The sequence below is a fragment of the Xenopus laevis genome, chromosome 8S (assembly GCF_017654675.1).
Source record: "Xenopus laevis strain J_2021 chromosome 8S, Xenopus_laevis_v10.1, whole genome shotgun sequence".
Lineage (NCBI taxonomy): Eukaryota > Metazoa > Chordata > Amphibia > Anura > Pipidae > Xenopus > Xenopus laevis.
Window position 1 is genome coordinate 48309384 of NC_054386.1, and position 144179 is coordinate 48453562.

Sequence of the window (144179 nt, forward strand, 5' to 3'; positions counted from 1 at the left end):
ATTATCAAGATGAGACAACCCATTTGATACTCATACTGCACAACAAATACTCAATGAAGAAGACATGATGTTTGATAGTGTCTTACAAGATCTATGCTCCTTACTTAATGAGGACAATGTACCCCAGAGACAGTTTAAAGCACAAAGCACCTTTACCCCCACTGGCCAAATTTGTCCTGCAGTACAAATATTCGGGGAATTGGTAATGAAATACTTCAGCCTTTTACCCGATAACGGTATTGATAATAACTTATCTCACGCGGAGAGATGTGCCATCAACCAAATCAGTAAATGGGATGATGTTGTTATAAAGGCCACTGACAAAGGGGGAAATATAGTCATATGGCCAAAAACCAACTGAGTGACAATATCTGCTATGAGAAACTTCATTACGACCCTACAGATGTAATTAGCAAAAAATACCATAAATGATTAAAAGATGCTAAAGATTCTGGAGTGCTATCGTCCCAGGAGCACAAAGAACTAACTAATTTGAACCCAAGGATACCAACTTTCTACATGTTGCCAAAAATACATAAAAACAAAGATAAACCTCTAGGCCGACCAATTATATCTGGTAATGGCAACTTATGTGAAGTTGCCGGCCAATTCATCGATACAAAATTACGTCCCTTAGTTTTATCACTGCCCTCCTATGTCAAAGACACAGGAGATGTCCTCCGAGATGTCCTGCCCAAATAAATCGATTTATGATTTTTTGTATGGCCGGACAGTATCGTGGTGGTAGTGCTATGTGCAACGTTCTAAATAAATATAATATTTTCGGCAGAATGTTAATTTTTATAGAAATGATTCTTCCCAACCATGAGATAGATTCTGATTTCCATTTGATACATTCTGATTCTATCATTTTCAGCAGGGGTTGATAGTTTAACCTGTAAATATCCTCAGGATCTTTAGGGATCCTGAGGCCAAGATATGTAATATATGTGTCCCTCCAATTAAAATTATAGTGCTTGAGTCTTGGTATAAAATAAACCAATCCAAGACTCAAGCACTCCCATTTCATGTTCTATACCCTAGTCTGCAAGGCTATAGACATTCCTATAGTTAGTTGCTAGTTCCTTAAACAAATTGGGTAGTGATACCGCAACGTTTCTAAGGCTTAATAATATGTTGTCTGCAAATAGTCCGATTTTGTGACATTTTCTCTGATTCTCTGGGCAAGTGGTTCAACCATTAATGCAAAAATAAGGGGAGATAATGGGCATCCCTGCCTCGTGCCGTTAGTGATGGAGAGGGTGTTCGATAGGGACTGATAGCTCAAATGGGGTGTCTACATTTTGGGGCTCCTATATGCCGCATGCATAGGTAAACTTATACATATTGTGCATCAAACTGGTCAGTGCACTCCTGGCAATCATATACAGTATAGGGAGTTTTACAAATTTCTATAAAAAATTATAACTTAAGGTAAGAATTGCACTTGGTAGTTTGGCGTACATAGATATATTTACCCATTTTTGATTTGCTTTGATTTGAAATCTGCTCTTTCTAGTAATGCATAGTTTTCTAGGGTAAACCTACTGTTAGTGGAATGTTTGGCCTTGAAATCAGAAGTATGCCTTTTTATGGAGCGGTGTATCGAAAATTTGGTAGTGTACTGCTTAGAGATTTTGATCTATACAAGGGAGAAATCTCCATAAAGCTATTTATATTTGGTATTGGCACGCTCAGGAGACATATACCTTTCCTGCTGCTTTTCTGCTGTGTTCTCATCCATAAAACAAATTATGTTTCTGATATATGTGATTGTACTAAGGGAAAGGAATTTCCTGTGTAGATATCAGCACCTAAGGCAATGGAAATTTTAGAAACCAATATAGTGCAGTATGTTTACGTAATTAGGGAATCACCCAGTGCTCCAAAAAAAAAAAAAAATTTAATCTTTAATCCCAAATTTAACACCTCCACCGGTTGGACAAAATGCCTACTCACAAACCACTGCTGTGGTGTAGCGCATATAATAGGTCCTCGTGGCAATCCCCCTTCCTGGTGCTCAGGTTTTGCGGGCTCCAATGCAAAGATAAAGCCAAGAATAGTATAATACTATTTTAATCTTAAAACTTCAAATAAAAACAAACATCACACTCACATTTCTCTTATGGGTCAATCACATATAGTATTTTCATTTGGCTACTGAGGATGATATAGCCGGCTTCCTTGTGGTATTTTCTCCAGGTCCGTGTGGGTTCCCCCTCTCCTAACGCCTTTCCTATAACCTATACCTATAACACAAAAGGGGAAACACTTCCATAGAAATTCATTTTTTTTTTTTTATTTCTTTTTTTTTGGAGCACTGGGTACAGGAAGTTACTTTCCCTTGGGACTTTTATGCGCAGTGGGGAGACTGTGGAGAGAACGGCAGGAAACCAACAGGACCATTTTTAAATATGGGACATTTGTAAATATTTGTCTTTTTTGATCATATGTGATTGTACTATATGAAACATGATTTTTTTTTCATTTTATTAGACACTTGGGGGTAGATTTATCAAGGGTCGAATTTCAAAGTGGAAAATACTTTTAGATTACTTCGACTTCGAATGTCGAAGTCAAAGTTTTTAATATTAAATTTGGCCATTTTCGGTCGAATGAAAATAGTTTGAATGAAATCCTTCGAATCAAACGATTCGAACGATTTCATTGAACGATTTTCCTTCGACTTCTAAAGACTTAACCAAATGTCGGCTATGGATTCTAGGAGGCTAACATAGCAATTCGGCAGGTTTAAGATGGCGAAGTGATGAAGTTGAGCTTTTTTTAAGAGAGACAGTACTTCGAATTTCGAAGTCAAACTTTTTTACTTCGAAAATCGAAGTCGAATTTAGGTCTAGTCGATGGTCCCAGGACCCCAGGAAAGGCCCTAAAAGTGAAAGCGATCAAGCAGTCGTAAACCATTTCCTTGTTGCGGGCCATGGGGTACAACAATTAAAATATCAAATAATAGACAGTGTACCTAAATCACGGAGAGGAGGAGATCGAGTAAAATTATTACTTAAAAAAGAAGCTAGATGGATTAGAAAATTGGAAACGTTAGCTCCCCATGGCCTCAACAGGGAATATGATTTAAGTAAGATTTATCGTTAAACAATTTTTTAACAAGTAATTTTTAATCTGTACATTTATGGAGAATATTTTATTTATGTGTATCTTTTGTATATTTTTACAGTTAAGCTTTTTCACGAGAAAACATATGGACACTATGGAAAAGGATCTTGCACTAAGGTAGATAGAAGTATCCACATGTAACTTTGATGCATTGTAATTGAAACAATGTTGCAGACTGCAGATGTGATACATTATTTAGGTGCCTTTGATTGTTTAAATACACCAACAAGGGGCACTGTGATGTAATGTATAAATAACTGTGCACAGGTGTTACTGAGGTGGCTTGATAAAAGACCGATGGCGGTCTGAAACATTGCCGAATTGTTTGGGTCAGAGCCCATGGCTTAATAAAGGCTTTTTAAAGAAAAAGAAAATTGTGAGTGGTGCTGTCCATGATACAAGTATTTGGCAAACAAGTTCTGAGTGGAAACTGTTGGACTTGCACCAGCTTGAAGCAGTTTGAAAGGCACAGGTGCTGACTGGATTACCTAGGGAAAGGGTTTAGCCATTAAAATACAGCCCCTAACCACAACCCGCAGAAAATTATTCATAAGTCAGCCCTTGCTTCCTCTTACTCAGTGACTCCAAAACAACATGCAGATCTTCAGGAAATTCAAGGGAACGTACCTTTTCTCAAACTGAGGACCCAAACAATACTATGGGCTTCAATAGGTCTTTGAGTGCTCATATCAATGCACACAGTTGCTTCCTAAATTCTCCAGTATAATAGCAATAATAATTATTTTATGTCCTTTAAACAAGTATTTTACTTTACTATAGAGTTGCCACCTGTTCGGTTTTGAACTGAACAGTTTAGTTTTTCTAAGGCAAACTTTCTGTTTGGTTTTCAGCCTTGTGAAACCTGAACAAAAATCTGACCAAGATATGAAAAATATTTGAATACCGAGATACTCACCTCAACATGGTTTAATTATTATTAACAGAGCCGGGCCAACCTGGCCGGCCATGGCGCCAGCTGAGTGCGCACTCAATTGCCCATGCGTAAAACTGTGCTTCAGCGCACATGCGCGAAACTGCGTTCCAGTGCGCATGCGCGAAAATAGCGTGCGCAGGAACACATTTAAACAACGTATAGATGCGCCAGTCGCGGAGAGATGGGACTGGACATGGGGTAGGTGACTGAGCGGGTACGTGCCTGGCGCCCCCCCAGCTTTGCGCCCTAGGCACGTGCCTACTCTGCCTACCCCTAGTTCCGGCCCTGATTATTAAGAACAGTTAATTTTTTTATTATTACAGAAACAAAGAAAGCAAATCAGTCAAAAATAAGAAATCGTTTTTCTAAACTACCATCGAACTGGACATCGCCGTTTTTCAAAGGGCTTTCTGTTTAAAAATTTCTGTCTAGTTTAAACATTGAGAAAACAGGACAGAAATCCAGCCAGTTGCAATAACCCAGCCCTGACATCATTGTGCTCACCGCTGATGTCATCATGCCCACCCCAACATCACTGTCCCCCCATTTGTTCCTTCCATTTTGTTCGGGTTTAGCCGCTGGTTATAAAGTGGCAACCCTACATTAGTGCCATGTAGAAAACATTATCACAGCATACTTGCTTGATCAAACAGGCTTTATCCCCCACAATAAGACTTTTAAATGAACAGTTTTGAACAATGGTCTAAAGATCAGATATGGCTTTTTAAAAAAAAATTTAATCACTAGGAAGATAACTGATAACTGTAATTAATTTTTGCAAAAAATGATGCAATTGTGCAGATTATGCACAGTAAATGGGAACTTTATATGCATTGGTTGTAAATAGAAATTTATTGTATAAGGTTTAATTGCATAAGTAAATAAAATTATGTATGGTTGTGATACACTGGAAATTGATATTGAATTTGCTGGTTTTACACATTGTTCTACTGCACCGTCTATTGTGAAAATTGCTGAAATTACACATACTGTATGGGGCAGATTTATCAAAGGTCGAGGCGAATTTTTGAATGAAAAAAATTTGAATTTCAAGCTATTTTTTGTGTACTTCGACTAGGGAATAGTCCAAATTCTATTTGAATTTGAAAAAAATTCGAAAACTAGAATATCAAAATTTATCATGTACTGTCTCTTCGACTTCGAACATTCGCCATCTAAAACCTGCCGAAGTTTTAGCCTACGGGGGACCTCCTAGAACCTATTTGGAGTCAATTGGTGGACTTTGAAAAAACATTTTTTTTGGGGAAAAACTTAGAATTGAATTCGATTGAATGCGCTATTCCTTCGATTCGTGCAATTCGAATTCGGCCGAATATGGACCTATTCAATCAGATATATGCCCCTATGTGTCTGTATGTTGTGACAATAGGGGGCAGATTTATCAAGGTTAGAATTTCGAAGTGCAAAAAACTTCAAAATTCAACCATCAAATAGGGTAGTTCGACATTCGAAGTCGAAGGATTTTTCAAAATCAAACGATTCAAACGAATTTACCAAAAATCCTTTGATTTCTCAAAACTTGCCCAAACACTCAAGATAGGTTATAGGAGGTCTCCCATAGGCTAAACAGCAATTCGCCAGGTTTAAGATGGCGAAGTTTCGAACTTGAACTTTTTTAAAGAGACAGAAAATTCACTTCAAACCTTAGTAAATGTGCCCCTATGTGTTGTTTCCTTCTGTCTGGAAAAGGAAAACATTTTTTTATTTTCATCTCACTGTGTATGTTAACGTAGAGTTGAGACGACAGTAATATCTGACTATGACTGTTTACAATAATAAATAGCTTTTTTCATCTATTTTATGTCAGCAAGCAAGCAAAACATCTTGAGAGCAAGAAAACAACTTAACATCCTTGTTTCACTTTTCCGTTTGACAGACTTCAGTGCTCCCAGCTCCAACAGTGACATATCCTGTACACCCTCTAGGTGTCACTGCCACGTTTTTTTGCTGCTTTCCTGACGCTCACATGGCTCCCTGAGTCCTTGTTAATTTTCTAGCAGTGCTTTTCCTCAGCAGCTGAACACTTGCTGTGAATATTAATGCTGCTGACTGTAGAAATTTGCACATTCACTTCTCTGTTTATACGTGGTCTTGTGGATTTCTTGCGTCTGGAGAAACCTATTGATTCCTGGTATCAGCAAAGTAAGCAATCACAGCAGTTTTGTGTGCCTTTATTCTGTGGATTTGTAAGGCAAAGGCTTTAAGATGCAAAAGGTGAGTAGCTGCTAGGCAGTGTATATATTGTATGCCAAACTATTATTATGTTTTCATGCAGCAGAAGCTGATTTCAGAGCTCTGGGAGATACTAGGTTGTATACATCAAACATTCACATGAATGGGAATAAAGGATTACCTACTAATGGCATTGCTGGAGTCCTTGAGGATTTTAGGCTGAACAGGTCACAAACTACATACCAAATGTTCAAAGTATTTAATACACAGGTACTTCCTATCTTGGGCCTTTTCTTAACAGGGCACCCGATTAATGCTGCAGGTAAGTATGGTTGAGTAAAGAGAGATTCTAAATGTACCCAGTGAGGAGAATCAGAAGTTGTATGAAGTATTAATATCTGAGAGATTTGAGCTGCTTTATAATAGAGTAGAAGGTTGGGAAAACCCAGGCCTCCATTTTCGCTAGGTAACTTTAAAGGGGAACTATGGCGAAAAGCAAAAAATCATTTTAGCTTCTGCATACTGAAATAAGAAACTTTCTAAATACAATCAATTGAATATTCTGTAACGTTTCTGAAATCAAGTTTATCTTCACTATTCCTCTCTCAGCATCAGTTTCTCCTCATTCTGTCTTCATTCAGGAGTTGGGTATTAGATGAATGATACAATATATCGTATGGGGGCTCCTTTTGCCTAGATGTATTAGAGCTCACTCTATTAAAATCACCAGAAATCCTGTCTCTCTAAATTTGAGCAAAAGACAGTTATTTTGTTAGATTTTTTTTGTACTGAAACCAGTTATTTGAGTGAGCTCTAATACATCTGCTAGGAAAGGAAGCCGCCATAAGAAATATTGGATCATTCAATTGACACCCAACTGCTGCATGAAGACAGAATGAAGAGAAACAAATGCTGAGAGGGGAATGGTGAAGATAAACTTGATTATTTCAGAAATGGTACAGAATATTTAATTAATTGTATTTAGAAAGTTTCTTATTTCTGTTAACCCTGGTTAATTTCCCAGCCCACACAAATTGAACCAGTTTTGACTGGTTAGACTTGTTAAGGTCTATAGTTATAACAGTTTTGGGAGCAAGATCATCTTTATGGAGTTTATACGCCCAATCCAGGATATATGATAATGTTTCCAAGTGCCCAATAGTGTAGTTAAAGCCCTAAACAAAGGGGGATAATTACATTTATATAACGTCTCATAAGAGCTTGGAAGTTTAATACCCAACATAGAGATATAGTGCAGCTGCCAGTTGAATCGAAAGTTAAGTTGTAGTAATTTAACCTCGTGCTGTGGGAGAGAAAGATTGCTGTGGTTAATTTGGAGGCCTAATAAGGTGCCGAAAATGTCCAGCATTCTATATAAATTGGGGAGAGAGGTTGAAGGTTTTGAGAGAAAAAGAGTTAGAGCGTCTGCAAAAAGACTAACTATGTGATGGATACCTGCTGTTTCAACCCCTGTAATATCTGGACACAATCGTATTGGCAGTGCCAATGGTTCAATAGTCAGATTGAATAAAACTGGGGAAAACTTGCCTAATAATTTAATATCTGTATTCAAAACTGAAATAGGTCGGTAATTTTTACAGTTTGAAAGATCCGTATTTGGTTTGGGTATAGCTGAGATTTTTGCCTGTCGAGTTTCAGGTTGAAGCATGCCCCCATTTTTAAGCTTATTAAACATACAAGTAAGATGGGTACATAAATCCGGAATAAATTTCTTGTTGTAAGAATCCGGCAGCTCATCTCGGGGTCCTGCCCAGCTCAAGTTGTTTTATAGCTAATGTAACTTCCTCTTTAGAGATGTCTTGATCAATAAATTGATCCTTTGTCAGTTGAGAGCGATTAAGATTAGCAAAAAAGCTGTCTTAATTCACATACTTTAGGAGGATCGGCATACAAATTTTGATAGAAACGGGCAAACTCCCCGGCTATTACATAGTTACATAGTTAAATCAGGTTGAAAAAAGACAAAGTCCATCAAGTTCAACCCCTCCAAATGAAAACCCAGCATCCATACACACACCCATCCCTACTTTCACATAAATTATGCATACCCATATCTATACTAAGTATAAAATTTAGCATCACAATACATCATTTTACGTCTATCTAATAAATCATCCAAGCCACTTTTAAAGGTATTAACAGAATCAGCCATCGCAACATCACCCGGCAGTGCATTCCACAACCTCAGTGACCTCACTGTAAAGAACCACCTTCTGCAAGACTTTATTTGCTTTAGTAGCCACAGAATGACACTGTCCAGAATTAGACAACTTGTTATCTACAAAAAACCCTAGATCCTTCTCATTTAAGGAAACTCCCAACACACTGCCATTTAGTGTATAACTTTTATATTATTTTTGCCAAAGTGCATAACCTTGCATTTATCAACCACATTTTCCAGTTTGCTGTCCAGTTTCCCAACTTAGACAAATCACTCTGCAAAGTGGCAGCATCCTGCATGGAACCTATAGATCCAGGCCAACATTTCTTAATTTAACTAATAACCTTCTTTGTTGCACTGTATCAAATGCTTTAGCAAAGTCTAAGTAAATCACATCCACTGCCATCCCAGAATCGAGGTCCCTACTTACCTTCTCATAAAAATAAATGAAGTTAGTCTGGCAAGATCTATTACGCATAAAACCATGCTGGCACAAACTCATAGTATTATGATTTGCTATGAAGTCCAGCATTTTATCCTTTATTAACCCTTCGAAAAGCTTTCCTATCACTGACGTCAGATTAACTGGCCTATAGTTTTGAGGCTGAGAACGGGATCCCTTTTTAATAGAGGCACCACATTAGCAATTCGCCAGTCTCTCTGCACTATGCCAGACCTCAAAGAATCCTGAAAAATTAAGTAAAGAGGTTTTGGCAATCACAGAGCTAAGTTCGCTAAGTACCCTGGGATGAATACCATATGGCCCTGGACCTTTGTTTATCTTAACATGTTCTAGTCTCTTGAATTTCCCCATGTGTGAACCATGCATCATTAGTTGTATTACTAATTGGGACTATCAAGAAGGAAACCTTCATTAACTGGTTCCTCATTTGTGTAGACAGACGAAAAAAGTGTTCAGAATCTGCACTTTTTGTTTCTTTTCATCAACCAGCTGATCCCCCTCTGATAATAAAGGTCCCACCCCTCCCTGCTTAATTTTTTTATTTAAAAAATTATTTTGAATTCTTTTTACTGCTTGCTGCAATATCCTTTTCCATATCAATTTTATCTTGCCTTATAGCCTTTTTTCATGATTTATTGGCCTCCTTGTAACTTATAAATGATTTGGCTGTCCCAGCTAACTTGAAAGCCTTAAAAGCATGACTTTTCTTACCCACCTCAACACAAACACTTCTATTGAACCAAAAAGGTTTTGCTTTGCAACGACGTTCCTTGCTTACAAGGGGAATATACTGACATGTATATTTATTAATTTCCAAATATTCTTTATTATTTTCCAAAGAGAAGAGTAAAGCAGATTAGGTATACAGCATATTCTCATGTAGCATACAGTTTCCGTTATGAATTACCAAGTATACCGTTGAGGAAGGGAGAAGGGTTGTTAGTGAGGAGGAGAGCAAGGGAAGAGATAACAAAGAGAAAAAAGAAAAAGAAAAGGAAAAAGAGGAAGAAAAAGGCACATCCCAAGTTTACCCCAAGATCACATTGCTCAAATAAAAAACCAACAAAGTATTACACAGTGCAGTTAGATCAGGCCAATGGGACTGATGATCCCGGAACGGATAAGGTTTGCCGACACAGGTCAAGCAATTGTGTGTGTCTCCAGACTCTCCAAATAGCGGTGTTGTGGGTTGCTCGCCATGTATATTTATTAAGCAGCATTTTAAAGACTTCCCATTTTTGTTCTGTGTTTAACCCTGTGAAAATCATTTCCCACTTAATATGTTGTAGAGATGCCCTTATACCAGGATTGGCCATACTTTACTAATGCGAGGTCTACTTTTAGTGATGTTGTACCATAATGTTCTACATCCATAAAACCATTGTTAGCATTCTGTTCCATGAAAAATATTACTTAATTATTGATTGATGGGAAAATGTATATTGTTATATTTAACAACCACAATTGCTTAGGTAACCTTAACATAATAAATATCTGAATGAAAAGCATAAAATAGGAGGGTGATATAGACAAGCTGTTTGTTGACAGAGTTTTGAGATCTATTGCTCACCAGCTAAAGGTATACTGGTAGATCCCAATCTACCTTTTGGGCACCCCTGCCTTATACTGTCAAAGTTTGCACGTCTGAAATTTAGTGTTTTAGTTACTCCCTTATAGAATTGCTTCTGCTACAGAATCTCAAAGGAGACCATGTTATGTTCACTATTCCCTCACCCACACAAATACTAGAGATGAGTTTGATATTATTAGTTATTACAATGTCCAAGAGAGAGTGTTATTCCTTGTAGGTTCTTAAACAAGCTAGAATAAAAAGTTGTCATTCAGCATATTTACAAACCTACTAGCTTTTTTTGTCGTGGCAACTCCATTACCCCAGTCAATGTCTGGATTGTCATGTCTTCAGCATAAGCTGTCATCATGCCATCATATTTCACAATCCATTTGCTCTGAGCTCACTCCGCTGGACACTTGCTGTAAGTGCACAATGTCACTTCCTGTATTGAATTTACACCTCATAAGGCTTATAGCAGAATCTGAACTAATCAGGCTACCATACTCCCACCATGTGACCTAGAGCAATGCCTTGTGGGAGCCTGGACTCCATTTCACAGAGCATGCTGCTGGAAGAAGCACACAGTTCTGCATCTCCCTTTATGATAGAATCTCTGGTAAGCAAATAGTTACACCAAAACACCTCCACAGCTGCCAGCACCCCCAGAGACATTGTTGCATAGACATTTGTGCCAGTATATATATTTTATGCTGCAGTTATATGTTCATTTTCATGTTTTTATATAGTTCACTGCAAGCATACTTATTATATTTCTGCTGTTTGTATTACAGTTTCATCGCTATTCCACTTGCTTATCCAGTAAAATCTACAGACTCCAAGCTTAGTCTCTTTATTGGATTGTGGGGAGGTTTAGCTGCATGTCGAACTACACACTGCCCAGGGTAACACGTAGGAAGGACAGAACATGGATAATTGAAGTCAACCATAGCAACAACTTGACCCAGCTGTGAAGCTGCTTCTATCTGCAAGAGTAGCTGGGCTTCATACTCGTCACTTATACGAGGTGGTTTATAGCATACACCAATGATAATTCTCTTTGTAATCTTTTGCCCAGTCAAAATCTCTACCCAGAGGGATTCCACTCCCTCACCAGTGCCATCAATGGTTATTTCTTTAGTGCATGGCTTTAATTCAGGCTTTACATACAAACACATTCCTCCATCCTTTTTAATCCCTCTGTCCCTCCTAAAAAGGATGTAACCATTTAAATTCACAGTCCAGTCACATGTTTCATTCCACCAGGTCTCAGTGATACCAATTATATCATAATTTTTAGAGCATGCAATTAATTCTAGGTCTCCCATTTTACCTGACACACTCCATGAATTTGCCAGCATGCAGCGGAGGTTACTACTTTTACTTTTGAAATTTCCATTACTTAGTGGAGAATCGTATGTTAAGTAAGTATTATTCTGTTTTCCTTGTAACAGAGGGGCCTCCTTAGCTGGTAAACTGTATGCCCCACTCACTCCTCCCCCATGACCCCTTACCAATCCCACTGCTCAGTCTACCCTAGCTTCCCCATAATTCATTATCTCACCCCCTTGCCTACTTTAAACACTCCTCCAACCTCTTTCTTTCCCCTAGCACAGTGGACCCCCTTCCATTGAGGTGCAAATCATCACAATTGTATAGGTTGTACCCCAAGGAAAAATCAGCCCAGTTCTCTAGGAACCCAAACCCTTCCTTCCCACACCAAGACTTGAGCCACACATTTAGCTCCCTAAGCTCTCGCTGTCTTCCTAAACTTGCACGTGGCACAGGCATAATTTCAGAAAAAATTACATTGGAAGACCGTTTCTTGATCTTAGAGCCTAGATCCCTGAAATCACTCTTTAAGGTTTTCCATCTACCATTTATTTTGTCATTAGTACCGATATGCACTAAGACAGTTGGGTCATGCCCAGCCCCACTCAATAATTTGTGTAACCAATCAACCACATGCCGAACCCTGGCACCAGGTAGACAGCAAACGGTTTCGGTTGATGACAGATTACCCTATCCACTTTCCTAATAATTTTCATCCCCTACAGCCACAATCTTTTTAGCCCTGAGATTACCTGTTAATCCCTTTTGAGGTTCTAATTTTGTGTACTGTAGGAGGTTTATACCATTCATTCAATTTAAGTTCTTTCTGTAACTGAGAGATTTGAGAGGATTAATCAGCCTCTGGAGACTCATTTTGTAATAACAATAAAAGGTCTAGTTCTTGGGTCAAGGAAGTAATAGCCAATAATCTATCTTTTTTATGCCGGGAACCTTGTTGTATAAAAACACCTCTAATGAACGGTTTATGAGCTTCCCAGAGTGTAATAGTTGATGAGACTGAGTGGAAGTTTTCCTTAAAATAATTAACAAGGGATTCTTTAACTGTTTCAATTACAGTAGGGATACTGGCTAACTAACTATATTAGAAACATTTTTTATTTTGCACAGCCTATCTATTTACCCAGTTTTTATTTTTACACTGAACAATTCCTTTAAAAGGGACTCGTTCAAACTCCAGTATCTAGGGCCTGGGTGCGTCAGTATTTCTGAAAGTGTAATACTAATAGGACAGTGATTAGACCAGCTAATATTTAACATTTTAGCTGAGCAGAGGGAAGGTAAATTAACTGGGGTGAGGAAGATATGGTCTATTCATGTTGATAACTTATGTGAAGCTGAATAATGAGAATGTTGATGTGTATCGGGGTTTAGTTCTCTCCAGGCGTCTTTTAGAAGCTAACCGTTTCTTATACGCAATTGGATCTTTGATAGGTTTACTAGGGATTTTGGGTACGGGGGTCACCGAACTATCTAGATCCCATACTAGGTTGGAATCCCAACACAAGTTCATTTGACCTTGTTGGGTACAAAGGTCAAATAAAGCAGATAGAAAAAGTAACTGATTCGTATTAGGTGCATAATAAGATACAATGGTAAGTGGGTTATCCCCAATATGGATCAAAGCTATGATATACAGCCCCTCGGGATCTGTGTCACTTTATCTACTGTTATAGCTAAACGTGCATGGAATCATATAGCTACCCCTTTTGTTTTGTTGGAGCTGGTAGCTAATAAGACTGTTGGGAATCTCTTGTGTAAGGGAAGGAGGAGTGGGCAAAGTGGGTCTCCTTTTAGCATATTATATCTGCTCCTAAGGAGGAAAAGTATTTGAATGACACGTCCATCAAGTTCAACCTTTTAACTTTTTTAACCTTCTTAACTGCCAGTTGATCCAGAGGAAGGCAAAAAAAACCCATCTTGAGCCTCTACAAAAATTTCTTCCTGACTCCAAAATGGCAATCTGTTGTAATACCTTGGTGATAGGGCCCAAATTCCTGAGTTTCTGGAGCGTAACAGGTGAGAAATCCATGTAGATTTGATAGGGGTGGGAGCGAAATTCCAACTTATTGGTCTTCCAAGCAGCTGCTTAGATGGGTCTGATGATAGTGTATATATAGTATTATATCCTGTGGAGGGCCATCTGGTCTCCTGGGTCGAAGGACATGGTGAACCTGGTCAATCTCCAGTCGAGTCACCGGGAGCTCTGGAAGAAGGCCTTGAAGAAGTTCGGTGATCCTTGCTGAAGATCTACTATGGATTCTGGTAGTCCTCGAATTCTTAAATTGTTGTGACATGATCTGTTTTCGGCCTCCTCTATTCTTTCAAGTGTATCCTTCCTTTGAGCTTGAAGAGAGATAATATCCTGCTCATGTGAAGTGTAGTTATATTATCAATGTCAAGTTCTGCGTCTGCTATCCGTTGGCCAAGCTCTATGACTTGTTTGGATAGTTCTGCGGTAATCTTGTTTGCTGTATCGTTGAGTTCTTGTTTTAAAAGAACCTTGAATCCAGAGCTTGTAATACCTCACTCTGCTCTGGTGAAGATGATAGCTGGCTACCAAAGAAGCTGCTTTGAGATGCCATGAAAGGCGTTCCCGGTTGTGTTGCAGTATGTTCAGGCCTAACCAAGAACTCGGAGACAGGGCATGTCCCCGCAGCTGGAGGAGAAGGAATGTTAGGTCGCTTCTTACATGTTCTCCTTGTCTGCTGGCTAGCCATATGCAGGGACAGTGGTCTACCTTACATTGTTGAAGCGAGTAGAGTTAGTAACGGGTCAATTGAAAGCGTTCATTAGCTTAAAACTGCTGTCTCAAATGGTGGCCATCTTGGACAGTGCGCGCATGCTACAAGCAATTGTAACAATTTAAGATAAGCAGGTCTCTTGGGGAAACTAACTTGCAGCTTAAAGGACAATTCGCCTTCAGCAAAACTGTAATACATAAAAACCACAGAAATGTGTTCAAACTTTCATAACCTGACAAATTTTGTAAAATGAACATGGTAATTAGTGTGGGCGTGGTCAAAAATTTTATCTTTTTGTCCCTCTTTCTATTTCGTATGTAGTAGGGTGTTGGGAATCTGAAATTTGTAGGTTACCAAACATATGCAGGGCTATTGGTTGAATATCCCAATTCCATGTCTTCAATGTAGTTACACCTTTGTTATGGTTAAAGTTAACAAATTACATCTGCCTTTGTCATTATATACCATAATTGCACAGTACAGGTATGGGATCTGTTAACCTGGAAACTCATTATCCCACAGACTCCATTATAATCAAATAATTGAAAATTTTGAAACATATTTCCTTTGTCTCTGTAATAATAAAACAGTACCTTGTACTTGATCCAAGCTAAGATATAATTAATCATTAACGGAGGCAAAATAATTCTGTTGGGTTTATTTATTGTTTAAATAATTTTTTAGCAGATGTAAAGTATAGAGGTCCAAAAAGAGAGAGACCCTTTATCTGGAAAACCCCAGGTCCAGGTGATTCTAGATAACCGGTCCCATACCTGTACATAGCAAAGTGGTTAGGTTTTGTTTCATTTATATTATACCTCTCTGTCACTGCATCGCTTTCTTCCTTGCAGTGATTTCAGAGAGGACAGCAATGAGTGGAAAGTCTCTGCTCCTGAAAGTTATCCTTCTTGGGGATGGTGGAGTTGGGAAGAGCTCACTAATGAACCGGTATGTCACAAATAAATTTGACTCTCAAGCCTTTCACACTATTGGAGTGGAATTTCTTAACCGGGACTTGGAAGTTGATGGCCGATTAGTTACCCTACAAATATGGGACACAGCTGGTCAAGAACGCTTTAAGAGTCTGCGTACACCATTCTACCGTGGGGCTGATTGCTGTCTATTAACCTTTAGCGTGGACGACAGGCAGAGTTTTGAGAATCTTAGCAGCTGGAGAAAGGAGTTTGTTTTGTATGCAGATGTCAAGGAACCTGATGTATTTCCATTTGTGGTACTGGGCAACAAGGTGGACATGAGTGAAAGGGAGGTAAGCACTGTGGAGGCCCAGGCCTGGTGCAATGAGAATGGTCGATATCCATACCTAGAAACAAGCGCCAAAGATGACAGAAATGTGGATGGTGCATTCGAAGAAGTAGTGAGGCAGGCATTGGCTGTGGAGGAGCAGGTGGAGCATTCTGTACTGGGCTTTACCATAGATCTCCACAGCAGCCAAAGTTCAGTGTCATCCTGCTGCTGAAGTTGGTAAAGATGAAAGGTGAAAAATATTGAAGATCCATTTGGGAAATAATAAATGCCCTTACCTGATGGGCTAGAAGAACTGGAAAAAAAGAAATGTCTAAATATGGGTATATAGGATCTACCTTGTGTTTTGGTCAATGGTATTATAAGGATATCTATTATAACTAAAGGAAAAGATGATGGTGTATCCTGCATTACATAACATCTATTTCAGAAATAATTTCCAGTCGTGAAAATTGTAAAGATATATGCTGCCCACACTGAGCAACATGCAGTGCTACAAGGTGGTTCTTGTGTTACAATCTGAAAGTGAAAATGAAACAAAAGAAGCAGAAAATTATTTTTTTGTTGTTCTTCTAATGTCATCTGAGTTAGATGGAGAACTCAATGTGAAGCACTGTATATAACAAAGATCTGATATAAAGTAATAAAAGCAGCTTCTCTGAAGCTGAAGAAAACAAAATGTGATGGCACATCTGGTAAAAGACAAAAAGATTGGTTTATTTCATTGGCTTGGTACTGAGAAAGACCAAAATAGGATCCCAAGGCTTTATAGGCTAAATATACAGCAACCTCTGCAGCAGCTTGCATTTATCTGCATCCACAACTATCACCTGCTGCTCATTTTTGTGCAATAAGTGGAGTTATTTTTGTCAAGCTCTGCTGCAAGGACAGTATTTATCTGTTGTCCAGTATATTATTTTCTACCTTGTCTACTTCATAATATTGCATTTGCCTTTAGAGTGCACTGTGGTAAAGGAACCTTTTGATTTGGCATAGTATTTAAGTACAACTCATGAACTTTTTGTATGTGTGAGGAACTGTTACTTGATAACCTTATTAACATACAGGCTGCAACCAAATGCAGTGACCTAGAGGTTTTCGATTAATGAGGATGGATAATAATTATATATGCCTTTGGTAAGATAACACAATAAAGAGAGGACATTCATGTGGGCACTTTATTAATACATTGTAGTTAAGTGGTGTTTCTGAAAATATTTTCATGCCAATAAACAGTGTATGTGTTCTGGTCAGACCCCTTTCATGTATCTGATTAATACAGCATGTTTACAAATTGCACATGATTTTAATACAGTTATCATTTCTCTTTTTTCTTGATTGTCTCAATGGGGGAAATCTGGAAATTTGTAGGGGCTATTTTGAAGTTATATCAGCTTGGAAAATTTTTAAAGGCCAGTCCCACAAAATTACGGAAAAATCCATTGTCCAAAGCTTTCTGCATAATAGGCCCCATGCCTGTACTGGGTTTTTGTCTCACCAATATCAATACAATTGAGTCCCAATGGAATTTACTGTTACCTCTGACTCCATATGAACTAGTTGCCTGAACTGCAGACTAGTTGGGAAAGTTCAGACAGTTGGGGAATAACAACTCAGACAGGGTGTGCCTTTCTGTTCTAGAGACAGCAGAATATACCATGTGGTTCCTGATTATTTTATTTTGTGTATAATGCATATGTATTGCCAAATGACTCATTGCGGTTGTTGATGTTCCTTGTTCGCAAGTGTTCTGATGGTTTCACACTGCACAGAAATATGCCAGTGGGTTTTATTTGTCCTGCAAAGGCTAAAGGTCTCTGCAATGATAGATGATGGATGTTTGCAATGTGGATTCCCATAAAATTGCCTTCACCTTCTTGCCCACCAGGCAGCTAAAACATGCTGCCTGTTCTGAAAAAAAATCTTTGTAACCCTTGTAAATGATCATTTCGATGCAGGTACTTAAAAAGGATATTTTATTAACTGTGAAAAGTGCAGAGAAGAGCAACATGATCATTGAACAGCTGACGTGGGTAGAAAAGGATAAGTAAACATTTACAATAAATGAATGTAAAATTGGTAAAGAAAAACATTAGAAAACTCAGATAACTTTTCTCATATCTTTCTTAACCAGAAGAAGATCAGACCCAGCCCTCTTTCTTTCTCCTGACAACTTCCTTGACAACTTGGTAGCCAGAACGGTCTGAAACTGACCAGGTAGAGCTCTTGTAACAAAATTCAAATTTTTAGTTTGTTATAGAATGACCACTTCTAAGTAACGTGGTCTTCATTATTTATTTTGTATTGCCTTTGAATAATTTGCCCTCTTCTTCTTCTGAATCTTTTCAACTTTCAAATGTAGGTCACTAAAAACAGTAAGGCTACAAATTCATGGTTATTTGCTACTCGTCTTTCAGACCCTCTTCTATTCAATAGTTCAGTCTGTTTTTCCAAATTAATGCATGGTTGCTAGGTTAATTTGGATCCTAACAACCAGTTTGCTGAAACTGGAGAGCTTCTGAATAAAAAGCTAAATAACTCAAAAACCACAAATAATAAAAAAATTAAAACCAGTTGCAGTTTGTCTCAGAATATCACTACCTCCACCATGATAAAAGTTAACTTAAATGTAAACCACCCCAGAACCCTCCCCACCCTAGCCTTCTGGAAAAGGTTGGTAGACCATGCCCTTGCCCTCATAATACTAACCTAAGAGACAAGAGGAGCTTATGATACATTTAGCAAGATACCTAAACTATCTCCCTAAACTGGATGCAACCTATTTTATACCACCAGATACACGCATATCTATACCAACAATTGTAACTCTAAGTGACTATTCTCCTGTCTGTTTACACTTGACCCAACACTAATCAAATCTACCAGATATTGTATTGTATTTCTCTGTTTGTGTTGGTAAAACCAATAAAAATGTACTTTACAAAAAAAAATTTGCAATGCAGTCAGACAGCAAACCAAGGCAGCACATTTGTATCAAATAGAGAAACCTCAAAAAACTCCTACATAGAACTTATGTGGTACCAACTCGACTACATAAGATTTATCCATTTTGTGACCCACACTGCTTCAGGGGTTGCCAAGAAAATGGGTCAATGCTTCATATATGGTGGAACTGCACAGTGGTTTCTAAGTTTTGGGACTATGTAAAACACCTTTTATCCACAATACTGCATACTGAATTCCCTAAGGACCGTTTGTTATGCTCCTATGGAAAAAACCCAATAGGTTCAACAATCCAGCCCACAGATTATCTCAACATATTCTCAAAGCAAGACTGTTAATTGCACGCAACTGGAAAAAGGCTACCATACCCAGACAGGGTACTACTTGGATGCCACCAGGTCTTAAACGAGAGGTGCAAGGCAATAGGTTCTGGATAGGCAGAGGGGCACGACTGTAAAGCAAAGTCTTTGGGCAGAAGGTCGTAGTACAAGGCTTTTAGGCAAAGGAGTAGTCAGATCAGTCCGGGTCGGGGCAGGCAGAAAATAAACGTAGTCAGGCAGGCAAGGGTCAAACCAGGAAGTCAATCAGAGGGTTAATCAGAAGAGGTAGTCGGTAATCAGGCAAGGGTCAGGATCCAGTGGTCAGAATAGTCAAAAGCCAGGCAGGGGTCACAACAGGAATCAAACAGGTTCAAAAACAGGATTAGCAAAGCTCAGGAAGCACCAGGAATAAACTACTATCACGGGCAAGGTCCTGTGGCTTTAATAGGCTTTTATACTTTTAAAATTTGGCGCCAATGCGCGCTGGTGTCATCACACCAGCGCACCTGCACCTTTAAATGACATGGAGGCGTGCGTGTCCCTGCCGCACCACTGGACCACCAGGGTGAGCTTTTTTTTATTACATTGACATTATGCCTTAATCCTATTATGTTTATTCATATGATATTGAGTGAAACCTGGCCGCTCTAATTTAATTTACTTTATCCTATTTTATTTTGTCATTTTATTTTATTTTATTTTACTCTAATGTATTCTATTTTACTTTAATTTATGGTATGTTATGTTTATATGCTTGACATGCTTAAACAAGTTTATTTATTATGCTTGGAAAACCAATAAAACATTTCAGTGTTAAAAAAAAAAAAATTAAACCACCCCTTTAATATCTTGGAATTAAATATGAATAAATGATAAATGTAAATTGCAAACATGCTTACTATAACACTCATCAATTTTACATTCACTTGTTTTAAAGGTTTACTTATCCTTTAACAATTTTAGTTTTCGAATAAAAAGGAAAGTCTGCAGGAAGAAGAAGAGTTCAGCAATAGCCTAAACCTACTGTGTTTGGGTTTAAATCACTATATGAGACTTGTTCACATTGCGTGCTTTTGGATAATGATGAGAGGAAACATAGCTCTCTTGATTATAATATTCATTAATTTAGAGACACATGGAAATATTAATTTGAGAACATTTTATTCACTTTAATGCAAAGGTCTGATAGGTCAACGATCTCAAACCAAAAAAAGTGGCATCCACTGACATAAAGTCTGTTTTTCAAAAAACTTTGTACATCTTTTTCTGCAGTTATCTTTTATTGCTTATTGTACCATGGGAATCTGTGAATGCTTCAAAGCGCAAGATGTGGTGCCATAATTTTTTACAAATACAAGTTTGGGATACTTTATCCGGAAACCCACTATTCAGAAAGCTCCAAATTACGGATAGGCCATCTCCCATATACTCCATTTTATCCAAATAATCCAAAATTTTAAAAATTATTTCCTTTTTCTCTGTAATAAGAAAACAGTACTGTAAGAGGCGCCAGGAGATTATCCCAGCTTCTTACCTCCCGGCGCTTCTCTCCCCAAATGGCGACGCGCTTCCGGGTTCCTCTTCCGAAGTGTCATGACACCATCAGTGTGCGTCAAATTTGAATTTTTGGTGCCAAAGACAGCTTAAAAGGCCAGTCCACTATTTTGTTAATGCCCAAGTTGGTTCCAGTTTCACTGATCCTGCCGAAGCGTTGTTTGTTATTGAATTCCTGGTTTCTGCTGCCTGCCTTGAACCTTTTGCCCGACTTCGACTACGTCTTCTCTTCAACCCTGCCGGTACCTCACTTATGGTTTCTGCTGGATTCTGCAGCAGAAAGCCCAGGGGCCCAAAAGGGCGTCGGTGAACCTGTGCGTCCGTAAGGTAACGTCACTGAACAAGGTTCCTGACAACGTCGTCATTACAAGTACCTTGTATTTGATCCCAACCAAGATATAACTAATCATTGTTGGAAGCAAAACTATCCTATTGGGTTTATATAATGTTTACTTGATTTTCTAGTAGACGTAAGGTACTAAGAAAAGAACCATTATCCGGAAAGCTCCAGGTCCCGAGAATTTTGGATAATAGGTCCCATACCTGTACAGTAATTGTTTACTATGACCTATCTGCTTGATAAATGATATATAATGCTTTTCCTCAGCTATTGTGACTTTATCTGTTTTCCCTGCTTGAAGGCAAGCAGGGAAATACACTATGCACAGATCTCATTTTCTGTACCCTGGAATTTTTTTGTGCAAAGCCATAAATCAATCCCCAGCGTTATCATTCAGTCCAAATACTTATGCTTTCTCAAACTGCAGTGAGCCTAGACTCAAGATGCAGTTATGGAAGTCTATTTCCTAATATTTTCATACAGCTCATGGATGGCTATGGGTTTTACAAACAGCTGGTTGAATACTCACACGCACATACACACACCAGAGTCCAAAGCACCATGGCTCAAATATAATAAAACTTTTCTAAATATTTTGTATCTTCAGAAAGGATTGTTCGCCTTTAAATTAACACTAACTATGATGTAAAGAGTGATATTCTGAGACAGTTTGCAGTTGAAGGCCTGAATAGAAATTACATGATAAAGTGTAACAATAACAACAAAATGGTAGCCTCACAGAGCAATAGGATTTTAGATACTAAGGTAAATGAATCCCTTTGATAACTGACAAGAGGCACAAGAGAAAGACGGTAAAAAATTGGAAAACTATAAAAAAAAATGTAAATTATTTGTTAGGAATTGCTCATTCTATAACATACTAAAAGTTAAGTTAAAGGTTGAAATAACCATTTAAGACCAGGGATCCTTCCCTTGTTTTTTCCCACAGTGTTAAAACCATGGGTATGACTATATGTACAACACTGGTACTTTTTGTTTTTTCTAATTTTGCTCTCCATTAAGTACTTGAGTTTGCATTTCTACATTTTAAGCATGCAGTTAATTTTAATTTCACAATATAATCATACTGGTATGTTTTCCTTATCTATCTCATATTGCTTTAGTGCCAGGCCGTGCCTTAGGTAACCTAGTCAAACAACTCTCCCCCCACAGGCACCCATGGTGACGGGGGGATTGGTGATAAGTGAGGTAAATGCATCACCGGGCCAGGAGCCACTTACTTAACACTTTCTAATTCATTGGTAGCACAAACCCAACAATTCATTAATCCCTAAAAACTAACTAGAGCTGACTAAGGGTAGGACTACATGGATGTTTTCGGCAAGATCTGACGCGCTGCAACAAAACAGCGGCGTCAAATCGCATGCTGCACGTTGCGTCTGCATCCGACATTTCCATTACTTACCTTATTTCTGTTGCACGTGGTTTGACGCTGGCATTTTGTTGCAGCATGTTGGATCGCGCCGAAAATGTCCATGTAGTCCTAACCTTAAATATAACACAAATCAAAGGAAGAATTAACAATTGGAAAAAAGATCTTGGTAAGTCTGGTAAATCACACAGTGCACACACAGGTAGTTATAAAGCCGTGTAATTAATTTTGGAATTAGGTGGAAAGTTCTGGCATTAGTGCCACCTTTTTACACAAATTTAATTTAAATCCACTTGCACTTTAAATTCTTATTGGCACATAGAAAACTTGTATTAACTAAGTAAGTTGTCACTCTTACTAAGAGGAGGTGATGTTGAAAAGGAAATTGAAGAATCAATTGCAACAAGTTTAATATTTTGGACTAGACCAGGGATCCCCAACCTTTTGAACCTGTGAGCAACATTCAGAAGTAAAAGCATGAAAAATGTTCCTGGGGTGCCAAATAAGGGCTGTGATTGGCCATATAGTAGTCCCTATGTGGATTGTCAACCTAAACTGAGGCTCTGTTTGGCAGTACACCTGGTTTTTATACAACCAAAACAAAACTTGTTCCCAATCCAAGAATTCAAAAATAATCACCTACTTTGAGGCCACTGGGAGCAACATGTTGCTCACAAGCTATTGGTTGGGGATCACTGGACTAGACAGAGACAGAAAGACCTGTATAGGATCCAGGGAAACCTCATTGCAGGAACAAAACTATACATTCACCCAGGCATGTTTCAGGGGCTGCTGCCGTCTGAGGCAGCAGCCCCAATGCCGCTCCTGCTCCGCTCTTCTAACTTCCATTGGGTGGAGTAGGGGCCGCATCGCTAGTGTAGTGAGCGCTATTGCACTCGCTGCACTAGAAAAGCCAAATGTCCGTTTTAAAAAACAGAAATTCGTCTCTTAAAGTTACCAGAGGCGGCTTTTTGCCGCCCTTGGTAACTGGCCGATCTGTGCCGTCTGAGGCAAGATTCTCACCTTGCCTCATGGGCGGAGCGGCCCTGCATTCACCTCTTATTATCTCGACTTGTACATGCAAAGGCAAATATAGAAAGAAAGGCATAGTTTTTTTCTGAAGTTATTTAGTGATGAATTGAAAATAATAAAAAAAAAAGCTTGGGTTTATTCCAATTTATTGGCATAACTATGTTTTAAAGTTAAGGTTTCAGTGTAGGGTAAATAGAACACAAATATTGATTCAGTTAACAGACTTACTGATGACTTAAAGTATTAAAGAATAATACAATTATAGAAAACTAATAATCATTGATGTACATCATGAAAAAAACTGGTATATGATCAATAGAACTGCCCTATATAATAAACAAAACTGGCAATAAAAGGCTTTCTCCTAACCTGGGACACTCCAAACATAACAGACATTTTACAACAGGTTCTCTGCACTCCTTTGGGGGGTCTCTGGCAGAATATCAGTGAGTTCTGAGCTCTCAGCCTGTGGTGTCTCCTGGCTTTTCCCCTTTTCCTCTAGGACACGCTGTTGATACACCCTGTTGGCCGACAGACACATGAGGGCGTGTATCTGAAAGAAAAGGGAGACCAGTGTCTGCCTTTGGGTTAAAAAAAATCCCATCAAGAAGCTCCCTCTTTTTTTAACGGAATGACTTCCAAAATATAAAACCTTACCGAAAGTTGAAGATGCTCCTTAGAAAAGCAAGTCTCACTACAGCCCTATGACCAGTTCGGGAGAAATTCATCTGAAGGTATTTGCCTTTCATTGAACTTATTAGTTACAGGTGACATGAAAGGAGCTTCAACCATTGTGTTCCTCAGTCAGATGAAAAACTAACTTTAAATCAAGGCAAAAACAACAGGGCTTTGTACAACCATTCAATCCTTGGGTTCAGTTATTAAAAAGCTAACCAATACCAGATAACACAAGCAGGTTGAAGGGGTGGTTTTCTTTTGAGCTAATAGGAATGGCTAAGCAACTTTTCAGTTGGCCTTCATTTTTCCTGTCTTTGCCTTCTTCTGACTTTTTTCAGATTTGAAATGGGGGTTTAAAAAACAAAAGCTCTGCAAGGCTACAAACTTGTTACTGATACTTTTTATTACCTATCTTACTATGCAGGCCCTCTACTACTAATATTCCAGCCTCTTATTCAAATCAATGCATAGTTGCTGGGGTAATTTGGACCCCAGCAACCAGATAATATAAATTATAAAAAATAAAAATCAATTGCAGATCTCAGAATAGCATTCTCTACATCATACTATAAGTTAGTTGGTGAACTTTTGAGTTGGCCTTTTTTCCCCCTGTCTTTGCCTTCTTCTTCTTCTGACTCTTTCCAGCTTTGAAATGGGGATCACTAACCGCATCTAAAAAACAAAAGCTCCTCAAGACTACAAACTTGTTACTGCTACATTTTATTACCCATCTCACTATGCAAGCCCTCTACTATTAATATTCCAGCCTCTTATTCAAATCAATGCATAGTTGCTGGGGTAATTTGGACCCCAGCAACCAGATTATACAAATGATAAAACATGAAAATCAATTGCAGATCTCAGAATAGCATTCTTCATCATTCTAAAAGGTAGTTCATAGGTGAAGGTGAACTTTTCAGTTGGCCTTCATTTTTTCTGTCTTTGCCTTCTTCTTCTTCTGACTCTTTCCAGCTTTGAAATGGGGGTCACTGACTCCACCTAAAAAACAAAAGCTCTGCAAGGCTACAAACTTGTGACTGCTACATTTTATTACCCATCTCACTATGCAAGCCCTCTACTATTAATATTCCAGCCTCTTATTCAAATCAATGCATAGTTGTTAGGGTAATTTGGACCCCAGCAACCATATTATACAAATTATAAAAAAATAAAAAACAATTGCAGATCTCAGAATAGCATTCTCTACATCATACTAAAAGTTAGTTCATAGGTGAAGTGTGCCTTTAAGTATTTTCTGACTTCCCTTTAACTGAACACAAAGACTTAATGATCATTAATCGGCCCCTTAATGAGATATTTTTATAATTCTTACATTTTGCCTTTGTGTATCTCTATTTAATACACCCTATTTATTAATTGTAATATTGTTAACAGGCAGGAAGAGAAAGCTTACTAAGGGCATTCGACATTCATACTGTATGTGCACATTTAAATTTCTCTATATAAGAGTGCGCTGCTACTTGCTTACAAATAAAGAATCACTCTCCATAGACTTTGAACTGCGGCAATAGCAGTCACAAAAGGCAATGTCTATTAAGTTTGTTAAAACACCTAAATAGTTCTGTTACAACGTCAATATGCAAGGGAGGAATGTTCAGTGCACAAAATAAGCTGTCTTCTCTATTTAAAGTAAACATAATTGAAATGTTGAATAATTTCCATTTGCAAGGAATGGTAGAAGATCACGTCTTAACCGTGTTCCTCAATTTATGTATAAGGTTTAGATTTAAGGGGAATACATGCAACACTCTCTGTGCTATGGTGATATTAACATTCTGAGTAGTAATACCACCCGCATATTGAACAATCGGGACAACCCTGCTGAATTGCTGTTTTAGCCTATGAGGGGCCTCATAGAACCTATTTGGAGTCAATTGGTGGACTTTGAAAAACCTAAGGTTTTTTTTTTTAAATACTTCGAATGTAATTTGATCTAATACAATCTTACTTTGATTTGAACGATCGAATACAACCTATTCACCTGCAAAAAAAAACTTTTTTTTTTTTAATGAATTTCGGTAGGTCTTTCGTTATTCAAATTTCGAAGTTATGGGAGTTCAAAAAAACTCCCATTACTTCAAAATTCGACCCTTGATAAATCTGCCCCCAAATGTTGTATAAAGGACTATTTTCAGAGAGAGAGGGAGAGTTTGTGAATTCTTTTCTCTCAAAGTGCTTCAATTTCTTCATTAGAATGTAGGCCTAATTAAAAAATAGTACTTGACCAGTTTGGGTGTCCCAGCCTTACACTATCATATAGACAAGTATGATAAGGTAACAGCATTTTAGGTTGCTGGAGAAAACTAGTTACACTTCTTTTCGTCATTCATAAATAACGGAAATACTTTGCAAGCCTTTTCTAATGTATTTTAGCATACAATCTGACTTGCTCATAAGATGAGCAGTTATATTGATCATTACAAGTTATATTCATGATCTACAAGAATGTCAATTGTAAAGGGAGAAATCATTTTAGAATTTACAGACTTATAAAGCATGAAGTACACACATACTGTATTTGCCACACACACAACACATTTTATTTTTTTGGATTAACTTTTGACCCAATGAACTAGCAAATGTCTTTTTTTGTAGCCTGATGCATATACTAATAGCACATTTTGCATTGAATTGTCTCAGAGGGTATTGTAAGTATATTTTGGATGTTTCTTGAAAGTGTGTACTTTATTGGAACTAAGATATAACTAATTTAATTGAAAACAAAGCAATATTGAGTTTATTTAATGTTGAATTTATTACTTAAGATATGGAGTTCCAAATTATGGAAAGACAGCTGATCCGGAAAAACCCAGGTTCCAAGATAACAGGTGCCATACCTGTATATTGTAATCACGCGGGTCTGGGCAAATTTCACTATTCAAAATTATATCAATGGCTCCTTGGTATTGACTATTGATTATTGATTATTTTTAGATGCCATCGAATCTATTTTCCCCTAATTTATTTTTACCTGAAAAACGTCTGTTTTAGATGTCATTATTAGAAATGTCAATGTCTCATCAGAAATTTCAACCTGATCATAGAGAGGTAACATGGTGGTATGTTAGAGTACATATATACTATACCCACCACTGGGTGCAACCATTACCTCTCCTATTAGCATTAGTGTTTAAGTAGAAACCAAAGTATCTTTTAAACAGTCTATACTGAGAGAGGGCCCTGAAGTCGTCAAACAAAAATATATAGCTATCTGCTTGGATTTGCACTTAACTGTGTTAAACAGAGACAGATAGGGAGGCAACAAGCAGACATGAGGAAAGACAACTGACAGCTTTAATCTATTAATGGACTCTGGATATCACAGTAGTTCCTTCCAGACACAAACCAGCAAACTAAATCACCATTAAGGCATGTAGAAGATGGATGATGGTGCACCAGGAAGAGAGCTTACAAGATTAAAATGTAATGACACTGTGCATACAATCCAAAAGATTCTCAAACCCAAAAGTTCCATAACCCATATTGCTATTTGGCTTCATTAGTGACATTTTTAGAATTGATCTACACAATATGTATTTTCATGTTACTTTCAATCATGTGCCGCCCACTTTCACTGTACATGCATAGGGGTGGTCTGTCCATCTGCAACGGTGTTTGCTGGTGAACTTTAATGAGTCAAACCTGAGCACAGGTTCCACATCTGTCCTTGCAAAATTCCATTTCGGCACAGGGCACTGAGCCACTAGGCAATGCTGTCTTCTTTGATTACCCAGTTAGCAAATATGTCGCCTTAATGAATGAATAATGAATGTTAACTGTAAATACTGTTCCTTACAATGCAATTTCAACCAGACAGACACGTCTGAATTTTAATTCAGAAACTTTTAATTACTTTTAAACTCTTACATTTTACAATTAGCAATTTACAGGAAAAATGTAGCGCCCATTCTCTGCCAGAGAGAAAGACTCTTGGATATGTGTGCATGTTTGTGTCCACATACAGAAAGAGCACCATTTGAAATACTGACCCTATCAGTAGGTTCTAGTGAAAGCCTTTCTCTCTGGCTTAGAGAGTGTTAAGTCATCTGTAGATCTCACCACCAGCTCAACCCATTTACTGCTATTTCATTGCATAAATCAATTTTCACCGATGCCACTTTTGTTACTAAAAGATAAATAAGGCAGTTTAACTGGAAAGGGACCCACACATTAAACTTGAAAAAACTGCACAAAGTGCGCTAAATATTGTCCTAGACTCACTTTCATAATGCTGCATGTTCCTTTACCAGTGTAGTTGACCTCTCCATAGTGCAATTAATTATTGTACCCTGCATCGCTAATAGGCGGTTAAACTTGGTTAGAGAGAAGGGATGGAACAGTGCAAAGTTTGTGGGCTCATCCCTACACAGAGATTCCTTGCCCAAAGCCTGTTGTCCCCCTGCCTGATGATGCTAAACACATATATAACTAATTCTGCCTCTGCCCAGAATCTCCGTTCTTTTCTTAAAGAACAAGGGAACAGACAGCTCCTAGAGGAATAAAGGGTTGTAAGACCCTTTAGATTATGAAATATTATAGGGATAGCACATCATAGATTGAGTGATGAAGAAAAGGGAAATTGTTTCTCCTTTATTATGTGATTAAAGATGGTTTCCGTTGAGAAGAAAATAGACATTCTAAATGTATAGTAGATTCTTCGGGAAGAGTTATACATATATAGATAAATATATGGCCTACTGGGTCTAGAGAATATTGTCTATTGAATTTTAGCCATTGCAAATTTGCTTTGCACTTGTTGTGTAAATGAGACATAGTTTGTTCTACAGTGCAGATTATTAAAGAGCCCAATTAAAATCATATTGTTAAATCTATATTATCATTGATATCATCAGTTATGATGTTATCTGGTGTTGACTGCCCCGCTGTAAGCTTATTTACCTTCATTCTTTATGTTTTCAAAGTATTCAAAGAAAGCATTTTCCTTTCCATAATGGGTTCTAGATTTTTATACTTCAGCTTTATGGCCCTCCATCCTAAAGCTGTATTATAAAACTAAAAGAACTGGGCAACCAATCAGAAATCATTTCCAGCAACTAGCATTAAATGATGACTGTTTGCACCTGCCACCTATTAAAGAGAATTTCTTTTTTTGGTGACAAGATTAAGTATAAAATGTCTCTCATGGACTCTCATTTTTCTAAATTATAGGTGGTCCTACATTTGTTGATGAATCAGATATATGAGTGGCTGAGATTAGCATTCCTGCTTAATATCGTTAGGGCAGTTCTTACATGTTCTATTAGATTAAACCAAGAGTTTAGGGAAACCAAAGGCAGATACAGATTTTCCATGGAAAGCACCAGCGATGTTATCTAAATTCCAATGCAAACAAACAAAAATAAGACTTTGAAAATAAAAGGAAAACATGAACATTATAATCATATAAATAAAACCATGAATTCAGGATTCTGCTTTGTTTTTATCAACCACAGACTCGAAGTTTAAAACTTTGAGCGATCGCTGCGGCCAGTAACTCGAAGCACAGCATAGTTGAATGATGCTCCTACCATATATGTGAGCTGCAAAAGGAAATATACAGGAGAGAAAATATGCAATATATCAATATAATACATAATTATATATGTTATTGTCAAGCATTCGGCCACTAAAGCCATGTGTGAGTCCCTACACTCTTACGTGATGGACATATAGTAAGCTTACTTACTATATTGCTATGTTACTGCCTTTCAGGCTGAACTCACCATTAACTGTTTGCCCCATCCCTATCATGGAGGCAGCCCCCACCGCTGCTTTAAAGTGATCACATTCAAAAATAAATTACATTTAGAAAGCTCCTTACCCATGCAAAGTGATAGAACATTTACTAGAACCTACTTGACTATCAGTTCAAATGTAGGAAATATGGAGGTTTTGGAAGACCTCCTGAAGTGGTGTGCATAAATGTATCTGAAAATAGTGCAATAAGAACATAGAAAATATGTTGTTAGTGTGTTATCTTAGGAAATCATGCAATGTTTTTGAAACCTTTTTTAAAGCTTGATTGTCTCTCAATAGTATTGAAAGTATGTTATCTAGGTCAAGTAATTGTTAGGAATAGGCGTATTAAAAGAGCAATCTAAACTTTACCTTAAAGGGGTTGTTCACCGTCAAACACTTTTTTCATTTCAATTGGTTTCAGATAGTTCATCAGAAATAAAGACTTTTTACTATTTTCTATTTGTAACCAGTTTTCTATCATTAAAGTGTAAAGTTAAATTTTTCACCTTCTAAAGCAGCTCTGGGAGGGGGGTCCTCGACTCTTTAAGGGGCATATTTATCAAGGGTCGAATTTCGAATTGAAAAAACTTTGAATTTTGAATTCAAAAAGACCAACCAAAATTAAGTCAAAGTTTTTTTTTTGGTCGAATAGATCCATATTTGCCCGAATTCTAATTGTAGAAATTGAAGGAATAGTGCATTCAATCAAATTCGATTCAAAGTTTTTCCCAAAAAAACTTTGATTTTTCACCAATTGACTCCAAATAGGTTCTATGAGGTCCCCCATAGGCTAAAACAGCAATTCGTTAGTTTTGGCGAATGGTCGAAGGCGAATTTTTAAAGAGACAGTACATGATAAATTTTGATATTCTAATTTTCTAATTTTTTTCAAATTGAATTTGGACTATTCCCTAGTCGAAGTACACAAAAACAGCTCGAAATTTGTTGTTTGTCCCTGCTTAGCAGAATCCCTGAGTTACATTAAAGACAGTTGTTAGAATTGTTACAACAGTTGCTAATATTCCCCATAGAGTCTACTGAGAAATGTATCAACTAAATGTAGCAAATTGTAACAGTTCAGAATCTGCTCCTGGATCACTGAGCTGCCAGACTGAAATACTAGAGACAGGTACATTAAACCTTAAACTTACATTTTGGGAAAATGCAAAGCAATTGAAAAAAATGTTTATGGTGAACAATCTGAGGACAGTCGGAGAACAACTGAACTGGAAAAAGTGTTTAGAAGGTGAACAAACCCCTTTAATTACAGTATAACAAAAAAAAATAATGTCCACTTAATATTACACAAATTGACACAGTTAGTGAATAAAAGCAAGACTATACTGATTACAGCTGTTTTATGATAGGCTGATGCAGAACAGTCATAGGCATTGGAATGACATTTTTGTAACTGTCCAAAATATATTATAACAAATTGTATATTAAAAGGATACTGTGATGGGAAAACTTTTTTTTTCCAAAACGCATCAGTTAATAGTGCTGCTCCAGCAGTCTTCTGCACTGATATCCATTTTTTCATTTTTTTATATTTAATTTTGAAATCTGACATGGAGCTAGACATATTGTCAGTTCCCAGGTGCCCCCAGTCACGTGACTTGTGCTCTGATAAACTTCAGTCACTCTTTACTGCTGCACTGCAAGTTGGAGTGATATCACCCCTCCCCCCCCATCAGCGGAACAATAGCAAGGTAACAGCTCCCTGGTGGGACATGAACTTTTACTATTGAGTGCTGTTCTTATATCTATAAGAACAGCACTCAATAGTAAAAGTTCATGTCCCACTGCGACTCCTTCAGTTACACTGAGTAGGAGAAACAATAGCCTGTCAGAAAACAGTTCCATAGTGCAGCACTGGCTCTTTCTAAAAGCACATGACCAGGCAAAATGGCCTGAGATGGCTGCCAACACACCAATATTACAACTAAAAAAATATGGTTCAGGAATTTTACACGGTAGAGTGAATTATTTGCAGTGTAAACAGTGTAATTTAGAAATAAAAACGACACCATAAAATCATGACGGAATCCCTTTAAACACTCAGAAGTAAAAGTATTTATGCTGTATACAAGCACACAGCAAGGAGACACAAACAGAAACACATCAGACAGATGAATGTATAGATGTATATATACTGTGTCTATATATATATATATATATATATATATATATATATATATATCTCATTTGAAGAACTCTGTTTCCCTAGATACACCATAAATGAGATAAGACATAAGACAAGTACACAAACAAGTATCACAGATTCACAATGCATTGTGGGAAACAATGTAAATGTTCAATGGAACTTACTGCATCTGTCATTTTGATACTAAAAATTCTTCTTTCTCTTAAACAATATATTTACATTTTATATATAAGGAGGTTTTATCTTGTCACTTAAATTGCCACCATGGCATTTGATACATTTTGTGCTGAGAACATTCCATAACTACATATTTGACTCTTTAACGTACAGAGCAGTTTTGAGATTGATGTTGCTTGGGAGATTCAGAGACTACAGAGCATTGTATGAAATGCTGCAATAGAGAATAAAATTGATCTTAAAGAAAGAGTCTTTATGGAAAAAAATTTCAGGGTTGCATTTAGCGACATGGCTGCACTCTCTGATACAAACAGTGCAGTATACAAATTCATATATGCAAAGTGTATGCAGACAGAATATTATTCATATATATGGAACATTTAAAGTAAAATCACACAGAGTATTTTAAAAAGTTTGTTTTTCAATTAATGTGTATATCTTAATATTATTTGTAGGACTAATTACAAATTAAACTCACCAGGGCCACAAGTGTTGCAGCTGCACCCACAAATGCCGCAATAAAAAGGTGAAATGTCATCTGGAACTGCAAGAGAACAATATAAGTGATCACCTTACAGAAAATATGCAAAATCCCAAAATTCCTTATGGTTAATTCAAAGTAGGGTTCAAAATTAAAAAAACAAGGACAGATTGCCATTTTGTTCGCATGAATACAGGTGAATACAGAGATGCCTGTTTTTGGCACTCCTGTATTCATGAAAATTGACTTGGAAGGGATGTAGGTGTCTTCTTTCCCTCTATCCCATTGTGGAAGTTACAAATTAGGCTGGACAAGTTAGAGCTGGAGTAACACCAGGCCTTGCGTTTCCACAGAGGCTCAAACAGCTTACTAAACATTGTCTGTGTATGGAATCTTTTAGTAGCCCCTCTGGCATTTGCCAGAATCCACAGATTGCCAGTCTGGGCCTGAGTAACACTCTTCAATTGTTCCCGGGCCAGAGGCAGGCTGAACAGGGCCGCACTCCATCTGTGAGCACTAACGTTTAACATGTTTCTGTTCCACTTTTTTCTGAAGCAGAAGTGGCTGGGTAACAAGACCAAGGGACAATTCAGTATGTCTAATTGTAAGCAGTAATAGGGGGTCTATAGGATTGTTCTAGCAATTGCATTAACAAAGCAAGAGCAGTCACTATTAGTCTGCATTGTTATATGGAGGATAATAAGAGCTTTTAGAGCATTAAAGAGGCACATTAAATGGAACATAACACAACATGAAGTCTGTTTCTGTGTTTCTAACCTCACTGGTCTTGCAGATGGCAAGCAGACTGGTCCCGCATACTTTCCCTGGGAAAGCATTCCATGGCAGAACACCTGGGGTCAAAAACAGATATTCAGTATTATTATTATTATTATTAACATGTATTTATATAGCGCCAACATATTGCGTAGCACTGTAAAGTAACTGTGATTATACAACTACATCACATGAATTACATACATAGAACATATGGAGTAACAAACATCACAATCAATACAGGTACAAAGAGGTGAGGAAGGCCCTATGCATAGGCATACAGTCTAAAGGGAAGGGAGTAAGACACAAGGTGTGGGGGTGGGCAAGATCGAAGTAAGTGGGTGAGAAATGTGGTGTTGTATGTGGTGTTGTGTTTGGTAGTTAAGCAGAGTGAGGGTAGGCTTCTCGAAAGAAGTGCGTTTTCAGAGATTTTTTGAAAGCAGAAAGGTTGGGAGAAAGTCGGACAGATCGTGGGAGAGCGTTCCAGAGGAGGGGTGCAGCCCTTCCAAAGTCTTGAAATGCGAGCATGTGAGGAGGTAATGAGAGAAGAGTTGAGTAGCAGGTCAGTAGAGGAGCGAAGTAAGCGAGTGGGTGAGTATATAGAGATGAGTTCAGAGATGTAGGGTGGAGCAGAGTTGTGAAGTGCTTTGAAAGTCAGTGTCATTAATTTGAATTTGATTCTGAAAGGTAACAGAGAATGAGCGGTTGCTGAGGTGTATGAGCCTCGCAGCAGTGTTCATTATGGACTGGAGAGGTGACAGTCTCTGGAGGGGGAGGCCAATTAAAAGAGAGTTACAGTAGTCTAGACGCGATATGATGAGAGAGTGAATAAGAATTTTGGTAGCGTCTTGGGTGATAAATGATCGTATTTTGGATATGTTCCTTAGGTGGAAGTGACATGATTTAATAAGTGACTGGATATGAGGAATGAATGACAGGGCAGAATCTAGGATAACCCCAAGGCACCGGGCCTGGGGAGAGGGGGTGATAGTGGAATTGTTAACTATGATGGATACTTCGGGGATGCTACTGGTGTTTCTTGGAGGAAAGAGAACCATTTCAGTTTTAGAGAGGTTTAATTTAACGTAGCGTTGCGACATCCAGGTAGAGATAGCGGACAGGCAGGAGGAGACGCGAGTTAGGAGTTCTGGGTTGAGATCAGGAGATGAGAGATAGATTTGAGTATCGTCAGCATAGAGGTGGTAGTGGAAACCATACGAATTTATTAATTTGCCAAGGGAGGAAGTATAGAGGGAGAATAGTAATGGTCCTCGATACATATAACAAGGTATTTAAAGGGCTTTTTGCAGAATAGTGCTTACCATATAGGAATACCTATACTGACATAGTATTAAGATATCCACTGTAGAGGATATGTAAAGCCTTGAATAGTTAGACCTACTATGGAACATTTCTTTTCCAGACCCATTTAACTGGTCATGCCCCTTCTGGTTTCTTGCTGGGAGGTAATAAGACAATCTAATCTCTATGATAATAGGGTGAATCCAGGCACAGCCTGAAAGAAAACAGCACTTTTGAGGCACAAAAAATAAATGACAAAACTTACCATACATACGAGCATCTAAACACAGGGTACTGACACTGGTTGTGGTTTTCCCTGGGAATGCAATGGACTGACAGGTGACCCAAGTATTGAAGTAAATGTAGACAGGGACAGCAGAGCAGGCAAAGATCAGGATCCACAAAATAGTGATAACGTAAGTGACACCGACAAACTACAAGAATAATAAAATTGTGACAAAATGAGAGGAGCATCATGGGAATACTGAGTTAGACCCTGCATCCCTACCACAGTCACTAATCAAGGCAGAGGTAAATACTGGAGCATACGATATGTGCTTGTACTGGAAGATGAGCAATGTAGGCACCTGCCTGTTTTATTGACATTTTTTAAATTTCAACAGCTCCTCCTAAGGCCACCAGAAAACCTAACATCAAGGTTCCACTCTGAGAACAATATATACTAAATGGAATAGGTGTCATATAGACATAGGTCTATATGACACCTATTCCATTTAGTACTGTATATATTGGGAGAACTGTTGTAAAATGTCATTAGTTGGGCCTGACCCTGCATTTCAGGATTTAAATTAATCTTTGTTACAAATATTCTTATTGAAACCATGCATAAATGTAGCAAAGATTGCTGCCATTATGCTTAAGGAAATGGAACTCTCTTTCCAGCATGGTCATGCCTTTTAATCGGTTAACCTTACATTCTATGGCAAAACAGGACAGAAAGATCTTGAAAGTTATTATTCAACCTTCCTAAAGCTCTAGGCAGTTTGAGAGCATATCAATCATATAAGAGATATTCAAGTTAGGCCAAACTACAGCATATTAAGCCTAAAACAGCTTCAGTTATTTATATGATGTGTATGATGTAAAGCACTGGTAGTTTATCATGAATTTTTCATAAATAAATTATTCATTGCTTCCAGCCTCACAATAAAAGACACCACAAAGGCCTATATATTATCTAAAGAAAATAATAGTGCTCTTTCCAAGATTTGGAAGTATTTGGACTTCAATATGCTATAAATGATTGGCCAATATAAGATGCACTACCAAAATAAAGTTTGCTAATTAATCTGGTTATATAACATGTCCAAAGGAATACAGTGTTATGCAACTCACACATCATGTTTCAATGAGCACACTGATTGTAATTTGGGAATGAACGGTTCCCAAATCACAACTTGCGTTTAAGATCACAACTTGCTGTCCTTTCTTCCACTGTCACCTTATCGGGGTGTCCAAGCCACTTTCCCAAGCAGCGGCAGATGAGCTCTATAGTATGGACTGGCTGCCTTCCCCTGGTGCTTCTTCCTTTAGGTGGTCCTCCAGTCACTGTAGAGATGAGCCCACCCTTCATAGCTGGGGGTTTGAACTCTCCTAGGATGTGTTTGATGGCAGTTGTTGTATAGAATCCCTCAGCCAAAAGTAGGATCCCATACAGAAAGAAGAAAATGGCAATTCCATAGATCACAAACTGAAAGGCATTAATTCTACATAAAAGAGAAACTTTTCAGTTATTTCCTTCTTTGAGAAGTGACCATGCAGCATTTTTCATGGTTCATCAGGTTACTAATATGCCTTGCAACTTAAATTTTATTTGTTAATTTGAAGGGAATGCCCAACCAAAGAATGAAAATGTATTGCATAATTAAAGAGATGTTATTCTACAAAACTTCCCAATATACATTAGTTAAAAATGATCTAACATTTTAAAGTAATTTGTAAACTAGATTGCTACTGGATGCAGTATTTGTTTGCCCTTTTCAATTCCCTTCTCAGCCTGTTAAAAACATTTGTATTCAGTTCAGTGAGAACAGTTTAGTGAGACCAGTTCTCCCCCCACCCAAAACACCCAGCAATAGTTGAAATCGGCCACACCAAGGGGCATATTTGTTTAAATGTGACCTTGTCTGTCTCTGTCAAAATTCTGGCTTTTTTTCTGAATATTTGCTAAATAAAGGTATGGGATTCGTTATCCAGAAACCCTTTATCTAGAAAGCTCTGAATTATGTAAAGGCTTTCTCCCATAGTCTTCATTTTATCCAAATAATTCACATTTTCTCTGTAATAAGTAAACAGTACTTTGCATTTGATCCAGACTACGATATAATTGATCCTTATTGGAAGCGAAACCAGCCTATTAGGTTTATTTAATGCTTACATGGTTTTCTAGTAGACTTTAGGTATGAAGATCTAAATTAAGGAAAGATTTGTTATCTGGAAAAGGTCCCAAGCATTCTGAATAACAGGTCCCATACCTGTATCATACTTTCGCCATTGTGTGTACTGTTGCAGGTGAAAATAAGTAGCGTAATAACACCAGCATATTGTTCAAATGGTTAAAGTGAATACAGAGATAGAAGAACACTGCTGTATCAGCCAAAGGGCAACATATTAAGAACAGGTGGGGATGGCACATAAAGTATGCACTTACCCAAAATTTCACCATACACATGGGATATCAGCATGAAGCATATGGCATAGATAATAAAAAATTACTTTTGACAAAAACGGTGGTGAAACAAAATTGCCACTTTTAATGAATTGCAACATTTTTGAAAATTTGCTATGTTAATATACTAAAACATTATAATCATTTTGTAGCAATAATGTTTGATCCAGTGGCATATGTAAACCCAAAGCAGACAGATTCTGAATGGCATAGAATATATAGAATATGGGTCAGCTTACCAGTGCATGCTTCTTGTGTTTGCTTATCTTATGCTGGACATGCTAGCCCAAATCATTACTCACCCTGAGTTTGATATAGGTTAACATTCTGCTTGTTATTAGTCTCTAGACAAACCCCCTTGCTTACTGGTTGTGAAATGATTCCAGCACTTACACATGAATGAGGTATTCATACTCCTGGTAGTTTTTGGAAAAATATGTCTCTATCAACTTCTCTGTTCCACTCAAAGCCTCATGTCCGCAGCCACAGAATAGGGCCACTCCGGCAAAACACAGGACTGTGGCAATGACTGAAGCAAATGGTACCCCAACCATGCAGCGTATGCAGCCATCATGCCAACCTAGGATCAGGGTGAGAAGTATACATTAAAATGGGAGACATTCAAAGGGACAAAATTTTAGACAAAATAAATTGAAGCAATAGAAAAACAGGAAGAGTCAGTTTAAGAGTAATTCCATTAGCTGACATACAACAAAACCAACCACAGTTACTTTCCTAATACTTCTCATCCGCCAGAGAAAAAGGAGAGCTTATGCCATACATTAGCAAACTCTTTACCTTCACGTGCCTTATAAAAGGTTTGGGGGCACTAAAATGTTGTAGCTCTTTGCCTTCATGTGCCTTATAAAAGGTTTGGGGGTACTAAATTGTTGTAGCTTTTTGCCTTCACATGCCTTATAAAAAGTTTGGTGGTACTTAACTGTTGTAGCATGTCTTTATTTCCAATGAAGCTATTAAAGAACTATGCTATTACATGTAATAGAGTCCTGCAGTGGGTCGGGTACCGGTGGGTCATCCACAAAAAAGCAGGCATCCTGCGGAATGAGGGGAGGATTTTCAAGTGCAGGTATAGCTGCGGGTCTGCAGGTCGCGGGTCTGCGGGTCGTGGTTCGGGTTGCAGGTCTCATCAATATCTTATCTTATGTAATATTGTCTATATTTTACTCCTTTTAAAGTTTTACCAAATGTGTTTCTGCCCGCCCGCTTTTGATGATGTCACTTCCGGTTTGCAGCACCATCACTTCCTGTTTGATGTTGGTCGGCGGGTTGCGGATAAAGCAGTTGCGGGTCCGGCTTGATTGGATGAAAGTGGGTAAATATGCGGGTTTCGGTTCGGAGTGCGGCTGCAGGTTGCGAGTTCAGGTCTTAGAAATTGGTTCCGCACAGGACTCTAACATGTAACATATTGAATGCGTTCAAGCTTTCTTCTTGTTTGAAGAAAAGCTTGAAGGATATTTCCTGACTCTTTTATTAGTCAGGAAATATCTGTTTAGCAATTGTAGAAGAATAACCAAATAGTTGGCAATCTGGCAGTCTACCAAAACTCCCAGTGTATTGTAATTATAATCATCCATCCATGTTACCTTTACCCTTATTATTAGCTCTTGGGATAACTCTCTGTCTCTAAATCATGTGAAAGATATAATCAAGCTCTTCCACTTTTTTGTTGTATCAAGCAAAGTTTAACTTTCTATATTTAATTCCCAGTCATTCAAATCTTCTATCAGTGTTTAGGCATTACTGAACATGTCATGTTACCCATGAATTCCCACTGGCTCAGGCTCAGGTACTTTTTTCTTTACATTAATTCACATAACACAAGATGCAGTAGATTATGAACTAGAATTGCTATCCCCATAGCTTTTGCCTTCTATTGCTTGCTGCCATCTCTGTCTTTGTGCTCATTCTGCTTTATTTCCCTGTTCAATAACAAATAATTAATAGAGAAACATTCAGTGTCGTGTATGGAAAGAAATAAGGGTTAACTTACCAAATATGATGGGGGTCCAGGTGCTCAAGCCCCAGACCTTCAGCTCAGGGAGGCAAACAATGTAGTGATAGGCTGGCACAAACCAGACCACACTCCATTATATGATGCAGTTAAAAAGTATTTAGCAAAAAGACATCTCAAAAGAGCTTACCTATTATCACATTATTTCCCCTTTGCGTCTACCTTTGGCTAGTTAAAGGAACAGTAACACAAATACAAGTGTATTCATTTAATTAAAACATAATGCACTGTTGGCCTGCACTAGTAAAACTGATTTGTTTGCTTCAGCAACTCTACTGTAGTATATTTAAACAAACTGCTTGGTAGCTGTGGGAGCAGCCGATAACAGATACAGAGAACAGTATACAATGCTATTCTAAATAGCTTATCTGTTATCTACTATTTGTCTTGTGCTTACATGGCTGCCCCAGTGGCTGCACAGCAGCTTGTTTATATAAACTATTATAGTCTTTCTGAAGCAAACACCTCAGTTTTACCAGTGCAGGACAACACTACATTATTTATTCATTACTTAAAAACACTTTCATTTTTTGACGTTACTGTTCCTTTAAGTGTACACAGAAATTCAGTGTTCTGTGCTATAAAGCAGAACTATTTTAAAATAAGATTTCAAAAATTAAATACAATACAAATGTTACTAAACTCTCAGTAATTTTATACTGACCAAAGACCTGCATTGGCTCCGTGCTTCATTTTTGTATTCATATTACAGCTATATTCAGTAATTTCATATTGACCAAAGACAGTGTCGGACTGGGACACCAGGGGCCCACCCAAAAACCTTTAGACCAGGGGCCCACTCAAAAACCTTTAGACCAGGGGCCCACTCAAAGTATTATTTTCTTCCTTTACTTACTCAACCTCTATTCTCCTATTCTCTTTTCTTTACATAGTATAACCTATTATTCCATCTATTTAGCCTCTGTATTCTCATAGAAATAGGGAATGGCCATGAAATAAGCCAAATATTTAGAAGCAGAAGGGCCCACTGACATCTTGGCCCACCGGGAGTTTTCCTGGTATCCCGGTAGGCCAGTCCGACACTGACCAAAGATCAACTGCACATAGGACTGGACAGTTTTATCCCTTAGGGCTATGTACAAATATGTACCGATATCCTGGACCTGTAAGCAGTGTCAGCCTCCTTATCATGCTGAAAGTGTACAACTGTGTTTAATTAGGGAAACATTTTAAAACTAAAATCAAACTGGGCCTGCATTGGCTCTGTACTTCCTTTTTGTATTCATATTACAGCTGTATTCACAATATATCAGGGCAGCATTATGAATTATAATATCATTTTTATAAATTATATATATTGTAAATTATTATAAATCAGTTTCTATAGGGGAGGGTGTTGTAAGTAATGTATCAGTGTTAATTCCATCCAGGATGTGGCATCCTTGCAACATGATCTTGACAAACTGGCAATCTGGGCAGCTAAATGGCAAATGAGATTCAATGTTGATAAATGTAAGGTCATGCACCTGGGATGTAAAAATATCCAAGCCACTTATACCCTTAATGGGACTGCACTAGGCAAATCCATTATGGAAAAGGACCTTGGAGTCCTTGTAGATGATAAACTTGGCTGTAGCAAGCAATGCCAGTCAGCAGCATCAAGGGCAAATAAGGTCTTGAGCTGTATTAAAAGGGGCATAGAGTCAAGGGAGGAGGGGGTCATTCTTCCATTGTATAGAGCACTTGTAAGGCCCCATCTAGAATATGCTGTACAGTTTTGGTCTCTATCACTCAAACAGGACATTATTGTATTAGAGAGGGTACAGAGAAGGGCAATTAAGCTGGTAAAAGGTATTGAAAATCTTAGCTATGAGGAAAGACTGGCTAAATTGGGGATGTTCACACTGGAGAAGAGGCGCTTAAGGGGTGATATGATAACTATGTATAAATATATAAGGGGATCATATAATAATCTCTCTAATGCTTTATTTACCAGTAGGTCTTTCCAGCTGACACGAGGTCACCCATTCCGATTAGAAGAAAAGAGGTTCCACCTAAATATTCGGAAGGGGTTTTTTACAGTGAGAGCTGTGAAGATGTGGAATTCTTTCCCTGAATCAGTTGTACAGGCTGATACATTAGATAGCTTTAAGAAGGGGTTGGATAGCTTTTTAGCAAGTGAGGGAATACAGGGTTATGGGAAATAGCTCATAGTACATGTTGACCCAGGGACTAGTCCGATTGCCATTTTGGAGTCAGGAGTCAGGAAGGAATTTTTCCCCCTCTGAGGCAAATTGGAGAGGCTTCAGATGGTTTTTTTTGCCTTCCTCTGGATCAACTGGCAGATAGGTAGTTAATAAAAAATAAAAAAAAAGGTTGAACTAGATGGACATGTGAATCCAAATGTCCAGGTAAGACTCCATCTTGCCTGTCTCCAGATATGATGGAGTCTTATATTATCGAATGACTGTTTTTGTAGTCTACTCTTCTTTGTCTTATATTTTGTGTTCATTATGTTCCATATATATATATATATATATATATATATATATATATATATATATATATATATATATATATATATATATATATATATATATATATATATATATATATATATATATATATATATATATATATATATAGTAATAGATGGACCCGCACTCCAATGTTCTTGGTGAAGAAAAGTAATGTGCTTTATTCACATGAATAAAGCACATTACTTTTCTTCACTAAGAACATTGGAGTGCGGGTCCATCTATTACTATACATGCAAAAATTTAACCAACGCACCCACCATCTGAAAAATCCGGTAAGAGTGCGCTCACCAGAATTGACTTTTTATATGTGTGTGTGTGATATGTGTGTGTGATATGTGTGTGTGTGTGTGATATGTGTGTGTGATATGTGTGTGTGATATGTGTGTGTGATATGTGTGTGTGATATGTGTGTTTGTGTGTGTGTGTGTGTGTGTGTGTGTGTGTGTGTGTGTGTGTGTGTGTGTATATAAAAACATATACCCATTCCTATAGAGATCACAGCTTTGATGTGTTTTTTCACGAAACGCCTCAAGCCATGTTCTCCCCTGCCTGCTTTATGTGTCTATACCTATACAATGATTTTATCAGAATATTTAAATAAATTTGGATTTGTACCTACACACTTGTATTTATAAGCAACATGGTGAGCCTCTTGGTGCGCTTTTGACCACTGACTGAGTCATGAGACAAAAAAGACATTCTAAGCTCCGTTTATAACGGATGACATCAATCAGAGTCGTTTATAAGGATATAATTTACAGGATATTCATGGCTTTTGTGTTTTATATATTTATAAATATTACTTTTAGGGGTAAATTATTTGCTATCAATTTTCTAATATTAGCAAGGACTCCATTAACTGTGTGCAACTATTAAATGGTACTTATGTACTTGAACTGGAACATAGTTTGCATGTGGATATTGGCATATTCCACAGAGTTCTGAACTGCAGTCTCTGTGCTCCTGGCACTGCTCAGTGGTTTTGAATACATTTTTAATTTATAGATGTATTGTATATTAGACAAAGTTTGTGTATGTGTGTGAAAGAGAGAATGTATGCCTTTATCTCTGTATCTATCTGCCAGTGCAGGATCTGTACAACACATACATTGTTGCTAACAATACTCCCACATCCAGTCACACATGCCCAACAATAACTCTGTCACACAAACTGAGGGTAACATGTCTGACATGCCCTGACACTAGTTCTCTTCCCACCCCTAAACAATAAAAGAAACACATTTTGAGTGAGTGAGTGTTTACTATACATGTAGAATAGACTGGTCTATTATGTAATATCAGTAGGTATGTTAACACTGCCAGTGTGAGGGGATAATGACTCTTCTATGTGTCCGTTTAGTTGAAATCACTAGGCAGAACAGTTTGCATTCTGTGTCAAGGGAATGTAGAACATCTGACTATACAAATATTGCCTATACTCCTATATTCTAATTTACATTATTACTAAGTGGCTAAACTCTGCCTGTACAATGATGTGAAAGAAAAAGTAGAGGAATGCGGATAGCGAGAGATACTGGATCAAACGAAATTCACTGGCAGACAGGTACTGCTAGCAGGGTAAACCCTTGCTAATTTATTAAGTAAATTGCAGCATGCAACGTTTCGGGGTAAGAGATATAGCAAGAGATACAACCTCCATGTTATGTAGGAGTGTATAGGGGAAGGACACTGGGAGAGGTCTGATGAGACACTAAAAACGATCTCGATTTTCTACAGAAGGTAAAAGTTGCCCTTGTTAGCTAAATCTGCAAGTGCAAGGAGCAAGATGTGACACAAAATGTAAATGCTATACAAACACACTTGTGTTAATTCAAGCTCGCCAATACTTGCACCTTGCACTAAAACACTGGTTGCACTTGCTTGGTTGCATAAAGTACAAAGTACAGATTTTTTTTAATAACTTAAGATGTTTTTATATATATATTAAAAAAAACCTTATTGATTGTACGAGGGGATATAGGAGCGGGACTAAATGTGGTCTGCATATATGTAATACACCTTTAAGAAACATATTATGTAAATTGTTTGGCCATTAGACTTGCTATAAAGTTGTGTCTCTTTGAAAATCTGTAACACTCTGAGGAAGTGCCATAGGGCATGAAACGCGTCAGTGGTGACCATCATGCACTGTACCTTAGCATACAAATTTTAAAGGTATGAATAAAGCAACGTAATTTTAATTTGAAATCGTGTTCGAGTGAATCCGTTAAGTGTTGTGATATAACAGAGTGCATAGAGCCCATAAGTTATTACAAAGTCTGTTGCACCTGATTTGCACCTAATGAATTGCACATAAACACCCTTTCCACCACTGGGGCAATCAAATTTTCAGAAATGATGCAATTTGCATACATAATGGGTATTTACCATTGTGGACATTTACATCACATCTGCCACAATCTGGCCCAATTTACACAGCATGCTTGCAATTACCCTGTAATACCAAGAAATAATATTGCATTGTGGCTTTAAAGAGGACAGATTCTTCTAGGCACATTTTGCATTTGCTGCACAGTGCCTAGAAAACAAAATCAAAGATAAGATCTCTAAAAATATATTAGCACAAATTAGAGGGTTTCCATGCTAGGACATGTATCCTCCTAAGTTCACTCCAGATCTCTATTTAACATTTTATAAATGGCTTTTTATATTGTGAGTAAGGTGACGCACAAAACTCTGTACATTGCTGCCTGTTTAAATGGGATGAATTTCATTGATGTATGCTTTTTTGATATGTAAATTCAAGACCGTGAGATAGGATTTTGTGATGTTGTAAAATTTAATCTGGTCCTTTATATGCCATAAATTCTTACACTGCCTACACTTAATATTCTTTTCTGTGTCTAGAAATCTATCTCAAAGCAGAATATAGAGGGGAGTATACTGTATATACAAAAATGTAAAGCAACATAAGTCAGTATCCAGGTTAGTAACTCCCTAACTCCCGAAAGGGGAGAAATGGCAAATTATACATTGCAAAATTAATTTTAGGGCAACAAGGCATTGCATGGAATTCCAGCCATGGGTCCCCCACACAGGTAATTACTGTATTCTCCATTACTAGAGTACACAGCAATGGGAGGCAATTTGAGCATTGCAGGGCAGCACAGTGGCACAATAATCTGTATTACTGCCATGCAGTGCTATAGTCCTAGGTTAAATTTCAGTGAGGAAGGGCATTGTCTAAAAGTGTCTTGTATCTTCTCCATGACTCTCCGTGCTTGCATGGATTTCCTCCCACACTCCAAAACTTACAGGCAGGGTACTTAGCTCCTGATAAAATTGCCCATAGTTTGTGTGAATGTGATAGGGGCCTTACATTGCAAACTCCACTGAGGAAGGGACCAATGTGAATGAGATACAGTCTCTGTAAAGTGTTGAGTAAATGTGATCTATTTCTTTTCAGTTTAATACTCACAAGTTAAAATTGACCTAATTGTGTATGACAGGGACCTTAGATTGTAAACTCCACGGATGAAGGGATTGATGTGACTGATGTATAATCTCTGTAAACTGCAATAGAATAGGTCAGTGCTATATAAATAAAGGAAAGAATAATAATTTTGGTGGCATTCAAGATACTACCTGTGTGCATATTACCTGTCTGTGTATTACCTGTGTAATGCACAGACATACAATATATGTGCTGGAACAGCTCAACTGAAGGCCAGAAAGAAAGAGCTCACAGCCTAGAAGCAATGGCAATTGGATACAAGAGAAAGTGTAATATATTTTGGCGATGGTAAAATAACTTTGCAAAGACATTTAACAAATTGCAACAAACATGCTGAAAAATGATACCAATAAACTTAGTTATCATACATCCTTAGCCTTACATTTACCAACAATGCATAGTGCCCTTTTCTATTTTCTAATATATCATCACCAAACACACACTCTAAAATGTTTACTTTATTTCCCCATGTTATTTTAATCAGGAATCCTGGTTGAGATAATCTCTTTGACGGGCTCAGTGATGTAAGGTAGAGATCATTACTCACCCATGGTTCAGGAAATAGACTTCTTGGAAGAGGACCTGCTTGTGTGGCTAGCCCTGATTCTTCTCTTTCTGACTGTGCTTGCAGCCACTGTCCCTGGGTGTCATTAGTCCTCTCTCAATTGCCAAACCCCTTAACCCCTTTATTCCCAGCTCCATAGATATGCCTCTCAAACAGTTTAGAATCAGTTTGTGGAACCCTTCAATCCCCTATAAAGGTAGGGGTTAAAATGAATCAAGGGTGGGTGCTTGTTTCTTGCTGCCAACTCTACACCCCGTTCTCCTGACTTGTGGATGAATAAAGACTTATTGTGAGTTGGGGGCTAGGGAGCTGGTGCTGTACACAAGAGATTGAGTGTTAGGGAGTAGCAGAGAATGCACACATCTATACTATAGATGTAATATACATTGTACTTCTTATCTTCCCCATACGCCACAGAGCTAATAAAATATCTTTAGAGGGCTAAGGAAAATCCTCCTGGATCTGATGCCTCTAGTGAAGTGATAAGGATATTCATTGTAGGATCTTTGTTTTTATCTTTAAATAAGGTTTACTCATATGTTATGAATGTATTAATGTTAATTAATTTCCTTATTACACCTACAAGGTACAGCATACTCTGCCCTGTCCCCAACACCTCCATTCACCAGTTAGCAAGTACAGGGATCATTTTATTTTGCTGTTAAAGGTTAAACCATTTGAATCACATAACACTGAAGAGCATGTAAGTGCACACCCACATGCCTATTGTCGCACCTGATTGGGGCTAGAACTCTGGCAAGGAATGTTGAATTATGGGTGGACAACATAGTGACATGATGAAATATATTAACTGCAGAGAATGAGCATACTCATGCTAAAGTCAGGCTAAAACAAAGAAAAGGCTGGTTATTTGCTCATTTGGGGCTCCATGCTATAATGCTTCTAAAATAGCAATGATATTCAGAGTGAATCCATTCTGCAATTATATGTATGGAGTGTGGGTGTACTATCCATCTATCTATCTATCTATCTATCTATCTATCTATCTATATATATATATTCATATTATACAAAAGAGCCATCAATGTCCTGTCAATGATATCTTTATAAATGGTGCTTAGTGATGCCATCAGTTATAATTGGAGCATAGTGATGTCATTTATGTAGTTTTTGTGTATTATCAAAAATACTGTACCCACTAAAATATAAATATATTAGATGCTGAATTGGCATTCCATGACCTGTATCAAAGCACGCCTTCTGCGTGGCAAATAATTTCCTCATATTTTACAATAGAGGGGACATTATTTCCTATAACATGCAAACAAACCTATAAATATAAAAATAAACAAGGATTTATAATATAAACATACTATGCTCTTTTATTGATACAGCATCTCATCAGGATGAGATGCTGTATCAATAAAAGAGCATAATTTCACAAATTACAGAGAGTGCTGATCCTTTGTTTGTATAATATATATATATATATATATATATATATATATATATATATATATATATATATATATATATATATATATATATATATATGAAGTCCCACAGTGCCCGCACACAAACCAAAAAGTAAAGCCAGTGGTGCTCGATCCAAATGTGGTTCATGTATATGGAAAGAAGATCAGCACTCACTGTAGTTTTGGTGAATTCGTGTTGATTTATTTGTCAAAAATCACATCTTATCTTATCTTATCCATATATATATATATATATATATATACACATAGTGAATAAAGTACCCCCTCTTGTAAATTATAAGGATATTATAAGTTACCGAGGAGTTTCATGACCAGGTCATGGAACTCCGAGGTAACTTCCAATAGCCTCATATTTTGCAACAGGTGGTACTTTATTTATTATAATACACAAATTTCAGTGAGTCATGTGACAGAAATGACATCAGAACTCACCGTTTCTAAGGATATAATTTACAGGATATTCATGGCTTTTGTGTATTATATATATATATCTATCTATATATATCTATATATATCTATATATATCTATATATATATATATATATATATATATATCTCTATATATCTATATATATATATATATATATATATATATATATATATATATATATATATATATATATATATATATATATATGCTATAAAATATAGCTTTATAAATAGTTTTTAGTAATATCATCAATTATAATTGGCGCTACTAACCAAAGTCCCTGTATGTCACCTTAGTGACTAATATCCTCATATTATAGAAGTTTTATTGTTACATTGTGGATTGTGAATTTTGCAAAATATCAACAGAACACACAACTGTTTCTCTGTCTGCACAAGAAATAAAATAACTAAAAGAATAGGGAAGCCAATGAAGGAAAAGTCAAACCAGAATGCTGAATCATTTAGTATAAAGCTATAATTATAAAGCTATAAAAGGATGGATTTATATTTACTGTATGATTTTTTTATTATGTGGGGCAAGTTCTCCTTTACATGACTTTCCTAAATATTGACCTTAAAATAGAGTGGCCAGATCCCCATAGATCCCCAGGTGCTCCTTAGACCTATAAAAACAACCTTACCACTTGCACAAATGCATTTACAGTGCTTCCTTTTGTCCCTCTTGGCTGGGTGACAATGTGGGTTGGAGTAAACTCCAGGGACTGTCAGCTCCTGACACTGCTCAGCACCCAGCACTACAGATAGGGACCAGCTGAGGACCAAACAAAATAAGGATTTGAACAAAATAGAAGGGCACAGATTGCAAAAAGAAAGAGAAAAAGAAAGAGAGAGATACAGTAACTATGAGGCCTTGTAACTTGTAACAACAAACTTTATTAACACACACACACAAACAGACAGTGGGGTATATTTATCAAACAGTGAAGTTAGAGATTGCCACAGTCCTCTAGGGGCAAATTTACTAAGTCCTCTAGGGGCAAAGTGACTAACGCTGGTGCAAATTCGCCAGCGTGACGTCATTTCGGTACTTCGTTGATTTACTAACGGTCCCTGGCGTAACTTTGCTAGCAAAGGAGATAGACTCTAGCGGTACTTTGCTCCCTAGCGCCTGGCGAATGAACATAACTACGCAAATTCACTAAGATGCGGATTTTACTGAACGTTACCTCTTGGGCCAGACTTGCCTTCTTCAACTCAGACCAGGCAAAGTGCAATTGAGTAGATAGGATTCCTCAAAATTAAGTTGTAAAATTTTATAAGTCCCAAAAAATGCTGGCATCTTTTCCTTTTTTCAGGGTGATAGGCTGCAAAAGAGCGTAACCCACTTCCCCCTTTGCTTTGCTTGGTGCAGTAACGCTAGTAAAACTTCGTCAGTGTTCGGTGCCCTGGGCGCAACTTCGGATTTTAGTGAATTAGCGTTGTCCTGGTGAATCTATGCATGGCGAAGTGTTGCGCTGTGAGCGTAGCCGTCGCTGCCAAATTAGCTTTCTAGCTCTTTCTAAGAGTCCAATCAGAGTTTTGTCATAATCTGCTGTGGCTTCCTCTGTGGTGTTTCCACACCCATACACCAAGATGTCATCAGCAATAACCTCCACTCCTGGCAGACCTTCTACTGCTTCATGTTGGCTATGCTGGTATTCCTCTGGAGCAGTGCCAATCCCAAAAGGCATACGTCGCTACCTGTAGTGGCCGAAAGGGGTCCAGAATGTGGTGAGATAACTACTGCTTTTGTCTTGTTTAACTTGCCAAAATCCATCTTTTGCATCCAGCACCGAAAAGACTTTTGCTTTTGCCAAGTGTGGCAGTATTTCCTCTATGGTGGGCATTAAATAATGTGATCTTTTTAGTGCTTTATTCAGATCTTTAGGATCAATGCATACGTGTAACTTGCCTGGTTTCTTGGCTGCAACCATGCTGCTTATCCATGCTGTTGGGCTTTTAACCTTTTTCAGAACTCCCAGTTTTTCTAACCATATAATTCCTTCTTTTAGATCTGCTTCAAGTGGTGCTGGCACTTTTCATGTCTGGTGTTGCACTGGGGCACTGATGTATCAACCTCTAAGGCTAAATCTCCACGAATCTGCCCGTCTGCCTCTACCCTTAGTTATATTCTACTGGGAGATATCCAAGTCCTTGAAAGAGATTTTAATTGTCCCTTGTGATCCGTCATTACGCCTGTGCCCGCGACAACATTGTCGGACGCAGGCATCCGTGCCCGCATGCTTGCAGCGGCGTGCCAGCACCCCCGTGGCCTGAATGGGCGCCGCCATCTTGAATCTTCCGCCGCCGGGAGAGGACACGCTGCTGAGCGCTCCTTGACAGTACCCCCCACGGGGGGCCACTGGGCCACCAAGTCTTGGCTTCTGGGGAAATTGTTTGTAGAATTCCCTTACTTGCCAAACGAGGGCCATGAACATCAGAGTGTTTCTCCCAAGAGCATTCTTCAGGACCAAAGCCCTTCCAACTAAAAAGGAACTGAAGAGAACCTCTGGAGATTCTGGAGTCTAAGATCTTTTCCACCTAATAGTCCTCTTGACCATCCACAGAGAAAGCAGAAGGGGGAGACTGGTCAGTAGAGAAGCGATTGGAAATTGCCGGGTTTCACCAGGGACACATGAAACACATTGGGAATTCGCATCTCTGGGGGAAGCAGAAGTTTAACAGCCATAGGATTGATGATTTCCATAATGGAGAATGGACCAACAAATTTCAGACCCAATTTGGGGGAAGGCACTTTCAACCGGATATTTCTAGTGTGTCACCAACTTTGTATGGAGGAGAAGGCCGACATCTCCGATCAGCAGAAGTCTTATGTACAAGAGCACTTTTCTCCAAATTTGAAATAGCAGACATATGGACTGCATGATTGTCTGCAGCAGGGACGGTCAGACAAAACAAAGTCTTGTGGAAAAGCTTGAGGATGTTGGCCATACACAGTCATGAATGGAGACCTTCCAATGGAAATGGGGCATGCATTGTTATGAGCAAATTCCGCTCATGGAAGGAGATCAGACCAATCATCTTGATAGAGGGAAACGTGATTTCTCAGGAATTGCTCTAATGCTTGGTTTACAAGCTTAGCTGCTCCATTAGTCTGGGGATGGTAAGCAGAGGAAAACTGGAGAGTGATAACCAGGTTTTTACATAAGGAACGCCAAAACTTAGCTGTGAATTGAGATCCCCTGTCAGAGACTATCTCAGCCAGGAAGCCAAACTGAAAATAAATTGGATGAAAAGCTGGGATAATTCCACCGCTGAGGGGAGTTTTCGTAAAGGGATGAAATGTGCCATCTTGCTAAAGCGGTCAATCACTACCCAGATCCCAGTATTCCCTCTTGAGGGTGGAAATTCGACAATGAAGTCCATTGCTAAGTGAGTCCATGGACGTGAGGGGATGGGCAAAGGTTGCAGTAACCCACTAGGGCGAGTATGGAAAGTCTTGGATGTGGCACAAATGGTACAGGCAGCAACAAAGTATGAGGATGTGGTTGTAAGCCCCATGTAGAACCAACTTAGTGAAGATCCTAGCCCCTTTCAGTTGGTCAAAAAGTTCTGCAATCAGGCAAAGGGTACCGGTTCTTAACTGTAATCTTATTAAGTCCACTGTAATCTATACTGGGACATGGACCACCATCCTTCTTCTCCATGAAGAAGAAGCCAGCTCCAGCAGGAGAGGTAGAAGGGCGAATAAACCCCCGCTGGAGATTTTCTTGGATATAGTCCTTCATGGCAGAAGTCTCTGCTGGGGAGAGAGGATAAGTGCAACCTCTAGGAGGCATGGTTCCAGGAAGGAGGTCAACTGGACAGTCGTAGTGTCGATGAGGAGGAAGGAATTCTGCAGACTTTTTACACAAGACATCAGAGAATTCCTTGTAGAAGGATGGCAGTGTTTTCAAATCTGTCGTAGAGATAATCACCCTCTGGAGGGGTTTATCAGGAAGACCGTGCTGTTGACAGAATGGACTCCAATGAGAGATCTGCCCAGAGGACCAATCAATGGTGGGGTTATGCAAACGCAGCCACTGAAGACCGAAGACGGCTGGAACAGAAGGGCAGGGAAGAGGAGTAGACAATGGATACAGGGGAAGATCCATATATTTGGCAAAGAGAGCGTCCATAAATTTCCGGCAGCCCCAGAATCAATGAAAGCAGAGCCGACAATAGTCTTAGTGGCCAGACGAATCTGTAAAGGCAGAAGAAACAGGTGAGAGTTCTCTTGGGAACCTGGGATAACACCTCCCACGTATGTCTTTCCAAGTTTACCTGAGGACCATTAGGCTTCACAGGACAAGAGTTGGCAAAGTGAGACTGACCACCACAATATAGACAAAGTCCGGCCAACCGCCTCCGGAGTTTCTCCTGTTCAGAGAGACGAGACGCTCTTCTGATCTGCGTAGGTTCCTCTGGAGGAATCACAGTAGGCTGCTGGAATGAAGAAGGCAACAGGGGTCTTTGGAAGCGGGCAGCCAACGTAGGTTGGAACATCTTAGCTCGGTCCCTCTTAGCTCGGTCCCTATCTGCTTGATGTTCCCTCTGACGGGTGTCCACCTTGACAGCCAAAGCAATAAGGTCTTCTACCAGAGTAGGTAATTCACGGGAGATCAGGTCATCTTTTTGGCGAATAGAGAGGCCATTGTAGAAGGCAGCATGATAGCCATCATTGTTCCAACCAGTCTCTGCAGCAGGTGTACGGAATTTGACAGCATATTCAGCCATGGTGAGACTCCCCTGGCGAATCTGGAATAAGCGTGAAGAAGCGGTCGCAATTCGACCGGGAGCATCACACACCTTCTGGAATTCTTGGAGGAAAGCATTGGCATCATCAATTAATGGAGACTCCTTCTCCCAGTGCAGAGATGCCCATTTGAGCACTTTACCAGCCAGTTGAGTAATCACAAAACCCACTTTGGCTTGCTCTGACTCAAATTCAGAGGGTTGCAGGGCAAACCGGATCTGGCACTGATTCACAAAACCATGACAGGCTTGAGGATCACCACTGTAGAGAGGCAGTGCCGGAATACATGGAGCAGAGGCGGTAGACTGTGGAGCCGCAGCAACTGGAACTGGAGTAGGAAATGATAACTTCTCCAAAATCACCTCCAACATAGGATTGCCGTGCTTTGTATGCCTCCATGCGAGAATGTGACCCCAAAAGGCCCTACCGAAATCAGGCTGAGCTTCCTCAGTGGGGTCCATGGCCCAATTATAATGTCAGGGGGCCTAGCGGCTGCCAAAGGGGGTGGTCCAGACCAAGGAGGAAGCCAGGAACAATGGTCCAAGATCGAGGTATCCGAGGGGTTAAACAAGAGAATAGTCAGGTCACAGGCAAAGTTCTTAAGGCAGGCAGCGAAGGTTCAAAGACCAGGACAAGCAGGGATCAAGATCAGGAATCAAACAGGAAAACACCCAGGTACAATGCAGGAATTGATACCAATAATTGAACAGCGTCTCAGCGTCTCGGGCACCCTTTTATTATGAATTTTGGAGCCAACTACTGATGTCATCGCGTCTGCATCATTACGCCTGTGTCCACACCAACCGAGACAGTCAGATTAGTCCTTTTTTGGTAACTTTAGTCGCTTAATAAACACCAAAGTTTCTGCCAGCATCTGACACCATGTTTCATGAGGCCTTGTAGCTTGTAACAATGAACTTTATTAGCACACACACACACAAACAATGTCACAAAGCTTAGTGGCTATAGTACTCATCAAAACAGTAGATGGCAGAACATGTTAAGCTGTCTATATATGTAAACAATAATAGAATTCAAAAGAAAGAAAGAGTATCAGAATGCAAAATGATTTTGTAATCCAAAATCAGCCCTTGGATTCTGTGTGCTGTCCAAAGAGTATGGTGTATAGCACAATGATAGAAAATCTGGCACTTTCCAGCAGTGTTAAGCAACTCCCAGCAGCCTGGCACTTGTATTATTATCTCTGGTACATCTAATGGTACATGTGGGGGATGCCTTAGTGTTTCAAGCACTTGGCCCAATTTTTGTAATTGTGGCTCTTGTATCGAGTACGAGTAACAACTGTGTACACATTGCTATTCTTCATAAATATGCTGTGCATAAGATACCATTTTATCAAATATCCATTTGTGACAACATGAATTTATGTTAGATATGCACTGGAATTTGCAGAAGCAGACATGGCAGCCATGATTTTAGGGGAGTAACTACAGGTATAGATTTGGTAAATGGGTTAAAGGGCAAAGTGTGATGCTTTATCTGTACTTAAATTACCCCATGGAGGCCAAATAGACCCTTAAGAGACTGCACTACTAAAAAAAGTTTGACTGTGTATAAAACAATTCTACATAAGCCTTAGGTGTGTGCTACAACTGAAAGGGTAGGCAGTGTCCTATGGGAATCTCTAGATTCATTTGCTAGATATTTAGGGGGCTTCAAAAGGAGATGGGACACTCATACAACAAATCAAGTTGTTCACACTTTAATACCCTGTTGACCATGTTGTGCTATGACAGACTGATTTTGAATTATTTTGTGGTTTTTGAATTATTTCATTATTTGTTGTGCTGTTTTCTGGACTGAGGTAGGAGGCTAAATGGAAAATCACCCATAAATTTAAAAGTTGCTTAGAATAGGTTCAGCTATAACTATAAAGCATCTATTTAAATGTAAAGCTTCCCTTTCAAGAAAAAGAAATGCCATTTATATATGGTACACGCCATGCAGAATGCACCCTCCCAAAGGAAGCTGCAGAAAGCACTTGACCCCATCCAACATGGCAACCACCAACCCTACTGCACTAATTTATAAACATTGTAGCACACGCACTGTAGGTGGGCCTGAGGTGTGTGGAAATAGTGTGACTTGCTGCTAGTGTATCCTGGGCACCCTGAGGCTATGGGTAACTCCCTGCAACTCCCAGCAGTGTGTAGTGGCCCCTTTAAACACCTTACCTTCAGGTGGATCCTGGGTAACTCCTGGTGCACAGATAAATCAGGTTGAAAGTAACAACAGTCCAGGGTGATTGCTTCAAACAAATAACTTATTTTTGGATAATGGCTCACAGCATTCAGGCAGTAAAGCTCTTCAAGTACAATCACAGCACACAGTGAAAACCCTTCACACTTGCAATTATGTTTAGATCCCTTTTAGGGATCCCCCAGCACAAGGATCCCATGGAGTATCTTACTCCTTGGCCTTTTACCTGCTCCTTAGCTCACCCACTCATGTCCCTGTCTGGCGGTTTGATCACTGCAAGGTTGCTAACCTTAACTGCTCTCCTTGGTGGAGCCAGAAAGCTGCTCGCTAAAATAATCTGCCACTATCTTTCACTCCTAGAGCGACTATAACATAAATTCCTTCCACTAAAAAATGTTCCCTAACTTGGGGATATTGTCTTGACCCACTCCTGTTCCCACCTCCTCGCAAGGTGGGATTCAGGAAGAGAGCCCTGAGCACGTTTGCTCTCATTTCAAACACTGCCACCTACTGGGTAAACCTTGAACTACAAAGGACCCAGGAAAAGAGACATAGCTGTCTGTGTAAATCAAAGAACAACTTTAGGTGGCTAAATACAGTGGAAACTGACTAATTAAAACCATATCTAAACCTTAGGATCTCTAATACATACATGAGTAAATGGAGCGATTTTAGGGATGCAAGTGGTGTGTGTTTTGAAGGTGGGACTGCAAGGGGATATATCAAGAATACATGGCTTTCCTTGTCTTTGAATTAGTACAAAGACCATTTATTTTTGTTGAAAATGTTTTATTCTCTTTTCCGCCATTATTTAATTTGCTGTACGTGTATGTACAGCCCTTCTCACTTCTCTGGGAATCCCTAGCCTTTACTTGGGTACTTAGTACTGTCCAATATAGGGTTTCCACCTGTCTGGTTTTTACCCAGACAGCCCAGTTTTTGGAAGGGCTGTTTGGGTGAAAACTGCCTGTCTGGATTTCCAAATTAGCAAATCCTGACAGGACATTGAAGTAAATGGTATGGCAATCAGTCAATCGCAACAGGTATTGCAATATTTACTATAGTAAGCTTACATGCCTTCTAATATAGAAGGAGGGCTTTTGACCATGTATGGTATTTCTGTGTACCCTTTGCTCTTATGGTAAATGCTCTGTAAAAAGTTATAAAAGCTTGTTGTAAGAGGAGTGTCTTTGGGAAGTTCTCCTGTCACACTTAAGTACTATGCTGTGGTGTGATTGTGACAACTTCCTAGGCAAAACTCTTGTCTTGTTTGTCTTTGTCTAATAAATAACCTCACATGTTTGAATAGCCTTTTCTCAGAGTTTTGCTTTTATAAACGAGGTCTGGGTAATAAAAAATACCTACATATACGGTGACCCCGACGTGATAGTAAGCCAGTGATCCAAGAGGGACACTGATGAAAGTATAAGCCGGTTGCTGAACAACTGAAGTTTTAGCCAGTGGTCTAAGGAGACGCAGATGTAAGTATTCCTGCGCAGAAGACTCCATGAAGTGAGTAACATGTTTTCTTCTTTCTTTCTTCTTGTTTCTTGTTTTGTCAACTGTTGTTTGCTTTTCATGATAGGAGTATGCTTTTTTCCTTACCTTTTTTTTTGTTCTTTGTACGTATCTTATTCCTTATCATGAAAAGGTTGACTAGTCTATAAACATCTTGAAATAGAAATTACACGTGTTTGCTGATTGATAAATGAAAAGGATCCCTGATTGCTGTATTCAATGCTTGAGGTTGAAACTGGATACCACCCCCGGGAATCAGCCTGGTGCGTGAATAAATGTAGTATAATTTGTAATTTGTGTGACATTGCCCATAAGGAATTCGTGGCTCTTTCACAGAGTCTGTTTGCAGTTCAGGAATTATCTGTGTTTCCTGTTTAGAGGGCGACCTAACAGGCCAGAGTGTGGAAAATTAGGGTTTCTAAAGGGAATTCTTTTAGTGTGTGGAGTGTGAAAAACATTTTCCTGCAGGTGACTCGAGTCTATATGTATGTTTGTCTCCCCTGTCTGTTTTTATAAACTAATGTTAATAGCTTGCTGCTATGTTTTTTGAATCCTTACATTGTATATAGGTTGTAGCTTATGTGTTTCTGCATGTCTGTTAGAGCATTCTTAGAATGCAATCCTGGTGAGTATGTTATAAAGAAAAGGACTTGACTTGACTTGACGATTATATGAATTTGATGTGTCTGTAATGAATACATACTGTTTTTGTTCTCTTTAATGTTATGAGCTTTAATAGGGACCAATTGTAATATTTGTTCTCTGTGTCTGTAACTAACATTGTCTTCTTTGGTATTATTCTCATAGTAATTGTAGTTCTCTTGTGTATTTCTTTTTATGAATGGGTTACTCGTGAATAAAGATAATACACTTCAATTGTCTCTTTAAGTGTTCTCAAACTAACTTTACTTTTATTTTGTCTTTATGGATAAAATTGGTAACTCTTTTTCTATTTGATATTAAGTATTATTTGTGATCTGACAAAACTAAGTTCCAATAGGTTATAACATCTAAAACATCCTCCTAGCTATTATAGAGGAGTGCTCTAAGTTTCAAAGCCCTTGTTAAGTGTAACAGCAGAAGGGGGACAGAATACTGAGTTTTCCTGGCCAGAAAACTATAGTATTCTTCCCTTTAGAACTTGTTATAACAGATTAAGCATAAGTGTAAGGGCAAATATTTTACTATACACATTACACACTTAAAATTGAGCTAGCCACGGAGTACTGATTGACCTGGGCACAATATGTTGGTGCTTTAGGTCAGTGCAAATTAGTTATATGGTAGATACATACTACCGATCGCATACAGAGTATAGCAAATACAAAGTGTCCCAGTACTGGGCACAAAACACAACCATTGAAGGATTCAACTTCCCGTGCCAACCTCTTCACCCCCTTTGAGAAATTTCCCACAGAGTAGCGATCCGGGCGCACTATATTCAATTGTTGTTGTTAACACGATATAGAGGATTAAATACCCTGTGCCAACCCCTTCACCCACTTCAAGATCCCTCCTATCAAGTGGTGTCCTCGGCACCCTCAAACAATGCCCATGATGAAGTTGCACCTTTTATCCTAGAGTGACATACCAAACCAGTGTGCCTTTAGCGTAGTAAATTACTGCTAATGAAGCTGTTAACCGGATCATGAGACGCCACCAGCCCCTTCACCCACATCCAGTTCCCACCCGATCCATATGGTTAAGCCCTGAAAGGTCCCTATCAGTAGTCCTGCCTAACGCGAAACTAAAAAGTGCGCCTGACGTGCGTTTCACCCTCCAAATTGCGGGCTTTGTCAAAGGCATGTGTAAGCCGGTAAAGCACATCTATTTATAGACGCAGGATCCGTTCGGCACCGTTTGAATGGGCCTATCAGATCCCAATACGTAACAGAGGGGAGAGAGACATTGTCGACATCAGGTTTGAACCTAATAGGTACTAGTCAGCACCGCCTCCCCACTGTATGCGCGTCACTTGGAATCTATGACAGACTGTGCGCTTGTCGGCACTCACCTGTCATTCCAGCAGGTACTCGTCTAGCTGACTCCATGTATATCAGATACAATCCACTCTAGACTGAGCGCGCTGCGCACTCCCAAAAAACTAATATGTATATGGAGGACACCTTTTTTGAAAGCTAATCAGCCTAACATTATGTGGTATGGCAGGATAATATGACATTTGTCTGCTACAACCGATACGCTGTTGCTATCTGTTCATTCCCAAATTGCCCATAAATTACATGTCACTGCATGAAGATTGCCTGATTAGACTAGAGATGTTCAAAAAGCCCTTATGGATACATTCTTACTAGTCAGTAGAGAATTGTAGTGTGTGCTTCGGGCATTACAATATTGATACTAATAACAAAATACGTGACACACCTGTTGTTACAATAAATCTAGTATACATGTAACAAAATGTACTGTATGTATAAACTATCACTGTAAGTACCCAATGATTATATGAAAACATTCATGGTAATACTTTCATTCAGTCCATTCGGACTCAGAATGAATATCCATTCGCTCTCCTTGGATAAGAGGGCTGTTTCCAGATCACCTCCCCTTATTCCAAGGGATACCTTGGAGAGACCCATTGTCCTCCAAGATTGTTCCTGGGAGTCTTAAGTGCTCTCAAATGGGCTTTATGAATAACATTATATGAGTAACCCCTTTGAACTAAACGTATAGTAAGTTCACTTGCCCTTCTTTTGAAGGCCTGTGTGTCTGAGCAATTACAATGTAGTCTCAGGAATTCCCCAACCGGAATTCCTCTCTTAGTTGCCATTGGATGATGGCTTTGGAAGTGTAGTATAGAGTTGGTCGCAGTCTTTTTGCGAAACAAATCAGTGCCAATAGTACCATCTTCCAGAATGGATATAGCATTGTCTAAAAAGTCAGTACTCACATTACTGATGGTATGTGTAAGTTTAATATTGAGAGAATTATTATTTACATGGTTGAAAAATTCAATCAAGCTCTCTTCGGTGCCCATCCAGAAAAACACCAGGTCATCAATATAGCGAAACCAATAAGATATGTATTTGGTGTATTGGGCCATTTGGTCCACACAGACCCAATTCGCCACCCACCATTCCATAAAGAGGTTGACATATGTGGGAGCGAATGCTGCAGCCATCGCTACACCTCTTACTTGCAGATAGAATTTTTCATGGAATACAAAAAAGTTGTGATTGAGACAGAAGTCTGTGACATGAAGTCTATAAACTCACTGTCCCAACCATTCTCTGTCTACATGAAATATCTTATGGCCTGTAGTCCTTGTTTGTGGGAAATAGAAGAGTAGAGCGATTCTACATCACAACCCACTAGGAAAGTGCCCTTCTCTACTTTCACTTCCATTAATTTTTGTAATAAGTCACCCGTATCTTTAATATAAGAAGGGAGAGTGGTTACAAATTGCCGTAATTTTGTGTCAATATATTTGCTGGCCTTTTCGCATATATTGCCATTGCCCAACACAATGGGGTGACCAGGTGGTTTGGTCAAACATTTATGAACCTTAGGGAGCATGTAAAAGGTGGGGGTAACAGAAATGTTGTTGCGTAGTGCCCTGATTAGACCTGTCTGTAGGCCATCCGTAATCAGATTGTTATACATTAATTAATTAATATTTTTAACTTTGCCGTTTCATATTCATCTGTATTTTTGTTTCTGGATCTCCTAACTCTGGAACGTTTGACCCACATGAAGGTAAACTTGATGCAGTTTGGACACATACACGATTTACTCTGGTACAGGTTAACTCTTTTGATTATTCTTCAGATGTGAATCTATTATTTCATGTCTTTGTTATTAAATATTGTTGTGCTGCAGTTGCAACTCAACAAGAGGGGAGTATTGTATTGTGGGTTCTGCTGTTGTTACTATTTTTTTTCTAATTTAATACATTTTCAGTTCATGAGAATGCAGCATATGTGCTTGTGCCGCTGTTGCAGTAGAGAAAAAATATTTTGGGTATATTGCATCATGAATCTGCAAGTGTAAAACTATGCAGAAGTAATTTAATGGATTTGGAGTTATGTGTCTTTGTACCATCCCACTTCCAACAGCACAATTATTGGCAGCATTTGGTTGGATTTACTCCCAGCTGCCCTGTCAATTCTCTGCAACAATCCTATCAGGTTTTGTGGACTTTTCTCCATTTGAATTAACCACAAGAAAACAAATGTCCTTCACACATATCATAAATACACAGCCACTTCTCATTACTGACAGTTTGTACAGCTTCATTAGAACACACTCAAAAAAAAACAACAAAGGTAAAATTGTCTTCATAGCTATGAATATAGAGGTTGTCCAAATAAATAAAACAGCCATATAGACAAGGTTTTAGAGATGCAACAACAAGTATAATATTTCTAAAGAAGGGTTCAGTTATTTCAGATGATTAGATAAAGTTTACAGCTGGTTGAACAACTTTATTTGAAGTTTCTTTAGGTCTATCCTAATCATCCTAGTATTGGTACTTAGTCTATTTTTATTTGTAAGAATTATGCTTTAGGTCAGGGATGTCCAACTGGTGGCCCACGACCCCCCTTTATGTGGCCCTCCACATCAAAGTCTGCCTGCTATGTCTGTTTACCATTTGTAATATTTAAAAGGTATCACTACAGAGATTAACTAGCCGCTGCATTGTTTATCAAATTCAGACTAATCCCCTGTATTGTTCACACCTGTGATCCTCCTATATTGTTCACACTTGTGACACCTCTATTGTTTATATCCTAAAGCCCTGTACTGTTCAAACCTGAGACCCAGACTGAAACTGCCCACATTGTTCACCTGTTCACACTTTATTCAAAATGCTAATGGGGCACCAGCACTGTGTCATTGTATATAGTACATATTAGAGTGGTTCTGATTTTCCTGTCTCCTGCTCTGTTCTGTTTTCCCTGCTCCCTGTGTGTGTCATACTTTGTCTGCTCTTTGCACCCTGTGTTTGCCATACTGTGCATGACCTATGATCCCTATGGAACACAAGCCTGGTATTTGTTCTGGGGGTTTGTTAGCATTTGATAATTATTGTTAGGGGCCCCTAAGGTGTTTAATCATAAGCTAGGGTACTGTATTATACACAGGGGAGGAGGAGGCATATGGATTTAAGGGTATGTCTTAATATGACAACTTCTTTAACATAAGAAAGTGTACAACACTTTTTCATTTATGTTACTGCCCCCTGTACCAGCAAGTCCAGCAGCCAAAAATAAATCTGATCATATCAAATTGCTCCCAAGTATTTATGTACCTGTGCCAGTGCCCAGCAGCAAACATATGGCCCCTGGCCCAAATCTGGCTGTTCCAGCAGGAAGCTTCACACTTTCACAGTAATAGAAAGAATGTCTTCAGTTCAGTGCAACTGTGCAAGGCTGAGAGCAGCAAGCGTGAGCCACACCAAGCAGGCCACCAGCTCTCTGCCTCTCTCTGCCACCCAACCGCATCAGTGACATCATTGAAGCGTATACACACGTCGCGCTGCACTGCCACACAGCACAGCAGGAGCTATTACTTGCTGGCAAGAGGGAGAAGGTGAAGGAGGGGGATTCCACCTGACTGAGTGACCATAATTACTGAAACAAATGATTAAATAAACGCTTGAAAAAATGAAAAAAAAAAAAACAATTAAAAGTGTGTGCCTCAATGATGGCGTCCTAGACAGCCGCCTACCCCTAGTTCCAGCCCTGCAGTGAGCACTAACCATCTGTTTTTTTGGTGTGCTATTAATGTGGACATTGTCTTGCGGTAATATGGGTGTGGTTTAAAGTGGGTGTGTGTTCTAAAAACGGGGAGTGGCTAACATTGGCTTCCATTATCGGCCCTCCACCATGTAGATTAGAAAAATCCTGGCCCTCTGTACCATATAAATTGGACAGCACTGCTTTAGGTCATAAATCACTGTATCTCCTCCCCAGTTTCTGCGCTCATTTGATTACCATATATAAGGTAAAGCTCATATAAGCTGGATTTGGTTTGAAGAAAAAAAGAAAAAAAAAGACCTTCTGTTTAAAGTTGCATTATGATCTATTATTATGCATTATCATTAGAATCATGTTTTGTTCACACGCAAATATTTTAAAGTATCATATGCTTAGAATGATATATATATATATATATATATCTATATATATATATATATAGATATATATATATATATATATATATATATTATACATGTTGCACCTATATACTTACATATATACTCATTATTGTAAGTTTTCCTTGTTACCAACATCACTTGACCAAGATATTTCCTGGAGCAGGAAGTACAGTTCGACCCCTAGCTCACTGCTCTATTTCACAACCAGTTTTCAGCTGCAGTTCTGTACTTATGCTGCCAAAGTAAAGAACTATAGCTCATAGGCCACTGTCTTAATTACAACAAGCCTCCCTCGTTCTCAGGGGCCCCCTCTTACCCATATGCTAATATGAAGCGTACAATGGCATGCTGACCAAAGGTCAAGACTCTGCAGACAGATGTCAAACAACAGTTAGATACAGAAGTGTTGCTTCAGAACTGCAAACACCCTTCCTGTCTCAAACTAGCAGATTTTATGGTTTGTGTATTTTGGAATCAGGGAAACATAATTTGCTCTTATGGTAAATGCTCTGTAAAAAGGTATAAAAGCTTGTTGTAAGAGGAGTGTCTTTGGGAAGTTCTCCTGTCACACTTAAGTACTATGCTGTGGTGTGATTGTGACAACTTCCTAGGCAAAACTCTTGTCTTGTTTGTCTTTGTCTAATAAATAACCTCACTTATTTGAATAGCCTTTTCTCTGAGTTTTGCTTTTGTAGCTCTATAGTAAATTGTGTGTTATTTACACCACTATTGAGCTCCACTCCCACTAAATGTGCACTGGATGAGACCTGTAATCTTAGGGAGTGAGCCCTCGCAACGGTGTGGAGGCAGGGTGTAGAGCAACTGTAACTGGATTCAGGGTATAATAATTGGGCGCCAGTGGTTCTTATAACTTAAACATGAACTGGTTTATTGAACATACACAATCCTCAGTGGAGTATACTATAGAGCATGACAGGATTTGGTATCACATTGAATAGGCAATACTCACAGCACCATATGGTCAGTATTAGTCCCCGCAATAAAGGTACAACCAGCTTTCAGCCTTTTCCCTAAGTGGAACCTGAGGGGAATCTATCTACCCTGTTCATATACACTTAGTCCCTACTTCTGGGCTATTAGTACCCGGGATCTTAATCCCTCTGACTCTCCTTGTCGGAGCCTGGAGCTGCTCAGCTAAATAACCTGTCTGTCTGTCACTCCTAGAGTGACCTATAATGGTGAGTAGCCTATTCTTACCAGACCTAACCTGTCTAGGTTCCACAGAGCTCTGCCTGCCTGTTCAGGTCAGAGCCAGCACAAGATGGACCACTGAAAGCATGGCTTCAGAGCATTTTATATCCCAGCACAGTGCCATCTGCTGGTCACTGTTAAAAGTAGCAGGGGCCTATCTTAGAGCAGAAAGAGCAAACAGTACCCCTCCCAACTGTATTTTAGGACCCATTTAGGTGTCCATAACACTGAGGGACTGCCTGCACAAATACTAGGGGTGGCTATTTTACACATCCCTACACTTTTATAAAAAAGGTCTGGGTAATAAAAAATACCTACAGGGCGTGGCTACCAACTCAATGTGAGAGGACACACTTTCATGAGGCTCCGGCAGCCATTTTGAAAATCCCCTTAGTGACTTTTATTAACGAGCAGCCACAGAACAAAATTTAATCCTCCTGGGTTGCTCTGCCTCTGCTGTTCATAATGGACCCTAGCAAGCTGCAGAAAAAAGTCACAGAAACTTGAAAGTTTTGCAAAGGAAGGGAAGGTCTTTCAAAGATGGCGGCAATAATTCTACTTCTGCTATGCCAGACTCCTCTCCCCCGCATAGCCCAGCAGCGATGCAGGAACCTACAATGGCACATATACTTGCAGAGATCAAGGCAACCAGAGAATCCTGCACCACACTGATAACAGCTAAATCGGAAGAGCTTAAGGTGTAATTCTCCATTCTCAAACAGGATATTCAAAGGCTCCAGGAATGGACAGTGAAAGCAGAGCAGCGCATAAATTCATTAGAAAATGTGTGTGGGCCGGTTCTCCAGAGGATTAGAGACCTCCAGCAAGCTGTAAAACGCGGCGGGAGATTTCCTCGGCTTCTTACCTTCCGGCGTGACTCTCCTCAAGTGATGGCATTTCCGGCTTCATCTGTAAAGTGACGCTGGTGTCCGAGGCTGAGCGTTTTGATGCCTGCGTTAAGTCGCAGGCGTCATGACATCTTCAGGATGCGTCAAATTTTGGCGCCAAACATTGTTTAAAAGGCCAGTCCACCATTTTGCTGATGCCCAAGCTAGTTCCAGTGTTTTCTAATCCTGCCGAAGAGTTCTTTATTATTGAATTCCTGGTTTTTGACTTTTTGCCTGACTCTTGACTATGATTTCTGCTGCCTGCCTTGAACCTTTTGCCCGACTTCGACTACGTCTTCTATTCATTCCTGCTGGTACTTCGCTAACGATCTTTGCTATGCACTTCCTTGTTGGATTCCGCAGCAGAAAGCCCAGGCCCCAAAAGGGCGTCGGTGAACACCGGAACCCACAGGGTACTCCTGTGAGTCCGCAAGGTACAGTCACTGACCAAGGTTCCTGACAATGTGGTCGTTACAGTTAGATTGGGCCTCAACATCAACCTTCCCAGGCCTCTTCTTCCACGACCATGGAGGGATATTTTGATATTATGATGAAGTGTCTGGACAGTCAAGAAGCTCAACAGGCTTATCTTATCAAGGCTTTACAGCATATCACCTCTCGCTTAGAATTTTGCCGTTAATGGACAGAGATGATCCTCTAGTACATAATTCCACTGCCTTCCTTTCAACCTTTCAACAGATTTTTGATGTCCCGGGCCATAAGTTGAATGCCTCTGACCGGCTCATGAAAATTAATCAGGGATCCAAAACTGCCTCTGAATACGCCATCAATTTCAGGACTCTAGCTGTGGAAGTGTCTTGAAACATCGAGGCACTCATTGCAGCTTTCTGTAGGGGGCTTAATGAAGATCTGCCTACTTCCTTCAACAATTTTGTCATCTTTATCATTAAAATTGATTCCCGAATGAGGGAGAAATCCTCACTTAAGTTTTGTGCTCGCAAGTCTACAACATTTTTCAGGTCTGAATTCTCAGCTCCAACTACTTCTTCTTCTTCGCCGGTTCAAGAAAAACCAATGCAAATTTGAGCCAGTCATCTAACACCTGAAGAGAGAACCCCTAGGATAATGGCTGGTCTCTGTTTGTATTGTGGTCTCCCCGGACATCTTATCAGGTCTTGTCCTACTAGACCTCAGAATCAGGGAAATGCTCCAGTCTAAGTGTGAGGGGGGAGTCTCCCCTAGGCAAGATTTCTCCACTCCCAGTTTCTTCCAAGTCTCGTATGTTTCTCCCTGCTTCCCTTTCTACCCTGTCTGTTACGTTTTCCTGCCAAGCCTTCCTGGATTCCGGAGCAGCTGGAATTTCCTGTGGTCAGAATCCCATTCCTCTCAAGATTCCTCTTTCTGCCTGGGCTGTGAATGGTAGACCAATTTCACCAGGTGTTCTCACCTCTGCTACAGATCCAGTCCTAATTCGTGTTGGCAGTCTTCATGTAGAGGAGATTTCGTTCCTGCTCATTGAATGTCCTGAGACTCCCATTATCCTGGGTTTTCCTTGGCTTCAGTGACATAATCCATCCATTGACCAATGCGGAACTCACGGCCTGGAGTTCGTTCTGCCGCTCAAACTGCATTTCTTCTTCCATTGTTCCAGTTTTGGCTTCTTCGTTACTTTCAGCATCTAATCCTCTTCTTCCTGAGGTTTATAAAGACTTCGCTGATGTTTTTTGAAAAGAAGAATTCTGAAATTTTAACACCCAGAAAAAATTGTATTTAGTCGGAGCACTTACCAGACGCTGGACTCAACGTGCTGCACACCCAGCCGCCATCCCATGCGGTCAAATAAATTCCAAGGAGAAGAAGAAAAAACAGTATTTACTGTACATATAAAAGCAGATTACAGCAGCAGTAAACCCTGGCTGCCCGCTTAACGCGTTTCGTGGCGTCCTGCCACTTCATCAGAAGCTGACTACTTATTATAACATGGTGTGCAACAGTGTAATTAGTATGATATAGGTGGCAATGTGCAGAATCACTCCACAATGTATGTATGTATGTATGTATATTTTTGTGGTTTTCAACTGATGAATCCAGAACGCCTCCCTAACCAGCAGCCTCCTATTTAGATCACCACCCCTCGCATCAAAATGGGGCTCATCTATAATCTGGAATTGAATATCTGTTACTCCTTCATGTTTATCTAGAATGTGTTTAGCTACAGCGGATTTACAGTCATATCTACCCACCGCCGAAATATGCTCAAGAATACGTGTTCCTGCCTTTCTCAATGTTTTTCCCACATACTGGGACCCACATGCACATGTTACCAGGTAGACTACTCCCTTTGATATGCAGTTGAAATATTTATTTATCATAAAAACTCTCCCTGTATTAGTAGCAGAAAATTATTTTGAAACTTTAAGAAATTGGCATGATTTACATCTTATTCTACCACACCTGTAGTTCAATTAATATTTAAGCCAGGTGTAAGATTTACCTCCATCTTTAGAGCTGTATAAACTACGGGAAATCCACAACGCCACATTCCTATTTTTCCTAAACACAAACGTTGTAGGTTGGCTGCCATCAGCTTCTGATGAAGTGGCAGGACGCCACAAAACACGTTAAGCGGGCAGCCAGGGTTTACTGCTGCTGTAATCTGCTTTTATATGTACAGTAAATAAAATTTCATTTTTTAATACTTTTACTGGACTCCACGGTGCTCCGCTGTTTTTTCTTCTTCTCCTTGAAATTTTAACACCTCATCGTTCCTATGACTGTCCCTTTGACTTAATACCTGGCTCCCTTGTTCATAAGAAAGATGGCTCTCTAAGGCCTTGCATTGACTACCGTGCCCTGAACAAGATAACAATCAAGAACCGCTATCCTCTCCCGCTCATTCCAGAATTATTTGATAGATTAAGGGGAGCCAAAGTTTTCACCAAGCTTGAACTGCGGGGTGCTTACAATCTTATTTGCATCTGTCAGGGGTATGAGTGGAAGACAGCCTTCAATACCCGGGGCGCTCATTATGAATATCTTGTCATGCCATTCGGTTTGTGCAACGCATGCACAGTTTTTCAAGATTTTATTAATGATGCCCTTCGTGACTTTCTACAAACCTGTGTTATTGTATATCTGGATGACATATTGGTTTATTCTTCCTCTTTCGCCAAACATGAATCCCAAGTTAAACAAGTTTTGCTTAAGTTACGAAAGAATCGTCTCTATGCAAAACTTGAGAAGTGTGAGTTTCACAAGACCACTATTTCTTTTTTGGGCTGCATCATTTCTCCGCCTGGCTTCGAGATGGATCCTGCGAGGGTCTCTGCTATCCTAGATTGGCCTATTCCCTCTGGTCTGAAAGCTATTCAACGATTCTTAGGTTTTGCCAATTTTGATCGGAAGTTTATAAAGAGCTTTTCTCAGACCGTGGCCCCTATTACGGCACTTATGAGAACGTTTCCTGGCCTCCTAAAGCACAGGCACAACCCTCAAGGAATTATTTACTTCAGCTCCTATTCTTCATTTATTGTGGAAGTCGATGCTTTAAAAGTTGGTGTCATTTTGTCTCAACGGGCAGAGTTCCAAGGGACCCTTTATCCCTGTGCTTATTTTTCCCATAAACTTTCCCCAGCAGAGAGGAATTATCATGTACAGATGCAGCCAGAGTGGATTGTACGTCTGGCGCGCTGTAACTAATCAGGATAAACACACTGGTCGCATTAAGTGCGGGGAAAAATGCTGTCACGATATTTAAAAAGGATCAGAGGGAATGTACTAATTACAGGCCCATATCCTTGATAAATGTGGACCTGAAGAACTTTAGTAAAATTGTAATAATATTACCTGTGCGGCGGGGTTACCCCGCCACGCCATCAGCGGGGACGCCCGCCGCGTGGTTCTGTGCCACCGGATCCAGCGCCTTCTTGATCTCTAGGGCACGCATGGCGTGCCTGCGCGCCTCTTAAAGGTACAGGCGCGATGGCGCGATTACGCCAACGGGCATTGGCGCACGTTTTGGCGCGAAATTTGAATGTACTTAAGGCCCATTCATACTCCCAGCCAGTGCCCGTGATAGAACTTGTTTCTAGTGGTTCCTGAGCCTTGTGCGTTTGATCTGTTCTGAATCTAGTCTGTTTGATTTCCCGTGTTTGACCCAGCCTGTTCCTGACTATTCTGCATTCTGTATCCTGACCCTGCCTGCCTACGACAACTCTTCCTGCTTAACCCCTTGATTGACAACCCGGTTTGACCCTAGCCTGCCTCATGATTCTTGATATCTGCCTGCCTGGACCTTGCCTGTCTGACTATTCTCTTGCCTGCTCCATTTGTACCGTGACCTTCGGCCCAAAAGACTCTGCTAACAGCCGTGCCCCTTCGCCAGCCAGAACATCTTGCCTTGCACCCCTCGTTAAGTCCAGGTGGCACCCAAGTAAGCTGAGGGCTCCTCCCGAAGACCAACGGTGGTCACACTACTGGTGAAGCCGAGACCAGGGTGCTTGGCATTTGTTCTGGTATCGGGTGCTGGCCGAGACATTATCATGGGCCATGGAGGATGAAAGTCACGATGAAGCTGCTGCTGCTGCTCCTCCAACTTCCACCGAAGCGCTTCTTACCACCCTGTTACATCGCTTGGAGGACCATGAACAGAAGCAAAATTATCTCCTGCAGGGTTTCCACAACCTAACCCGACAGCTGGAGACTACGCAAGCTTCCCAGCAGCAATCTGTTCCTGTTTCTGCTCCTCTTCCTCCTCCTGTGGGTTCAACCAAACACCATGAACCTAAAATTGTGTTCCCTGAAAAGTTCAGTGGGGATCGCACCAAGTTTTTTGTCTTTAAAGAGGCATGCAAGTTGTACCTTAGTTTCTTTCCTCACTCTTTCCAATCAGGTGAGGAGAAAGTAAGATTCATCATGACCCTGCTTTCGGGTGACCCCCAAATTTGGGCCCTAAGGCTGCCTTCCTCTGACCCTGCTCGTTATTCCCTTGATACTTTCTTTAACAACATGGCAATTCTTTACAATGACCCAGATCGTGCATCTTCTGCCGATTCTGCGATTCGTAAATTGCGCCAAGGGAAAAGGGATGCGGAGGTGTACTGCACCGAATTCCGCCGGTGGGCAGTAGAAACTGGGTGGAACGATTTGTCTCTACGGATTTAATTCCGTTTGCAGTTATCAGATTCTGTAAAGGATAGTCTGGTTAATTATCCCTTACCTTCTAACCTGGATGATCTCATGTCCCTCGCTATCCAGGTAGATAGAAGGCAAAGGGAGAGAAGGGGTGAGAGGAGTACAAACTTCTCTGGGGTTACTAATCTAAGATCTAATGTGGTAACCAATGTAAAATCTTCTAACCCCTCTGTGCCTTTGCCTCAGGAGGAGCCTATACAATTAGGCATATCCCATCTATCTCCTGAGGAGAAGGCACGCATGCGTTCCTTGGGTCTTTGCATGTATTGTGGTGAAAAGGGACATTTTCTAAACCAATGCTCTAAGAGGCCGGGAAACTCAGAAGCCTAAATGGAGATGGGGAGCTCCATTTGGGTGCAGGAATTTCCTCTCCCCAATCTGCCTCTAAGGTTTTGTTAACAGTCAAACTAACCTGGCCTACGGGCTCTGTCAGGGTGTCCGCTTTCGTGGATTCTGGGGCAGAGGGGAACTTTTTGGACGCTGCATTTGCAGCCAAACATAACATTCCATTGGTTCCTCTAAGTTCCCCCCTGAAAATTTGGGCAGTAGACAAAAGACCCTTAGGGTCGGGTATAGTGTCTAAGAAAACTATTTTTCTTTCTATGACTGTGAATCATCTGCATGGTGAGGAGATAGCACTATACCTCATTGAGGGTGCTACTTCTCCTCTCATCTTGGGGTTACCCTGGCTCCAGAGGCATAACCCTCTAATTGATTGGGTTTCAAAGAGGGTAGCTCAATGGGGTTCAGGGTGTGAGGGGGTCTGTATTCCTCAGGTAGTAGCTACTACCTCTCTAGAAGGGTTACCTGCAGCTTATGCTGAATTTGAGGATGTTTTCTCTAAAAAGGCTGCTGAAACCTTACCCCCACATCGGCCATATGATTGCCCAATTGATCTAACCCCAGGGTCTACACCCCCTCGTGGGAGAACCTACCCTCTTTCATTGCCAGAAGCCCAGGCTATGAAAGAATATATTCGGGAAAACCTGGAAAGAGGCTTCATTCGGCCTTCCTGTTCCCCTGCTGGGGCTGGGTTTTTCTTTGTGGGGAAAAAAGATGGGGGTCTTCGTCCCTGTATTGATTATAGGGGTCTCAATAAGATCACCATTAAGAATCGCTATCCTCTTCCCTTGATCTCTGAGTTGTTTGATCAGATCAAGTATGCTAAGATTTATACTAAACTTGATCTTAGGGGGGCTTATAACCTCATTCGTATCAGGGAAGGGGATGAGTGGAAAACAGTGTTCAACACCAAGGATTGCCACTAAGAATATTTGGTGATGCCATTCGGTCTTTGTAACGCCCCCGCAGTGTTCCAGGAATTTGTCAATGACATCTTTCGGGACCTGCTGGGGATATTCATAGTGGTCTATCTTGATGATCTTGATGCCATTCTTATTTTCTCTTCTAATCTGGGTGAACACAGGAATCAAGTCTGTGAGGTCTTGCGTAGACTTAGAGAGAATAATCTGTATGCAAAACTTGAGAAGTGTACTTTTGAGGTGACCTCTGTTCAGTTTTTGGGGTTTAACATTTCTAACAGGGGTCTTGAGATGGATCCAGGGAAGGTGAGAGCTGTCCTGGAATGGACCCAACCCCTTTCTTTACGAGCAACCCAAAGATGCCTCGGTTTTGCAAATTATTACCGCCAATTCATTAAGAATTTTTCCCTGGTAGTTGCTCCAATCACCAACTTGACCAAAAAGGGTGCGGACCTTAGTATTTGGCCCCCAGAAGCAGTTCAAGCTCAAAAAAGAGTTCAGTTCTGCCCCATTTTGCAGCATCCAGATACTGCCTTACCATTTATTGTGGAGGTAGATGCCTCTGAAGTGGGTGCTGGGGCAGTCCTTTCCCAAAGGCACCCGATAACCAACAAGTTACATCCCTGCGCCTTTTTCTCTAGGAAGTTTTCGCCTGCAGAGGCAAACTATGATATTGGGAACAGGGAATTGTTGGCTATCAAGTGGGCCTTTGAGAAATGGCGGCATCTACTTGAAGGTGCTAAACATATGGTAACAGTATATACAGACCATAAAAACCTGCTTTACATAGAATCGGCCACACGGCTAAACCCTAGGCAAGCTAGATGGGCATTGTTCTTCACCAGGTTTAACTTTTCTTTAACATATAGGCCTGGATCTAAAAACACCAAAGCTGATGCACTCTCTAGGAGTTTTGAATCTACCTCCTCTGACTCTATTGAGTGCATCCCCATCATTCCTAGGGAGTTGATTGTAGCCGCATTGGATTCTGACCTCTCCACCTTGTTGTCCCCTGTCCAATCTTCTGCTCCAGCAGACACTCACACTGGGAGAATGTTTGTGCCTGAGGAGCTGAGGGAACAAGTTCTTGAAGAGGTTCATAACTCCAAAATGGCTGGGCATCCTGGCATTTCCAAAACGATTTCTTTGTTAGCCCGTCATGTGTGGTGGCCTTCTTTTAAACAGGATGCTAAGGTTTTCGTAAATTCTTGTCCAATTTGTCAAAGGTCTAAATCCTCTCGTCAATTGTCACAAGGTCTGTTAAATCCGTTACCAATCCCTGAGAGGCCATGGTCCCATCTTTCGATGGATTTCATTGTAGATCTGCCTCCCTCTCAGGGTAAAACTGTAATTTGGGTGGTGGTGGATAGGTTTAGTAAAATGAGCCATTTTGTTTCCCTTCCACACCTCCCTTCTGCCAAAACCTTAGCCCATCTGTTTATCTCTCATATTTTCAGGTTACATGGGTTTCCTGTTAACATTGTGTCTGACAGAGGTGTTCAGTTTGTCTCGAAGTTTTGGAGAGCTTTCTGCTCTTTAATTGGCATTGATTTATCCTTCTCAACTGCTTACCATCCCCAAACCAATGGACAAACTGAAAGAGTGAATGAATCCCTTGAGCAATATCTCAGGTGTTACGTAGTTACATAGTTACATAGTTAAATTGGGTTGAAAAAAGACAAAGTCTATCAAGTTCAACCCCTCCAAATGAAAACCCAGCATCCATACATACACCCATCCCTACTTTTAATTAAATTCTATATACCCATACCTATACTAACTATAGAGCTTAGTATCAGAATAGCCTTTGATATTATGTCTGTCCAAAAAATCATCCAAGCCATTCTTAAAGGCATTAACTGAATCAGCCATCACAACATCACCCGGCAGTGCATTCCACAACCTCACTGTCCTGACTGTGAAGAACCCCCTACGTTGCTTCAAATGAAAGTTCTTTTCTTCTAGTCTAAAGGGGTGGCCTCTGGTACGGTGATCCACTTTATGGGTAAAAAGGTCCCCTGCCATTTGTCTATAATGTCCTCTAATGTACTTGTAAAGTGTAATCATGTCCCCTCGCAAGCGCCTTTTTTCCAGAGAAAACAACCCCAACCTTGACAGTCTACCCTCATAATTTAAGTCTTCCGTCCCTCTAACCAATTTAGTTGCACGTCTCTGCACTCTCTCCAGCTCATTTATATCCCTCTTAAGGACTGGAGTCCAAAACTGAACTGCATACTCCAGATGAGGCCTTACCAGGGACCTATAAAGAGGCATAATTATGTTTTCATCCCTTGAGTTAATGCCCTTTTTTATGCAAGACAGAACTTTATTTGCTTTAGTAGCCACAGAATGACACTGCCCAGAATTAGACAACGTGTTATCTACAAAGACCCCTAGATCCTTCTCATTTAAGGAAACTCCCAACACACTGCCATTTAGTGTATAACTTGCATTTATATTATTTTTGCCAAAGTGCATAACCTTGCATTTATCAACATTGAACCTCATTTTCCAGTTTGCTGCCCAGTTTTCCAGTTTAGACAAATCACTCTGCAAAGTGGCAGCATCCTGCATGGAACCTATAGGTCTGCACAATTTAGTATCATCTGCAAAAATAGAAACAGTACTTTCAATGCCCACCTCCAGGTCATTAATAAACAAGTTGAAAAGCAAGGGACCTAGTACAGAGCCCTGCGGTACTCCACTAACAACACTGGTCCAATTAGAAAATGTTCCATTTACCACCACTCTTTGTAGTCTATCTTTCAGCCAGTTCTCTATCCAGGTACAAATACTATGTTCCAGGCCAACATTCCTTAATTTAACCAGTAACCTTTTGTGTGGCACTGTATCAAATGCTTTAGCAAAGTCTAAGTAAATCACATCCACTGCCATCCCAGAATCGAAGTCCAGTATCTTATCCTTTATTAACCCTTCGAAAAGCTTTCCTACCACTGACGTCAGACTAACTGGCCTATAGTTTTGAGGCTGAGAACAGGATCCTTTTTTGAATAGAGGCACCACATTAGCAATTCGCCAGTCTCTCGGCACTATGCCAGATCTCAATGAATCCTGAAAAATTAAGTAAAGAGGTTTGGCAATCACAGAGCTAAGCTCGCTAATTATCCTGGGATGAATACATTCTGGCCCTGGACCTTTGTTAATCTTAACATGTTCTAGTCTCTTTTTTATGTATCTGATAACCAGTCCTCTTGGGCTGAATTGTTGCCCTGGGCAGAGTTTGCCTACAATAATGCCACTCACTCCTCTTCTGGGGAGTCTCCTTTCTTTATTGTAAATGGGCTACATCCAAAAGCATTTTCTTTTTCTGGTTTAGATTCCTCTGTACCCTCTGCTAATTCCTCTGTCAATCATTTTTCTAAAGTTTGGTCCCAAGTTCATCATTCTCTTTCTGCAGCTTCCTCTGCTCAAAAGAAAGCTGCAGATAGATCTCGTAGAGAGGCTCCTCAATACAAGGTAGGAGATTCTGTTTAGCTATCTACCAAAAATATTAAGTTGAAGGTCCACTCTCTCAAACTGGGGCCCAGGTTCATTGGTCCATACCCAATAACTGAAATAATCAATTCCTCTTCTGTTTGTCTCCAATTACCTGCAGAGTTTAAAATATCTAATTCTTTTCATGTCTCTCTCCTAAAACCAGCTACTCAAGTCTGTCATATTCCTGTTCCTCCCCCAGTGTTAGTCGAAGGTCAGCCTGAATTTGAGATCCAGGAGTTCCTTGATTCTCGTTTGGTATGGGGTAAGCTCCAGTATCTTATTAAGTGGAAGGGCTTTGGCCCAGAGGAGAACTCCTGGGTCTCAGTCGATGACATCAAGGCTCATCAACTCAGAAAGAAATCCCATCAAAAATTTCCTGAGAAGCCTGGGGGTCCAGTGGCCCCCCCTAGAGGGGGGGGGGGTAATGTAATAATATTACCTGTGCGGCGGGGACGCCCGCCGCGTGGTTCTGTGCCAGCGCCATCTTGATCTCTAGGGCGCGCGCAGCGCACCTGTGCACCTCTTAAAGGTACAGGCATTGGCGCACGTTTTGGCGTGAAATTTGAATGTATTTAAGGCCCATTCATACTCCCAGCCAGTGCCCGTGATAGAACTTGTTTCTAGTGGTTCCTGAGCCTTGTGCGTTTGATCTGTTCTGAATCTAGTCTGTTTGATTTCCCGTGTTTGACCCAGCCTGTTCCTGACTATTCTGCATTCTGTATCCTGACCCTGCCTGCCTACGACAACTCTTCCTGCTTAACCCCTTGATTGACAACCCGGTTTGACCCTAGCCTGCCTGACGATTCTTGATATCTGCCTGCCTCGACCTTGCCTGTCTGACGATTCTCTTGCCTGCTCCATTTGTACCGTGACCTTCGGCCCAAAAGACTCTGCTAACAGCCGTGCCCCTTCGCCAGCCAGAACATCTTGCCTTGCACCCCTCGTTAAGTCCAGGTGGCACCCAAGTAAGCTGAGGGCTCCTCCCGAAGCCCAACGGTGGTCACACTACTGGTGAAGCCAAGCCGAGACCAGGGTGCTTGGCATTTGTTCTGGTATCGGGTGCCGGCCGTGACAAAAATGCTGGCAAACAGATTGGTGCTTCTAATGCCCCGTCTCATAGAAAGTGATCAAGTGGGATTTATATTGACTCGACAAGCAGGCGATAATACTAGAAGAACTATTGACTTAGTAGATGTGATAAATGCCAACCCTCAACCTGCCCTACTGTTAAGTCTAGACGCAGAGAAGGCCTTCAACCGCCTTGATTAGAACTATATGATGGCTCTGTTGCAGTTAATGGGATTTGGGGGGAATTTCCTCAGGGCAGTCGGAGCCTTATATAATCAGCCTACAGCAGCAGTTAAAATAAATAACAACCTATCCACTGAGTTCCGAATCACCAACGGCACTAAACAGGGTTGCACTTTGTCGCCCCTCCTCTATGCATTGTGTATAGAACCACTGGCAGTAGCCGTAAGACATAACCCAGATTACATTTTAATTATGCATGGAAGTCTGACTCAATCAAGTATCTGGGAATCCATATATCTAAGAAATATGAAAATCTCTACGCTTGTAATTTTCCCCCTCTTCTACAACAAATCAGACAAGATTTAGAGAAGTGGAACCAGGGCACCCTGTCTTGGTTTGGGAGAATGACTTCCATAAAAATGAACGTATTGCCACGCATATTGTATCTTTTTGAAACACTCCCCATTGAAGTACCCCCTGGAGTTCTGACCAAATTTATATGGGCCTACCGTAAATCTAGAATTACTAAAGATGTGTTACTCAGAAAAATGTCGCAAGGAGGCCTCTCAGTCCCAGACATTAAGAAATATTATTGGGCATGCCATCTTCAGCAACTAATTCACTGAACAACACTCTGTCCCATCAATAAATGGACAGCTGCTTATAGTGCAGCTGTTTATCCACTTCATTTGACCAACCTGATAAGGGGTGCGGGTAGGATAACGAGAGGGGAAACCAGCTCTCTGCATACCAGGAAAATATGGAAGGCAGTCCAATCCCAACATACTTTACAATCCCAGTCCTCCCCCTTACGTAGTATACTAGGGAATCCAGAGTTCTCTCCGGGACGGAACCTAGATTTTGGAAAGATTTGGGGCCATCCTAAAATATTTCATATTTGGGACTTGTGGGATACTGCCAAGCAAAAACCCCTGGACTTAGTAACTTTGAAAACAAAAACAGGGAATGATAATATCCCACTTTATCAATACCTGCAAGTCTCACATTATCTCAGAACCCAAATGAGAACAAATACAAGGCAGACACTTTCTCCCTTTGAACAACTATGTTATAGAATATATCCATCAGTTTTGAATAGGTGTTGGCAGGGCCGGATTTACCCTTCTTGCCCCCCTTGGCCCAGCTACTGTGCCCCCCCCCGCATTTCCTGGAAGCGAATCTTTATCCAATCATTTATGCAAAATAAAATAACACAGACAATAAAATGGAAATAATTATATATTAAACCATAAATAACTTTTAAATATAACCAATATGTATATTAGTAAATAACAAAAAAATAACATAAATTATCTTGAAGTGTAGTCTGAGAAAATCTGAAAACTTTAGGATTAACAAAGCCTTTTAGAACGAACTTTCATCTTTGCAAATTTATCAATGATGTTGTCATAAGAAAACTTTCTGACAATCTCAGCTTCAATTGCAAGTAGAGCAAAGCTGTTTAGCCTTTCTTCACTAAGAGAAGATCTCAGTTAGTTTTTCAATCTTTTTAAGCAAGAAAAGGATCTTTCAGCACTGCAGTTTGTTGCAAGTGTGCAAAGAAAAATGCGTAATGCTACATACACATTTGGGTAAATCACTTCCAGTGAGTCTTCAACAATGGTTTTCAGCAGCTGAGATACAGTGATGTCCAGGGCATCAATACATTTTAAATAAGAGCAGAGATGCAGGCATTCATTAGGCAGTTTGTCATCCAAGTCATTTGGGTACTGACTGCACAGATGATTTGCTTGGGCAAGCAAATCCTCATTGCTAAGCATGCTCATATTTTCAAATAAGCCAAAATTACTGTTCAGTGATTTATAAGCCTCTGCTCTCCTTCTAAGCTCATGGGACAGTTTATCCAGTATAGGGAGGAAAGTATTAACCCTGAATTTATCTCTTGGGCTTAGTTGTATGTGTCCTTGGGGGCTGACATCAAATGGCAATTTTATGTTTCTTGGTCTTGCAGTAGATGAATCATAATCTTCTAGCCCAGATAATTCCTTAGCATCTCTCTCAAACCTTTCAAATTCATCCCTGGTATCTTGCACAAGTGTGGTGAGACCATCATAAAGCTTTATAACTGTACCAATGTCAATATTCACACACTGTAAGCGTTTGCTTGTAGCATTAAACTGCTCTAAAATGAAGCTCCAAAATACTGTCATGATGGCAGTCTCTAACTTTTGCAAGTTTTTGCTTAGTCCTGCAGCCTCATTTTGAGTTGTTGGTGTTTGAGAAACATCATCGTCTATTGCATCCAGTGCTTCTATGATCTCCTTCCATGATCTTCTCAGACTGAGGCATGCATCACTCCTTGCTGACCACCGCGTAGTAGATAAATTCTTAACTACTGTAGCCTTCTGCTGTAAATGAGAGAGCAACATTTCCCACCTTGCAGTGGATGCAGAGAAGAAGTTGTATAGTTGTTGCAGAATGTAAAAGAAAGAAACTGCTTCCCTGCAACTTTCTGCAGCACTAGTTCCAACAAGGTTTAGCGAGTGTGCAGAGCATGGGATGTATACAGCTAGAGGATTCTCCGTTTGGCCGTTCACTTTTAAACAGTGTATCAGACATACACCTGCTTTTGTCAGGATAGTGCCTGACGGATGATGAGAAGTCGGCCTCCTTGTTTTGATTCACACCATGAAAAGCTAAGAAATCTTTCAGCTTTTCATTCTGTTTATCCCAGTCAACAGGATCAGAAGAAAAGTTTAGGTTATCCTCAAAACTCTTATTTTCAAGAATCCTTGAACTTGGTGAAGAGATTTCCTCACATGGTTCTTCTTGAGTTCCTTCAGCAGTTGTCATTAAGGTTGAATTATCTGCCTGTTCTGCAGAAACATCTTCCTTGTGTGAGGTTTCCTCTGTAATATCTGTTGTTCTTACATAAGATGAAGAACAAGGTGACTCAGAAGAGTCAACCTCTTCAGGTATAACATCAAGATCTACTCTACTAGCTTTCTCAAAGTAGGTCTCCATTTTTCGTGTATGCTCCAGTTCATTGCTTTGCTTTCTAGCTTTTTCTTTGGCAAGCTTGCGATATGCAAACCCACAAAGTTTTTTTCTTTTGTCAGCCATGTCACAGGAAAGCTAAAAGAAAATACTCAATCGGTGAATGCAACGGCCGCCTCAGAAAAGTTTCATACATCACACAAAATTCCCTGTTGTTTTGTTTTTTATAGTAACAGTAGATAAGGGTGAAAAAGACACCCATAAAGTTATAGCTATAATTTCTATTATTGGCAATGACCTAGAAAAACCATGCAACATACCCTCCCACACTGCCACGCTTCAAATCACATAAACTCGATTCAAACCACACAAACTTGATTCAAACTAATGTTAGTGATGTCCTTTATTCCGAATAGAAGAAAAGAGGTTCTGGCTAAATATTGGGAAGGGGTTTGTTACAGTGAGAGCTGTGAAGATGTGGAATTGTCTCCCTGAATCAGTGGTACAGGCTGATACATTAGATAGGTATAAGAAGGGGTTGGATGGTGTTTAGCAAGTGAAGGAATACAGAACGGTTTATGGAAGATAGCTCATAGTACAAGTTGATCCAGGGACTGGTCCCATTGCATCTTGGAGTCAAGAAGGATTTTCCCCCCCTTTCAGAGGCTTAAAGGGGTAGTAAACCCTGCTGCACTGCACTGATCAACCAAACTTTGTTGCTGGACTACAAATCTCAGAATAATGTAACACAGGCCCGGACTGACAATTTGCCCGTGGGGCTGCTCTATACTTTTTTTAAGTGGGCCGCTCCGAGTCCAGAGTGATAATTCTAATTAGAAACTACCTTTGGAGGAAATCCGGCAGGCTCTAGGACCGCTCCTCCTCCCTATTTCCCACTGTGGCTCGGCCACTCCTCTTCTCCTGCTGCTGACGTGCTGTGTGTGTCCCAGCACGCTCAGCATGGAGTACCTAGTGGAGTAACTAATGTGGGGGCCTCCAGCCCTGAAGTGCTCCACCACCCACTGCCACCGCTGCTCATGATTTAGGTGAAGGGCCTGCATTCTGCTGTGGAACGCAAGGCCATCTTGCATTTAGTTTTTTACCAGCCTAGGGATCATGGCTTGGTCTAATCAGCCAAAAGGCCCCTTCCCAGCTCTTTTATGATCTGCTAGGAGACAGCTAGGGACAGACTGAGAGAAGCCCCTGCCAGAGGGAGACTCAGCTCAGGTACAAGATACAGATATGGGTATGCATAATTTATGTGAAAGTAGGGATGGGTGTGTGTATGGATGCTGGGTTTTCATTTGGAGGGGTTGAACTTGATGGACTTTGTCTTTTTTCAACCCAATTTAACTATGTAACTATGTAACTATGTAACTGACCTTCCTATATATTTATCTTTATTCCCTATTAATAACATTGGGATCATTTCACTGACCTTCCTATATATTTATCTTTATTCCCTATTAATAACATTGGGATCATATCACTGACCTTCCTATATATTTATCTTTATTCCCTATTAATAACATTGGGATCAACCATCATTTTTACCAGCCAGGCCTGTAAAATACCGGCAACCCTATGTATGTATGTGTTAAAACCAACATCTGTGGCTGGCTGAGTGTTGCACTTCTGTGGGTTATTCCTGAGGAACCAGCCACTTACAACACTGACTGACATAAGAATAATAACTTACACGCGTGCATGCTGTTACACACTCACCTATTACATGCAAATTTGACAAACAATATGCACATCTACTGTTACACATTTGTATACAGCCACATGTTAACCCCCTATTACAGGTGCACCCCATCTGCATTCTACCGTGTTGCACAATTACTGCATACCTATGTAGTCACACAGACACATATACAGTGTTACACACTCACCGCACTGTTTATATACACATTCCTTGTTATATAATTACCCTGCACATCTATATTCTTACTTACCCCCTACTGTAAATGATAAGGATATTAGAAGTCACTGAGGGGTTGTTCTGTGACCATATAAAGGCACAAGGCTGCAGGCTGAGTTATACAGGGAACTCTGAGTATCACTCGTGTATTATAAGGGATAATGTACCCCCTACTGTAAATGATAAGGATATTAGAAGTCACTGACCCAGGCATCTATGATTCATTTATCGTGAGTGCTGGTATTTTGCCTGTCAATTGTGCTCCACTGGGCAGTGGCAGTATCAGTTAAATATTAATTATAAAAAAAAAAGTAAAATTCCCTTTTCAAATCTTAGCAGCAGCATAATCTATGTAGTTAATATTTCTCAGCAGACAGCATTGCATAGCACTATTTTTTATTATTTATATCATTATTAATGAAATTAACTTTTTAACCTACCAACTGTTGCAATAATTAAAAAATATAGGGCAATAACTTCTGCCATAGCCACTGCTGCATGATTTCAGTTGCAGGCTTGCAGCAAGGGGTGGGCCGCGGGCAGCCAGCTAAATTCACATTATATTGGGCTGATGCAATGCTTTGGCCTGGGCCAACAAATAGGTTTACATTAACAGCACAATGCAATCCTTACTCAATAAATATCTGGCCAATTTTAGTGGACTAAACTTTAGGCTGCAGGGTTATCAAATAAAAGAACACCAAATTATTTTTCTGTCTTTATTTTCCTTTTAACTTACTTGATGGGCCAACTTCTGAAAAGACTAGCACCATGTGATGTTCTAGTACCCTCAGCTCAGGCTGAGTGAGGCTGGCTGCAACTTCTGAAAAGACTGTCTGTGATATTCTAGTACCCTCAGCTCAGGCTGAGTGAGGCTGGCTGGGCTGGCCGCTGGCGACGAGTGACGCATGCGCAGTCATGTGACGTGATGACGTCACCGCGCACAGCGTGCGCTGCATGCCGTGCGCATACTGAGTCTGACTGCCTGGAAGCGATCATCTGCGGCCAGAGAGAGTAGAGAGATGAATGCTGACAGGCGCTGCCGGCTGCCGCTGCGCACACTAACATCTTGCCGCCTTTCCCTAAGTCCGGGCCTGGGTGTTGGCAGGATTGTGGACAACTGGGGACATTGTCACATATTCTTTGGGATAGTCCCAAGATTGTACCCTACTGGGAAATGGGGAGAAAGCTTTTGCAAAAAGTACTACGAACCACCATGCAAAGAGAGCCATGGATCCCTCTTTTGGGGAAACCTAAGCTTAATTTTACGAAGGCAGCCAGGAAATTAATGAATCATATTCTGTCGACGGCCAGAAGGCTGCTCTATAAAAAATGGAAACAAAAGGTTCCCCTGCTGGAAAGGGAGTTAAGGGATAAAATAGAGGAGGTAAAATGAATGGAATATCTAGCGGCCCTATGTAACAGATGGATGACTAAATTTGGTGACATATGGGGCAACTGGAACTATTGTTTCCCCCCTGACCACTAAAATCAATGAGTGCCCAAAAAACAATATATTTATGTGATAACCTTGATGAATCTGGATCCCAGATTTTGTTCACAATCTGCAAACCCTTGTTTTTATGTCTTTTCTTCTGTTTTTTATTTTTTATGTTAATTACTACTATATACAGTAATGATCTATGATAACTGTTTACAATAAGAACTGTATAACTGGGAGGTTGAGTGTAATAATGTCATCTATGTCAAATGTAGTAACTGCATTTAAATTTTGAAAATTCAAAAATTAAAGTTTAAAAAAAAAGGATCAGAGGTGAAATAAAAATAGGCGCAATTCCATTAATGGAATGACCTACCCTTCCCTCCTTAGTCGTCTTCTGCCTACATTCACCCATAACAGAAAGTGGCTCAGTTACTGCACCAGAAAGGGATGCAGATCTACATTACAATTTTGTCTTGGCTGTGTTGATTTTTTGTAAAAACATATATTAATTATGCTGAGCACGACAGTGGGGCATTCATTATGCTGGACTAATTTTACAATGCTTTGGATATTAACCATAACATATTTAGCATAAGGTAAAGTTCCTAATTCTAAAAGCAGCATTAATATCCTAGTGGTCTAGGTGCTGGAGTTGGGCACAGAATGTTAGGGTTTGAATCTAGTCAATGCTAGTTTTTTACACTTTTCCTATAAATTATTTTAAAGTGCTAATTCAATACATCATAAATAAAGTTTTGAAGAGCTGATTCCAGTCTTAACATTTTATAATGTATAATGTACTGTATGTAACAGGAAATGTCTCAATAAAATATACTGTTATTTCCAGAAAAATATACAAATGTCATGGCATTACATTTATGTGCATTACAATCTTGTCTTGGCTTTGTACCCAAATTAAATAATACTACATATGTTTGTCATTTGTCACCATGATAAGTTTTTAAGACTTGAAGGTAAAGTTTTTTGCATTTAGACAAAAGCGAGTGAGTGGATTAGCTGAATCACTTTGGCACCTTTGCCACCACTATATGTTTTTCAAGACAAGTTACTGTATTGTTTTCTGCTATTTGACAAAGTCCAGTGAGTGAATTAGTGAGTGGTCTGTAAAATGTCTGTTTAAAAATCTTCAAAACAGAGCCGGGCTTGGAGTAGCAGTTGAGCTAATAATCCAGAACAGGGTGTTGGGGAAACAGGCTTAACTAGCCCTCAAATTCATAATTGCCCTCAGTTGGATCTAGGGTGTGTATGCAGTTAGGCTGGCCTGGAGTCAGCAAAGCAACAGGTATCTTAGAGCCAGAACACCACCACACCGCCTCCAGTAGCTCAAGCAGGAGGAGCAGTGCCTGGAACACAACAGGTCCCTGGTTCAACCAGGGAGTTCATCACACAATCCTTCTGCCTGAGGTTTTTAAGACTGATATTCCTGCGGCTGATGCTATGATTCGTGGTTTCAAGTCCTTTTGATCCAAGGCCCATCAGTCGCTACTGAAAGCTTTGTCTTCCCAGAAGATTGTGGCTGACAAACACCGTCATGCTAATCCTCCCTATCAAATTGGAGATTTTGTCTGGCTTTCCACGAAGCACATCAAACTTCGTCTACCCTCTCTCAAGTTTGGACCTCATTATGTGGGACCCTTCAAGATCAAGGAGATGATTAATCCTGTATCTGTTCATCTAGAACTTCCTTCCACCATGAATATCTCTAATTCTTTTCATGTCTCCCTGCTCAAGCCTTTCGTTAGAAAATTTTTTCGGTGGATCAACCTCCTCCCATCTTACTCAATGATCACAAAGAGTTCGAGGTTCAGGAGGTCCTGGATTCTAGAAGGGTGAGAGGCAAGATCCAGTATTTGGTCCATTGGAAGGGGTTTGGGCCTGAGGAGAGATCTTGGGTAAGAGCTGCTGACACTCATGCTCTTCGTCTTATCCAGGCCTTTCACAAGAAATTTCCTGAAAAGTTTTGGGAGTCCCCGGAGGTTACTTCTGAAGGGGGGGGGTACTGTAAGACTCGATTTCCTCAGATTCTTACCTCCCGGCGTGTCTCTCCTCGAGTAATGGCACATTGCGTGCACTTTTGGCTTCATCTGTAAAGTGATGCTAGCATCCAAAGCTGAGCATCTTGATGACTGTGTCACGTCACAGGCGTCATGACGCCATCAGGATGCGTCAAATTTGAATGTATGGCGCCAAAGACTGCTTAAAAGGCCAGTCCACCATTTTGCTGATGCCCAAGCTGGTTCCAGTTTTTTTCTAATCCTGCGAAGCATTCTTTATTATTGAATTCCTGGTTTTTGACTTTTTGCCTGACTCTTCACTATGATTTCTGCCACCTGCCTTGAACCTTTTGCCCGACTTCAACTACATCTTCTCTTCACTAATGATTTTTGCTACGCACTTCCTTGTTGGATTCCACAGAAGAAAGCCTGGGGACCCAAAAGGGTGGTCGTTGAACACCGGAACCCACAGTGTACTCCTGTGCATCCGCAAGGTACAGTCACCAACCAAGGTTCCTGACAATGTGGTCGTTACACAAGTGCTGTCTACATCCCAAGCTAAAACTGAAAATCGCCTACGTCATCACAATAATGTAAGATTAATGGGCTTTCAAGAGAAAGCAGAGGGTGTGGAGCCTGAAAAATTCCTGGAGGCCTGGATAAGGGACACCTTTGATGCCTCTGCATTATCCACTGCCTTTGCCCATCGGATACGAATGAGGCCCCCAATTCCGGGTGCACCCCCCAGGGTGTTAATAGCTAGACTGCTAAATGCTAAAGACAGTCTTCTTAAGTTGGCGAGGAATATGGAACGCGTTCCCTTCCAGAATGCCAGGATTTTATTATACCCTGACTTCTCGTTGGAGGTCCAGAGGCAACATTCACGGTTCCAGGAGGTCAAGAAGAGGCTATGGGACAAGAAAATTGAATACGCCATGATTTATCCTGCCAGGTTGCGGATACACATGAATGGCAACACCCAGTTCTTTTCTTCACCGCAGGAGGCTAGTGTGTGGCTTGATAATACGGCCCAATAAAAGAGCACTCAAGATTCTTTGGGACTCCAGGATTTCCAGCAAACTTTGCAGTTTCTCAGGGGACAACATACACATGAGCATGTTTATTATATTGAAAATGCATTGACTGATTACATTTCAGGGCACTATATAGCTTTATTGGGTCAAGTAGCAGTATGGTAATGGACACTGCATCTCAGCTATGTATGATACAAACTGTCAATGACTTTTTACAATGCTCTAGCAATCTCCATACCTCACATTTGCTATCCTGCTAGATGGCTGACGGGCCCCAAAACTTAAAAAGTTTGTTTGTAACTTGTAGCTCCTCAGCTGTTTAATACAGCCTAGAGCAGTTTATTTACATTCCAATATGATGTGTTTAGTTTCATGGTTCAAGGGAACAATTCTGTCTCAGGTTGGGAAGAGCAGAAAGGGTGAGACCCCCTACGCAAATGTGCAAGGGCAGGGCCCTGTTTTTTTACGAAAGTTGATTGTTTTACGGGTAGCATTAAGATGCTTGCATGATACTGCACCTCCTTTGCCTACATGCATGATAAGTGGTACAGCTAAAGACATATACTGGTATACACTGATGTCCCCATGGCTACAAACATGAAAATGTCCTTACTCTCCTGGAATGTATGCGGCCTTAAAGACCGGGTTAAGAGGAAATTAGTTCTGGATAATGTCAGATCACTCAATACTGAATTGATAATGTTGCAAGAAACACATCTTATGGGCAGCAAAGTATTATCCCTTAAGCATCCTTGGGTGGGATGGGCATTTCACACCACCCATTCCATTTTGATCAGAAAGTCTGTTAACTTTCTCTTACTCTCACTTAAGTCAGATCCAATGGGCAGATTTATATGTAAACTGAACTCGAAAGAGACAATTATTGCCAATATGTACATTCCATCCTCATACGCGGATGAATGTGTAATTCAATTTATTAAGTACATAGATGATTATCCACATGCTCGAATAATATGTGGGGGGGATTTCAATACAGTGTTAAATGAACAGCTGGACAGATTCAGAGACACATTGACTATCACTGCTAATCGCCCAACTATTTAGCTGCCTTAATGGCAGATATCTCACTGGTGGAAGCGTGGTGTCACGGTCACCAGTTACAAAATGGGAACTCTTGTTTCTCAACAACACATATGGCAGCTAGAATTGATATGGTGTTTCTCTCATCTGACATGCTCCCTGATCTACATGAGGCCCAGTACCACACATTTCAGATCACACACCCCTTAGGATTACCTGGCATGTTTGTGAGATGGTGGGGGCACCGGACAGTGGTCTTTTAACCCTGTTTGGCTCAATATAGTTAATAATGACAAAGCCATAGCAATTTCCATCACCGAATACTTCTACATAGATCACACCCCAGTCATTAAGCCAGTAATATGGGAAGCTTTAAGGCCAACCTCAGGCCGACCTCAGGTCAACCCTCCACACAGAAATTGTTGCAGTAAAAAACCTCACAACGCCTGGAAAGACAGTTAAGCCAGCAGGTAGACACTCTTATTTCGCAAATGCAAATAAACTCCTCGCCACCCACACTAGCTTCCCTATGCCAGGCAGAACAAGCCTGCTACAACTAAGAGGAAACTGCCTTTCTCCAAAACTATTATGAACATGGTGAAAGGGCAGGAAAGCTTCTGGCATATATGGCTAAAGTACAAACTGCCCCACCAGTGATCACAGATTTGTATGACTCACAGGGAGTACTCCAGAGTCACCCTAACAATATATTAGGGACACTCCATGAATTCTATAGCCATCTATACAATTCAAGATTGATAGCCTCCAGTGTTGAAATAGAAGCCTTCCTTACTAGTATTCATTTGCCTGCCTTACCAATAGAACTGGCCAACAAGCTAGAAGCAGACATCTCTCTACAATAACTAACTGAAGCCCTTTTTATGAACCTGAGCCTCCCTCATGACAATCAAGGACACAGAACAATAGATCCCTTGGACATAGCAAAGGCATTTGATATAGTGGAGTGGCCATACCTTTGGCAGGTTTTAACAAAATTCGGGTTTGGCCCCAAATATATCACTATGGTTAAACTACTTTGTGTTGCCCCTATGGTCACTGTAAAAATAAACAACATGTTCACGCCACACTTTTTTCTCCATCGTGGCACAAGACAAGGGTGCCCACTCTCCCCACTGCTATTTGCTTTAGCTATTGAGCCCCTAGCCCATCTTATTAGATCACATAATAATACAACTGGCTTTACACTTGGTGACAGGTAGTAATTGCATGTGTACATACACACACACACATATATATATATATATATATATATATATATATATATATATATATATATATATGTACACATGCAATTACTGTCTGAAAGCAAGCTAACCATTGTTCCTGGCAAAGTTAGTTGCATCATGCTTACTCTTTCTTCTTTGTATATATGTTTTTAAACTTAATAAACTACCCAAATTTTAAAAAAAAAAATACTAAAAACTGTCTAAAAACCTTTGAATTGCATCCCTGAGATATTTGTATATATAATGATGTTACGTAAGAAGGGGATTGGAAGCTGCCAATAAATTTGAGTTTCCTTGTCCTTTAACTTAAAAAATGGGGTAAGGATTTTGTCCTGTTCTGCCAAGATTTCAAACTGGGAAAAGGCTGATGCCCATGTTTCTCTGTAAATGTGCTCAGTATACTTCGTTTTTTGTATCCTACTTTGAAACCTCACTGTACCAAATTATACTTAAAACAATGCAATAATGCCCATGCGGTTACTGACTCTAATCCTTTCTCATAAAACATATCATGTCTATTCGGGCAGCCAGTAATTGTTTTCTTCTTGTTATGTTTTGGTATAACAGTGCTCCTATTAGATATGACTTTGGAGAAGCTCCTTTTGATGAAGGACATTTTCCTACTCCTGATGCCAACTGCAATAGACCTGAAGAAAGTGAACCTATAAGGAAAGCATTTGGGCAAATGTAATAAACAGCAACAATTAAAAGGTATGCATCTTAAAGCAATATTATGCATTATTCACATAGTCCTTGGTATATGCAGGTAGTTTTCTGATTCTCTTATAGGTTCACTTTCTTCAGGTCTATAAGTAACACAACGCCATAATCTGAAGCATCTGTAGTAACCATAGTGGGTATTGCAGGATCAAATAAAGCTAGCACTGGACTGTTCACAATTAGCTGTTTCACTGTTTCAAAGCTATGTTGAGCAGTCTCTGACCACACCAGACAAAGTTCCACACAGTAGTGCTCTAAGTGGCTCCACAACTGAAGCATAGTTGGGAATAACTTAGAATACCATGAAGTCAGACCTAAGAAAGCTCGTAAGGTCTGGAAATCAGATGGAGTAGGTGCTTGTGTAACAGCATTGACATGGTCAGGGTCAGGCAGTATAATCCATCTTGTGAAATTATACAACCCAGAAATGACAGTTGAGTTTGTCTGAAGTGGCATTTGGAAAGGTTCAGTTTCCGTCCTGCAGAATCAATGCATTTCAGAAAATTTTTTAGGTTATGAAGATCCATAGTTGGACAAAGACAATTATACATTCAAGTAGCATTGTACACCAGATATGTCATGGAGTATAGAAGACATCAGTCTTTGAAAACAACTCGGTGCTGAAGCCAGTCCATAAGGTAATATTTCCACTATGTGTGGCAAGGGATGATTATCTATAACAACTGCTTCATTAGGTTCACGGAGATCAGCACACAATCGAATACCTCCAGTTTCTCCATTGTTGCAACAATTGGTGAAACCCATTCAGAGGATTCTGATTTTTCAATCAAATCTTGCTCTACCAGTTTCTTTAGTTCCTGTGAGACAGCCTACCTTATATAAGCCTCAATTTCTGGCGTATTGGTTTTACATCAAGTATCAACTTAACTTTGTCTACAAAGTTCTTTGCACAGCCCAGTGACGTGTGGTGACATTTTAGACACAGGCTGTGTGGCAGGCACTGGTGCTGCAGTAATGAGACCATCAACTAATTGAAGGTTTAATGCAGCAAAGAGATCCCTTCCAAGTATAGCTGTAATAACTCATCTGGCCTCATCTGGAGTATGCAGTGGAGTTTTGGACTCCAGTCCTTAAGAGGGATATAAATGAGCTGGAGAGAGTGCAGAGACGTGCAACTAAATTGGTTAGGGGGATGGAAGACTTAAATTATGTGGGTAGACTGTCAAGGTTGGGGTTGTTTTCTCTGGAAAAAAGGCGCTTGCGAGGGGACATGATTACACTTTACAAAAGTACATTAGAAGACATTATAGAGTAGAAAAATAGCAGGGGACCTTTTTACCCATAAAGTGGATCACCGTACCAGAGGCCACCTCTTTAGACTAGAAGAAAATAACTTTCATTTGAAGCAACGTAGGGGGTTCTTCACAGTCAGGACAGTGAGGTTGTGGAATGCACTGCCGGGTGATGTTGTGATGGCTGATTCAGTTAATGCCTTTAAGAATGGCTTGGATGATTTTTTGGACAGACATAATATCAAAGGCTATTGTGATACTTAGCTCTATAGTTAGTATAGGTATGGGTATATAGAATTTAATTAAAAGTAGGGAGGGGTATGTGTATGGATGCTGGGTTTTCATTTGGAGGGGTTGAACTTGATGGACTTTGTCTTTTTTCAGCCCAATTTAACTATGTAACTATGTAACTTACCTCGGTGTTCTAGTGGGAGGGGGTCAGCAGGGACGCCTGCTGCCTCCTCGGCAGGGGCGCCCGCCACCCTGTATTACTTCCTCAGTGAGTTTTGCTTATGGTGCTCCGCGCGTCTCCTCTATTTAAAGGCACATGTGCACTGGCGTCATGACGTCAGCATGCAATGGTGCGAAATTCAAACACTTAAAAGGGATTTCAATGTGTAAATTCTTTTCCCGTTATAGGTTCTATTCTAGTGTGTTCCTGGGTGCTATTTCTGCTGATCTGTGATATCTTATACCTGTTGTGACCCCTGCTTGTTTTTGACTATCCTGACTTCCGTGATCCTGACCTCTGCCTGGTAACCGATTCTTCTGTATCCGAACCCTTTCTGATTGATCTGGTTTGATCCTTGCCTGTCTGACTGCGCCTTCTGTTTACTCCTTGTACTGTGACCTTCTGTCCAAAAGACTTTGCTTTACCGATGTGCCCCTTTGCTCGTCCAGAACCCTTAGCTTGGCACCTCTCTTAATAAGACCTGTCGGCATCCGATTAGCTGAAGGCGCCTCCTGAGGTGAAAGGCAGAAGCAAGAGCCATGAACAGGGTGCTTAGCATTGGTTCATTGGTTCTGGATTTAGGGAGCCGACCGTGACAATAACAGTACCCTTATTCACAATGTAAAAGTCACATTTTGCTGTATTTTATTCAAATTGTACAGTCACTGGCAAGCAACCATGCACAGGGATTGGATCCTTTAAGTAACTGACCAGTCTCAGGGCAGGTGCAACAAGCGGATCTTTTGCAAAGTATTTCAAGAAAACGTCCTTTGGTAGTATAGAAACAGCTGAACCTGCATCAAGCATCAGGTTAATGGAGTGCCCCTTGTCAGCAGAATCAGTATTGACACAGTGCATATAAACTTATCTGGAATCGATGTACCAGCTTTATCCACACTTAATACTGTAACATTTGGAGCAGTGACTTCATGAACATCTTTATCAGAACTACAGCAGATCTTAGCAAAATGTCCTACTTTTTTGCATTTGCAGCACTGTACAGATTTTGCAGGACATGTAGCATAATTAGCAGAGTCAACCCTTTCCCTGCCAGCCGTTTTCTCCTAGATGCGAACATCTACTGCCAAGCAGTTTTTAGATATTTTGCCCTCTTTCACTTTAAGGACCTTTCCTGGGGCGGTCTTTTAATTTACCCACGAAAACAATATATTGTTTTTTTCAGGACAACCTGAACTTTCAAAATATGCAAGGATTTTGGTGTAATTCTACTTCTGTAAAAAAATATAGGCTTCTAAGTGTTCAATAAAATGAAAAAAAATCATGTTTCACAAAGAGCAATCACATATATCAGAAACATCATTTATTTTATGTACGAGAACACAGCCGATTTGGAAAGGTCTATGTCTCCTGAATGCGGTAATACCAAATATATATAGTTTTATGGAGATTTCTCACTTGTATAGATCAAAATCTACGAGCAATACACTACCAAATTTCCAAAGCACTGCTCCCCAAACGGCATACCTCTGATTTCAAGGCCAAACATTCCACTAACAGTAAGTTTACCCTAGAAAACTACCCATTATTAGAAAGAACAGAAATGGGTAAATATATCGTTGTACTCCAAACTACCAAGTTGCAATTGTTTCCTAAATTTATAATGTTTTATAGAAATTGGTGAATTTTTAGAAAAATGACCTCAAAGCTTCCAATCTACAGAATCATATCTCCCACATATCATTAGGTATCAATGTAAAACACCACAAATATGAAAGCCTGGGGTCCACTGAACAGTTTGATGCCCAATATGTATAGGTGTACCCAAGCATGTGGCATATAGGGGCCCTAAAATGTAGACACCTCATTTGAGCTATCAGTTCTGTAATTCCGGATACTGCAAAATCAACACATTTACATAGTTTGGGGAGGGGCAAAGTTAGAAAAAAGTATGTTCACCCCAGAAAACCATATATTTTCGGAAAGTACCCATTCCCCTGAAGTCCAAATTGGGTATGCATGTCTTTCTACTCCAAAGCACTAAGCTGCGAACCCTTCCTAAATTTGACAATTTTGGTGCCATTTTCTAAAATCACCTCAAAACTTCCAACCTGCAACATTGTATTTGAAACATATTATTATGTATCAATATAAATCAACCAAAATATGAAAGCCTGGGGTCCCCTGAACAATTTGATGCCCAATATGTATAGGTGTACCCAATCACGTGACATATAGGGGCCGCAAAATGAAGACACCCCATATGGTCTGTCATTTCAGATACTGCAAAATCAACACATTTAAAAACATTGAAAAAAGTAAGTTCACCCCAGAAAACCATATATTTTTTTAAAGTACACATTCCCACGAATCTAAATTGGGTATGCATGTCTTTGTACTCCAAGCCGCAAACCATTCCTAAATTTGGTGATTTTGGCGACATTTCCAAAAATCACCACAAAATTTCTACCCTGCAGTATCGTATTTCCCACATACTTTTAGGTATCAAGACAAATCACCCCAAATATGAAAGCCTGGGGTCCTCTGAACAGTTTTATGCCAAATATGTATAGGTGTACCTAAGCATGTGGCATATAGGGGCCCTAAAATTAAGACCCCCCCCATATGGTCTGTCATTTCAGGTACTGCAAAATCAACACATTTACCTAGTTTTGTGGGCGGCAAAGGTAGAAAAAAGTAAGTTCACCCCAGAAAGCCATATATTTTTGGAAAGTACACATTCCAACGAATCTAAATTGGGTATGCATGTCTTTGTACTACAAAGTACCAATCCGCAAACCATTCCTAAATTTTCTACCCTGCAGCATCGTATAACCCACATACTTTTAGGTATCAAGAGAAATCACCCCAAATATGAAAGTTTAGGGTCCTCTGAACAGTTTGATGCCCAATATGTATAGGTGTACCCAAACACATGGCATATAGTGGCCCCAAAAGTTAGACCCCATATGGTCTGTCATTTCAGATACTGCAAAATCAACACATTTACATAGTTTTGGGGGGGCAAAAGTAGAAAAAAGTAAGTTCACCCCAGAAAACCATATATTTTTGGAAAGTACACATTCCGCTGAATCCAAATTAGGTATGCATGTCTTTCTACTCCAAAGTACCATGCCGCAAACCATTCCTAAATTTGCTACCCTGCAGCATCGTATAACCCACATACTTTTAGGTATCAAGAGAAATCACCCCAAATATGAAAGCCTAGGGTATTCTGAACAGTTTGATGCCCAATATGTATAGGTATACCCAAGCACGTGGCATACAGGTGCCCCAAAATGAAGACCCACATTTGGTCTTTCATTTCAGGTACAACAAAATCAACACATTTACATCGTTTTGGGGGGTCAAAAGTAGAAAAAAGTAAGTTCACCCCAGAAAACCATATATTTTTGGAAGGTACACATTCCCATGAATCTAAATTGGGTATGCATGTCTTTGTACTTCAAAGTACCAAGCTGCAAACCATTCTTAAAGGGAATCTGTCGTCATTTTAAACGTTTTTTTTTTTTTGCATTTTTATAAAAAACACATCCATAAACACCGTCTGGCAAATAAAATGTTAATCCACAAATCCATGCATAAGTTATTTTAGTTTGTATTTTGTCATGGGGGCTTCCATTTCTGCTCATTACACATTCATCCTGTGCTGCTTTAACAGCAGGCACAGAATTACCTGTGTGCTTGGAGGCAGCCACTCTGGTAATGAAAAGCCAGGTCGCACTATGACATGAGAATCTAGCTGTACACTCCCCCTCCCCTCTCTGCCCATGAGTGTGATGTTTGGAGGAGAGATGTCACATGGTTTGCAGGGAAGCAATTACTTTCACTTTCCTACGTCCTGCTCTACAGCTGCACTAGCAGCCCCTCCTCCCACAGACACTATCAAAGCGTAAGTTTGTTCTCTGCATTCCTTTGGAGGGGGGAGCATTCTCTCCTTGCTGCCTTACTAGTTTGTTTTACTGGTTACTAGATGAGGTAAAGGAGCTGTGAGTTCTCTCTGCTATCCACCTCACACAGACCTTGCTCCTTTCCTGCCTGCAATACTTCTTTTTTCATTAACTACTTACTGCCTCCTTTCTCCTGAGCTATTTTAACCCTTCCTAGACTTCCTCCTTAGTCATCAGTCCTGGGAGTGTACTCCTGTGTTTATGCCATTCATTTTTGTGTAAACAAATATAATAAACTATCTATATAAAATATTTTTTCCAGTGCCCAAAATGAATTGTGTGTGTTATGCATACTTTGTACAAACCATGTAACCAAAAGTGTCTCTTTTTGCCAAATTCAGATAAGTTCTCTTTAATCCAATTGTTCCTTAAAGTTGTATAATGATAGTGCTGGGTTAATTTGTTTAGTTCAGTATATGATATAAGCCACACACCCATGCACCAGACTGATTTTAATTGCAACACATGGATGAGCTGCATTTTTTGTTTTTGTATATTCTATAAAGGAAAGTGGCTTTCCCTTTAATGCTTGCTCTCCCAACCCCCGCCCCTCTAAACACAGTCCTACAGATTACTTAAAAGCCCATAATGCTGAATGTTTCTTTGGAAGAGGTCATGCCAAATAAAGAGAGAAGCAGGTATGGTCTTTCTCCTCCCAAAGAAAATACCCTTTTTCACTTAGGTAGGACTGATGCATGGACACTGCCTTGGCGGGGCGCATCAGCTTATGCATACTTTGTACAAACCATGTAACCAAAAGTGTCTCTTTTTGCCAAATTCAGATAAGTTCTCTTTAATCCAATTGTTCCTTAAAGTTTTATAATGATAGTGCTGGGTTAATTTGTTTAGTTCAGTATATATATATATATATATATATATATATATATATATATATATATATATATATATATATATATATATATATATATATATATATATAGTAGACAAGAAAAAAGGCAGCACTCGTATCAAAAAGTGAAAAAAGTGTATTTAAGTTAAAAGTTCATTACATAACCTGTTAGTGGCAGAACATCTCTCCGGCCTGCGACGTTTCGGGCCTGCAGCGTGCCCTTTCTCAAGCATAACAGGATAATGTCAGTAACACATGCCAAACATTTAAACATCTCAACAGGAAATGACATCAGGCTCATTAGCTGTCAGCATTTTTAACCCATTCTCTGCCATCGAATTGAATAAAATGCTGGATGATGGGGTAATTACATCTAATTCAAAAAAGTAATTAACAGTACAAAACCCAAAAGCCCCAAAAATTTACACTTTACCTAAAATCCACAAAGACCCGGGTCGTCCAATAGTCTCCTCCACTGAATCTGTTTTCAATCCTTTGGCCATAATGTTGGATAAAGTCCTAGGTCCATTGGTCCTGGAAGTCCCCTCGTACATCAAAGATACAGGGCACTTCCTGGAAAAATTACAAACTTTGAAAACAGAAATTACAGATAATGTACTACTGGCCACATTGGATGTGGCCAGTTTGTACACATCAATTACCCATGGAGAGGGGGTTGATGCATGTGCATGGCTAATGGCGGAAAGGGCAAATTACACTGATACACATATACAATTTTTTTTGGAGGCATTGAATATTATTTTAAGATCTAATTACTTCACCTTTAAAGATCAGTTCTACTTGCAGCTCCGTGGAACCGCGATGGGGTCCAACGTCGCCCCGTCATATGCAAATGCCTTTATGGCTAAACTTGAAGAACAGCATGTATATTGCAATGTAGACTACACCAGGCATGTGATTGCCTGGTGGCGCTACATTGACGATATTTTTTTTGCTGTGGCGGGGTGACGCTGAGTCCCTGTCGCAGTTTCACGGTTCTTCAATCTCATTCACATTGTCTTATGATTTTGAGAAGATACAATTCTTAGATGTGCTTGTTTATAGGAATTCCATGAATGGGATAGAGACATCAGTATATACAAAACCCACCGACCGTAACCAGATTCTCCATTTCCATAGCAACCATCCACCACATACAAAAAATTCCATACCTATTAGCCAATTGATGAGGGTTGACAAAATTGTCAGCAACACAGAAGAAAGGGCGAGACAACGTCAATTAATGTGCAAAAAATTTATGGATAGGGGATACCCTGGGAAAGTGCTTCAAATGGCACAAAAGAAGATTGCGAGCAATGTAACACAACAGACAGGCAGGAAGAATACAGATTCAGCTAACAAACGTATTCCGTTTGTATCTGAATTTAGTAATTCCAGTGACAACATAAGGAAAGTCTTACGCCGCCATTGACACATTCTAAGCAAAGCTTATCCCCAAATAGGAGAATTTGTGGCTCCTCCAGTCATGTCATACAGAAGGGGTAAAACTATCGGTGGTATGGTCACTTCGTCTGAGGTTAAAACACAATTCAAGCGGAGTGATGCCTTCCTAGGAAGGAGAAAACTAGGGATGTATCCCTGTTTGGGATGTGTACAATGTTCACATGTCATTAAAGGAGAAGCTTTTATACACCCCAGTTCGGGTGAAAAGATATCATTGAGAGGACATTTTACTTGTGTGTCCAAATATGTGATATATGCGTTGACCTGCCCATGTGGTTTCATATACATTGGGGAAACCACACAGATGGTCAAGTCACGCATATCTCAACACAAATCCTCTATCAATTTGGGAAACATGAGACTACCTGTCTCCAAACATTTCCTAGAGGCTGGCCATGTAGCAGACCAATTAAAATACATGGTTCTGGAGGGAATTCCACCCCTCAAATTTGGAGGCAATAGGGAATTAAAATTAAAGCAAAGGGAGGTGTGGTGGATTCACAGGTTGAAGACACTGGCACCATCCGGGTTAAATAGGGACTATGATCTGTATTTATTTCTGTGATACAATGTAGCAGCATGACATGAAGTAGGTGTGTTAGATTTGATTTTTGAATTCCCAGAGGTGAATTGCTTATGACTCTATGTAACAACAGGGATGGCAGAGAATGGGTTAAAAATGCTGACAGCTAATGAGCCTGATGTCATTTCCTGTTGAGATGTTTAAATGTTTGGCATGTGTTACTGACATTATCCTGTTATGCTTGAGAAAGGGCACGCTGTAGGCCCGAAACGTCGCAGGCGGAGAGATGTTCTGGCACTAACAGGTTATGTAATGAACTTTTAACTTAAATACACTTTTTTCACTTTTTGATACAACGAGTGCTGCCTTTTTTCTTGTCTACTCTGTATTTGTATGGGAAGCCTACGGAAGTCTCCCTAAAGGCGCTGCACCAACCACACCTGTTAAGCTGAAGATACAGTGAGTGCTGCTAAATACTTGTCTTTTATATATATATATATATATATATATATATATATATATATATATATATATATATATATATTTATTTTTGAAATGTAAGTGGGGGCAGTGATCACAGGACTATCTTATTTCAGTCCTTCTGAAGTGGTGTCAGTGAGAGCTTATCTTGATACCTGCCTATTGTTCAATTGACAGGCTCAGCAGACAAGGCTCTATTTCCATTACAGCAGCTTGTAGGAGGGAGGGGTAATGACATCACTCCAACTTGCAGTGCAGCAGTAAAGTGTGACTGAAGTTTATCAGAGCACAAGTCACATGACCTGAGGGCAGCTGGGAAATGTCAAAATGTCTAGCCCCATAGCAAATTTTAAAATTAGATATAAAAAAATCCATTTCTTGTTTTGAAAAATGGATTTCAATGCAGGATTCTGCTGTAGTAGCACTATTAACTGATACATTTTTGTAAAAAACATGTTTTTCCATGACAGTATCCCTTTAGATTTGGTGATTTTGGTGACATTTCCAAAAATCACCTCAAAATTTCTAACCTGCAGCATCGTATTACCCACATACTTTTAGGTATCAAGAGAAATCACCCCAAATATGAAAGCCTGGGGTCCTCTGAACAGTTTGATGCCCAATATGTATAGGTGTACCCAAGCACGTGGCATATAGGGGCCCCAAAACAAAGACCCCCCATATGGTCTGCCATTTCATGTACCAAAAAAGCAACAGATTTACATAATTTTGAGGAGGGCAAAGTTAGAATAGAGTAATTTCACCACAGAACACCATATATTTTCGGAAAGTACACATTCCCACCGAATACAAATTGGGCATGCATGGCTTTGTACTCCAAAGTACCATACTGCAAAGCTACGCAAAAGGCTGTGGTTTTTATGACATTTCTAAAAAATCACCTAAAAATATTGCAATTGGCTGCATTTTTCTCACCCAATTTCTTACATACAATTGTAAAACAGCCTAAATATTGATGCCAAGGGTCTACTGAACAGTTTGCTGCCCAATATGCATAGATATACCAAAGCAGCTGGCATGTGCGGACCCCAAATACAAATAGTGCATATGTATTTTCTGTGAACAGAGACCTTTGTCTGCTCATTGTGTGCCACAAGACCCTTCTAACAGCACAAGGACCCCCAAAACCATATATTTTTGGAAAGTACTGTAAGAGTTTGGGTAGCTGGGATCAGTTTTCCTGGGGTAACACAGCCCACGGCACAAGCACAACTCATGAGAGTATAGTCTCTTTTTGGCAGTTTATTGTCTCTTGCAGAAAAAATAAACAAAACAAACAATTCAAAATAAAATCCTTGCCACTTAATGGGCTTCTAACTAATACAGGTCAGTTTTCCTAACTAACCAGGAGAAGGCCTACCGCCTGTCTCCCCAAAACAAAGAACATACAGGAATATATAAAATCCCAAACCTTTTGGTGATTTCAATCCCTCTCACACAGGCAGCTTTCCTGTGTCTTTTCCCCACCCAGGAACTCTCCACTCTGGCTTGAGCTGCCTCTTTGATTAACCACCTGAAATACATCAGTACAACTCATAACACCCAGGCTGGACTAGCAGTCCCGGAACCACTCTGTTAGGAACCTGGGGCATAAATAAGCTCCGTCCTGGACTTTCCCAGGTATCCTAGTAGTGACCTCACCACATACCCCCCCTCCTTGTTTCAACCCAATGGTTGGAACAACTGAGGCCCAACAGGAATGAACCCGGGACAGGGCATCAACATTGCCCATTTCTGACCCGGGCCTATGTTTTACTGTGAAACAGTAGTCCTGCAGCGTGAGGAACCAACGATTCACTTGTCTATTGGTCTCCTTCTTTTGGGCCATCCATTTTAGAGGTGCATGGTCAGTAATAAGGTCAAATTTTCTGCCTAAGAGGTAATACCTTAAGGCGTCTAAGGCCCACTTTATGGCCAAACACTCCTTTTCAATCGTGGCATACTTCCTCTCACAGTCATTGAGCTTTCTGCTTAAGTACACCACTGGATGCTCTTCCCCATTATAAAGCTGGGATAATACTGCCCCTAACCCTACATCTGATGCATCTGTCTGGACCACAAAGTCCTTTGAAAAATCTGGGGAATACAAGACTGGTTGTGCACATAATGCATCTTTGAGGGCCTGAAAAGATTTTTCTGCCTCAGGGGACCACTTGACCATGACAGAATTTTTTCCCTTTGTTAAGTCTGTTAAGGGAGCAGCCAAGGTGGCAAAATGAGGAATAAACCTCCTGTAGTAGCCAGTGATACCCAGAAAAGCTCTAACCTGCTTCTTATTAAGAGGGTGTGGCCACTGTTGAATGGCTGCTTTTTTATTTACCTGGGGTTTTACCACACCTCTGCCAATGGTGTAACCTAAATACTTGGCCTCCTCCAAACCAATGGCACATTTCTTGGGGTTGGCAGTAAGGCCTGCTTTACGGAGGGAATCCAACACAGCCTGAACTCTGTGCAGATGAGACTCCCAATCTGTACTGTGTACCACCACATCATCTAAATATGCAGCCGCATACTGTTAGTGAGGTCTTAATATTCTATCCATAGCCCTTTGAAACGTGGCAGGGGCATTTTGTAGGCCAAAGGGCATTACTCTGTACTGGAAAGAACCTCCTGGAGTGACAAAAGCAGTTTTTTCCTTGGCCTGTTCCGATAATGGTATCTGCCAATACCCTTTTGTTAAATCCAATGTTGTCAGATAACGAGCAGTACCCAGCCTGTCTATGAGCTCGTCTACCCTAGGCATTGGGTAAGTGTCAAACTTGGATACCGAATTAAGTTTGCGAAAATCATTACAGAACCGCCAGCTACCATCTGGCTTAGGAACAAGAACAATCGGGCTAGACCAGTCACTATTGGACTCTTCAATTACCCCTAACTCAAGCATTTTTGCCACTTCATCAGCCACAGCTTTTCGTCTAGCTTCGGGAATCCTATAGGGTTTGAGTTTAACTCGAACACCTGGCTCAGTGACAATATCATGCTCAACAACGGGAGTCTTTCCTGGGAGGTCAGAGAAAGTATCCCTATTCCTCATTAAGAATTCTTTTACCTCCTGTTTTTGGAAGGTGGACAAAGTTTCTGCAATGGTAACCTCAGGGACCAGAGGGGTCTCGTGAGTTACCTTAGAAACAGCATAGGCTGGTACTGCAATCAATGATGTCCTGTCTTTCCAGGGTTTAAGTAAATTAACATGATAAATTTGTTCTGGCTTCCTCTTGCCAGGTTGGTGTACCTTGTAATTTCCTTCCCCGACTCTCTCAATTATTTCAAAGGGTCCCTGCCATTTTGCAAGGAACTTACTCTCCACCGTGGGGACCAAAACTAGTACTCTGTCTCCAGGTGAAAAGACACGTATTTTAGCATTACGGTTGTATATTCTTTGTTGGGCAGCCTGGGCTTGGGCCAGGTTTTCTCTTACAATGGGCATAATTGAAGCAATTCTGTCTTGCATTTGTGATATGTGTTCAATTACACTCCTGTAGGGTGTCACTTCCCCTTCCCAGGTTTCCTTAGCTATGTATAAGAGCCCCCTAGGATGTCTCCCATAGAGTAACTCAAATGGAGAATAACCTGTAGAGGATTGGGGAACTTCCCCAATAGCAAACATAAGATAGGGCAAAAGGCAGTCCCAGTCTTTCCCATCTTTGTTCACTACCTTTTTCAACATACTTTTTAGGGTCTTGTTAAACCGTTCCACAAGACCATCTGTCTGAGGGTGGTAGACAGAGGTTCGCAATTGTGAAATTTTAAACAATTTACAGAGTTCCTTAGTTACTCTGGACATAAAAGGGGTACCCTGATCGGTGAGGATTTCTTTAGGGATCCCAACCCTACTGAACACATGAAGCAATTCTTTGGAAATGGTTTTAGCAGAAGTGTTGCACAAAGGAATAGCTTCCGGATAGCGAGTGGCATAGTCCATGATCACTAAGATATATTGGTGACCCCGGGCAGATTTTAACAAAGGGCCCACCAGATCCATGGCTATTCGCTCAAAGGGTATTTCAATAATTGGTAATGGGATTAAGGGACTATGAAAATGTGGCCTTAGAGTGGAAATTTGGCAAACAGGCCTGCTGATATACACCAGGCCAAAAAAATCTCTGCAAAACTCTTTCGGTAGTTTTTTTTCACACCCAAATGTCCCCCCATTACATGACCATGGGCAAGATCCAACACCATTTTTCTGTATGGTTTGGGTACCACTAATTGTTCAAACACCTCATTTGATTTTTTTGATACTTGGTACAGTAGATCCCCTTTTAAAGCCATATGAGGATAGGACAACCTGAGCTATGGCTCAATAGGTTCCCCATCAATTATTTTCACATTTTCTCTAGCTTTTATAAGGACAGGGTCTTTTAACTGTTCTGTACCGAAATTCTCTTTGTGTACATTCAAATCAGAGAAATCCACAACACTGTCAATAATACCTGACTCACTGGTTTCCCCACTAGGGTTTTGACCATCTTCAGGGTCCTCCAAGTCTCCTGCTAATACAGAGAAAGGGAAAGCTGGGGTTTCCTGAGGAGAATCCTCTGAACCTGTTAGCTCTGAATTTTCTATGGGCACAGGTCCTTCAACCACTGCATCAGAGCAGGGAGAAACTGATTGATTCCAGAGATCCCAAAACTGGGGAAAATCCCTCCCAATTATTGCATCATGCAGAAGGTGTGGTACTACCCCTGCAGAGTAAGTCACTGTACCAAGGCCCGTTTTAAACTTTAGGGTCGCCACAGGATACTCCCGTGTGTCACCATGAATACAAACCACAGCAACCCTTTTTGACTGGAACTTAACAGGGCCTACTGAGTCTAACTTTACCAAAGTGACTAGACTACCAGAGTCTAGCAATGCAAGCAATTGTTTCCCATTCACACTCACGTTACACATTTGCTTTTCCTGAACCGGCACCGCAGTGCAGGCAACCGTAGCAAACAGGGACTGGCGTCTATTCCTGGAAGAAAAATCACATTGCATGGGATCATCAAGCAAAGGGCAATTTGCCGCAATATGACCAAAATCATGGCAACGGAAACATTTAACAGTTTCGGAATTAAACCTAAGAGTCTCAGACTTTCCAGTTTTAGATTGCCAGCCTCCTGGGTTTTTGCCAAAATTCTCTCCCTTTAAGGGTGATTTACTTTTACCACCACCCATGTCCCCATGAACAGTCTTACCCGTTGCCAGGGTGTACCTCCCTTTCAGGTGTGGAACCCTGAACGATGCGGGAGGGGTGCCAAAGTTCTCAGCGGCAAAGTACCTTTCCACTAACTCCACAAGGTCATCTGCAGTTTTAGGGTCTCCATGGGTCACCCATTTGCGCAGGGCAACAGGAAGGGATCTCAGGTAGCGATCCAGTACCACCCTCTCAATTAACTCAGGTCCAGTCAAGGACCCTGGCTGCAACCATTTTTTCACCAGGTGGATCAGGTCAAACATCTGGGAGCGTGGAGGCTTTTCTGGGTGATAAGCCCAGCTGTATACACGTTGGGCACGAAGTGCCAGGGTAACGCCAAGCCGAGCCAGAATCTCTTTTCAGTTTCTCATAATCCTTGGCAGTAACAGAGTCAAGATCAAAATATGCTTTTTGCAATTCACCGGTTAGCAGGGGTGCTAAAAGACCTGCCCACTGCTCTTTAAACCAACCCTCTCTTTAGGCGGTCCGCTCAAATGTAGTGAGATATGCCTCCGGATCATCCTCTGATGTCATCTTTTGGAGAAAGCGGCTTACATTGATTTTGGGTTCATTGCTATGTACTACTGCAGGTGGCTCCTGGGGTCTCTGTGACAACTGTTGGACCAATCCTGTCAGTACCTGCCGGTCTTCCTCTGCATCTTCTGACAGCTTTTTAAACATGGCCATCATCTGCTGTTGCTGTGCCTGTTGCTGAACCATTGTCTGTTGCTGCAACTGTAGGACCAGCTCCTTATGGTGGGCTTCTGCTTGCTGCTGTGCCTGTTGCTGGGTGGCATTAGACAGCATTAACTGTTTCACAATCTCCTCCATGCTTCACAGTTCTTATGGGATAACTACCCCTTTAATTCACAGTCTCTGCAATATTATACTGCCTTTTGTTGCTTTATTTTGTGCCAGAGCACCCTCCACCATATGTAAGAGTTTGGGTAGCTGGGATCAGTTTTCCTGGGGTAACACAGCCCACGGCACAAGCACAACTCATGAGAGTATAGTCTCTTTTTGGCAGTTTATTGTCTCTTGCAGAAAAAATAAACAAAACAAACAATTCAAAATAAAATCCTTGCCACTTAATGGGCTTCTAACTAATACAGGTCAGTTTTCCTAACTAACCAGGAGAAGGCCTACCACCTGTCTCCCCAAAACAAAGAACATACAGGAATATATAAAATCCCAAACCTTTTGGTGATTTCAATCCCTCTCACACAGGCAGCTTTCCTGTGTCTTTTCCCCAGCCAGGAACTCTCCACTCTGGCTTGAGCTGCCTCTTTAATTAACCACCTGAAATACATCAGTACAACTCATAACACCCGGGCAGGACTAGCAGTCCCGGAACCGCTCTGTTAGGAACCTGGGGCATAAATAAGCTCCGTCCTGGACTTTCCCAGGTATCCTAGTAGTGACCTCACCACAGTACACATTCTGACGAACCCAAAATTGCTAAAAATGTGTTTGTACTCCAAATGATCAAAGAGCAAATGACGCTAAAAAAAGGAACAACAATGAAACCATAAAAATCAAATACAATTAGGCAAATCAATAAAATAACAAAATAACTGATCCAACAGTGTGGTTAGTAGTCAGAATGCTTGATCCACTAGTCACGCTGGTAATGCAACAGTTGTTTAGGGAATAACAAAAGGGAAACTGATAAAATGAAGAACTAAAAAAAAAAAAAAAAGATCTATAAGTCTGTGTTTGTGTATACATGTGTGTGTTTGTGTATACATGTGTGTACAGCTCTGAAGTGTATAAGTGTGTGTATATCTGTATGTGACTCTGTAAAATACAAAAAAAGCCAGAAAATTTAAAAAAAATCTACCTTTAGTTATATGTGTGCTGTGTATGTGTAAATGCATGTATGTATGTGTGATTGCATGTATGTGTGTGTGTAACTGTGTAAATAGAAGGGCACTTACCGTTTTTTGGAGAAGAAGGGATCAGAAGCAGATCTGCAGACTCCAGGATTGCAGAGATCAACAGCAGTAAGTGCGTGGGCGAAGCTTCACACGAGGTCCGTCCAGGAAGAAGCAGCACATGGGGAGCAGCATACAGCAGCCAGGATCAGGTAAGAAGTTGGGTCCTGCGACAATTGCAGCACAGGACCCGAGTGGCAGCCTCCTAGGCTAGTTGTTTAGGGGGTGGAGGAGCCAGGAGAACTTCTCTGCACTTCGATTTTTGCAGGAGTGCAGAGAGGCAGCCGTTTAAAGAAAGAACGTAGCTCCTACGTTCTTGGCACTTGCAGCTTTTTTTGTAGGAGCTACGTTCTTGGCAGGGAAAGGGTTAAACCACATCGAAAGCAGTATTTTTTATTTGTATTTGCTGCACGCGAAAGCAGTATTTTTTATCTGTATTTGCTGCATGATTTTGCAGTGTAGGTGAATCCCTTTCCTTAGCACTGTATTTTGCCTGTGACTGTGCATTATTAGGCCACAGTGCTGGATTCACAGTCTGTACATTCCCAGCAGTTCCCTGACTGAGGGGTTTAGCCTCTGCCACTGTTGTTTCAATTTGGCTAGCAACTGTAATAGCCTTTGCAAGGGTTAAATCCTCTCTAATGCGAGGTGAGTTTAATTTTTCACTATTTGGTCTCTTAACATTATATCTGTTAGTTTCCCAAAATCACAGGTAACAACCAGCTCTCTTAAAGCTGCTACAAATTGTTCTGTGGATTCGTCATTACATGACTGGCTGTGGAGATCTGCGCTCAGTCCAATATTGTCCAATTTGTAAAATGCATCTATCCTTTCATGTGGATGTGCCAATCATCCAAGGTAATCTGCACAATCGATCAGCGAAAGGAGAGCACTTCAGATGCAGATTTACTGCTAAATCTTCTTTATTTATTTACTGCAAGACACAACATGTTTTGGGCCATCACCGCCCTTTCTCAAGTGTAAAAGACAGACACATAGTGAAAACTTTTTTAAGCACACCCCTCCCACCCAGGGGATTTTCATCATCCAATCACGGATGGTAAAAAGTTAAATAGATACAAAAATTTAAAAAAACTTAAAAAAACGGAATGTCATTGAGTATTCCATGATTAATTTTCAGTTCGAGTCCAATTTCATTTGAGTGCAAATTCAGTGCGATACTACATAGTTTGTGCAACCTTGTAGCATTGTCCATCCTATAAAGTGATTCATTGTTAATCTTTTTTAGATATATGTGTTGAAATGATACATAGTGTTTTTAGTACAAAAATCATTCGATACAACTAAAATACAGAAGAATTAAATTTTTGAAGGTTATACAACCATACGTTAAGACAATTACAACGACAACCTGTTATAAGATAAGAGATACAAAAAATCATGACCTGACAATATCGGTTATTCAATCGATCAAGATATTCCCGTAAAAACAATTAAAACCACTTAAGATATTTTCTAGGTTTACTTAGAGCTATAAATTCTTACCCTATTTCTGCGCAGTATTTATTTTCTACTTTCAAGGTCTGCAAAGTAAAATAAAGTCAAATTAGTTAACTGTTACAAGTATGGTTTCAGATTTCAAGAGTCATTTAAACCATCAGGATAAAGTGTATCTAATCTTTTAATCCATCTTCCTTCAATTTGCAGGAGTCTTTTTAATCTATCATCTCCTCTTCTATCAGGGGCAGCTTCTTCAAGGACGCACCAACGCAATTGCATGGAATTATGTTTATGAATAAAGAAATGTTTAGAAACTGAAGTGTCGGTTTGTGTATTCTCTTTAAAATTTCTAATGTTGCTTTTGTGCTCTTGGATCCTTATTTTTACTGCTCTGGATGTCTGACCCACGTAGCCCAAGCCACACGGGCATTTAAGCAGATACACTACGTGGGTAGACATACATGTGGCATATATGTGTAAATTGATTTTGTATCCTTTTTTTGGATGATTAATCTTTGACCCTTTTATTATGGCAGAGCAACAATTACATCCCAAACAAGGATATGTTCCTTTCTTTTTCTTACCATGAAAAAGGGATTTCTTTTGACATGTATCTGATGGGCAAAGCATCTCTTTCAATGTGCGTCCCCTTTTATAACAGAACCGCGGTGGAACGTTAAATAAATGCCCATATTATCTATCTGCCTGTAACAGTGGCCAATATTTTTTGACTATTTTCTCCACTCTATTGCTGTTTGAATTAAAAGTGGAGACTGGTTGATAGTTCGTAGGATGAAAGATTAATAACTAGGTCATTTACCTTGGTAAGCGTCTGTCCCTCTTCAGATAATGATCTCGATTGATCGGATCTCTGGGATTGGAACGCTGTTTTGTTCTATATATGACAATTAATGATGTGGAAAAAGAGTTTTTAATTACTAACCATCCAAGGGTTTCAGTGCTGTACATGCTACCTAAAGTACACAAGACACTTATTAACCCACAGGACGACCCATCGTGTCAGGTGTCGGGTCAGCACTGGAACTTTTATAAATTTTTGTAGACACTATTTTACAAAAAGATATGCTTAAAATTGATGTATGTTTAAAAGACACAACAGATCTCTTATGTAGACTGAAGAATATGGGGACCTTACCATCAGAAACTGTTTTATGTGGCATTGATATTCAGAGTCTATACACGTCCATTCCTCACAGTGAAGGAATGGACTTTATAGAAGAAGTCCTATTGGATACAATTTTACTAAATCCAAAAATTTATTTCATTATGGATTGCCTTAATATGGTACTCACCAAAAATGATTTTTCCTTTGAGAATACATTTTATTGGCAAACGCAAGGGACATCGATGGGGGCGACGGTAGCCCCTTCTTATGCAAATTTATTTGTGAATTATCTTGAGGAAAATTTTTTACTAAAAAAAGAGCCTTTTTGTAAGTATATTTTGGCATATTTCAGATTTGTGGACGACATTCTGTTATTTTGGACTGGTTCCATTGAGTCACTTAAAGAAATGATAAATGAAGCTAACATGAGCCATAGAACAATTAAATTTACATATGAATATTCATGCTCTGAAATAAATTTTTTGGATGTAAAAATAACTTTAACTGATGGTATCTTGCATACTGACTTTTACAGGAAAAGTGTAGATAAAAATAATATGCTGCATATACGGAGTTTTCACAATCCAAGGGTTAAGAGAGCAATCCCCAAAGGGAAATTTATTCGAGCAAAACAAATCACCTCACGTGCAGAAAAATATGAGGAAATGATTTTAACTAAACGCTTCAAAGAAAGAGGGTATGATTCAGTAATCATAGATAATGCTCTAAAAGAAGTAGAGACAATTCCCCGTAGCCAGTTATTATGTCAAAAAAAGAGAGAACAAACTGACCAGAAACTTACTTTTGTCTCCACTTTTAATTCAAACAGCAATAGAGTGGAGAAAAAAGTCAAAAAATATTGGCCACTGTTACAGGCAGATAGACAATATGGGCATTTATTTAAAGATCCACCGCGGTTCTGTTATAAAAGGGGACGCACATTGAAAGAGATGCTTTGCCCATCAGATACATGTCAAAAGAAATCCCTTTTTCATGGTAAGAAAAAGAAAGGAACATATCCTTGTTTGGGATGTAATTGTTGCTCTGCCATAATAAAAGGGTCAAAGATTAATCATCTAAAAAAAATATACAAAAATCAATTTACACGGATATGCCACATGTATGTCTACCCATATAGTGTATCTGCTTAAATGCCCGTGTCGCTTGGGCTACGTGGGTCAGACATCCAGAGCAGTAAAAATAAGGATCCAAGAGCACAAAAGCAACATTAGAAAATTTAAAGAGAATACACAAACCGACACTTCAGTTTCTAAACATTTCTTTATTTATATTCCATGCAATTCTGTTGGTGCGTCCTTGAAGAAGCTGCCCCTGATAGAAGAGGAGATGATAGATTAAATAGACTCCTGCAAATTGAAGGAAGATGGATTAAAAGATTAGGTACACTTTATCCTGATGGTTTAAATGACTCTTGGAGACTGAAACCATACTTGTAACGGTTAACTAATTTGACATTATTTTACTTTGCAGACCTTGAAAGTAGAAAATAAATACTGCGCAGAAATAGGGTAAGAATTTATAGCTCTAAGTAAACCTAGAAAATATCTTAAGTGGTTTTAATTGTTTTAAAGGGAATAATATCTTGATAGATTGAATAACCGATATTGTCAGGTCATGATTTTTTGTATCTCTTATCTTTTAACAGGTTGTCGTTGTAATTGACTTAACGTATGGTTGTATAACCTTCAAAAATCAAATTCTTCTGTATTTTAGTTGTATCGAATGATTTTTGTACTAAAAACACTATGTATCTTTTCAACACATATCTAAAAATGATTAACAATGAATCACTTTATAGGATGGACATTGCTACAAGGTTGCACGAACTATGTAGTATCGCACTGAATTTGCACTCAAATGAAATTGGACTCGAACTGAAAATTAATCACGGAATACTGAATGACATTCAGTTTTTTAAAATTTTTGTATCTATTTAACTTTTTACCATCCGTGATTGGATGATGAAAATCCCCTGGGTGGGAGGGGTGTGCTTAAAAAAGTTTTCACTATGTGTCTGTCTATATAATATTTGTCAGTGCTGTCTCTTCACAGCTGGTCCCTGGCATTAATACTGAGGGCTGAGCGATATCAGGAACTGACAGTGCCTAGGCACCACTACCCCCTCCCCTTCTTCAAAACTGTCATCCAGCCAAAACTGACACAAACCATGGCTTATCAACAGCCATTAACTGATTCATGGCTTCAACATGATGCTCATTCCAGAAGCTGAATTATGCTCTTCCAGTCTGTTGAAGAAACCTTACTTGTACTTGTTCCAATAATTGGAAATGAAGAACCAATAACACAGAGAAAAACAGCTTCTAAAGCAGATATGATAATCATAGGGGGTTTAAAATAGGCTTCATTGTGAAGACTATTATTCTTATAATATCCTCTTTTAATGCATTTAAACAGAAAAATAACTTTTTTACTAGAATTTGTGCTTCCTGTTAGGTTTATGGAAACTTTTCTCTCCCTAGTATATCTTGATCCCTTTGCACTGTTGCCATTCTGCTTAAAGGGCCAGTAACACTAAAAATTTATAAGGGAAAAACCCACTCTACCCCACTCCAATAACACATTTATAGTGGACAAAGTTAACTATCTTTGACGTTTAATCCTATATAATAAAGTTGAAGTGTCTCTGCGTCCAGTCCCTGTGTCCGTGGGATTGCGCTACTGCGCATGTGCCCCACGGACCATCTCTGGCAAATTCTAGAACAATTCTGTTTTTATAAATGTTTGACTACATATGTTCTAGTGCCCGTTAATTTAACGGGTTTAATGTCTAGTAAATAAATAATGTAATAAAATCCCACTTCCGGTTGTGTACTGTTTGTTAGAATAGGCGATGTGGTGACTTTCACTGCACGCTCCAGTCTCCTGTTTGCCGACTGGAGCGCACACGTAAGTGAATGTCGCCACATCCCCTTTTCTAAAGCTCAATACAAAACCGTAAGTGGGATTTTATCACATTATTTATTTATTAATCATTACAGATATTTTACTTTTTCCAGGATAGAAATGTTACTGGAATGGGGTAGAGTGGATTTTTCCCTTAAAGGACATGTCAACCCCTGCAAAGAAAATGTTATCAGTCAAATGCCTCATTACATTTTTTACATACCGAGTATTTAAGTCCTTGACAAGTGATCCACTAAGCAGCTTTGTTGATTTAGGCTTCATGCTTCTTTCCGCCACTGTCTGCCTCTCTCCCCCCTCCCTTCAGAATGAGTGACGTCGCTTGACAATATGCACATGCGCATTTGTGTAAAATAATTTAGCACATGCGCATTGGAGTGCAATCAGCTTCGGCTAAGTCTTCCAGCCCATCCATCAGTTACCTCTGAAGACACGACTGTGTATTCAATGCGCCAATAGAAAAATAGCATTGGCAGTTGCTATGGGGACTTTTTACTTGTAAGGTTTATCTCTCCGCTCCCCCGCTTCTAGGACATATTTCTTATGCCGACTGCAGGGAGCGAGGGAGAGAGCTGAGATTTTAACTATCGCACTGCCCTTTCAAACCAGAATAACTATGTAAGTCCAGCAACTTCAAGTTTTATTGAATCAGACGCTACAGTATAGAGGTCAGACGGGTGGGATTATTGGCACATGCGCAGTGTATACAGGAAGAGCGCAGCCCGGAAAAAATGGCCGCCGGGTTAATGATAATGAAGAGAGGCAAAGAATGCATCCGTGCAGGGAAGTGGAGGCGAATTGCGAATCGGAAATAATGCAGTTCGGGTTGGGGTTAGGTAAGCTATACATACATGGCAATATTGAAAAACGGCTTGACATTTCCTTTAAAATGTAAAATACATTTTTAGTGTTACTGGGCCTTTAACAGATGGGGCTCAATCTCACGTGAGCCTACAGCTTTTCTTTTAGGCGAAACTGCACACAGACACCATGCTTCTCATGCTTCAAGAAGACATAACTTTATTAACACTTCTGCATTAGCAGACAAAGATCATGTTACATGACACTGTGTCAGTATCAGATTACTATGGGATCTGTATGAGAGCACACACATTTATACATATCTTAACATGCACTTTTTCTATGAGTTTATTCATAGAACTATGGGACTAATTTACTAACATAAGTGCTATATTGCACCAATGCAGTAACCCATACTAACCAGTAATTAGCTTTGATCCGTCTACCACAAATTACAAAATTAGATGATTGCTAACTGTAGGCACATGAACTAGTGCAATACAATACATTTGTCCCAATGTGTTCTGCATATCTCTTTTCTTTTCATACAGGTACATTATAGGCAGTTGTTCTTACCCCTCATCTTCATCATGTCGTCCCCAAGGCCTTGCAAACATATGGACCACCCCACGTGACCAGATTATATCAAATGAGGCTCCTTCTTACTCAGGAGTATTTATTGCCAGCTGGTACATAAATCCTGCCCTAAAAAAAAGAATGCACATCTCTGCACTAATACCAGGGATCCTTACACCATGGTTCCAATGAAGGAGACATACCTAACTTGACTGCACACCTATTGGAGATCGCAGTTTAAGACAGATGTTGTTCTTAGCCTCTTCAGCTATAGGTCCATCTTGACTGCACCCTCTGTCTTTGTATCATCTATATGCTCATCCTTACTTTTCCTCTGTATGGTCAAATGGTCCTCTATGAACAGCAGAGTGGCTCTGCTGAGTCACTATTCACATGGGAAGGGAAACTTGTCTTACCTGGCTCTATCCAAAATATAACTAGATAAAATATGGCATGCATGGTTTCAATCATGCAGTGGTGGCATTTACACAATGTTTTATCTTACCTTTAAGGTAAGGCCACACGAGGAGATGCGGGGAGATTTTGTCGCCTGGTGACTCACTGAGGCAACTTTGGGCGACTAGTGAAAACGCATCACCGCGTGTACATTAGCGCAGGCGACTTTTCATTGTAGCCTATAGGAAAGCACGCTGAGGCAGTTCGAGAGATAGTCGCTCAGAAGAAGAGGCGATTAGTCGCCAGGCGACAAAATCTCCCCGGATCTCCTCGTGTGGACTAACCCTTAAGTTCCCCAGCAATAATGTGAATCTAGCCTGGAATTGCTCTTGCATTACAAAAGAGTTATGTATTATTTATTAAACATTACAGATATTTAACTTTTTCCAGGATAGAAGTGTTGCTGGAATGGGGTAGAGTGGATTTTTCCCTTAAAATTTAAAATACATTTTTAGTGTTACTGGGCCTTTAAGAGATGGGGCTCAATCTCACGTGAGCCTGCAGCTTTTCTTTTAGGAGAAATTGCACACAGACACCATGCTTCTCATGCTTCAAGAAGACATACCTTTATTAACACTTCTGCATTAGCAGACAAAGATCATGTTACATGACACTGTGTCAGTATCAGATTACTATGGGATCTGCAGGAGACAAAATCTCCCCAGATCTCCTCGTGTGGACTAACCCTTAAATTCCCCAGCAATAATGTGAATCTAGCCTGGAATTGCTCTTGCTTTACAAAAGAGTCCAACATTTCCAGCAGATAGAATATATAATCTTGAACAGGGCCGCCATTAGAAATCACAGGGCCCCGTACAACAAAATTTTTGGGGCCCCCTGGGCCCCGCCCACACTGATGACCAAGCTCCACCCCATATCCCGCCCACTCCACATCGCAGTTAAAAGACCACACAGACATCAGCGCTAAAAAAGTAACCCCCCCCACACAAGTTGTAAAAAGCTATTGATGTTCAGGGCCTCCTTATAAAAAATTGGGCCTGCCAAAAAAAAATGTAATTTTTTTTTTTTTTTAAAAAAACAAAAAAAAACAATGGTGGCAAGGGGCACCTTACGAGTTAAAAAAAAAATTGGGGCCCCAAAAAAAAATGTTTTAAAAAAAAGATTGGTGGCAGGGGCCTATAGAATATTGAAATAATACATTGGTGGCATGGGGATTAAAAGAAAAACAAAAAAAACACACAAACTAGTGTTCAGTAGGATTGAACTCATGGCTTCAGTACTTCAACTTCGGCTGTTTTCGTGACTTCAGGTCTTTGCGCTGCTTCAGAACTTCGGCTTCGGCTTTTTCCGTGACTTCGGGTCTTTTCGGCGCTTCGTGACTTCGGGACTTCGGCTTTTTCCGTGACTTCGGGTCTTTTCGGCGCATCGGCTTCGGCTTTTCGGCACTTCCGCATTCGGCAACGCAAGAGGCAAGACGTACGGCTCGGGCGCTCGTAAGGGGGGCCCGGATCTTCAAAAAATGCAGCGATGCCGGGCCCCCCTTCATGCCCGGGCCCGGTACGCTTGTCCCCCCTGTCCCCCCCCCTGATGGCGGCCCTGATCTTGAATACTAAAGATGTTGTTCCGGGACAGTATGAATGGGTTATTCTTAATAGCAATAATTCTTGAATACTGAAGTATGAATGAGTTATTCTCAACAGCAATAAGTAGTAGTTATTTTATCCACTGTGATACGAGTGATGGACCCCCATTATCCAACTGGATAGGTGATTTAACATACTGAAATGCATGGAGACACCCCAGATAAGTGGTTTATCTGCCACCCATAGAGATCTAGTGCAGATCAGACAGGAGCTGCATATGAGCAGGTTCACATTAATATAATCTAGGACTAATGTTAATGTTGACAAAAGTTACTCATCAGAACCATCAAAGAGGATCTGTAAAATATTGAATGAAATGCATTCTAATGCTGCTGCAGAGAGTGGGATTAATTTACCCACAAAACTGCTCTAGGGCAGTTGTCCATAACAAATGAGCCAGCTTTGATTAGAATGCTGAAAGCAAATATCTGACTGGTTGCAATGGGTCAATGTGTTGTATCCAACCATTTTGCTAGAAAGTCATACCTCCCAACTGTCCCATTTTCTGCGGGACAGTCCCAATTTTGACAGCTCAGCTGGCTTCTTATTGAAATGTCCCAAGTTTCTCTTTGATCTCCAGACACCAGAAAAAGATACAAAGTTTCTGAAACAATTAAAATAATTTGACAGAGAGCCCAAAACACTGAGCAGCTACACTTAGATAAATTTGTAACAATTTAAGATAAGCAAAGATACAATTATAACTAATAAGATAAGTCTCTTGGTAAGGGCAGAGACACACACTCAGCCGAAGTTTCCTCATGAGGCAACTTCGGGCAACTTCAGGAAAACAAAGCGCTCCAAGTGCCATCCAGTTGGCGGGAAGGCAGTTTGGGGGGAGATTAGTCGCCCTGAAGAAGAGGAGATTTGTCGCCTGGCAACTGATCTCCTTGAATCTGAGCGTATTTCTCTGCCCTAAATCTGTGACTTTCTGTTTAAAGGGCAATTTCAGCTTCATTAGCATAACTGTTATAACACCTAAAACGTCGCCCTACAGCCCCTAGAAATGTGTTCAAACTTTCATAACCTGCTAAATTTTGTATTATGGACGTAGTAATTAGGGGGTCTGGCCATAAAATGAACCTTGTCAAAAAATGTTGCTGTGCTATGTTTTACTCACTCATTTTTCAAATGTTGAAAACTGACAAGAGAATATTCTGTTTACTTTATTTTACATCAGTGAAATAATCTTTCTTCTGATCCCAAGATTGTCTGCCTTGACTTTTGCATGAATCCCAGAGTTTTCTATCTCATATAATTTTTAGTCCAAAGAAAAACCAGCACCAACATCTACAGTGAGATACAAGATGGTAAGTGGTGTCTCTGTTACTGTTCCAGGGACACTGGTATTGCAGTGCTGCCCATCCTCTATATGTCACTGTGAGCTGCCTAGGCCAGCACTGCTAATGGGGAACTCCATGATACCTCCACCTACAAACAGATGCTGTCTGTCATCAAGTCTGGACTGAGATCCAAAATGCTGGCATGTAATGACCAATCAGAAAAGTGGAATTTTCAACTGACCCACATAAACACTTATATACTGTGGGGGAGCTTACCCCTTCAGCAATGATGCTTAAGTGTTGCCTTAGTATAAAATCCCCCTTTACACTGTTTTAGGGACACAGGTGAACAACCTAGATAGCCTCCTTCACTGTGGTTTACATATTGGCAGACATTAGATGATCCTTAAACAAAAATAATACAGAGCAAAGCACCGTGCGGTAAACATACAATTCCTTAGAAAACCTTCCTTACCTGCTTACTCCCATTGTCTGGTATGAGATTGGAGGAAAGCATTCCAGTAGCTAGACCAGCTTTAGGGCAATGACATTTGTATGGAACATTTTGTCCTCGCAATTAATCTCAATGATAGTGGTTATTTATGTCAAAACATTATTCTGTGTTTTGCAATGCAGTAAGTAGGAAACTAGACAGTGATGCTGCAATACATGAATTATATTTGGATTGTTTAAACCAAATATTTGTAGAGCAGGCACTCAAATGACGGCAATCTTCCACCAGGTAATAGAAATAGATACAATGATTTATCTAAAATAAGAGGTAGGTTCTTTCAACCCCCAAGAGAAGTGTTGTCTTGCTACAAGTTCCCTTGGCAGACTTATCACAAACTAAATGTCTAACTGAGCACTTCCCCCAGTAGACTTATCAAATATAGGGGTGGAAATAAAACACACACATTGATCATCATTAGAGAAGAATAATATATTGTAAGAAAAGTAATACAATACCGATTGAAGACAACGCAACGTCTAGCCGAGCTTCCCTTGGCAGACTTCTGAGAGGAACATCAGCTGGGGGACCCCGGGCCCAAATCAAATACAGCGACTCCCAGAGCACATCAATCGGCCAATGGTCCTTACAAGACCAATTATTCTACACAACACGTCTGCTTGTAGATGAAGTCCCGCAGCCCCCCCAGCTGAGCTCCTTTTTATATTGGTACAATAACAAAGTAATAGATCATTACACATAGACATATATAATAATAATAATGGCTACATGCCCAGGACATGGCCATGAGAATGACCATGAAAATGGAAATAACCATGTGAATGAAAATAATTGCTATGTATAATTGCTGTGTATTTTGATCATAACTATGTGAATAAGATATGAGCTTCCTCCTTAATAAACATATTTATATGTTTATGAGTCTATTACCTTAACTCCTACTATTCCCTGTTCTCCTGCTAATGACTGAATAACTTAACTCCAGTTGTTCCCTGGTCTCCTATTAATACTACTCCGGCTGTTCCTTGGTCTCCTGCTAATATCAGTACATCCATTTTATAACTAAGGAGCCATATTGAATGCACTTGATCACGCTCACATTCATACATGGCCTGCCATGTCACATTTGTATCACATTCGACCCTTGATCAATTGCATTCAATAGAATCTCACACGACCCTCGGTTGTTTGCAATACAAGCGAGAGACTTCACAACATATGAAAATTAATGATATCAATATTGGATGTACTACTAAATTATATTTCCTACTTTCCTACTATCGAAGATTATGGTAACTTTAACTATACCACTAAATAATTGGGTTATATAGTATACCTATAAGTATATACTTAAAAAGTTATACTTTTTTGTTGCTTTGGGGTACACATAGATATTAGTGAGGGTAAGAATTGAATTATGATCAGACAAAATATCACAACCAAAACTACTTCTATAATTGTTTGAACCCAACCTCCCACATCAGGGATCCAACTAGTAAGCCAGTCCCACCAACCTTCATCCTTATGTTCAGTAATGTTAGTGACTAAACTATGTAGAATACCTAATTGTTGGTTAATGGCATGAGAATGGTCAGAAAGGTTAAAACAACACATACCCTTAAAATATTGACAACCATGGTTATGCTTAAAAAGCAAATAATCAATGGCAGCCCTATTTTGTAGTACTGCATTTCTAATATCTCCAAAATCTGCTAAGAGACTAGCAATAGCTTTACTGGTAGCATTTATACTCTTGACCATAATACAAGCAATCTTATTAATTTGATGGCCTTGATATATGGTCAACCCAGGTATTGCAACCAGTGAAGCACTTAAGCTATAATTTCTGATTTATCAAACAAATGTAAGTCTGATTCACAATCAGATGGGAGTTGCTCATACGATGCCTTTCTTTTATAGCGATGTATGGTCTGATCTTGTAATATATGATTTGTAGGGATAGTTAAACTAAGTCTGGTAAGTGCACAAGGCCCTCCAGAAATATTGGCTGGAATATAAGTAAAGGAAATGTTTCCACAAGAAAAGAACCATCCTTTTGGCAATGGGACATACCTATCTAGACTGGGAGAGAGGATTGTATGATTACACAACATATTAGTAGTAATGTTATTACATTCCTTTATAGTTCTAGAACATACTGGTGGTTTGGGTCTTTTTGTATCAATCTTTGCCTGACCATGCAGGAATCTTTTCACTATCACAAGTCATATTATAATACACATCTGCTGCAGTTATATAGTGAGTGATCAAAGAAAGAAAACTTCTTTTCATTTTTCTTGTAGCATTCTGATCTGCAACATATGCATAAACAGGTATATAAGTTTCAGTATCTGAGTCCTCAACATTTGAGTCATTATATTTTCTTTGAAATGTTGCTGTCAAAACTGTTGTGGGTTTGGGGATGGCAATAAAACAAGTCTCAATTAGTTCACCAGCACTTAGGACATCCTTTAAGCACATGTAGCTAGTGTTCAATACATCTTTAGCCATATACTCCCACAAATTGTCCCCTTGCAAAGACAGTGCCCTTTTAGATCTCTCTCTGCTCCCATTGATTTGATCTGATGATTGTTCACACCATGGCAAATCCTGCAGTTGATACACACAGGTAGTAGTCAGCATGACAATCAGGAACTCAAGTCCTGCCAAAATAAGAACTTGACAAACCCGACCTCCATTTCCTGGAGCAAAGATTGGGTAGGGCCACAAGATAGTTGATCGTCCTGGGAATCCAACCACCATTTTGGGAAAGAGTTTTTCAGTCCTCATAGGTAAGACTTCTTTTTCCTTTAATGTTGATCTATAAAGAGATACAGTTTATTATTCTCGTAAATAACATTTTTCTATTGGGACATAATCCCATTTCTCTTGACCTAGTCTGATTACTAATACAACATTATCTTTTCCTGCTGCAATTACTTCAGCAGGTTCTGGTTGTTTATTTGGGTGCTGTATGCAAATTTTTGCACCACTTTGAATTCCCGTAGCTCCAAAACCTTTATCACCTCTTATTGTTAACACAGTTGGAGGATTTCCTTTATATATTGGCCCATGATAGACTGGCATAATGATTTTTTGAGCAATACAGTCTTTTGCTTGTATTAGTAAATCAGCATCACTTGAATTCAGTAAAATAACTTTGATTTCTCCTTGATAATCTGCATCAATAACTCCTCCTAATACTTGAATACCATTAATAGCTAATCCTGATCTGGCACAAATTAATCCAAAATGTTTTTGAGGAATTTGAATTCCTATTCCTTCCCTGGAGCAACTGTATTTGCTGCATAAGCATGCAAATCTAAACCTGCTCTGTAAGGGGCCATGCTAATCTATTTGCCATATTTGACCAGGTAATTTACCCCTTGCAATCTGTCCTTTCATAGTATGTTGTATTGGTCTATGCTGTGTATGTTGGCATATGGGACATTCTGAAATCACTGTTCTAATGATATCATATGGGATACCTATTCCCCGTGATTGCGCCCATCTATACGTGGCTTTTTCTCCTAAGTGTCCACTTTTCTGATGTGCCCAGGAAGCCAAACCTTTAAGGTCTATATCATCAATGGGCTGGGTCTCTGCTTCAGCAACTTTTGCTTTTTCATCTGTAATAGAGTTGAATAAACGTTCTAATGAATCAATAGGACAATGCGCATCAACATGAAATACAGTAACATTTGTTTTAAATACAATATCCCATATCTCCTGCCATAAATCCTTACCCCAGATTTCTTTTGCGCGAACTTTCCATTGATGTTTTTGCCAAGTAGGCAACCAAGTAGTTAACCCATTAGCTACCGACCACGAGTCTGTGTATAGATAACACTCTCCTAAATTTTCTTGCTTTAAAGTTTGAAAAACAGCATATAATTCTGCATACTGACTGCTTTGACTAACTCTTGTATTGTATCAGTTATCTCTTTATGCCCTCCCGGAATTCAGTATTGTTTCATTCTCACAGTCTTAACAGCTGGAGGTAATTCCACGGGAGGCATTTTTAACCGACCAACTATAACAGTATTTACATATTTACAATTACGAACACCAAACTGGTATCGGCCATCAGGCAAATCTAATTGCATTCCTTTTAAAATATCTATACCTATTATGTGTTCTTTAATAGGTACAATCAACAATTTTTAATTCAACCATAGCCTGTACACCAAGGGTTTGTTTTCCCCCCAATCCAGTAATAGTGACTTGTTGCCCTTTATAATATTTTGGATTCCCAGCAATTATAGTGGCCTCCGCTCCCGTATCAACTAGGGCTTGTACTTTTTGTATATTTCCATTTTTCCAATATATATTTAAATTAACGTACAGGCGGTCATCTACATGCTGTATATGCCCTATTACTGGAGCTTGACCTGATCCCTAATCTGATTTAAATCGCTGAGCCTGAGACAGATCAGCCCAGGGATATATCCCTTTTGACTCTTCACTCAACTCTTGTGCTTTTAATCCAGTAGAGGTTGTAACATCCTCTTTATCTGGTTTTCCCACACTTTTATTTTGATTTTTATGCAAGCCCCGTTTTTTGTTCAATCTCCACATTTCCAAAGTATCTATTCCATCTATCTCGTCTATTGGGACTCCATCTCTCATTAGGGCATTAAACATGTCCCTTCTGGGGACTCTATCACCAAAATTTCCCTTCTGACTGTTATCCTTTTTATTATCCCTGTATTTGTACTTATCCTTGGGACCCCAATCTCCTAGATCTCCAAGCTCTCGAATGGACTCAATAACATGCTGTAAAGGCTGCCCTGTCTCATTAACGAGCAGCATCATAATAACATTTTTATATGCTGGCGGAGCAAGCTTAATCATTTTTTTTCTAATTTGTACAGTTAAGGGAGTATCCAGTACTTGATCTGCTTGCCCAACAAATACTGCAGTTTTCATACCTTCCTCTTTTATTCGCTGTACGCAATCCCTCAAAGTATACCAAGATTTATCATTAGCCGGCCAGTCTGACTCAATCTGATAACGCCTGGATGCACCACTAGCAGCCAATGCTAACATCGAGGACATATTTGCACCCTGAAAATTACGAAACTCATCCTGCACAGTTGCCTCATTAGACAATAGACAGAACTTACGTGAGTCTCCATTATCCAAATTAACTCCAGCAGCCCCTCCCTCATATAACCGCACTAGCCAGGATATGAGGGGCTCTGATGATCTTTGTTTAAACCTATCATGTAAATCTGTTACTTCTTGCTGTGTAAAATCTTCTAAGGTGGTGGTATTTACAACCCCACCTGGCGCATTAACTGCTTTTCTCCGCTCAATTGGTTTGGCTACAGCATGAAACTCATTTGAGTACTGTTGTCTGTTTTCACACAAGGTTTCCCTATCATCCTCTGATTCATCACTAGTATTCCAAATATTGCCATCCCACTCATCTGGATCCCAATCAACTCCTGCCTTAGCAATTAATTTGGATACTTTCTTCATATTAATTTTTCCTTTACGCTTTCGATATTTGTACTTTGCACATCGCACAGCGGCCGTTTCGGCAACTTGCTGATACGTGTCAGCTTTATCCATTAATAATCTATTTTGGCACTGCAACATTGTAACCCGACTCTGCAAGTCAAGTATTTCTTTTTCAAACTGAGAAATACGTGCTTTTAACTCTGAACAATCACTATGCTGCTTGCGATACGCAGACAGCAAAATCCACCCCCGTCTTCCTAAAGCACACAACTCCCGTCCTTTTTCAAAGGGTACTTTCTCTAAACATGTAACTACGTTAATTGGACTAACATCTTTCAATTGATGCACCCAATCCTCACACAATCCTGCACCTTTAGACCACTCAGTGGCAATAATTTTACATGAAGTATCATCCCAACCAGGGATATCTACAATATTTACAGCTTTCCCCACAATGCTATTATTCTTTCTCTCAAACATTTTATCTTATTCTCGAACCCCGCTCCTGGTACCAAAATGTCTTGCTACAAGTTCCCTTGGCCCAAATCAAATACAGCGACTCCCAGAGCACATCAATCGGCCAATGGTCCTTACAAGACCAATTATTCTACACAACACGTCTGCTTGTAGATGAAGTCCCGCAGCCCCCCCAGCTGAGCTCCTTTTTATATTGGTACAATAACAAAGTAATAGATCATTACACATAGACATATATAATAATAATAATGGCTACATGCCCAGGACATGGCCATGAGAATTACCATGAAAATGGAAATAACCATGTGAATGAAAATAATTGCTGTGTATAATTGCTGTGTATTTTGATCATAACTATGTGAATAAGATATGAGCTTCCTCCTTAATAAACATATTTATATGTTTATGAGTCTATTACCTTAACTCCTACTATTCCCTGTTCTCCTGCTAATGACTGAATAACTTAACTCCAGTTGTTCCCTGGTCTCCTATTAATACTACTCCGGCTGTTCCTTGGTCTCCTGCTAATATCAGTACATCCATTTTATAACTAAGGAGCCATATTGAATGCACTTGATCACACTCACATTCATACATGGCCTGCCATGTCACATTTGTATCACAAGTGTATATTACAATCCATAAGCAAAATAGTGGCTGCACTGCAATCACTACATCAATGTGTATTAAGTGTCACATGCATGACATGCAAGACATCAAACTTCCACAAAATACTGTGCCTACAAAATCGTCTAATGCCGACATTGTCAAACGTCAACAAGCCAAATGCAAGGCTTATACTGACAGAAAACGTGGTGCCAGAGAAGTACACTTTCAGCCTGGATCTTTAGTCAGAATTAAGAAACCAGGAATCTAAATTTACTACACCACTTGAAGTGAAACGCCAGCAAGGACCATACACATATGAACTGTCTGATGGATGCATATGGAATGCAAGTCATCTTGTTCTTGTTAGATATGACTTTGGAGAAGCTCCATTTGATGAAGGACATTTTCCTACTCCTGATGTCAACTGCAATAGGACTGAAGCAAGTGAATATAAAAGGTGTACTGAGAGAATCAGAAAACTACCTGCATGGACCCAGGACTATGTGATGTGAATAATGTATATTAATGCTTTAAGATGCATTGTTGTTGTTTATTACATGCTTTCCTACTATAGGGGGAATATGTGGTGTTTATACAAATGGCCTGTAGATGTCACTGTGAATAATGTATATTATTGCTTTAAGATGCATTGTTGTTGTTTATTACATGCTTTCCTACTATAGGGGGAATATGTGGTGTTTATACAAATGGCCTGTAGATGTCACTGTGCCCATACTTATACGGAGCATACATCCTGACAGCTTAAAAGTGAAAGCTTACTATTGTGTAAGGCCTGCATGACTCTGCTAATAAAGCACTGTTATACTCTACTCACTCATATGTGGGAGATAAGACGCTAGAAAGCAGAAGCTTTTAGGCAATTTCAGGTATTTAATGCAGTGGAGTAAAATAGTGGCGTAAAATAGGTAACGAAGGATGCCTTCAAGGCAGCTCTATCTACCAGGCAGATAACAACTCAGCCACACCCTCCTCCTAGTCTAAACATGCCTCCCCCAGTTCATTGGTCAGTACACTCTAGCATTGCTTTCATTGAAGTTGCCAGATATGGAGTGTGTGATGTAATCTGCTCCTCCCTTTGATGATGTGCTGTGTGATGTAATCTGCTCCTCCAGTATCATAGCTGCTGAGGTCTGAAGGGAAAGTGATTTGAAAAGAGAGAGGATTCCTGCAGAGAAGCAGAATTTCAGTGAGAAGTTTTATGTAGGAGACTGCACAGAACTCTACAGAAAGTCACATACAGGTGGTAATCTGGGTGCAGGCAGGGAATCTGTGTGTGTAGGCTGTGTTTTCTTTAGTGAAATACACTGACATTTAATGTAATATGGAGGTTCTGAGGGCAGAGAGCTGCAATTTGTCTTTCTAGCTCAAAACAAATCTGCTTCCCAACTATACTTTTTGTATATGTGTGCAATAAACATGCTGTACAAGTGATTGTAATGTGTTTCTTAATGCTAAAATATTAAGTTGTAACCATGTGCTCTCTGCCTCCCAGGATGATCACATTTATGTTCTGCCTGCAGTGCCAGGCCACGCTGCGCAGGTGCCCTAGGCAGGCCCGGCAGTCGCAGCGCCTGTTTAGTGTGCACGTGCGCGAATTTGCGCTCGCGTAGGCATGCAAGAATTCGTGCATGCGCAGAAGCAAACAAAGCGCGAAAAATACATAGAGTCGGGCAGAGAAGGGAACCGGACTTGGGGTAGGCGACAGAGGAGGTACGTGCCTGGCGCCCTCCCAGCTTTGCACCCTAGGCACGTGCCTACTCTGCCTACCCCTAGTTCCGGCCCTGTCTGCCTGGTAGGATGATGATGTCACTATGAGCTGCCTGGTAGGATGGTTTTCCTATGAGGTGCCTGATAGGATGGTGATTTCATTATGAGCTGCCTGGTAGGATGGTGATGTCACTATGAGCTGCCTGACAGGAGGGTGTCATCCTAACACATAGTATTCTCTAAGTTTTTTTTTTAATGTACTTTTCTGCATCCATTTCCACCCCTTGATAATTATTTTTATTTTCTTAATTTACAGCTAGAACACAAAGGGCAATGGCACATGGGATGTTTTAAAGGGGTTGATCACCTTTGAGTTACCTTTTAGTATGATGTAGACAGTGATATTCTGAGATAATTTGCAATTAGTTTCAGTGACCCCCATTTGAAAGTTGGAAAGAGTCAGGAGTAAAATGCAAATCATTTAAAAACTATACAAAATAAATAATGAAGACCAATTGAAAAGTTGCTTATAATTAGCCATTCTATAACATACTAAATGTTAACTTAAAGGTGAACTACCTCCTTAAGTAAATTTTTGCTTCCTCAGGCAATAAAAAATTCCTGGTTTACTTCTGACTGGCAGTAATTTGAATCACTGGCCAGAAAACATACACACTGCAAAGTAGCCTGAAGTTTTCTCATTAAGCAATTTCAGGCTACTTTGGAAAGTGGAAGTGATGCACATGTTTCCCCACCTGCGGTTCACATTACTGAGGGTGGAAAGGAAACTAGGTATGCTGTGTCGCTTGAAGTAGCATATATTTACCACAGGCAAAAATGTCATTTGCCATTGCCCTTAAGCAGTGCTGTCCAACTTCCATGGTACAGAGGGCCGGAATTTAGGGCCGATAATGAACGCCAGTGTTAACTACTCCTTGTTTTTAGACAACACTGACTTTAACCCTTTAACCGCCAAGCACGTACGGCGTACGTGCTGGCGGTTCAGGGCTCAGGCTGCCAAGAACGTATCTCGTAAGTTCTCCTGCAGATGTGCCCTTCTCTCTGCATTGGCGGCTTTTGCCTAAAAACATGTTACTTTGACAGCGATTTCGGCCACTAATTACACTGTCGGATCAATTATTTTGTTATTTAATTGATTTACTGCAATTTTATCCCTGCATTATTGTTCCTTATGCATCTTTAGTATAGTTTTGCTGTTTGGTGCTTTGGTATAGAAAGATTAATTTTACTTAGTTTGATTCACCAGAAGATATGTTTTCCAAAAATATATAGGGTCTTTTTACAGTTTGGGGGTCTTACGGCACATAACACACAGTTGGGGCTCTCTTTTCTGCAGCTTAGTTGGCTAGCGTGAAAATTCATATGCATGTTTTTCATTTGGGGTCCATACACACACCATACTTTGGTAAATCTATGCATATTGGGCATCAAACTATTCAGTAGACCTCTGACGTCCATATTTAGGGTGATTTTTCTTTGTACGTAAAACATTGTGTGCGATAAATGCGGCAAACTGCAACAATTTTAGGCAATTTTCAGAAATGTTGGATTCGTCAGAATGTGTACTTTCCAAAAATATTTGGTTTTGGGGGGTCTTTGCTGTTAATAGGGTCTTGAGGCACATAATATGAAGTCAAGGGTATATGTTCACAGAATTGGCAGCGGAGAAAAATCATATGCACTATTTTTATTTGAGGTCCGCACATGCCAGCTGCCTTGGTATATCAATGCATATTGGGCATCAAACTGTTCAGTAGACCCTTGGCATCAGTATTTATGGTGTTTTACAATTGTATGTAAGAAATTAGGTGAGATAAATGCGGCCAATTGCAATATTTTTAGGCCATTTTCAGAAATGTAAAAACTGTTGCTTTTATCACCAAATTTAGGAAAGACGTGCGACTTGGTGTTTTGGAGTAGAAAGACATGCATACCCAATTTGGATTCGCGGGAATGTGTACTTTCCGAAAATATATGGTTTTCTGGGGTGAACTTACTTTTTTCTACCTTTGCTCCCCCCCAAAACTATGTATATGTGTTGATTTTGCAGTACCTGAAATGACAGACCATATGGGGGTCTTCCTTTTGGGGCCCTTATATGCCACGTGCCTGGGTACACCTATACATATTGGGCATCAAACTTTTCAGAGGACCCTAAGCTTTCATATTTGGGGAGATTTATCTTGATACCTAAAAGTATGTGGGAAATACAATGCTGCAGGGTTGAAATTTTGTGGTGATTTTTGGAAATGTCACCAAAATCACCAAATTTAGGAATGGTTTGTGGCTTGGTACTTTGGAGTACAAAGACATGCATACCCAATTTAAATTCGTGGCAATGTGTGCTTTCTGAAAATATATGGTTTTCTGGGGTGAACTTACATTTTTCTACATTTGCCCCTCTCAAAACTATGTAAATGTGTTGATTTTGCAGTATCTGAAATGACTGACCATATGGGGGGTCTTCCTTTTGGGGCCCCTATACGCCACGTGCTTGGGTAGAACTATACATATTGGGCATCAAACTGTTCAGAGGACCCTAGGCTTTCATATTTGGGGTGATTTCTCTTTATACCTAAAAGTATGTGGGTAATACGATGCTGCAGGGTGGAAATTTTGAGGTGATTTTTGGAAATGTCACCAAAATCACCAAATTTAGGAATGGTTTGCGGCTTGGTACTTTGGAGTACAAAGACATGCATACCCAATTTAGATTTGTGGGAATGTGTACTTTCCGAAAATATATGGTTTTCTGGGGTGAACGTACTTTTTTCTACTTTTGCCCCCCCCCCCAAAACGATGTAAATGTGTTGTTTTTGCAGTACCTGAAATGACAGACCATATGGGGGTCTTCCTTTTGGGGCCAATATATGCCACGTGCTTGGGTACACCTATACATATTGGGCATCAAACTGTTGAGAGGACCCTAAGCTTTCGTATTTGGGGTGATTTCTCTTGATACCTAAAAGTATGTGGGTAATACGATGCTACAGGGTAGAAATTTTGAAGTGATTTTTGGAAATGTCACCAAAATCACCAAATTTAGGAATGGTTTGCGGCTTGGTACTTTGTAGTACAAAGACATGCATACCCAATTTAGATTCATGGGAATGTCTACTTTCTGAAAATATATGGTTTTCTGGGGTGAACTTACATTTTTCTACATTTGCCCACTAAAAATGATGTAAATGTGTTGATTTTGCAGTATCTGAAATGACAGATCATATGGGGGGTCTTCCTTTTGGGGCCCCTATATGCCACATGCTTCAGTACACCTATACATATTGGGCATCAAACTGTTCAGAGGACCCTAGGCTTTCATATTTGGGGTGATTTTCCTTGAAACCTAAAAGTGTGTGGGAAATACGATGCTGCAGGCTGGGAATTTTGAGGTGATTTTTGGAAATGTCACCAAAATCACCAAATTTAGGAATGGTTTGCGGGTTTGGTACTTTGGAGTACAAAGACATGCATACCCAATTTAGATTTAGTAGGAGTGTGTACTCTCCGAAAATATATGGTTTTCTGGGGTGAACTTACTTTTTCTACTTTTGCCCCCCCCAAAACATGTAAATGTGTTGATTTTGCAGTACCTGAAATGACAGACCATATGGGGGTCTTCCTTTTGGGGCCCCTATATGCCACGTGCTTGGGTTCACCTATACATATTGTGCATCAAACTGTTCAGAGGACCCTAGGCTTTCATATTTGGGGTGATTTCTCTTGATACCTAAAAGTATGTGGGTAATATGATGCTGCAGGGTAGACATTTTGAGGTGATTTTTGGAAATGTCACCAAAATCACCAAATTTAGGAATGGTTTGTGGCTTGGTACTTTGGTGTAGAAAGCCATGCATACCCAATTTAGATTCAGGGGAATGTGTACTTTCTGAAAATCTATGGTTTTCTGGGGTGAACATGCTTTTTTCTAACTTTGCTGCCCCCCAAATCTATGTAAATGTGTTGATTTTGCAGTATCTGAAATGACAGACCAAATGGGGGTCTTCCTTTTGGGGCCCCTATATGCCAGATGCTTGTGTACACCTATACATATTGGGCATCAAACTGTTCAGAGGACCCCAGGCTTTCATATTTGGGGTGATTTATCTTGATACCTAAAAGTATGTGGGACATACGATGCTGCAGGGTGGAAATTTTGAGTTGATTTTTGGAAGTGTCAACAAAATCACCAAATTTAGGAATGGTTGCGGCTTGGTGCTTTGGAGTACAGACATGCATACCAAATTTAGATTCGTAGGAATGTGTACTTTCCGAAAATATATGGTTTTCTGGGGTGAACTTACTTTTTTCTACCTTTGCCGCCCCCTAAAATTATGTAAATGTGTTGATTTTGCAGCACCTGAAATGACAGATCATATGGTGTCTTCATTTTGGGGCCCCTATATGCCATATGCTTAGGTACACCTATACATATTGAGCATCATACTGTTCAGAGGACCCTAGGCTTTCATATTTGGGGTGATTTATCTTGATACTCAATAGTATGTTGGACATACTATGCGGCAGGATGGAAGCTTTGGGGTGATTTTTGGAAATGTCACCAGAATTGCCAAATTTAGGAACGTTTTGCAGCTTGGTGCTTTGGAGTATAAAGACATGCATACCCAATTTGGAATCGGGGGAATGTGTACTTTCCGAAAATATATGGTTTTCTGGGAGTTTTTTTTATACCTTTGCTGCTTCCCAAAACAATGTAAATGTGTCGATTTTGTAGTACCTGAAATGACAGACCATATGGGGTGTCTTCATTTTGGGGCCCCTATATGTCACATACTTGGGTACACTTATACATATTGTTCATCAAACTGTTCAGGGGACCCCAGTCTTTCATATTTAGGGTGATTTATATTGATACATAATAGTATGTTGGAAATACGATGTTGCAGGTTGGAAGTTTTGAGGTGATTTTAGAAAATGGCACTAAAATTGCCAAATTTAGGAAGGGTTTGCGGCTCAGTGCTTTGTAGTAGAAAGACATGTATACCCAATTTGGATTTGGGGGAATGGATACTTTCCGAAAATATATAGTTTTCTGGGGTGAACGTATTTTTTTTTTAAATTTGCCCCCACCAAACTATGTAAATGTGTTAATTTTGCAGAACTGGAATTACAGAACTGATAGCTCAAAAGAGGTGTCTACATTTTTAGTGCCCCTATATACCACATGCTTAGGTAAACCTATTCATATTGGGCATCAAACTGTTCAGTGGACCCCAGGCTTTCATCGGGGTGTTTTACATTGATACCTAATGATATGTGGGAGAGGTCATTTTTCAAAAAATTCACCAATTTCTATAAATCATTATAACTTTAGGAAACAATTGAAACTTGGTAGTTTGGAGTGCAAACATATATTTACCCATTTTTGATTCACCAGAATCTGTTCTTTCTAATAATGGGTAGTTTTCTAGGGTAAACCTACTGTTAGTGGAATGTTTGGCCTTGAAATCAGAAGTATGCCATTTGGGGAGCGGTGTTTTGGAAATTTGGTAGTGTACTGCTTGTTTGAGCTATACAAGTGAGAAATCTCCATAAAACTATATATATTTGGTATTGCCATGTTCAGGAGACATAGACCTTTCCAAATCGGCTGTGTTCTCGTACATAAAATAAATGATGTTTCTGATATATGTGATTGCTCTTTGTGAAACATGATTTTTTTCATTTTATTGAACACTTAGAAGCCTATATTTTTTTACAGAAGTAGAATTACACCAAAATCCTTGCATATTTTGAAAGTTCAGGTTGTCCTGAAAAAAACAATATATTGTTTTCCTGGGTAAACTAAAAGACCACCCCATGAAAAGGCCCTTAAAGTGAAAGAGTGCAAAATATCTAAAAACTGCTTGGCAGTAGATGTTCGCATCTAGGACAAAACGGCTGGCAGGGAAAGGGTTAAAGGGCATGTAAAGGCAAAAAAAAATAAAAATCCCATTTTTACTTTCTTTAATGAAAAATAAACCTATCTCCAATATACTTTAATTAAAAAATGTGTACTGTTTTTATAAGCAACCAGACTGTATGCAGTGAAATTCTCCCTTCATTTACTGCTGTGGATAGGAATTGTCAGATGGTCCCTAACTGCTGAGCAGGGAAACAATCATACTTATGAACAGCAGGGGGAGCCCCCGCCTTACTTCCCAGCCATACAGAACTCAAGCAGCTTTGTTTATGACGATCCCTAAGCAGCCCAGACCACACTGAGCATGGGAAATAAAGACAGAAAAATAATTTGGTGTTCTTTTATTTGATAACCCTGCAGCCTGAAGTTTAGTCCACTAAAATTGGCCAGATATTTATTGAGTAAGGATTGCATTGTGCTGTTAATGTGGTCCTACCCCAATTGGTCTGTTTAGGCCTCCAATGTAAACCTATTTGTTGGCCCAGGCCAAAGCATTGTATCAGCCCAATATAATGTAAATTTGGCTGGCTGCCCGCGGCCCACCCCTTGCTGCATGCCTGCAACTGAAATCATTCAGCAGTGGCTGTGGCAGAAGTTATTGCATTATTTACAGTAGGGGGTACATTATCCCTTATAATGCATGAGTAATACTCAGAGTTCCCTGTATAACTCAGCCTGCAGCCTTGTGCCTTTATATGGTCACAGAACAACCCCTCAGTGACTTCTAATATCCTTATCATTTACAGTAGGGGGTAAGTAAGAATATAGATGTGCAGGGTAATTATATAACAAGGAATGTGTATATAAACAGTGCAGAGAGCGTGTAACACTGTATATGTGTCTGTGTGACTACATAGGTATGCAGTAATTGTGCAACACGGTAGAATGCAGATGGGGTGCACCTGTAATAGGGGGTTAACGTGTGGCTGTATACAAATGTGTAACAGTAGATGTGCATATTGTTTGTCAAATTTGCATGTAATAGGTGAGTGTGTAACAGCATGCAGGCGTGTAAGGACTCTAGTTATTATTCTCATGTCAGTCAGTGTTGTAAGAGGCTGGTTCCTCAGGAATAACCCACAGAAGTGCAACACTCAGCCAGCCACAGATGTTGGTTTTAACACACACATACATAGGGTTGCCGGTATTTTACAGGCCTGGCTGGTAAAAATGATGGTTGATCCCAATGTTATTAATAGGGAATAAAGATAAATGTATAGGAAGGTCAGTGATATGATCCCAATGTTATTAATAGGGAATAAAGATAAATATATAGGAAGGTCAGTGATATGATCCCAATGTTATTAATAGGGAATAAAGATAAATATATAGGAAGGTCAGTGATATGATCCCAATGTTATAAATAGGGAATAAAGATAAATATATAGGTAGGTCAGTGATCCCAATGTTATTAATAGGGAATAAAGATAAATATATAGGAAGGTCAGTGATCCCAATGTTATTAAGAGGGAATAAAGATAAATATATAGGAAGGCAATATTTTTTCCAGAAAAGGTGCAACGCTGCACATACCCCCCAGCAGTGACAGTGGACAAACAGAGGCACATGCAGAGATACACTGTGTCCCTCACTGTCAGAGTTTTTTTGAGTGGTGTGCAAAGAGGGAGCATTTCCTATACAAACCCTTTCCCCTCTTGTACCTGAGCTGAGTCTCCCTATGGCAGGGGCTTCTCCAGGTCCCTCTGGGATGATGTGAGGCTCAGTCTGTCCCCAGCTGTCTCCTAGCAGATCATAGAAGAGCTGGGAAGGGGCCTTTTGGCTGATTAGACAAAGCCATGATCCCTAGGCTGGTAAAAAACTAAATGCAAGATGCCCGTGCGTTCCACAGCAGAACGCACGGTCCTTCACCGAAATCATGAGCAGCGGTGGCAGTGGGTGGTGGAGCACTTCAGGGCTGGAGGCCCCCACATTAGTTACTCCACTATGTACTCCATGCTGAGCGTGCTGGGACACACACAGCATGTCAGCGTCAACAGCAAGAGAAGAGGGGCCAAGCCATAGTGGGAAATAGGGAGGAGGAGCAGTCCTAGAGCCTGCCGTATTTCCTCCAAAGGGCGTTTTCTATCACTCTGGCCCACTTAACAAAGTATAGAGTGGCCCCACGGGCATTTGCCCAACTGGGCAAATTGTCAGTCCGGGCCTGTGTTACATTATTCTGGGATTTGTAGTCCAGCAACAAAGTTTGGTTGATCAGTGCAGTGCAGCAGGGTTTACTACCCCTTTAAGCCTCTGAAAGGGGGGGGGAAATCCTTCTTGACTCCAAGATGCAATGGGACCAGTCCCTGGATCAACTTGTACTATGAGCTATCTTCCATAAACCGTTCTGTATTCCTTCACTTGCTAAACACCATCCAACCCCTTCTTATATCTATCTAATGTATCAGCCTGTACAACTGATTCAGGAAGACAATTCCGCATCTTCACAGCTCTCACTGTAACAAACCCCTTCCTAATATTTAGTAGGAACCTCTTTTCTTCTATTCGGAATAAAGGACATCACTAACATTAGTTTGAATCAAGTTTGTGTGGTTTGAATCGAGTTTATGTGATTTGAAGCGTGGCAGTGTGGGAGGGTATGTTGCATGGTTTCTCTAGGTCATTGCCAATAATAGAAATTATAGCTATAACTTTATGGGTGTCTTTTTCACCCTTATCTACTGTTACTATAAAAAACAAAACAACAGGGAATTTTGTGTGATGTAAGAAACTTTTCTGAGGCGGCCGTTGCATTCACTGATTGAGTATTTTCTTTTAGCTTTCCTGTGACATGGCTGACAAAAGTGAAAAACTTAGTGGGTTTACATATCGCAAGCTTGCCAAACAAAAAGCTAGAAAGCAAAGTAATGAACTGGAGCATACATGAAAAATGGAGACCTACTTCAAGAAAGCTAGTAGAGTAGCTCTTGATGTTATACCTGAAGAGGTTGAATCTTCGAGTCACCTTGTTCTTCATCTTATGTAAGAACAACAGATATTACAGAGGAAACCTCACACAAGGAAGATGTTTCTGCAGAACAGGCAGATAATTCAACCTTAATGACAACTGCTGAAGGAACTCAAGAAGAACCATGTGAGGAAATCTCTTCACCAAGTTCAAGGATTCTTGAAAATAAGAGTTTTGAGGATAACCTGATCCTGTCGACTGGGATAAACAGAATGAAAAGCTGAAAAACAAGAATGAAAACAAGGAGGCCGACTTCTCATCATCCGTCAGGCACTATCCTGACAAAAGCAGGTGTATGTCTGATACACTGTTTAAATATGAACGGCCAAATGGAGAATCTATACCATGACCACGGCTAGTATTTTTTTTGTGCAGCTTACTATCTATATAGTGGAATCCGCATGTTAGCACATGAAGGATTCAATGATTGGAAAAATGCATCAATTCGACTAAATGAACATGAAGAGTCAAAGTTTCACAAAGACTGTTATTTGCACATGCAAAACAGGGCAAAAATTAGCGGCAGAGTTGACCAGCTTTTTCTTGAGAAGCAAAATCAAGAAATAGAATACTGGAGGAATGTCTTAAAAAGAGTTGTTATGGCTGTGAAAACATTGTCATCGTGAGGTTTGCCATTCAGAGGTACAGATGAAAAATCTGGGTCAATTACAAATGGCAATTACTTGATGCTTCTAGAAGTAATAGCTGAACATGACCCCTTTCTGGCTGAGCACATCAAGAAGTATGGAAACACTGGTTCTGGCAGTACATCATACTTGTCCAAAACTGTATGTTATGAATTCATTGATGTTATAGCCTCCAGTGTGCTAGAAGTTATCATAAATTAAGCAAAGCAAGCAAAATATTACTCAATAAGTGTTGATTCAACTCCAGATGTATCACACACAAACCAGCTTGCCTTCGTTATTTGCTATGTTAACAATGATGGCATCCCCAAAGAAAGGTTCATTAAATTCATTCCAAATGTGGGTCATAAAGCTGCAAATTTGTTCAGTGCAGTCATGGACACTCTGAAAGAATACCATATTGATATAATGGATTGCAGAGGACAGTCATATGACAATGCTAGCAACATGTCAGGTACCTATTCTGGTCTTCAGGCTCGATTTAAACAGGTGAATCCTCTAGCTGTATACATCCCATGCTCTGCACACTCGCTAAACCTTGTTGGAACTAGTGCTGCAGAAAGTTGCAGTTTACATTCTGCAACAACTATACAACTTCTTCTCTGCATCCACTGCAAGGTGGGAAATGTTGATCTATCATTTACAGCAGAAGGCTACAATAGTTAAGAATTTATCTACTACACAGTGGTCAGCAAGGAGTGGTGCATGCCTCAGTCTGAGAAGATCATGGAAGGAGATCATAGACGCACTGGATGCAATAGACGATGATGTTTCTCAAACACCAACAACTTAAAATGAGGTTGCAGGACTAAGCAAAAACTTGCAAAAGTTAGAGACTGCCATCACTGTATCTCAGATGCTGAAAACCATTGTTGAAGACTCACTGGAAGTGATTTACCCAAATGTGTATGTAGCATTACGCATTTTTCTTTGCACACTTGCAACAAACTGCAGTGCTGAAAGATGCTTTTCTTGCTTAAAAAGAGTGAAAAACTACCTGAGATCTTCTCTTAGTGAAGAAAGGCTAAACAGCTTTGCTCTACTTGCAATTGAAGCTGAGATTGTCAGAAAGTTTTCTTATGACAACATCATTGATACGTTTGCAAAGATGAAAGTTCGTTCTAAAAGGCTTTGTTAATCCTAAAGTTTTCAGATTTTCTCAGACTATACTTCAAGATAATTTATGTTATTTTTTTTACTGTATTTACTAATATACATATTGGTTATATTTAAAAGTTATTTATGGTTTAATACATAATTATTTCCATTTTATTGTCTGTGTTATTTTATTTTGCATAAATGATTGGGGGGGGCACAGTAGGTGGGCCTAGGGGGGCAAGAAGGGTAAATCCTGGCCCTGCCTGTAGCCAACTTTGAAAGCATAAATTATTTGTTTGATTAGGCTTGTGGTGCAGTAAGTTCATGTTTATATTTAGTATACAAAATACAGCATTCTAGCCAGGGGCGTAACTACAGAGGAAGCAGACCCTGCAGCTGCTGGGGGGCCCAGGAGGTATATGGGGCCCATGAGGCCCTAATTAATGAGCAATTCCAATATATATTGGTAAAACAGGACAATCTCTGGATATTTTGGGGTACCTAAAATAAATTTGCTGTGGGGTCCAGTAAAATCTAGTTACGCCACTGATTCTAGCCTTATTCTATTTTAGACTTTACATGCCTAGACTTTTGGTGCTCACGGCAGGGATATCACATCACTCAAATGTAAAAAAAAGTTGTAATATTAAGACATACCCTTAACCTTTTCACTGCCAGCCAATTTGGCCAAGTTGGAACTTCTATTGCCAGACCGTTTTTGAACATTTTTTGCTCTTTCACTTTAGAGGACTTTCCTGGGGGGGTCTTTTAGTTTACCCATGAAAACAAGATATTGTTTTTTTCAGGACAAGCTAAGCTTTCAAAATATGCTAGAATTTAGTTGTCATTCCAGTCCTGTAAAAAGATATGGGCTTCTAAGTGTATATATATATATATATAAAAAAAAACAGTTTCACATGATACAAACGCATATATCAGAAGCATAATTTATTTTATGCATGAGAACATGGCAGATCTGGAAAGTTCTGTGTCTCCCGAACGAGCCAATACCAAATATATATAGTTTTATGGAGATTTCTCACTTCGATAGATCAAAAACTCCGAAGCAGTAAACTACCAAATTTCCAAAGCACCGCTCCACAAAACTGCATACATCTGATTTCAAGGCCAAACATTCCACTAACAGTAGGTTTACCCCAAAAAACGACCCCTTATTGGAAAGAACAGATTCTAACGAGTTCAAAATGGGTAAATACATACCTACCAACTGTCCCTTTTTCGTAAGGACAGTCCCTCTTTTGACAGCTCAACCTGCAGTCCCTCATTTGTACTGGAAAGTCCCTATTTTCTCTCCACTGAACAGCCAGAAAAAGAAAGAAAGTTAGAACAGCTAACCGGTGCAAATAAGATACTTTGTAACAGTTTTGAGACACAAAAAAACAGTTTAGATAAGGAGAATTATTTTCAAACTTTCATAACCTACCAAATTTTAAAATTAACATGGTAATTAGGGGGTGTGGCCAAAGAAAGGGCGTGGTCAAAAATTCACTGCACTACCTGCAAAAACATTTTTTGTCCCTCTTTTACTTCCAAAATGTTGGGAGGTATGTTATATATTTGTACTCCAAACTACCAAGTTGCAATTCTTTCCTAAAGTTAGCAGTTACGTTTTTGAAAAATTACCTCAAAGTGTCCAGTCTACAGCATTGTATCTCCCACAGATCATTATATACCAAGATACAACACCCCGAATATGAAAGCCCAGGGTTCGCTGAACAGTTTGATGCCCAATATGCCTAAGTATGTGGCATATAGGGGTCCCAGAACGAAGACACCCCATATGAGTTATCAGTTCTGGGATTCCAAATACTGCAGAAGCCACAAAACAGAAAGCTCTCAGAGAAACCCCTGTCTAAGGCAGGATTTTTTGTTCTCATTTGGTGTGTGAAGGTGTTAGCTACGTGGTGTGTGAATTTTGGGGAGTTTTGAGTTGATTTGCTTTATTTAAAATTGATTTTTATTTTGAGTGATTGCTAGCCCATTTTCCTTCACTTCCTGTGGGCTACTAACTCACTGACAGATCCCCTACCCCTCCCCCGCAGCTGGGTGTCAGTTTCACTTGTTTTTTTATTTGGTTTCAGCTGAAATCTATCACTGTTTGCACAGATTGTGTGTGTGCTTTTATTTTTATCCTTGTTTTGTAAGAAGAGAAAGCTAAAGGGAGAAGGATTTGAGAAAATAAAATCTTTTCTAGTAGCAGTGCAACTCCCAGGCACCTGCTCACATTAACCCTCTCCCTGCTAAAGCTTCTCATTGTTGCATTTACTTTTGTTGATTAATATAATTAAGCTTCCTTTTTTGTGGATTGTTTTGTAAAATAATGGGAGGGAATAAAAAAACAAAGTTATAAAAAAATACCTCAGGCTCCTAAAGGAAAAGGAGCTGAAAAACCTGGCTGTAGCTATGCTAAAAAGCACCAGTCACAGCCTTTGTCAAAAAGCTCCACTGCTTCTGTTTCTGCTGCTGCAGCCAATGTGACCCTTGCTAAAACTTTTGCACAGGCAGTAGCTACCAGCAACAACCCAAGCCAAGTCACTGCTGGGGTAGAGCATCTTACAAGGAAGCATGGGGTTAGATGTCTAATGTCAGGAGCTCATGGCATAGAGGCTTACATAAAAGCTGCAGCTGAAGTGGTGGGCCCCTCTGTAATAGTTTCAGCAAGTAAAATGTATGGGAAAGCCATAATTTTTGCCTGTACACTAACTGCAGTGCATACTCTAGTGCAGAGAGGCATCACAGTAGGGGGTAGTTATATCCCTGTAGAACCCATAGAAGGATTAGGCATAAAGATAGTCTTATCTAATGTGCCCCCCTTCCTGCAAGACCATTGAAAGGGGGGAACTGAAAGGGTTAACTTCTATCCTTGAAACTTCTGTCCTTGCTCAAACTTCTTTGTGCAAAACATGCTTATATGACACGTACTCCCCAGCTGGCCTGAGCAGCCCCCAATGCCCTTGGGCGAATATGTTTCTTATCTCTTCTTATCACGCATACCAGCACACCCTACTCTCACAACTTCTACAATGTTTCTTTCTGCAGACACACACTACTCATTTTCCCTTAGGCTACAGGCATACCTTTGTAACACGTCATATTGGCTATATAAGCAACTGCTGTAACCCTAATAAATCGGAAATTGCTTTGTAACACACGAGCCTACTGTGTCGTTCTTTGCAAGACCCCTGCGCAGTGTATCTGGAGGGTGTAATCAGATGGTTTCTGCCGTGCCAAGATGAACCGGTTCGCACAGGGATAGCACAAAGATATCACAGTGAAAGCCCGGGATTTCTCCTGTTCCTTTCAGCCATTTATTGCTACCCCACCTGCAAGCCCTCGGTGAAATAAAGTCAACTATTTCTAAACTTCCCTTGGGTTGCAAGAAGAGCAGATTGAGACATATCCTCTCTTTTAAAAGGCAGGTGCAATTACTTTTACCTCGGGGTCAAGATACTATTGAGGGGTCCTTTGGTGTTCCATTTGAGGGGGTGCTGTATAAAAAATTTTCCTGTTCCTTTCAGCTGGTGTCAGAAGTGGGATCGGTTGGATATCCGGAGGTAAGTAGAATTGCTGTCTGAACTGACGGTTTTTTCTCTTACCTTTGGCTCTTTCCAATAACCGATTTCTTGATATAAAAAAAAAAGGGAAAAAATATAACAACGAAAAAGAATAAAAATAGGTTTTGCCTCTTGTATGGCGGTTTGAGGCTGGTTGTTATATATATATAAAAAAGAAAAAATATAACAACGAAAAAGAATAAAAATAGGTTTTGCCTCTTGTATGGCGGTTTGAGGCTGGTTGTTATATATATAAAAAAAACAAAAAAAAAACCAAAAACGAAAAGAATAAAAATAGGTTTTGCCTCGTGTATGGCGGTTTTTGAGGCTAGTTGTTAATTGTCTCGCGAGGCTGTTTTGCAAAGGTTCGCCTCCTGTAATGGTCGAGACTGAGGCTGTTTTGCAAAGGTTCGCCTCATGTAATGGTCGATACTGTTAGTACAGTAAGATAGGGATATTTAGGTTGCACGCAGAAACCTTTTCTTACTGACTGATTCACCTCTCCATATACAATATTGTCTTGTTTTGTCTTTGTACGTGTATGTATCCCCCATGTCTGTATAGAGATTAAGGTATATATGTCACATTGTATTCAATTTTCTTGACGTGTAACTTCTTACTTAAAAAAATCATTCTTTCGCCGTGCGTGTGTGTATATGCCATCCAGGGACACATAATTGTTTGTTTGTATATTGATAACTGTTACTAATACATCCTGTTGGTGTTGCTGCTATTTGTAAGTTGTACTAATCATATATATATGGTGATGGAAATTGCTACGTGAGGGCAGTGATTCTGTCAACAGAATTTCCCAAAGCCGGCAGGTAAGCCACTTGTTGCTTACCAACAGGGAACTTCTTTTGATAGTGATCACAAGTCACACACTTTGTTATAAGTGATTACAAGCTATATATATATATATCATCATCATCATCATTTATTTATATAGCGCTGTCAAGATACGCAGTGCTTTACTGCAGTTATAGCAAACAGGGAATAAATGGTGGATAACAGACAAGGATTACAGAGTACAATAGGGTTTACAAACTAAAAGGTTAGGGTACAATTGAGACATTAGGATTGTATAAACACTTTGTCATTTTTGATACAGCAATGATTAATTAAGGTACATCGAATAGGCCTCTTTAAACAGATGGGTCTTTAAGGAGCGCTTGAAAGTTTGGAAGGAAGGAGAAAGTCTGACGGCTTGTGGCAGAGAGTTCCAGAGAAAAGCAGAAGCCCGAGAGAAGTCTTGTAGACGAGAATGGGCAGAAGTGACCAGAGGAGAAGTGAGGCGAAGATCAGAAGCAGAGCGTAAGTTTCGTGAAGGAGTGTATTTGGAGATTAGAGATGAAATATAGGGAGGGGTTTCATTATTAAGGGCCTTGAATGTGAGTGTAAGTAATTTGAATTTGATTCTAGAAGAGATTGGGAGCCAGTGAAGGGACATACATATGAGAGCAGCTGATGTTGAGCGGCGAGCTAGATGAATGAGTCTAGCGGCCGCGTTTAGAACAGATTGGAGTTGTGAAAGGTGACTTGTTGGCATACCTGTGAGGAGTAAGTTGCAGTAATCAAGGCGGGAGATGATGAGAGACTGAATCAGTGTTTTAGTTGATTCTGAACTGAGATGGGGTCATATTCGAGCAATGTTGCGCAGTTGAATACGGCAAGATTTTGCAAGTGTTTGAATGTGTGGTGAAAAAGACAGATGAGAGTCTAAGATGACTCCTAGGCAGCGTGCCTGTGTGGTGGAATGAAAGGTTGTGTTGTTTACGGTGAGTGATATCTGAGGGACAGGGGAAGATCTTGGAGGAAATATAATGAGTTCTGTTTTAGAAAGGTTCAGTTTCAGGTGGCGCTGTGACATCCAGGAGGAGACAGCAGAGAGACAGTCTGTGACTTGGGAAAGGACAGAATTAGAAAGATCAGGAGTAGACAAGTAGAGTTGGGTGTCATCAGCATAAAGGTGATACTGAAGTCCAAATGACTGAATGAGTTTTCCTAGTGAAGTTGTATAGAGCGAGAACAGCAGGGGGCCAAGAACAGAGCCTTGAGGAACTCCTACAGAGAGTGGGAAAGTAGTAGAAGTAGAGTTAAAGAAGGAACTTAAAAGGAACGGTCAGACAGATAAGATGTAAACCATGAAAGAGCAGTGTCCCGAATGCCAGATGAGTGTAGAATGTCAAGGAGGAGTGTGTGGTCAACTGTGTCAAAGGCTGCAGAGAGATCTAGAAGGATTAGAATGGAATAATGACCTTTAGACTTTGCCAATAGAAGATCATTGGTTACTTTGGTGAGTGCAGTTTCAGTCGAGTGTGATGGGCGGAAGCCAGATTGCAAGGGGTCGAGGAGGGAGTTGTGAGTGAGATGCTGGATCAGGCGTTTGTAAACAAGCCTTTCTAGTAATTTGGAGGCGAATGGAAGAAGGGAGATGTTGAAATAAACCTCTTTTTGATTGAAGATTTGGTGTGCTGGTCCACTTTGAACTTTGTATACTTTGATTGACCAAGCACCCACTCTCACCAACTAGGAAGGAGTGCAGGTACTTTGTGAATGTTTATATATATATATATATATATATATATATATATATATATATATATATATATATCCACAGAGATGACGGCACTCCAGTGTATAATCAACAAGGCAGGAACAAAATCTTACTTCAAAGGTTTATTGTAGACCAACGTTTCAATTCCGTACTGGAATTTTCGTCAGGGTGAAAAACAGTGCATAACACAAACTACAGGGTTTAAATGTCCCAAAATGGCGCCAAAACACCCGTTGCTAGGATCCCATAGCAACCCCCAGTGAACAGGGAACGTGAAAAGTGTTGGGGAATAAGGAGCTACGCATAGCAATCCAGTAGTTTGTAGTGTACATCCAAGTGCTTAGACAGTAATGTAGTGAGAAAGAACCCAGTCTCTCCGTGGTTTGCGCAACAATCAATATCGCTGTGAGGCAGAGGTGAACCGGAAACCCGGAAGTATCCGCCAGCGTCCGTGGCAACCTTGCGCCGTTACCGTTGCTAGGCAACGCGCCCGATCCGTCTGCTCTCCAGGACGTCGAAACAGGAGATTCCATCTAGCCGCACTTAGTGCTAGAGGATCTCCCTTCGTAGGATCGCATGTGTAGATGCCCCAGCACACCAACAGGAGCGCTGGTACGTCCTCATGCATACCCACATTTAGAGTCCAAGCAGGGGCTATACTGATTTCACGGACAGCTGCTTGTTCACATGCCAGCACAGTAAGGACAGCACCACGATTTGGGGATCTGTCCAGAGGGGCAGACTGGGTTCAAAGTCTCTAGGGGGGGTCACGCCTGCTACCCCACATACACTTAGACCCCATAAAGGGTACGCCTAAACCCTCCGGGTCCTTAAAGCACATAAGGGGTACGCCAGCTACCCCAAGTACACTGTGTACATCTACTGGTTCAGGGTCACTGTAACCAAAAACGGGGTACACCTGCTACCCCAGGTGCGCTTAGTTGGTGATGCAGGGTACACCTGTCATCCAACCTTGGGCATAAGGTAGATGTGTACTAAAAATGCGTAGATATTAGTGGACAAGTGAAAATAAAAACATAGATGTGTTAGACAGCAGGTAGGTAATCAGAACCTGGACAGAACAGGTATGCAAGCTAAAGTGTATATCATACAATGAATTGCAGTCAAAGATAATGATCATTATAAATCAGCAGAGCAATGGAAGCCCTGCTGTACAAATATGGGTAAGGCATGCCCAAAAGTCCAGGTGTGTCAGGCCTGATGAATATCCGTCTGATGCCATAGGGGTATGTGCAGTCACAAGAGGCAGTCACAAGAAGCATCCTAGTGGCAATGTTTCATTGAGACCTCTGGGTGTCACGGTGTCGAGTTTGTAGATCCATCTGGATTCAAGTCTCAGTAATGCTACTTCTCGGTTCCCTCCCCTAGGTAGCGGGGGTTGATGGTCAATGGCCATACATCGGAGGGATGGTAATGTGTGGCCTGTGGTCAGAAAATGTCTTGCTACTGGTTGTAGTGCTCTCCCTTCTTTGAGAGCTTTACTAATTGCAGATCTATGGTTTGCCATACGTTCCTTGAGAGTAGTGGAGGTTTTTCCTACGTAGTAAAGGCCACATGGGCATGTGATAATGTAGACCACAAATGTTGATGTGCATCCCAATTTATGTGTAATTTTAAACCTCCGTCCGGTATGTGGGTGAGGAAAGTCCGGTCCAGTTAGGAGGCTTCTGCATGTCGTACAATCAGGGCATTTGTACCAGCCTAATTTCTTGTGTACAGTCAACCAATTGCCTGTGGTTTCACATATGTTGCGAAAGTCTGTTTGGACCAACAGATCCCTGAGACTCCTGTCCCTCCTGTATCCAAACATTGGTTTTGGGGCCCGATGGAATGAGAGGGACTCATCCATATTTAGCATGGGCCAGTGTTTATCCACACTTGTGGATAAATTTTTAGAGGCGCTGGAATATGTCGTACAAAAGATGAGGGGATTGTTGACAGTGTCTTTCCTTTTCTTTTTTCCGGCTAATAGGTCTGCTTGTGTAAATTTGAGTGCTCTTTCCAGTTGTGAGTATAATAGGTCTGCCTTGTAGCCTCTTTCCAGGAACCTGTTAAACATTTCATTTAGTTGGACTGTGGCCGTTTCACGAGAGCTGTTGTTCCTAATTACCCGAAGGAACTGAGAGAAGGGGATGCCTCTAATGGTAGCTGGCGGATGGTGGCTGCTAGCATGTAGAATTGAATTGCGATCTGTATTCTTCCTGAAGAGTCTCGTGCCAATTCCCTGGTCTCCCAGAAAAATGTTAAGATCCAAAAAATCAATATTGGTAGTGTTATAGTTCATGGTGAATTTGATGGGGGTGTCGAGCCCGTTCAGATACTGGTGAAACGTTGTCAATGCCTCCTCTGTTTCAATCCAAATAAGGAACAAATCGTCAATGTATCTGAAATACGTCAAAATAGATATCCCTAAAAGCGGGATGATGTAGCTGGATTCGAATTCTAGCATAAATAGATTGGCATATGAGGGTGCTAGCGCACTCCCCATAGCCGTCCCCGACATCTGTAGGTAATGAGATTTTTCGAAGCGAAAAAAGTTCCTGGTTAAAGTAAGTTCCAATAGTTGTAACAGAAATTCAATTGGTGGTTTCCCAGGAGGTGAGGTCAGCAGAGCTTTTCTACATGCCCAGATTCCTTGTTCATGAGGGATCACAGTATATAAACTACTGACGTCCATAGTCACCAGGATGCACCCTTGTGGGATATTAGTCAATTCATTTAGTTTGCGGATAACATGACTAGAGTCTTGTGTGTAAGAAAACATCTGTCGGACAAAGGGCTGAAGAAAGTAGTCTATATAAGTGGCAATAGGTTGGTATAGGGAGCCTATGGCTGAAATAATAGGTCTGCCAGGGGGTGAAGAGAGAGATTTATGGATCTTCGGTAAGGTATATATAATGGGCGTCCGAGGGTAGTCTGTAGTTAGATATTGATAGGTATCCTGATCAACCCAACCCTCTTTTATGGCTACGTCCAAGATTTGATCCAGTTCGCGTTTAAATTTAGGGGTAGGGTCCCCTGGTAAAAGTCTGTATGTTCTGTCATCAGATAATTGTCCAAGTAGTTCTTGCTGGTAGTAAGTGTAATCCAGAAGGACTATTGCGCCCCCTTTGTCCGCTGGGCGGATGACTAGATCTCTGTCATTTTTTAAAGTCTTAATGGCATTTCGTTCTCTTGATGTTAAGTTGTTATATAGGTTGCTCTTATTTGACATAGTCCTGATGTCCCTATATAGAATATTGCCAAAGGTTTTAATAGGAGCAGGTGTGTTGATCGGTTCAAAGGAACTTTTATTTCTGAAAATTGGTGCATCCTGTTGAGGGTTGTCTTTAAAGTGCTCCTTAAGTTTTAGCTTTCTTTGAAATTTGTAGGTGTCAACCATCAAGTCAAACATGTTTGGAGTGTTACTGGGAACAAATGATAAGCCCTTCGACAATAGACTCATTTCTCCTGCTGTGAGTAGATGTTGGCTTAGGTTGAAAATCACGTTTTCTTGTTCCTGGGGGGCTTTCCTTTTGGATTTACGCCCACCCCTTCGAGTGTGACCCCGTCGCCTCCTTCTATCTCTTTGGTCAATCTTGCACGGGTCTTCACCCCTAAAAAAGATTTTGAATTGTCTTTGGTGGTCCCCGTCTCAGAGTCCGTTGATTGGTCGGAGCTGTCAACCGTATTGAGTGATCTAGGGAGTTGTTTTCTCCTCAGGGGTGCACGATAATTATCTGATCTTAATCCTAGCAGCCAACCATAAACACGCTACTGAACCAGTAGATGTACACAGTGTACTTGGGGTAGCTGGCGTACCCCTTATGTGCTTTAAGGACCCGGAGGGTGTAGGCGTACCCTTTATGGGGTCTAAGTGTATGTGGGGTAGCAGGCGTGACCCCCCCTAGAGACTTTGAACCCAGTCTGCCCCTCTGGACAGATCCCCAAATCGTGGTGCTGTCCTTACTGTGCTGGCATGTGAACAAGCAGCTGTCCGTGAAATCAGTATAGCCCCTGCTTGGACTCTAAATGTGGGTATGCATGAGGACGTACCAGCGCTCCTGTTGGTGTGCTGGGGCATCTACACATGCGATCCTACGAAGGGAGATCCTCTAGCACTA

The 144179-nt window shown here is 40.1% G+C and overlaps 2 protein-coding genes and 1 pseudogene across 4 annotated transcripts; 2 read left to right on the plus strand and 1 right to left on the minus strand.

Moving 5' to 3' along the window:
• Positions 1 to 5970: 5970 nt before the first annotated feature.
• LOC108700055 (ras-related protein Rab-9B) lies at positions 5971 to 17161 on the plus strand. The gene is made up of 2 exons (XM_018232914.2): positions 5971 to 6301; positions 15420 to 17161. Exon 2 carries the CDS (start codon positions 15440 to 15442, stop codon positions 16043 to 16045), a length of 606 nt encoding a protein of 201 aa, XP_018088403.1. The 5' UTR covers positions 5971 to 6301; positions 15420 to 15439; the 3' UTR covers positions 16046 to 17161.
• A 6402-nt stretch (positions 17162 to 23563) lies between these two features.
• On the minus strand, positions 23564 to 110022 carry plp1.S (proteolipid protein 1 S homeolog). 3 transcript variants are annotated; one of them, XM_041574077.1, is made up of 7 exons: positions 110003 to 110022; positions 37853 to 38039; positions 36233 to 36497; positions 35036 to 35204; positions 33472 to 33545; positions 32692 to 32757; positions 23564 to 23987 (listed from the first exon to the last, which is right to left on the minus strand). In XM_041574077.1, the coding sequence occupies exons 2-7, from the start codon at positions 38011 to 38013 to the stop codon at positions 23832 to 23834; spliced, it is 891 nt and encodes a 296-aa protein (XP_041430011.1). In that variant the 5' UTR covers positions 38014 to 38039; positions 110003 to 110022; the 3' UTR covers positions 23564 to 23831.
• Positions 110023 to 132100: 22078 nt separating this feature from the next.
• On the plus strand, positions 132101 to 133618 carry LOC108700531 (annotated as a pseudogene).
• Positions 133619 to 144179: the final 10561 nt, after the last annotated feature.

What these genes read in the sequence shown, in the direction of transcription:
- LOC108700055 (XM_018232914.2), top strand. Translation starts at nt 15,440, where the DNA reads ATGAGTGGAAAGTCTCTGCTCCTGAAAGTTATCCTTCTTGGGGATGGT.
- plp1.S (XM_041574077.1), bottom strand. Translation starts at nt 38,013, where the DNA reads ATGGTTGGGGTACCATTTGCTTCAGTCATTGCCACAGTCCTGTGTTTT. An exon ending in GGCTTGGACACCCCGATAAG is followed by an intron (nt 35,205 to 36,232) that starts GTGACAGTGGAA and finishes TTATTCTTGTAG; the next exon opens with TTTGTCGGTGTCACTTACGT. An exon ending in TTTAGATGCTCGTATGTATG is followed by an intron (nt 33,546 to 35,035) that starts GTAAGTTTTGTC and finishes TTTTGACCCCAG; the next exon opens with GTGTTCTGCCATGGAATGCT.